We start from the raw sequence: 144179 nt of genomic DNA, 5'->3' as shown, positions 1-144179 counted from the left end.
GCTCTTCTCACTTCGTTTTATATTTTTCTTACAGAATTTTTGAAATAAACTTAAAGAAACTTTTCTTAAAATGTTTGTATTTGTTTGAACTTTACTTTTGTTAATGTCTTCCTGGAATTCAGTTTGTGGTCCAGCAACTTTGTATGAAAGGGACACAAGGATTAGATTTTATTTGGTTTTGTTGGTTCAAGAATGAAAGTAGTTTGAGGGACATGAAGTTGTGAGACAAGAAGAAGCTGTATTATAGAAATTCATTCTTGTGTACACAAATTTACACGCATGTTGTACCATTCCTATCTCTATACATCCTACAAAGCAGAAGCTGTGTAGAAAAGAGCAATTCCTATTGATTTGATAGGCCTAACCATAGCTTTTAAATCCAGAGTAGCCCAAAATAATGCACTCCAAAAGCAGATTGCTTCTTAACATGAAGCAACCAGTATATTTAAGAACACATTGTTTCTTCAGGGATCCACACAAATGGCTTTATGTTAATTAAGAAATTGGATTTAGCATGGTGTCTTAAATTTATTTTACTAAAACACTTGCATGGTTCTACAACATCTTAAATTCTCTGTATACACATATACATGCAGACATTTACACATTTGCGCACATTTATTTATATATGTGCAAGATGCAGCATATGAATAAATGCAAGAGCTTTATAGATACATATGAAAACAAATAAATAATTGCTGACACATTTTCTTGCATCTCATTTTTTGGACTTTATGAATGATATGACAGGAAACACATCAGTATTTAATTACTTCCAGATGTTCAACAACAATTCTTCATACTTTTTAAGACAAAATCTATTGTACATGTAACACTCATTGTTTTGAGTTTAATACCTTACAAGAGCTTAATACTTTTCAAAATGTTGCTGCTTATAGTTTTTATTTCAATAACTAAGGTTGTACCAAGAAGTACCATTCTGCATTTATTTCAGTATTTCTGCACATATTCCCATTTCTGCTTTTTATAAATATCAACAAGTAGTATCAATGGAAAGATATTATATGAAACCAGGAAATACGTTTCAAGAAACATGAAAATTATCCTATGGCTATCTGTGCCCTATTTTCCTGCTCTGTCAGACTAAAACAAGCACAACAGTGATGACATGCCTGAAAGCAGTGGTTTTTCACCATGAAAGTGCAAGGTGTTGAGATCAGGTTTTTTCTTTAATGTTTTGAAATGAAGTATCATTTGCATAACTAAAATATTTCTGCTTAAATAGTGTTCTGAAAAACATTTTGTTGTGACGTTGAGAAAATTCTTCAATATTTTACCTCTGGGGATTAAATTCTGAGTCCAACAAAGTAAAATCTTATACTCACATTATCAAGGTTGAACATGAACTATTCTTTTGAAAAAAGTTTATATCAGAAGAGAAATACTCATTTCTTACATATATACTAAAGATTTATCTGTAGCACATTCCTGTGATAGTTAAAAACACTAGACTATATTCTGGACTAAATGTGAATCTTATTGTAACTGAATGACTACTCTTTGTATTACAGAAGAAGAAAAATAGCTGACCATATAGAGCCAACTATAACTTGCCTACAGAAACACATCTCCCTAAAAATATTCACAATCTATGTATAATGTTCAGAGACAATGCAAAACAACAACAACAACAAAATAATAGCAATGGTGTATTTCTTCAAAACTGTCACTAGGAATATGTAGTGGATAACCAGAAAAATCTTTCTTCAATGCCTAATTTCTGTTCTGCCATAACCTTACAGTGTAGCTGCTACTATGTATGCCAATCAGCATGTCAAGTTTGATGCAATTATTCTTCCTGTAAAGGAAAAAAAAACACCTGAGCACTTTTCGCCCGCTCTTCATTTTTATGACAGAATGCTCTCTTTTTTGAGTGAGAAGAGGAATTATTAAACAAGTAAAGAGATGAAAAGTCAAGGTAGGCTTTTTACTGCTGATAGTTCTAACTGGAGGAGCCACGTGGTGATGGAAGTACAAGACTGGACAACAAGACATGTATGTACATGTCAGAAAAGTGTTTGAGATGTAATAATTATTTCAGTCTTTTCACTCACATATACTGATTCCTACACAATACAATTATTGCAACATATGTATCAGACATTCAAATACAACCAAAGAGTGATGAATAACATAAAAAGGGAAATGCATAGTTATACACCAGTGATTTTGAAAAGTGCTCAATAAATCATGTCTATAAAAATACACTATACTCTAAATAACTATCTTATCTGGAATGTGGAGCTATATGCCAGTAAGCATGCGAACAGCTGGCCTTTTTGACAAGGAACTGTATAGCTAAAATTGTTTCAGTTCACCTATTTGGTTTTTATTTTTTAATTATACATAACTATGCCAGTGAAAAGTAAGAAAACTGTCAGATTATTCTAACTTTATTTTATTGTAGTTTTACAAATATTCTGTCAACAGAATGTATTAAAATAAGAAACAAACACCTTAATATTTCTTTGGTGACTTTTTGTGTCCCTGAATTCTGAAAGCCTGTGGCTTTTTATGAGTGTCCTAAAAAAACCCGCAAATGAACCTCCATAAAACCAACAAACAGAACAAATTTCCTATTGAAGAACAGGGATATTCTTCTAATATATTGTTATTGAGGTTGTTAATGACTTTACACAATCATGTCTTTAATTTCTGAGCACTTAAAGACCTTGAAATTATTTGTTGGTGTTTTGTGCAGAATGAATATGAATTTATGGTTTAAAGTTATCATATCACAGTAAGAAAACACATTCACAGTTAAATTTCCATCTTGTGATATAATTTTGATGCAATGGTAAGTCAGCTGCCTGAGGAACTCATATTACTTTCACATCTTCCAGTGAGAATGTCAACTTCTCCATAAGGAAATCATGCAGTTATGAAATGTCAAGGCTTCTAGTTTCATCTACATTATGATAATTTATCTTCCACTCAATCTCAAAATAAATGATGTTTTCCAACGAATTGAGCTAAGAATGTCACCTTTCTTTTTTGCTGAAAAACAAAGAGGAAAACAAATAAACCAAACAACAACAACAACAAACATAAACCTCCAACAAACAAAACAAAACAACAAACCCAAACAGACAAGAAAACTCCCAGTCAAACCACAAACACTTTTAGGGATTATTTGGCACAAGACAGGTCACTACTCAGAATACAGGGAAGCTGCAGCAAGGACCAGCTCAAACTCACTCTCATTTTTTGGGAATGGGTTGGGAAAGCAAGAGTGGCATGTCAGCTGGAATGTGCTGAAAACAAAAAGCCCTAAAGAAATGGGGGGAAAAGGAACTGTAGCATGACAACCACAAGGAAGGTGGAGAATTTCTCTTAATAGAGCTTGACAGAAAAGGAAATGCAAACTATGAGCCAAGAAACTCTTTCTGCTATTTGTCTCTGCTGGTTTCAAAGAAATAGTATAACCCTTCTGCATCTTCTGTCTAAATAAACAACTGTAATAGTAAAATACCCAGACTGAGATCTTCTAAGAAAATGTCATCTTCCTGAATTTGAATATTAGTTAATTGGTTACACAGAAAAGGAAAATGTTTTGCCATATAATCACTGGATAATTTAGGTTGGAGTGACCTCTGCAGGTTGTCTGTTTCAGCTTTCTTCTCACAGCAGGGACAATTTAGATCAGGCGGTCAATCACTTGTATTGTACTGCATCAGTAAAAGCATTTTCCTAGTATGTAATTGGAATTTTATCTGTTACAAATTGTGTTTGTTGCCTGTCACCCTGTCACTGTGCCCTTCCAACATGAGTCTGAATCCATCTTCAACTGTATCTTTTATTAGGATATATTTGAAGAGAGCAACTATATCTCCCCTTAGCCTTCTATTTTAGGATTGAACAAAGCCAATTCTCTTTTCTGGATCCAATCCGGCATGTCCACCTCTTTCTTCTTCTGCAGAGCCCCAAACTGGACACAGTGCTCCAGATGCAGTCTCACGAGGATTGGATAGGAGAGAGTGATTACTTCGAGACAGTTAGCTACACTTTTGCTAACACAGCCCAGAACGTATCTGGAAAAGATATCACCACAAGGACACACAGCTGACTCAGGTTTAACTTGTAGACCACCAGAATGCCCAAGATGTTTTCTGCAGACCTGCTCTATGCCTCAGCCTGTGTGCTGCCAGGGAGTTATTGCTTCTCAGGTTATAGGACTTTTCATTTTCTTTTGTTGAACTTCTTCAGATTCTTGTCAGCTCATTTCTCCAGCCTGTCGAGATCCCTCTGAAGAGCAGCTCTATTCTCCAGAGTATTGACCACTCTTCCCAGCATGGTCTGTTAGCAAACTGAGAAATGCCTCTAGTAAACAACTCCCACACCGACTTTGTAGCTTTGATCACAACTTTTTCAAACTGGACAGTTTTCTGTCAAGCTTCTTATCCATCTATTCCACACATCTCACCAATTTGCCTGTAAGTATACTTTGTGAGGACATAAGCCTTGTCAAAAGCCTTGTGGAAATCAATGTCAACAATATCTAGGGCTCTTCCCTTGTATAGAGACAGTAGTCTCATGATGGAAGGCAATCATGTTGGCCAAGCACAATTTGCCCTTGGCAAATTTGTGCTGCGTCTTCTCAGTCACCCTTGTCCTTCCTGAGCCTGGCCACAGCTTCAGCAACTGAATACAGCACACAACCAATAACTAGTTTCCTTTGTGCAGCATTGCATCCTCTTAGATTTGAGCTGCCTTTTTTTTTTTTTTTTTTTTCTTCTTCACACAAGGTCTGAACATTATTTGGAGTGAAAAATCTCACTACCTTCTTATAGCTTTGTTTTATCAATAATGGCCATAATGTGAAAAAGTTCAGCTCAAATTTTCATCTGGCCTCAACTGCTCTTAATATTGCAATCTTAGGAATGATTCTTCTTCTTCTGTAAAAGTCATTATTTTGAAACCCATTTAGCGTTTGCTATCTTCAACACAAGAAAAATGTTCCAGGCAATCCATACTAGCTTGTGTTCTAAATCAAACAGCAAGGTAGGATATATTATTGTGAACACGTGTTGAGACTAAAGGGTCCTGAAAAGTGCAACTCAGTTTTTTCTTTTTTCTTCCATTTAAATTAACAGATTGAAGGAGGTTCCTGTCTGTCTGACAATAGTGATTATTTTATCCGACATCGTTTTGTTTGAGAAAACCACAGGGAAATCCCAGGTTGGAATTTTGATTTCTTTTCTTCATAATGGACTTTGGCTGCTACCCTGCCACATAATTAAGTAAGCTGTCAATATATATTACACCCCCTAGAGAAGGATACTCTGCCAGTGCTTTTCCCAGATGAACGTCACATTAGAAGCATTTCTACATCTGACTAAAAAAGGTGGAAACTGGCAAATAGAAAGCTATGTCAGTGCATCACTCTCCTGCATGATTTCTGACAATTTAAGCTCTTAATTTTTTCTAAATGTACTTGATAGTCTTGGTACCCTCTCAGAGGCAGATCAATAAATGTGAAGAAAATTGAACTGATTGCTAGATAAAGTTCGTTCTGAAAAGTATGAATAGCCTGACAACTATAAGGGGAAGCAAAAAAAAAAAAAAAAAAAAAGGTGCAAAGTTTGAACAAGGATTTTGTTTTTAGATTTTTTTACTTTTGAGAAAGAACAGGAGAAGGCCAGGTAAGCTGACAGATGACATTAAGAATGACACTACCTATCATATAGCCCTTATAGCTCAATGGCATGGGTTTCTACGTGGAACTGACTACCTTAGTAGCAACAAAAAAAGAACGACATAACTGATTAAACAAAAGAAAATAAACAGGCAAAAAGGAGCAAAGTAGTTTAGATAGAATATGAAAGATAAATGGGGGTGCCTGACTCCTCATTAAAAATTACTGTGGTTAGTGGAGACTGTGCAAGCAAAATAAATCAAGATTTGGAGACATTCTGAAAAAGATAAAGCACAAAGTAGCAGGCAAAGTCCAAGAACCACAACAGGCTGAATGGATGAAATGAATTGACACATAATTGTCTCTTGTGATAATTTAACATTTTAATATTGGAGTCTTTCAATCCAGGCTGTAGGAAGAAATGAAACCAACAAACAACAAAACAAAACAAATAAAACCACAACCAAACAAAAATGCAAAACAACAAAAAAAACACCGCCAACAAAAAAACTCGCAACCAACCAAACACCAAAACCAACAAACAGCAACCAAACAAACAAAAAGAAAAAAAAAACCAACGACATAACAAATCAGAGGCCTGCTATTTAATGATGTTGATGACACAATTAATTTCTGAAAAAGTACATGCAACAGTTTGTACTAGAGCACATAACAAATTCCTGGGTCTCAGAGATGCTGCATTAACATCTGTCTGCACTAGAACTTATTCAAGAATCAACCAGTGGAGTGATCGTGCCTTTAGACAGTGTAACGTCCAGTTTTATTACTGCAATATTAATAAGAAAGGATTAAATCAGATTTGTTACTTTCAACACTCATGATGGGATAATATTGCCTTACCTGCAATATTAACAGAGCTCGTACAGACCAAACCATGTAGAATGCCTGCAGTTAGAAATGGAAATATTTCCTTTGCTTCTCTCATAAATATCAGAAGTATCAAACTTCTCTTCCTTTATACTGCTTAAAAATAAGACACTGAAAGTCTTCCACTGGGTAGGCATTCCAAGACATTGATGTATAATGTATTTAGTCACTCCAAGATTAAAAAGCCTTTCAAATAGTGTATAATTTAGCAAGAACAAAGGAAATTAGAAATAGATTTTTACCTAATGAATCTAAAGAAATCAGTAAGATATTTTAAGTGAATCCTTCTACAGGAACTTTATTGATTACCAGAAAGACTTTGACTACACCATACTAAGAATCGGGTTAGTAATGCTTGAAGTGCATTTTCTAGCTCATAGAAGGCAATTACGAAATTTGCTTGAGAAGACACAAAATAAAAATAAAAAACATTTTCCCCCATGCACACAAAACCTAGATAGAAGTCTGAGTCACAAGACATTTAGATATTTAAAATATTAAAAAGAAATTTATTTTAAGTGTCTTTTTTACAACTTGCATTAAACTCTCAGATTGACATTTAGAAATTTGAGCATGTTGGCTCATGCACAGAAAACTCAGGATAAAGTCCAGAGTCAGGCAGTAAATAAAAAAAGGATCCCAGTGGAACCATGTGTGCCTCCTGACCCTGGTATCTGAAGATAAAGAATTTTTAGTACCTTCTTCTGTACTTTAATGGTTGCATTTATGTTGAAGAAAGGAGGAACAATGTCACCTGTGAAGTTCAGAAAACAAAAAGATGTGTCTAGCTTTAGCTAGCTGTTGCAGTACAATTGGGACAGAACACCGTTATGGGCAATTATTAGTCATCACTACTGTCTGCAAATTAATGTCACAGTAGATAGTAAGTATGTACTGAAGCAAAGAAATGATTGTTTGACCTACATTTGAGTTTCTTCTCTCTGCGGAGTTCTTCTGAGTTTATTACATGAGTTTTGCCTCTAATTTGGGTTTGGTCCACCAAAAGTACTAGAAATTGCATTTTGAATTTTTTTCTACTCAAATTGGTTGTCTTGTCAAGGAGTGTAATGTAGGTCACGAGACAATACAAATCATTCAGAAATAACAAAAATGCAACATATTAATTCTTAACTTAAACACAATCACTTTAGAGCTGATTTATTTGCTCTCAGTAATTTCTTGCAAAATAAGGACATCATTAATCTTGTATATTTTCAAAAACACAATTACAAAAGTGACGCAACTTAAGATTTAGTCCTTTCATAATATTTAGAATGCTATTCTAACTCTTACAAAATAACAACCCAGAGGGTTCAATGGAAATTGGGTCAGTGGATGGGTACATATCACAAGCAGCCAAGAAAACTGGTTTAACTAACAGATGCTCTTATAGACCATAGGACCAATGAGGCCAGAACAACATTTCTGCTTATAATAATGTGAAATAGTAGTTTTTCATAATATGAAGCAATGTCTAGCTGTTCTTCAACTTAGAACAAATCTGGTGCTGGTTTTCTTCAAGGAGTACTTGTTTCTGACAATCAATATTTGAGGAAAAAAAAAAAAAAGACTAACAGGCATGAGACTTGTAAATTTGCAAGAACTGACAACAGCGTCCATTGTGTTCTGTTGCTGTATCTCATAATGTAAGGTCTAATTTGTTTGGGGACTACTGACTCACCAACATAAAAAAGATGAGTTAAATTGATGCAACAATTTATTTAAAGCACTTCCAAGTGTGTATAGTAGCCCTGCCTTGAGGATTAAAAGTTGCAATAATAGTTTAAAATCACAACAATCCAAACTCTTCTCCAGTGCAGGCTTTAAATATAAGCCATCATCTATCCTTTCGAGTTATTTTTACTATTCCATAAGTGCCCCAATAAGTATTCCTGTATATTAAATGAAACACATAAATACAATCAATAGATTTTTACATTATTAATTTAAAATATGTATCAAAATACGGAGACTCAGTTCTATAAATAATAAGGGCAGAGAGTTCATATTCCTTAACTTATGAATTATAAATCACCATTGTAGAGCCTAAAGGAGCAACACAAAGAGAATGGACAATATCCTTCAAGTCTTAAATACTAAGAAAAACCAAGAGACCAATATCCTTAATTATCTCCAACACATCATTGTAACAATATTGCAGTTTCTTGGGTTAGCGCTCACATTTTGTGGATAACAACCAAGACTTGATTTGATATCTTCAGGAGACATACCATGAAGTGGCTAGTAGCTGTCGTCTTTGTGACTGAACACTTCAGTGCTGTTTTCACAGAATAGCCACAATATGGGGTAAAGTTGTGTGCTAGAAAGGCTGACGTATTTGCAGCTGTTTTCCTTTTGGGTACCATCTTTAAAGGTGTGGAAAGAAAGAAAGCAGAGCTTTTAGCTTGTAGCACCTTTCTGTCTTCAGTGAGAGCTGACAGGCTGAATACTGTAGTGCTCGGTGGAAACGTGAACGTAAAAACACAGAAGGGGTTAGCATCATTAGAGTGGTTTTGAAGAAGGCTTTTCTTCATGCTTTCCTCTTTAGCCTTCCTCACTGGAATGTAATTTAATAAACCCTCTAACTACCATGAGTTACACAGACAATTCATTTTCTTTTTTTCTCTTCTCCTATTTCTTATCCTCTCATCCAAAGCTTTAAAATTCAACAGTGATTATAAATGTTACAGTAAGATATTGTATCTGAAAGCAGCACAGACTTCAAATTATGGCAATTTGCATAACTAAGTTAGGTAAAGACAACAACAACAAAATTATAAATTAATGTCTATGTCATTCTTGTCTGAAAATGGAAGAAATCTGAGTCAGCACAATGCTTTATTTTGCCCTGATGAAAATTGAGCTTAGCACCCCAATGCTCAGTTTCTAAACCCTGTACTATATTTGTTGTAGATGAAATAGCACTTTATAACCAACAATATTAATCATAACGATCAACATTTAAAAGCAATTGTGTTAATTAAAGACTATGTGCATAATGTTTATTTCTTTTGGTATACATGGTATTAACACATAACTTTCCCAAACTCACATTTTTAATATGCAATGTACACTCCTTTTATAGCTTTTTCTAAGAGAATTGCTTTGATCATGAGAGGACATAATTTGAATGATGTCACAAGTACAATGCGACTTTAGGCAACTATATGACATGGTTCATTACCTTGTACCATACAGATGTTAACATACTACTAACTGAAAAAGAAAAAAAAAAAAATTACTATATGGCACAAGAAATTAAATAAAACAGTCTAACAGAACTGTTGAAGGCTCCTAGAGTACAAGTTTTCCAGGTATCCCCGCTATTTCTGGAGCATCAGACCTTATATAGAGTGACAAATTTCAACTCATTCTGCTCTCATTTCAACGGCAGAATTCTTTTTTCCTCCTCCTCCAAAAAAATCATTCTTTAATATTCCTTCCTAATAAATAATACTTGTCTCTAAGACTGAATTTGAAATTGACATTATATTTTAGAACAAGCCTGAGAAAACAAATGAAACCACTGTGTTCAGTTTTGACACATATAGAGTTTTATTTAGGAATTGTTAAAATCTCTGAGGTCTATTATGCTAAAGGGTTATTTATGATGTCTTCAAATATCAGGAGTATTCAGACTAGTCAGATGCTAATCTTTGAAGGTACTGTCTATCATATTTATGAGTCAACAGAAAGAAACAAACAAAAGATCATGATCTTTTGAGGTCCCTTCCAATCCCTAACATACTGTGATACTGTGATACTGTGATACTGTGATACTGTGACCTCACCTAGGCGTTCCTGCTCCAGCAGGGGGATTGGACTAGATGATCTTTGGAGGTCCCTTCCAATCCCAAACATACTGTGGTACTGTGATACAGCCTCATTTTCAGTTTCTTCTGAGCTTATTATGCTTCCAATTATTTTTGTCTCCCACAGATTTGATTTTGGGGAACAACAGAAAAAAAAAAGCTAGGCTGTAATTAAAATACTGGGAATACAAAAAGTAACAGTAAAATAAGAGGACAAAATCTTTCCCTTATGAAAAGTTTCGTACTGTCAGAGGTGGTCTTCAAAGACTTCAGGCCTGAGTTCAGGAAAACAGATCAACAAAAGAGACAGATAAAGATGCTGTCATTTGGTTACAAATTACTGAAACCACAAGGAACATCTCCTTTGGTCAGTTCAGAGGGAGAGAAGAAGCAAAGAAAACACAATATGTGGAGTAGGAATAGGGAAGAAGCACAGTTGTTGCATGAAGCTCTTGTGGAACTGCCAGTGAAATGTTCTGTACAGCCGATGAAATGTTTCTGAGTATACAAGGAGTCTAAGCTGGGACAGGAGTAGGGAGGGAAAACCATGGCAGGTAACCTATCTTACAAGTGGTTTCATCTTTACCTGAATGGACATAACCTGCAGATGAGATAGTAAGCCCTGCTGAGATTTTGACTTTCCCTTCACAAACATTTATGGTATTGCAATACAAACGTAAAATGTTAACATTTTGAAATAACAGACCTTTATTTGGATGGCTAATTTCAAAAAACAAAACAAAATACCTTTTTCTACATGGTACTTCTCGTATTTTAATTTAAATTTCTCATATGTAAGATAAACTCCTATTCCATTACTGAGGCTTTATTATAGAGAAAGCATGACTCTAGTGAGTGCGGTAGCAAAGCATTCTCTTCAGCACAATTACACATAGAGAACCTTCTCTTTTCTCAGTGGAAACAGCAGCACATTGAGAATACTGAACAGACAAAGACCTTTACATGATGGTAGCAAATTGACCCTTAACAGTATTTTAAAGGCCCTCCCCAACATGCCTATTTAGCAAAAATAATACTTTTGAGAAGTATAGCCACTTTCTGAGAAAATTTGAGAGACTAAAAGACTCTTAAAATTAACTGAAGCAGGTTTACATGGTAAACTAAAGAAACTGCATTTTTGAATTAAAAAACAAAACAAAACAAACAAACAAACAACAACAACAACAAAACAAGTATAAAAACAAATACTTTCGAAAGCAAAAGAAGCTTTTTGATAATTCCCAGAGTTCAGACCACAGCTGATCCCATGTTTCAGAAAGGCTGGAGAACCCCTTCTGAGCAATGAGGTGAGCCTACTGTGAAAAGGAAGCCTATTCCACACTGCAGCACAAGATGTTATTGCAAATTCAAAAGTGATGTCATTTTAATGAGGAAAAAGAGACCATATTCCAAAGGATAGGACAGATGAGTGTTGAAAACTGAACGTTGTCAAGATTAAGAGATAGGAATAAGCATTTAATTATGTAGAAGGAAAGAGTAACAAGCATATCCAATCAATCACCAAGTATCAAATTCCATTTTCTTATAACACATATTGTCATATATTTTAGAAGAGAATGTTAAGAGCTTACTTAGAAAAATATCATTATTTTGCTAAAACTGGAAAAGAGTGAAGACACTTTAACAGAAGACATCTGCTGAGAACTCCAGTGGCAATTTTTTTTATTTTATATATCCTAAATGCACCACCACCACACTGACCCCCAAAACCAAGTGAAAACAAACATACAAAACCTGCTACCTATTTCAGAATCGGTTAGCTGTTTATTACTGAATTTTTTTCTTGTAATGGAGGGTTTGATCATCAGAAGTACTTTCTGTTTCTTGAAGTCCATCTCTTACTAAGGATGGTAAATCTTTGCATATCTTCTCATTGAAATATATATTTTTTGTATTAAAGTATGAGAAATCACCTTTTTCCAAAAGGGGAGTTTTTCTTTTACACAAGGAGAGACAAGCATCCAGGCATTTGGCTGCCTCTGTTTTGGAACTATTTTCTCTCTGTGAGAATCTGGCACTCCATAACTGTTCAACAGAGGACATTTGGAAAATATGTGTCCCTTCAAAATCTGGGGCAGCCCTGAGACTGGTACACAAACAATCAAACAGCAGATCATATTCATCTACACAGGGGCACTGCATCAATTTCCAATATTGTCACTTCCATTTGGAGAGTACTTTGAGAAACATAGTCTAATTTACTAAAGGCTACTGGTGTTTTTTTGTTTGTTTGTTTGTTTTTGTTTGTTTTGTTTTTGTTTTTCCCTGAAAATGCTAAGTATAGGAGAAACACCAAAGAGAAAACTGGAACATCTGTTCCAAGTGGAGACTTACCAACATAGTTATAGGCTGTCAAATGGAAAGACATTTAGGAATAGCTGTTTACTCAAGAAGAGATTTCTTTATTCTTATTTTTGTATTTTCCTATTCCCAAAGCTCTGTTTTTTGCCCCACAATGAAAAGCAACAGAGTAAAAATAAGCAGAAAAAACCTACCCACAAGGTAGATCTATATTGCCCATTATTTCAATTCAAACTTCAAAATCTTGTAGCCTACAATGAAGTGGTACCGTTTAAACAAAATTAGATTGGTGTCTAAACACTGAATCATTTATGAGTACATTACATAAATATATTTACATTTTGTGCTACTTTTTTTCACATTTGGCCTTAAATGCAGCACTGGAGTTCGACACTTTAAATTATCCTTTCTTGAAGTCAAGGCCTTTGGCTAATTAAAGTCACTTTTACATAAAATGAAAATGAAGTCTGCAACTTTTCTACCTGATTTCCAGATGTAACTTCAATTTTTATTGTTTTATTTTATTGCTCTATTTTGAAATAAATGGTAAAAATATTTGTCAACCAAAAACATTTAAACTTTACACTTATTTTTTCTCCATGAAATCTTTTGATTAAGCACCTTCAGACAGATATAATTCTGCAAATTAAAATAAATATATTTTATTCAAAACTACCTAAATACCTGGATAGGAACACCGATAGGAACACGAATAAAATATGATAGTAGCTATTGACTTGTCATTTGTGGCTGAGACCATAGCGATTTGAAAACTGAGTGAAATTTCTTGTCATTTGGGTTTTTGGAAAACTATGCCTGCTTTGCACAGTCTGATTACTGTATCTCTTCAAACATTACTTTTTTTTTTTTTTTTAGAAAGGAAAATCTTAAGTACAAAGAAGTTAATGTAACTGTATATAGAACATTGTCTTCCTGAGTTTTTAGACAAGTCAATGGCTAATTCAGACACACAAATAGGATTCCACTAGACTGTTTCTTTTTTGCAACTTGTCATAAATTTCAGTTATCAAGTTTTGAGTACTGATGAATATAAAAAAAAAAAAAAAAAAAGCTAACTTCTCACTACAATTGTTCTAAGAGCTTGTCATGGATTCCTGAGCTGGTGAGAGCTCTGAGATACTCAGGTGTTCAGACTGTCTTCTGTAGAGAGTGTCTATAAGGACCAAGACTTTTAAGTTCTGAAAGCACTGTTTTATTTAACTATAAACCAAGATAGCAAGCTGCAACAAAGAAAACTCAAAAGTGATTTGTGTAAGCATAACATGGATAAAAGGGTTAGTACTCAACTCAACCAGTGCTTCATGTGTCTTTGCAAGGAAATCTTCCTTGGTTTGAGTCCCTCAGTAACTTTATGAGCTGCAGTAAAATCTGTGCAGCTTAGAAAAGGAGTTTAGAGAGGCCTTTCCTTCTCCACGAAAACTGGCCTCCCTGTAATAGCCTTAACGATATATTTGTTAATCAAACTGGTCTAAATGGATATGTTATCAGTGGCTGTGAAACCTGAGCATACAACATGATATTAGTACATGCTACCATTAAACAATGCAACTTGTAGGTAGTCTTTGTAATAAACTTGTTCTACAGATACGTGTAAAAGCCTAATTTAGTGTACCCTGCAGAACATTCAGTAAGAGACTGACAGAGATAAGGGCCCAGTTGCATCCTTGTGTGTACGAGGTAACGGGGGTCTTCAGCACACAGCGGGAAGAAAACCAGCTCAAGCCGTTGGAGCCTTGGCCAAACCCAGTGTGCTAGGCCAAAGATAAGAAGTGCATGACAAGATAGACTGTAGCCTTCACCCAAAAGACCCCTGCCCGTGACCAGCCGGAGACACTGCGCAGGCACAACAGGAAAGAGCCAAAGGTGACGACTATAGATATAATTCCTTGGAACTAATTTTAATAAGGATGGCCTTTTTGAGGAAAAAGTTATGAATATGTATATGTTCCTGGAATAACCATGAATATGTAATCCTTTACCACATTTAACCAGGCTTGCGGCTACTGAAAACGTGCGCCGTGGTCGAGCGAAGACTCCCCGGCTGCCCAGCGTTGTTTTGCCTGCTTACCGCTTGCTGCAATAAATTTTAAGCAATTTATTCCGACGAGTGCATGCTATTTATTGCGATCGTCTATAACACTCCCTCAGATCCTTTCAGCAGACTTGCAGTCTTGCTGCTTGAACTGCTGACAGCCTTTCCTCTAGCTCTTCCCAACACTCCTTGAATTGTCTTCTTTCTTTCCGTCTCCTAAAAGATCTTAATGAACTCATATATGGCCCACTGACATCAAGAATCATTTGTGGAATTTCCCTCATGTGGCCTCCTTCTCTCCAAGACTCCAAAAACAAAGACATGGCTTTGTGTGATGTAAATGAACCTGCAGTCAGTGCCTTGGAAATGCCATGCAAACCCAAACAGGTAATTTCCTGCCAAAATCTCTCTGATCCATTCTGTCACATTACTATCAGTCTAAACAAATTTATATCATACCAAAGACAATAAAGAAAAGTGGAAAATTAGTCATTTGCATGTGCATAAGAAGCAGACTGAAACTGATAAAAAATAGTCATCATTTTAGTTGCCAAATATGCAGATTTTCTGGACAGAATCCTGTACCTACTTAACATGAGGATCCAGGACAGGCAGGTGTTTCAATGCCTTTACAGATCTCATCCTCTGTGTGCTTCCTGATGACATTCCCAATCACATGAACTCCAAATCTGATAGGGGTTCATACGGAATTAAGGGATGTGTCACATTACAAGGTCAAGGTCTGCAACACAAACACTGCAGCTAATGCTGATATATCCCTCCTGAGAACAACCGACTCCTTGACTTCCTCACTAATGGGCACTTACAATACTTTAAAGAGACATAAGAGTTAACATTTCCCCACATACAGACAATTCTTTTTTAATGTATTTCCTCTGTCTGCTTGACCAGCTCTGAGCAAAGGCAGCTGTTTGGAAACACCTGACACCTTCTCTGAAGCTGTAAGCAGAGGGGAATGTGGTACAAACACATTAGTTATGCAAGCTCTTCCTATCATAATTTTGACCTATATTCAGCAGAGGACTGTGGTTTAACTTTAGGGCTGGAAGATGTCATACCACAATCAAAACAGGACAGATTTCACAATTAAAATAGTGATATCTTAGATGCTTTACTGCAGCAGGCAGCTGTGAGCATCCTTCCTTCATGTGTTTGGATTGTGGTCAAAACTACTCATCAACAGTCCCAATAGCTAAAAATGAGATTTCCTACTTATCACAGACACATGTGGTTACCTGCAGCTCCTAACCTTTCTAAAACTAAATCACCAGACAATTAATTGATTTATCATTGTTGTCCCGGAAGAAACTTAATTGCTGGAAAGTGGAGAAGATTTCAATAACATTACCTTGGGTCAGACAACGGCTTGGCATGGGATGTGAGTGGACACATAAATTAATTCATGTGCTTACAGGTAAAACAAAAAATTATCTCATGGTGAAACTGTAAAGCTAACTAACAAATTTCTACAAGGATGGGTTGCCACAGGGCATGAAGAAGTCCTGAGCTTAATTAACCTCCAGTTTCTTCTTGCCCGACCTTCCTCTTAAATGGATTCTGTTATTTCTTTTGGAAAAATGATCCCTGAGCAAAAAAACAAAATAATAAAATTATTAATTATTCTGCCCGTAAAGTATTTTCTGTTCTTGGACATGCCTCTACACTAGAAAGCCTTTCCAAACCTCTGGCTACGGCACAACTTGGCTGGTGTCCTGCAGAACCCGAATGTCTTACTGTACAGCCTGCAACTCCTTCTTTCAACCAGGTAAATTCAACAGATGCCTCTCCCCTTTCAGTCTTTTCTCCATATGTCCATTCATCTTGGTATTTAAATGCTGTAGTTTTTTTTCCTAATCACTTGCATTGGGTGCAGGTGTCCAGGCACTGGGGAGGTTGGGCTGAGGGAAGGCTGCAGGGGTGACCTCTGCAAGTGGAGATGAAGGGTTGCCCTGGGCAGAGCTGGATCCAGCCTGTTCCAACCAACCCACCCCAGGGTTTAGTAGAGCTCCTCAGCCATGGATGGGGTGCCTCTGAGGACATATATTTAAGAAAGAGTAAATTAGGCTACACAGAATTTGAGAGAGAGGAGTGAGAAAAATGTGTGAGAAACAGCCCTGCAGACACCAAGGTGAGAGGAGAAGGAGGGAGAGAGGGTGCTCCAGGCTCCAGAGAATATCCTGAACCCCTGGAGAGGACTGTGGTGAAGCAAATAATTCACTATGGGGAGGACCCCACACTGGAGCGGGAGAACATGCCCTGAAAGAAGATGCAGCCCATGGGAAGGACATGTGCTGGAGCAGGGGAAGAGCATGAGAAGGAAGGAGCAGCAGAGAGAAACTGTTCTGGACTGACCACAACCCCCATTCCACATTTGCCTGCACCGCTGGAGGGAGGGTGGTTGAGGAGTCAGGACTGAAGCGGTGAAGTTGTACCTGGGAAGAAGGGAGAAGTGGGAGGAAGGTGTTTTAGTTTTTGTTTCTCATTGTATTATTCTATTCTTAATTGTTGATAAACTAAATCATTCTTCCCCAAGGCAATCATGCAAGTGATTGGTAAACAGTCTCCTTGTCTTTACGTCAACTCATGAGCTTTTCCATCCTATTTTATACCTGTTAAGTAGGTGGAGTGAGAGAGCAGCTTGGTGGGCATCCAGCAGCCAACCAAGGTCAACCCACCCTTGGTGGGTATCCAGCAGCCAACAAAGGTCAACCCACCTTATCCCTAACCCCCAGCACTCCCCCAAAAAAAGAAATAAAAGAAAAAAACAAAACACCAAGTAGTACACCACTGTATTTTTTCACTCTGCTTGAGTATTACACAGAATCACAGAATGTTAGGGATTGGAAGGGACCTCAAAAGATCATCTAGTCCAATCCCCTTGCAGGAGCAGGAACACCTAGATGAGGTTACACAGGAAGGCATCCAGGCAGGTCTTGAGTGCCTCCAGAATAGGAGACTCCACAACCTCTCTGGGCAGCCTGTTCCAGTGTTTTGTCACCCTCACTGAGAAGAAGTTTCTTCTCAAATTTAAGTGGAACCTCTTGTGTTTCAGTTTGAACCCCTTACCCCTTGTCCTACTGTTGGTTGTCACCAAGAAGAGCCTGGCTCCATCCTTGTGACACTCACCCTTTATATATTTGTAAACATTAATAAGGTCACCCCTCAGGCTCCTCCAAGCTAAAGAGACCCAGCTCCTTCAGCCTTTCCTCATAAAGGAGATCTTCCACTCTCTTTATCATCTTCATGGCTCTGCACTGGACTCTCTCCAGCAGTTCCCTGTCCTTCCTGAACTGAGGGGTCCAGAACCGAACACAATATTCCAGGTGCGGTGTCACCAGGGCAGTGTAGAGGGGAAGGAGAACCTCTCTCAACCTACTAACCACCCCTCTTCTAATATACCCCAGGATGCCATTGGCCTTCTTGGCCACAAGGGCACAGTGCTGCCTCATAGTCATCCTGCTGGCTACCAGGACCCTCTCCCCTACACTTCTCCCTAATAGGTCATTGCCCAACTTATACTGGAACCTGGAGTTGTTCCTACAGATGCAGTACTCTACACTTTTTCTTGTTATATTTCATTAAAATTTTTCATTAAATTTTTCCCCACCCAACTCTCCAGCTTGTCCAGGTCTCACTGGATGGCAGCACAGCCAGGTGTGTCAGCCACTCCTCCCAGCTTGGTGTCATCAGCAAACTTCCTGATAGTACACTCTATTACCTCATCCAAATCATTGATGAATCTATTGAAAAATACCATTCTCAGTACTGACCCTTGAGGCACTCCACTAGATACAGGCCTCCAAGTGGACTCTGCTCCATTGACCACGACTCTTTGGCTTCTCTCCTTCAACCAGTTTGCAGTCCACCTCACTAACTGATCATCCAGACTTCACTCCCTCAGTTTAGCTGTAAGGAGACTGTGGGAGACTGTCAAATGCTTTACTGAAGTCAAGGTAGACCACATCCACTGCTCTGCCATCGTCTATCCCCCTTGTTATGTCCTCATAAAAGGCTATGAGGTTGGTCAAGCACGACTTCCCTTTGGTGAAGCCATGTTGACTGCCCCTAATAACCCTCTTATCTTTGCTATGCCTTGAGATGGCACCAAGGATAAGTTGTTCCATCACTTTCCCAGGGACGGAGGTGAGGCTGACCGGTCTATAGTTACCTGGGTCCTCCTTCTTGCCCTCTTTGAAGACTGGAGTGACATTTGCTTTCCTCCAGTCCTCAGGCATCTCTCCCGTTTCCCAAGGCCCTGGTTGTTGTGGGTGATTTTAACTTCCCTGATGTTTGCTGGAAGGACCATTCAGCCAGCCAGCCACAGTCCAGAAGGTTCCTCCAGTGCATTGATGATAACTTCCTCATGCAGATGGTGGAGGAGCCGACTAGAAGAGTTGCACTGCTGGATCTCAACCTCACTAACAAGGAGGGTCTGGTCGAAGCAGTAAAGGTTGAGGGCTGCCTGGGATGCAGTGACCACGAGTTGGTGGAGTTCAGCATCTTGTGTGGCAGGAACAGAATAGCAAGTAGAATTGCAACCCTGGACTTTAGCAGGGCTAACTTTGGCCTTTTCAAGCAGTTGCTGGGGGAAATCCCATGGGCAAGACTGCTTGAAGGAAAAGGGGCCCAAGATAGCTGGATTGTATTCAGAGATTGCTTCTTCCACGCTCAGGATCAGAGCATCCCCACACGTAGGAAGTCAAGGAAGGGAACCAGGAGGCCTGCGTGGTGTAACAGGGATCTGTTGGGTATGCTCAAGCAGAAGAGGAGAGTTTACAGGTCATGGAAGCAGGGGCTGGCCACTTGGGAAGAATATAAGGCTGCTGTTAGAGGATGTAGGAAGGCAGCTAGGATAGCCAAGGCCTCCTTAGAATTACAGCTGGCGAGAGGGGTCAAGGACAGCAAAAAGAACTTTTTCAAATACATAGCTGATAAAACTAATACCAGAGGCAATGTAGGCCCACTGATGAATGGGGTGGGTGCCCTGGTGGCAGAAGATACAGAGAAGGCAGAATTACTGAATGCCTTCTTTGTCTCTGTCTACTCTGCCGGAGGCTGTCCTGGGGAGCCCTGTACCCCTGAGACCCCGGATGAAGCCAGGTCAATGGAGGAGTTTGCTTTAGTTGATGAGGACTGGGTTAGGGAGCAATTAAATAGTCTGGACATCCATAAATCCATGGGTCCAGATGGGATGCATCCGCGGGTGCTGGACTGCTCTCCATCATCTTTGCCAAGTCTTGGGAAACGGGAGAGGTGCCCGAGGATTGGAGGAAAGCAAATGTCACTCCAGTCTTCAAAAAGGGCAAGAAGGAGGACCTGGGTAATTATAGACCGGTCAGCCTCACCTCTGTCCCTGGGAAAGTAATGGAACAGCTTATTCTTGGTGCCATATCAAGGCATATCAAGGATAAGAGGGTTATTAGGGGCAGTCAGCATGGCTTTACCAAGGGTAAGTCATGCTTGACCGACCTCATAGCCTTTTATGAAAATGTAACAAGGTGGATGGATGATGGCAGAGCAGTGGATGTGGTCTACCTTGACTTCAGTAAAGCCTTTGACACAGTCTCCCACAGCATCCTCACAGCTAAGTTGAGGAGGTGTGGTCTAGACAATAGACTAGTGAGGTGGGTTGCAAACTGGCTTAAGGAGAGAAGCCAGAGAGTGGTAGTCAACGGTGCGGAGTCTAGTTGGAGGCCAGAATCTAGTGGTGTGCCTCAGGGGTCAGTACTGGGGCCAATATTATTCAATATATTCATTAACGATTTGGAAGAGGGAATAGAGTGTACTATCAGCAAGTTTGCTGATGACACTAAGCTGGGAGGGGTGGCTGACACGCCAGAAGGCTGTGCTGCCATCCAGCGGGACCTGGACAGGCTGGAGAGTTGGGTGGGGAATAACCTAATGAAATTTAACAAGGGAAAGTGTAGAGTCCTGCATCTGGGCAGGAACAACCCCAGGTTCCAGTATAGGTTGGGAAATTACATATTAGAGAGCAGTGTAGGGGAAAGGGACCTGGGGGTCCTGGTGGACAACAGGATGACCATGAGCCAGCATTGTGCCCTTGTGGCCAGGAAGGCCAATGGCATCCTGGGGTGTATTAGAAGGGGGGTGGTTAGTAGATCGAGAGAGGTCCTCCTTCCCCTCTACTCCGCCCTGGTGAGACCGCATCTGGAATATTGTGTCCAGTTCTGGGCCCCCTCAGTTCAGGAAGGACAGGGAACTGCTGGAGAGGGTCCAGCGTAGGGCAACGAAGATGATGAAGGGAGTGGAGCACCTCCCTTATGAAGAAAGGCTGAGGGAGCTGGGTCTGTTTAGTTTGGAGAAGAGGAGACTAAGGGGGGACCTCATTAATGTTTATAAATATATAAAGGGTGAGTACCATGAAGATGGAGCCAGGCTCTTCTCAGTGGCAAACAGTGATAGGACAAGGGGTAATGGGATCAAGCTGGAACACAAGAGGTTCCGCTTAAATTTGAGAAAAAACTTCTTCTCAGTGAGGGTGACAGAGCACTGGAACAGGGAGGTTGTGGAGTCTCCTTCTCTGGAGACATTCAAAACCTGCCTGGACATGTTCCTGTGCGACCTCACCTAGGAGTTCCTACTCCAGCAGAGGGATTGGACTAGATGATCTTTTGAGGTCCCTTCTAATCCCAAACATACTGTGATACTCTGAAGACCTGGCAAAGACGATGAAGAGTTGTCTAGCAATGACCTCAGCCAGCTCCCTCAGCACCTGCAGGTGCATCCCAGCAGGACTCATTGATTTATGGATGTCCAGATTTCTTAATTGCTCCCTAACGCATTCCTCATCAACTAAGGCAAACTCCTCCATTGTTCTGACTTTCTCTGGGGTCTCAGGGGTACGGGGCTCCTCAGGATAGCTTCCAGCAGAGTAGACAGAGACAAAGAAGGCATTCATTACATATAATTACAACCCAGAGTACACCTATATAAATGAAACAAGCAAAAATCCAAATTGTTTGAGTACAGACTGCTTTGATACTCTATAACCATAGAAATCTAAGAGGTTACTATTACTTAAAAATGCTCATAGTTTAGAAGTTGTTCTTTCAGTACAATTACTCACAAATCTGTCTTCCTTTTTCCATGTTTCCTACTAATGGCTTTTTTGAAGGCTCTGAGAAGCACTAGGGCTGTTTTATAATGGGAGCATTTGCAGAAGGGAGCAGCTGTAGTAGTAGAGAAGGGCAGGTGATGATCCTTATCAGTTGCCTGTAACAAGGATATCTCCCATGTGATCACACTCTTTAATTTCACCCATGCAGAAGGCAACACAGGCAAAGATGACCAAACTCTCTACATGTATCACAGTTAAAATGGTACACTGGGAATTTGCTGCCTGCTCTGCAAGGAGACCACTCCTAACACATTGCTGTGTCCTCACACTTCATTACTCCCCCGTTTGCCTGCAGGTTTCTCATCTGTGGAACATTATACGCTTTAAAATAGCTCTTGCAAAATCATTCAAATCATACACCTCATCCTGTCTCTGCAGTCTGAGAGGCATTTGTCACACTGCCTTTGATCACAGGGCTGTGTGCTGCACACTTTGGCTCGTGTGGTCTTATGGTCATGAGAAGTGTCACCCAGAGGCTTTTGGTGGTCTGTATAACGCCCAGCACAACCTTCTGAACATGTTCACAGCAATAAATAATGCAGCATTTATCTGACAAGATTCTTTCAGAGATTCTGCTTATGAAAGTGATTGGCACCCTCTGGTGGCGTGCTGCTCCTCCTGCTTGAGAACTCTCTCCCCAAATGGCGTATGCAGTGCTAGAAGTATGGTACCAGTTTCTGATATGATGGTAAAATCACAAACCCCGGAAAAAAATGCCAGAGATGCTCAAATCTGAAATCAGGTTCTACTACATTAAACCGCTTAGATTTCAACACAACATTCTCTCCAGAGTCAAAAAGCAATTAGGAAAAAGCTGTTCCTCTTCTCAGTACCTGGACATTTGGAAAAAAAAAATCCTAGATTTTTACCTTTTATTTGGGTTTAAGATGCTGAAAGTTTACAAAATCACCATAGGCAATTAAAATGAAGTCAAGGAGGAAGATAACAGAACTATGAAATGTGTAGTTGTTTTTTCTTTTTTTTTTTTTTTTTAAGTTTTACAGTACTGAAGTCTAATTTCAACGACAGAGCTAATCTAATTCAAATTGCAGATTGGTTTGATTGACAGGTAGGAAGAAGGATGATGGCTTTACTGGTGCCTGCCCAGTCATGCAGAAGATAACGTAAGCTCCCCCAAAGCACTTGTTCGTAGAAAGGGCAGCACACAGAACCGTACACATCACATGTCATGTTATGAAGGGCAGAAAGACAAATATTATCATACCTGGGGCTGTGTGTGCCCTCATTCTTTTCTTTTTGTCAATGGAGCGTTATTGCTGACAATATTGAGAATGTCATGGCCATTAATCTGACAGCACATGAACTAGCAGGGTAGAGATGACTGATTTTGCAAAATCATGTCATTTGCAGAGAACACTTCACAACTGTAAAGTACAGGTGAGAACTGCAGCTTATTCAATGCTGCCCTAACAACCATCTCAGCTGCCTAGTAGTAATTGTGGTGAGGTATTGAGAAGTTTTCTAAAAAAAATAAAAATAAATTAAAAATTGTTGTAATTTTCCTGTGTAATAGATAGCTTAGAGGCCATGTTCAATGGAAAGAATTGCCTTAATTACCTTTTCCTAATGAAAAAAAAAAGGTGTTTCCCCTAGTACCAACCCACTCATATCAGCATTTTGGTGGAAATGCTTTAGATCATGCTTTGCCTTTACTCTGAAGAAAGAGAGCAACTGAAGAGATCCAGTGGCAGGGAGAGACACCAGACTTTGGACTCAGTTTGCTTATTTCACAAGTAGTTTATATATAATGCTTTCTTGAGTACCTCCATCACCATGCTGGATGATCACCATTGTGAAGAGATGACAACTGCTATCTCCATCTCACAAGTAGCAAAACTGAAACAAAGATTTACAAGGTGACTTGTGCAATACCACATAGGCTGTCTGCATCAAGTTCTTACTGCTAATTTATTGTTCCACCAACACAACCATCTTCCACTGAGTTCTAGAATCCATTTCGGTAATGAAAGGACCTAGACAGAAACACTAAGAGTAGTATTTTCCACTTGGTTTTCTTAAACCCTGTATCACAGAAAAATATACATCAGAAAGTGTCTTAGAAAGTCACATAGTTCAGTTTCTTATTTAAAAGAGAGCTAACTTCAAAGGTGTCAAGAGGCCTCAAGTTGATTAAGGTTCATCCAATTCAGCAATATATTGCAACATATTTGTAAATGAAATGCAATGATTCATAGAAAAGCATTCTCCTTCCTCATTATCAAAACTCTTCCCTTTCAACACTATTTTGTAAGGCTCATATCTGAAAATGTGCTATATTTAAGCATAATTTACCACTTTTTCAAGCCAGGAGAATTTCTCAGTTTCTTCTCTTCCAATGGTGACACCCAATCAGACAAAAAATGGGCTTAAGTTGGACATTACAACAAAGGAGCGGCTACAAGGTTGCACAGTACCATGAATCCTGGTGAAGTCTGATGAGATTACAGCAATTTTCCATATGGATCAGATACATTTGTTAGATGTCTTATCAAGAATTTTTTATGGCAGGGAAAAAATAATATTCTCTTCTTGGTGGTAGGGTGCAAATAACCTCATTTTCACTGAACCATCTCTGTCATAATTACAAAGATTATGTCAGCCCCTCTGGTGGTTAGAAGTACAGAATTTAAGACTGAGGCCAGTTTAATCCACCTCAGGACAAGTAAGAACTGGAAAACAGCTTATTTATTTAGCAAGGAAATATTTCATCTATAGATCGCAATAGATTAAGAAAGGTCACACTTCCACCAAAATTCTTAAAACACCTAATTATAATTAAAACTATTTCTAAAAAACTCATCAGTCTTTATTTAAATATTTATGACAGAACTTCATCTCTGGCAGCATAAAACACTATTGCAATATTAATTCTATGTTTACATCAGTGTTTTTCAGTCTTGGAAGTTTTCACATGTTCTGTACTGCTGCTTACCATAGAAGTGGTCTCAAATTGTCTCAGAAAACTAGTTTTCAGGTTCCTTTCTGCAGCGTAAAGTCTTTAGAGTCTTTAGAAGGGGAAATTCTGCAAATGCCAGCCAAAACTTTCAATATAGGTAATATTGTTTGATAATATCTGTCACTTGTCCTAATTTTTTTTTTTTTTTCTCTAATGAATATGCAGTTTTATTTTGCTTCTGCTGAATGTAGATCCTACCATAGTTATGATAGTTATTTAGAAATGAAACTCTGGTCTGTCATGTCAGCTGTTACCTAGTGAATTTATTTTTGAGCAGGCAAAAGTTAGGATCAAAAATTTAACAATCCACACATACAGGACATACAAGAGAAAACACAAAATCTTCTTTAGATTCATGAAACTTGTAATTCCTTTTTGAAGATCTATGAATAAAATAACCTTTCATCCAGCTGGCAGATATAGAACAAAATAATGCTAATGCAAATATTTGAACATAGGACAGGTATGTCATGCATGAAACTTGTTCAGTCTCTTTCACTAGGATCCCCAAGAACCTAAGGTTAGGGTTAGAGTTCCGAGAGCGACAAAGCCTATAGCTCCAGGAACACTGGGGCTGCAAAAGGCATGCCAAGGGGAGCGTGGCTCTGCACCAACACTGCTCCACCCACACCTTTCTCATCTGGTCTACCCATGAATGTGGGGACCTAAACCCAAAGACAAGGCTGCCTTTAGGGTCATGGTTTTGCTTATGGTTAGAATTAGATTTAGGGTTAGGGTTTACAGAATCACAAAACCTACAGCTCCAGGGACAATGGGATTGCAAAGGAATGCCAAAGGGAGCACTGCACTGCACCAACAATGCTCTCTCCACACCTTCCTCATATGGACCACTCATACATGTGGGGACCTTAGCCCAAGGACCAGGCTGTCATTAACATTACCATTACAGTTATGAAAACATAGTACAGGAATTAGTATGGATGAGAACACCCATGAAATTGTTAGAAATACCATTTTTGAACAGGAGTTGTTCAATGAGGAAGAAAACTAGTCTTTAATTTCCACACATGTTTTCGATGTATTATAGGAGTGAAATCTTTCTGACTTTTGCCACCGAGAGACAGGAAAAGAGAAACAGAATCCTTTATTTTTTCTTAGACTTCCTTCTCTCTCTTTTTATGTGCATAAGATAGGGTAAGAAAACATAGCCTGATAACACTGAATATTTTTAAGTAGAAGATCATCTATAGAAAGTAATAATAATAAAAAATATTCTGAAGCCTTTGGAAATGCTTAATCTTTTCACCTCTTCCTTCAATGAGTGACAAAATTGTTCATTTTTCAGACCAGTCTAGTAGGCATGAAGTCAGTAGTGTATTTCAGCAATTAACTAAAGGCAAAGAAATCAGAAGAGAATTATAATAGTATAACTATGCAGTATTATGGATGTCTTTGAATATTTTGTAACTGAGGTTGGCATTTTCTCTTCAGGCTGTATCATAACCTCACAAACCAACCTAATCAAGAAACAGCCAGACATTCCCAGGAGGAAAGAGGTGACCAGAACTTTACTTCAGCTTTTTTCTTGCTGCTGGCTTGAGTATTTTGCAATAATCTGTTCAACGGTAATCCTCTTCAATGAAGCTTAAGTTTTGATAAAACACTATATTTTGGTTGAATGGTGTTTTGAAATAAAACAAAAACATATTTATCTCACCATTAACCACACATTTTTTGCAGTGATATTTGTACAGAAAACAAGAAAGGAATTTTAAAGTTAGAATTAATTATTTGGAGGTGAGAAATTTGAAACAAAGACACCATCAGGTAATAACTGTACCCTTTCTGCATCCATCTATATTACAAACAGACTAAAATATAAAAATTAATAATTTCCTTCGGAGCACCCCTCATATTACCTCGAATTTCCCTGAATATTTTGTTGAGGGTTGACACTAAATGAGTTCCATTTCTTTGCCGTTAGGTGTCTCTGTTATCCTTTGTAAAACACCAAATGCTGCACGGCTTTTTCAGTGTTTCCGGAATCTGTTTAGAAGAGTTTCTTTATCCCTCTCTCTTACACTTTTATTTGGAACGGAGAACATGTATATAAATTGTTTTAAAGATGATATAATGCATCTGTCCTTATGGCTTTGAAGTTTACATAGGGCAACTAACTAGGAGAAATGTTGCAGCGTTGCATTCCAACACAGAGAAAGAAATTTCTTAATCCTGGTTCCTCAGACTACAAATTAAATAAAACATTAATAAAAAGGCACATAAAAAGTATTTTTTCAGCAATTTTCTGCCTATCTTTCCTCAGCATACTTCTTTCTAAAGTGAAGCAAAACAGAGAGATAAAGTCTCACAATGCTGAGGTATCCATGTCTTGAATCTCTGTGCCCTCTCTGCTTCTGTACTCTCATTTAATTATCAACTGGTCTTCTAATCAAAATACACCAATTTTTTATTTTCTCTAGGTTACAGCTTTCCAAAATTTCCAAGTTTTTCTAGAATGCAAATCACTCAATATCTTTATGCCAGATGCCTCCATACCACCATGCTATCAGAGAAAAAGGGTTAGGAAAATAAATGAAAAACAGAGAGAGCTGTAAGATAACATCTCTCAGCAACGTCCTATTACTTTACATTAAAGGATTAATTAAAGCTGCACAATCAAAATAGAAACCGTAGAAAATAAGCCCTGACACAGGTAGCAATGAAAGACCAGATTTTTTTCAAAATAATCTTTATTATCTGGGCAGCAAGAAAACTTCATCTGTCGGATTAGCCAAAGACACATGATCTGCCTGAGTATTAGATACCTCCTGAGCAAACACCAGCAGCCCACGGTACTTTCTGTGGAGTGACAGACTCTGTGTCAGCAATTCAAGTCGCAGGCTGGCATGGACTGCATTAGGCTGACAGAAATACTTCAATAATTTAGCTGGCTGGCCTAAGAAAAGGGTTAGTCATATTCTGTTTTACATATTTTTATTTTGGTCCTCCTTTTTTGGTAAAGCTAGTACAGATCTGTGAACTGAGCTAGAATCTGTGCTTGACTGCATGACATGAACAAAATTGGTACCTAAATCCTCATTGCAAATCCTTTTTCCTTTGTGGATTCTGGTATCATTAAAAACAGTTTTATTTTTTGCAAATCACCCAAACTTGCAAGCAGCTGGAAAACCCAATTTATAACTTATAAGGAAGAAATTATTTCATCCAAGAATCAATGAGAAACAATAAATACGGAATCCACAAAATGTATTTTACAAAAACTGCTTTTCAGAGCAGAAACCATTTTAATGTCAACTGAGTGCATGCTTTATGTTGAAAAAAAAAACAAACCTCAGTGTACCATCTGGTACTTTTAATAGCAAATGAACAACATGAGTTGTAGTTAATACTGTTGATGTAAAATATAAGACGGATGTTATAAAACTACTCCCTGACAGATATAAACATGTTTTGAAATATAAATGAGCTCAAGCAATTCAATATGCAACTTTTACCAGCCAGATGTTCTCAAAAGATAAGGCACACTAGAGTTTTAACAAACCCTGTGCCAGGCAAAGGCAAGCTCACTTCACTGGCCCACAAGATAGAGGGGGAAGCAATTCCTGTCTAAAGCACACATAGGGTGACAGATTCACTCCACTAAACCCCTCCAATCATATGAGAAATAATTACATCTTGTACAGAATTGCCACACTTCTCACAACCTGACAGGTGGTATGAAAATGTCATTATAAGAATACATACATATATTTAGAAGAAACTCTTGTGGCAAATTAAAGATTTTTTCACAGAGATGTCCAGAAAAATTGAAATAGCACTTCTTAATTTTTTGCTTGACATATGATGTTGCAGTGAGACTAGTTATAGCATAGGTCTTGCTCCTGTAAATGCTCATGTACTGGGACACAGCTCGTGGATAACAGCCCAGCCAACCTAGATAACAGGTATCTTTGACAAGCTCGATATTGAATTACAAAGGAGTGGATATGCATTACTTCTCGCTCATTTTAAAATTTAACATTACATACCTTCTTTATAATATGCATTTTCAAATATTTGGATGATCAAGGCTGTGATTTAAGAAATTTGTTTAACCTATTGTCATTAATAATTGTCTTGTTTCCTTTCTGCTAAATAGTATTTGATTGCTTTTATTTTCTGTAAAATGTTCTTTCTCATCCTGAATGATGAAATCTTGAAAAGAGACAAAAGTGCTTGTTGACAGAGAACAAGTTGTTGAAATCTTTTTAATATTGTCTACTAATGCTTGGCCTTTTGGGTAAGAAACTTTTGCTAGTTTTGGTTATCCATCTAGAACACAAATAGATACTTTTTCTCTTTATTAATTTGAAATAATAAACCACAGAAAAGAACACTTATTAAAGCCGGTTATTTTTTGAAGACTCTTCAGATTTCATTGAAAACAAACAAATTATGAACTTTCAGAGGTTTTAATTCAGTGTCCTGTTGTATTTCTCACCCATGAGAAATTGTATTGTAGTTAACTAGAGCTTCACTAAATTCTAGCCCAGTTGTTTCTTAGCATCTGCACTGACTATTGGTCAATAATACATATCACAGTATCACAGTATGTTTGGGATTGGAAGGGACCTCAAAAGATCATCTAGTCCAATCCCCCTGCTGGAGCAGGAACGCCTAGGTGAGGTCGCACAGGAACATGTCCAGGCGGGTTTTGAATGTCTCCAGAGAAGGAGACTCCACAACCTCCCTGGGCAGCCTGTTCCAGTGCTCTGTCACCCTTGCTGAGAAGAAGTTTTTTCTCAAATTTAAGTGGAACCTCTTGTGTTCCAGCTTGAACCCATTACCCCTTGTCCTATCATTGTTTGCCACCGAGAAGAGCCTGGCTCCATCCTCATGGCACTCACCCTTTATATATTTATAAACATTAATGAGGTCCCCCCTTAGTCTCCTCTTCTCCAAACTAAACAGACCCAGCTCCCTCAGCCTTTCTTCATAAGGGAGGTGCTCCACTCCCTTAATCATCTTCGCTGCCCTACGCTGGACCCTCTCCAGCAGTTCCCTGTCCTTCTTGAACTGAGGGGCCCAGAACTGAACACAATATTCCAGATGTGGTCTCACCAGGGTGGAGTAGAGGGGAAGGAGGACCTGTCTCGATCTACTAGCCACCTCCCTTCTAATACACCCCAGGATGCCATTGGCCTTCCTGGCCACAAGGGCACAGTGCCGGCTCGTGGTCATCCTGCTGTCCATCAGGACCCCCAGGTCCCTTTCCCCTACACTGCTCTCTAATATGTAATTTCCCAACCTATACTGGAACCTGGGGTTGTTCCTGCCCAGATGCAGGACTCTACACTTTCCCTTGTTAAATTTCATTAGGTTATTCCCCGCCCAACTCTCCAGCCTGTCCAGGTCCCGCTGGATGGCAGCACAGCCTTCTGGCGTGTCAGCCACCCCTCCCAGCTTAGTGTCATCAGCAAACTTGCTGATAGTACACTCTATTCCCTCTTCCAAATCGTTAATGAATATATTGAATAATATTGGCCCCAGTACTGACCCCTGAGGCACACCACTAGATTCTGGCCTCCAACTAGACTCCGCACCATTGACTACCACTCTCTGGCTTCTCTCCTTAAGCCAGTTTGCAACCCACCTCACTAGTCTATTGTCTAGACCACACCTCCTCAACTTAGCTGTGAGGATGCTGTGGGAGACTGTGTCAAAGGCTTTACTGAAGTCAAGGTAGACCACATGCACCGCTCTGCCATCATCCATCCACCTTGTTACATTTTCATAAAAGGCTATGAGGTCGGTCAAGCATGACTTACCCTTGGTAAAGCCATGCTGACTGCCCCTAATAACCCTCTTATCCTTGATATGCCTTGAGATGGCACCAAGGATAAGCTGTTCCATTACTATCCCAGGGACAGAGGTGAGGCTGACCGGTCTATAATTACCCAGGTCCTCCTTCTTGCCCTTTTTGAAGACTGGAGTGACATTTGCTTTCCTCCAATCCTCGGGCACCTCCCCCGTTTCCCAAGACTTGGCAAAGATGATGGACAGCTGTCCAGCAATGACTTCAGCCAGCTCCCTCAGCACCCGCGGATGCATCCCATCTGGACCCATGGATTTATGGATGTCCAGACTATTTAATTGCTCCCTAACCCAGTCCTCATCAACTAAAGCAAACTCCTCCATTGACCTGGCTTCATCCGGGGTCTCAGGGGTACAGGGCTCCCCAGGACAGCCTCCGGCAGAGTAGACTGAGACAAAGAACGCATTCAGTAATTCTGCCTTCTCTGTATCTTCTGCCACCAGGGCACCCACCCCATTCATCAGTGGGCCTACATTGCCTCTGGTATTAGTTTTATCAGCTATGTATTTGTAAAAGTTCTTTTTGCTGTCCTTGACCCCTCTCACCAGCTGTAATTCTAAGGAGGCCTTGGCTATCCTAGCTGCCTTCCTACATCCTCTAACAGCAGCCTTATATTCTTCCCAAGTGGCCAGTCCCTGCTTCATGACCTGTAAACTCTCCTCCTCTATAAACTACCTGTTTAAGTCAATTTAAATCAAAATTAGTACCAAAATTGTCATAAAAAATTTTGAGATCATCTCACAGAATTTTTGTCATCCAGGATGTGTGTAGTCTAACCCAGGCCTTTTTATTACAATATCTGCTTTGGTTTGTTTGTTACTGTTTCTTAAACTTGTTTCAAAGTGTGGGTGTAAATTAATAAACTAAGTCACTGGTGGTTGTAATAGATTTTTATGTGGCACCTCAATGTACTCATGTGGGTGTAAGATGTTAGGAGGTTTATGAGAGTCTAAATGTACATAAATGTACGCATTTTCCTCTACCTTACAAAATCCCTTGCATCTTGGCTGCTGATTCTGAACTGTAAATCTATACATATGAAGACCTATATCTCAAGACAACTGTTTTTGAAACTTCAGTTTTGACTGTTTCATGTGATAAGTATGCTCTGTTCTGCTTCATCTTATTTTCATAGAACTCCCCAGGTATTGCTTAAATTGACATTTCCTTGAAAGAATTCCAGGGAGCCCTGTAATGTCCTTGGAAGTTCTGACACTAATAAAATTGTTTCTTTTCTGCTGGTGAGGACTAGCTTAAAATCTTCTGTGGGAGGCATAACAAGACAAATAATAAAATGTTTTTTAATAAGGCAGCTCAGTATTGGATTTTACAGTTTCATATCTGCAGACACACAGCCATGGAGATAATAGATTCAAATTATTAACATCAGGGAGGTATGTTGATGCAAAAATGTCTCATCATAAATCCTGCCATCAGTAATGGCAGTGACTATACTCTATTAACTTCTTGCATTTTTTGATTACTGTAACATGACCACACCATATCAAAAGTAAAACAAGTAACTAACCTTAAAGGAAACCAACCTATCTAGAATTCTAGCAATATTACCTGGATTCTGTGTTTGTTCAAATTCAGATACGTAGATCCCTTTCAGGAATTGCTGCTTTACATGATAAAATGTTTGCTCATAACATTTCAAATCTAAGGTAATTTCTTTAGATGGACACTGTGGATGATTTTTAAATTCCAATTTTACACAGCTATAATTTATTGAGTACAAGTGAATTAGGAATAGTAATTTTGAATGTTCATTTGATTCAACAAGTTTTTAAAAATCAGACTGAAAATACTTTCCATAAATCCACAGTTACCAGATATGCATAAGGTTTTATTGGTCTCCTTTCCAGGCTACAGTGCTGTACTCAGACATGTGTCTCACTAAAGTGGTAACTATGTCAAAGGCATAGAGAAATTCTATAACTAGGCTGCCTTAAATATGTATGCATACACATACATATTAAATTTTGCTGGGAAGTGACTCCTTAAAGCAAGTGAAAACATCCTTCAGCTTTGAAAATGGCTTTGGATTTAGTGAACAATGCTATAAAGCAGAAAGATTGGTGTTTTAATTATATAAGACAGTAGCAATTGCTTTTGATGCAAAACAAGTCCAGAAGTAAATGGTACTTGAATTAATAAATGGATTAGCCTGTGGTCTGCTTGTTGGTTAGTTTATGCACTGTCTTTATCCTTTTATACTTAATATAGAGACACAGTTCCTTCTTAATTATAGAAAAAGAAAATGATATTGTTCCACTGGTTAGCAGAAATTACCAAAATTTAGAAGAATTGACTGATGAATAGGAGAAAATTATAATGAAGAAAACAGCTTTGAGTATTCTGACATAATAAAAATAAAAGTAATATATTCAGCTGATAACACAGCTCTACTAGCTTGATTTAAAATAGCAAATATCTAGTAGATAAATGTTGGGTCTTGGTCTTTTGTTTGTTTGTTTGTTTTCTTTTTATAAGCCAGACTGCTTGAGGTTAAAGAATTAAAGAATGACTGACATTTCATTAACAAATAAATGTAGAAGAACAGCATACCGGGCAAATTCATTTAAAAAATGTCTAATTTATGGAGAGCAGACATGGCAGAAAACTTGCCATTTAGTAAATTTTTGTAAACGCTTTATGGATCTAGATATCCCAAAGTTCCTTAGTTGCTCTCACAATTTAGCCTGCCTCTTTCTAGAAAAGACAGTGGCAACAAAGATTTTAAAACCAGAACTGAATTTTCCTGCCCTAAAAGTGAGAGGCTGAGCATTAAAGGGGCTAAAGAAAAAAGTAGCAAAGGCCCTATAGATACAGTTGTGCTGCTCAAGAGGGTATAAAACAAGAGTGAAGAGCTAATGCTGCTGTGTTCAATCCCAGCAACACCTATCCAGGTCCTGGTATTTTCTCCTTCAACAAAGCAGTTGCTTTGCTGTGAGCCAGGCAGATGGGTCATAGCACCAGTCATCATTTGCTTCACTCATGTCTACAGTCTTGTATCAAGGACATATATTTCCTTCCTTGATTGAAATTCATGCCACAATAGGTCTTCTCTATCTGGGACATAGCTTTCTGTCTTTATCCCACTTTGTCCGAAGTAATCACAATATTTGTTACATTTTATACTTCCAGTATAGTACTCTTGCCTTGCTGGCAGCCCAACTCTTGACTCTTTTTTTTCGACTTGTTTACTAGTCCCTTCTGTTACACCAACTAAAACAGAAGCCTAGACAAAACCTTTTTTCAACATCTTAAATTTAGTCCAGTTTGAGAGTGTAGCGATGTAGAATTTAGAACATAGTGACTGTGCCACATCATCCATAGTCATATTCGGCAATACTGAGCATAATGCATTTCTTTGATTTAATTTAATACCAACGTCAAGTAGTGCCAACGATGTCTTTTTTAGTGTTTTTAAACTGCAAGTCAAATAGGTCTCTACTAAATAGTTTATCGGTGTTTTCTGATCCTTACATTTTCTGCTGTGGATCAGAGGCAAAATATTACCAAAAACTGTCATATGGATCTATAAATCTGTGACTGTTACAGTCACATTATTTAAAAAGCATTTGATATCTCAAAGGTTTTTTATATGTATTGGTTATGTTTCATCACAGTGTACACTAATGTTATGTAATAGTTTTTCTGTATGAGAGATAAATCTAAATAAAAGGATCAAAACCAGGCTTTTGTAGACCATAATGAGGAAGATACGAGTCTTAGCTTTCATTTTGTCTGTCATTAATTAAGGTTGTAATTAAAGCTGAGATAACAACCATTCTCTTCTATTAATTTGTGGTTTCTTGTAACCTTTAGAAACAAAATTGCTTTTTATACTCCTTGACTTAAGCTAATTATTATGAAGCTAATAATTCCATGGAAGTTCTGTTAGCTTTTGGTGCACTGGTGTGCCTGACCATTTAACTCTCAAAACTCAAAAATTTATGAGTATTAAACTGGTGGCTCAGGTAGTACAGAGTAAACTAATTGTTTGCAAAAACAACCAACCAACCAATAAAAACAACAAAAACCCCAACCAAATGCCCCCCAAAACAAACCAACCAACTGATCACAAAAAAATGAAACAAAAAATGAAACAAACACAAGTTGAATATATGGAAAGGATTGTTTTGTTCTGGTTGTTTTTCAGCAGAACAGCCCCAGTGTATGCTCTTCCTTGTTGCATGTTCACAAGAGATGGGCTGCTCTGCTCCTCTGAATGCCTCCTAAGCACCCAGCCCTGTTGTGGGGGCATGCAGATGAAAGGCATACACTAACCTTGGGTTGCTGGACAGAGATACTTTCATAATGTGGGACCTGGTTTACAATTCCCTTCCTTTTGTTTCTTTGCTCACGATAACATACATAGTACCTACCAGATGTCTTCTCTTTTCCCTGGACATGGGACTTTGAAACAGCAGTACTGTCAGAAGCTAGATGTAACCTTTACAGATTCTGATACTATTTATTCGAATCAGGATCAATTTCAAACTTTTTCTACCACAGCATTGCTATAGAAGTACCTACTCCCTAAAGGCAGCCATCACAATAGTGATTTGAAAATTAGATTTTTATTAGAACCAAGTGTGTCACACCAACATACTGAGTAAACAATATTTTTATGTAGGTTCTTAGGTCTTTTCACTTTCCAGCCAGCAGGAAAGGATCATGCCTGCTTTTATATCCCTCAGCAAAATAGAGAATGTACCTGCCCAGTTTGGCTGGCAGACACCAATGGAGTTTTGCCCTTGACAGTCTCTGTTTATATGGATGGCTTTAAAAACACTACTGAAAAACTGGCTGCACTGCAAGAAGCACCTTATATAGGAAACAAGACTTAACTAGCAAAACTGTTTTCATCCTTCTGCGCAGCTAGAAAACTTGAGCACAATTTGACAGTGGGCGTGGAAATTAAATTTAAACTTATTTTTGTCTGTTATATTTAGTCATGTCAAGATTTTCAACATACTATTTTGAAGATTACATTTAGAAGATTCATTAGAGATCTGCATATTTGGCTTGCCTATATTAGTCATGTTTTTCATTCCCCACCAAGTGGATAGAAGGAAATAATTCATGTGAATCACCCTCCCCATACTTCTTCACACTTGCCTTTGCATGGAATGAATGGCTCTCTAGAGAGGCCTATGCCTTCCCACTGACCGCAAGAGAGTAAAACAAGGTGTAGGTAAACTGTAGATAGGGCCTGCATTTCATTCCAGAATTGAACGGAAATCAGAGAAAAAATTCCCATCACTGTCAACTGTTAGCAGACTTCCATTCTTTGTTGTGTCAACTGCCAACTGTAGGACTACTGCAGTGAGTTATACAGTAATAATGTGCCTCAGTAAGTATGTATGTCTTTTAAAGCTGTGGGTGACGGAAATTCTAGCAGCTGGTTTTCTTGGTCCAGAATACGATTCATGCTCATTCACTCATAAAAACAATCTTGTCTCAACTGTCTGCGTTCATATCTGGCTAATTTCACCTCCCTACCACCAAAACAAACAGAGTGACACCAAAGAACTATCACTATTACCTTTGTTGGAATGGCAGGACATGTGAGTCCAGCCACCTGGATGATAAAGGAAGATCAATACTAACATGGCCATTCAAATTAGTAAAACTAACATGATTAAATCACAGCAATTAGTCAAAACTTACAGTAACAATACATTATGTGCAAACAATTAACTGCCCATCTTACAATTTCTTAAACCTCCACACATGCTCACCTCATCTGACAGATGTACTGAAAGATGTAAGAGGTTGTCATGTTAAAGATAGAGGTGTTTTTTTTTTTAATCAGGGGAAGGTGGGAGAACCCTGTTCTGAAGATGAAGTATAAGGTAACTAGTCATCATACTAGAGCCACAGATATTTCTCCCAATCTGACACATGCATCTTCTAGATATTCAGGAGGCTAGTAGCTACTTCAGTGTAGCTACTGTATTGAATTAGAGTGTACAATTGTGTCCCTACTGGTAGCATATTGGGAAGCTATTACGTACATTTGAGAGCTATTTAAACGCAAATAGAATGTGAGTTTGTCAGTGACTAAAAACAGTCTTCTGGACAATGGCTTTAGTAATTAGAAACTGTCTGGAATCATGAAAGGGTGCAATATTTTCAATATATCTAAGGCCAAAAGGATGCATTTTATCTCCTACAACAACAGAAATACCTTGGCTTGTATGTTAGAGCTCTGACAATTAATATGCAGAATCAGATCCATCTTGCTATTTTTCCTCTATGTCACTCTTGGAAAAGAAATAAATGACAAGCATGGAAGAGAGAGTGCCGTAAACTACCAAAAGGAAATTTAAGAACACACACAAACAGATGAGTACCTGACAAAATGAAGGAGCCTTGTTGAATCCTTAACCTCCTTTTTATTTGGTAAGATTATGAAAGACATAAATCAAAACATAAGTTTGATAGCTCACCTGTCAAATCTCCTTACAAAATAGTGTTCTGTATTTTCAGTGTGTGATATGTAGAAGTGGATTCAAAATAAAGTAATTTATGTAAAACCTCTCTCTTCTCTGGCCCTTAGGAGCTTGGGGTTCAGGATTTAATGTAGCAGAGACTGAAATTAAAATATCCTAGTCTGTCAGTCTAAATCTAAACTACCCTTCATCATCTGTGTTTCCAAGATAGTATATCCTAGGTAGCATAATGGCTAGCTTATTCTCTATTAAAAAAAAGCCAAATCATCACACCTTCAGTGCTAGTTTAGAAGATTAAGTGGCAGCTGAATACTGACTAAAGACAAAATTAATAATCACAGTAATTGCCTTCTTCAGCAAGATATTGTCATGACATTTACAATTTTCAACTTCATTTGGCAGTTTGTAACTATAGAAAAGAATACAGAACTTCAGCTCCAGAATTTATTAGTTAGAGAAGTAGTAAGAGAGGCCCATGGTAGTCATGTAAAGGATGCAGGTTTTATGCATACTGAAACTGTTGAAACATGCAGGTCTGTGTGTCTATCAAAATAAAGAGATGGTGCTTGTTCTGCAGTAGTTCTGCTCAGCTTGCATGAGAAAGATTTAATAGAGTCAACAATATAGGTTGCCAGGGTGAATAAATGCCTGCTGCAGATCATGTTAGAGTCTGTACCATCACACAGTTGTGTTGCTGGGATGATGTACCAAAGAAACTGAAGCTATTTCTACACCTTATTCTTACATGTGCCAAAATCATATATCTATTTGCTGTTCATGCAAGATCTTATTTCAAAAACTTCTCTCAAAAATAAAATGCACCAGTACTGAAACTGAGTAATGAAAACAGCAAATAGCAAATGTATCAGCTGTGTGTGGGGAGGGTGTCTGATTGTCTGTGAGTCTATCTGTCTCTGTGTGGCACATTTCCACAAATCAGTTAAGGAACAGCATTTTTTCCTTACAGAGGTGAGTACGGAAACTGAGACTTTCTCTCAGGTTCTCAAGACTCAGGATTCCCTACGTACTAGTATTTAACAATGAAACTGATTTCCAAATGCAAAAACCTCTTTGAGACTATCAACTGTAAATCAAAATGGTTATTCTGCTTTCTGGGTGTAAATTCTCAGGTTAAGGGGCCTTGATATTTTCTCTACTAACACACATCCCTTCTGGACAAAATCAACATTATCACTCTCAAGTACTCTCCACATTAACAGATTGTTTCATAACCTTATTTCAACCATTACATGCAGTACAAAGAAATCAATACAGTTTGCCAACAACAATGCTTCATTCAATATCCCTGTCTGTAAGATATTTAAGCAATTAATTTTCATATCAGTGCCAGTTTGTTGTCTTTTTGTATATGAGAGTATGAATTATTTTTCTGTATGCTTTTTAGTTATGATCTGAAATAAACCTTAATCAATAAGAAAACAAACCTATAAAGACATTGATTTCCCCATAATTTTGATTTATTTTCTTCGCTAACTTGTTCATCAGAATGGTTTTTTAATGTTCCGCCATTTCACCTCTATTCCCAGCTAATACAAACACATTAATTTGATAAAAGAAACTAGCAGTAAGATATTCCTGATGTATTTCAAACAGTGTTAGTTTCATAGATAGCTGCATATCTAACATCTCTCAAAAAATTCTTAAAAATAAGACTGCAGCAACTCTTAGGTGGTTTGTAGATAAAGTTCTAGAGATAACTTGCAATACTTCTGCAAAATATTGTCTGAATTGGGACAATATACAAATCACCATAGCACTGTGACATACTTGAATGAATTCTTGCATTTCATATTTCTTTGTTATCTCAAAAAAAAAAAAAAAAAGAAAGAAAATGTTATCACAGTATTTTTTTCAAGAATATAAAGAGGCATACTACCAACATTCTCTTGTAAGTCAGGAAAATACATTCATTACAGTAGGCAATACATTAATAAGTTTCATTATGGTTCTTGCATGAAGTCTAAGAACTAGCAATAAGAAAACGATAAACAGAAGGGAAGAGACTATATAAAATAAAAGGAACGTAACATTTATTAGGAAACTATACAACATAAGATCAGCCTTCAAAAAACAACAGCCTAAAGTCAACCTCAAGACCATATTTACAATTTATGTATACAGATTTACATTTTGGTTGCATTATAAAATACAGTTATGTCAATCCGTCCCATAGAATATAACTTCGCAAAATTTAATAGTGCACCTTTCTAAAGTTCAAAGGGAATTTTTGACATACACAACATTGTAAATTGCACAAATGGGGTCAAATAGGGTCACATCAATCAAGAGCTATAAGAACTATCACAAGAGTCACCTAGTAAGAAATGCACCTTTTTAGAAGAAAACAATTATCAGGTGAAACAATGATCCCGATCATTATGCATACTTTGACTATAAACTTCCTGTAAAATTTGTATCAACAGACAAGATTAATGCATTCAGCTTGTAATGGGAAAATAAATTTGGATTAGATATAAAAATAAGAATTCTTGAGGAGTTCCACTATATCATTCTATTTCCAAAACATATCTTCCAAGCAGCTCCATTTCTATTTAAGTTTCATTGCAGTCAGCCAGGGGACTCGACCTTTATGGCATTATTTTAGAGGATGAGACCTTCTCAGAAGTGCCAAGTTGTCCCATACTATTCTTTCACTAGAAATCATTAGTTTTGTCAAAGATTATGCTAATTAAACACTACAGATTAGTCTCTTCAGAGGACAGAACCAACATTTCAGATAAATTTTATCTCTATGCATTTCATTACTCCTAGGAAACAAGGACAGAACTCTGTTAAAATCTGACAAATTTTGACTGAATTTTCTACGAAGTACCAGGAATTAATTGCTTCAGGCTTTTGGCCAGAAATGGAAGACATGAACACCCTCAAGTAAAAGGAAGGAAAAGAGAAGAAAGTATCAGGAGTGTCTGGACTTGAGATGTTTCTGAACACCTGGCAGAAATCTTTCAAGGTTCTTCTTCTTCCAATTGTAAATTGCTTGGTTTAGAGCTGTGGAAATTGCAGTTGTTAGTGTGTAAGTCCTCTCACTGTTACAAAGGATTGCTGGAAGTCCAAAAGCTTTCTTAGCTGCTTCTCTTTTGAAACTCTAGTCTTGATTACAAGCATTTTGTTGGCCCTGATCACAAGGTATTAAGGTTCTGTTTGTATCAACTGAGGAGGGAGGCAGAAAAAAAACATGCACTCAAATGTATATGTGCATTTTTGTGTTGTCATATTTTTTCCTTTCATAATCAGTGGAGAAACAGAGGTGTTCTGGGGGCATAGTTCATCAGATCGACTTTAAACAACTGTGTGAGTATAGTAAGATTTTTGCTACAAAAGTTTTATCTGTAGAGGAAATCTTAAGAAAACAGCTCAGACATAGACATAGTCTTGTAGATGTGCAAGTCAGACATCCTATAACTAAATCAAGACTAAGGAAACAAAAGCCCCAAAGCCATTGCTTAGTCTGTGCTATCGGTCGTTCAGGATTTCTGACATTCACATGACTTGAAACAGAACCTTTTCCTTGCAAAGTACATGGATTTGAGGGGCAGGGGAGAGGACTTTTTTTCTACTTGCTGTTCAATTTAGGAAAATTCCTTAAACTTATTCAGGAAAAAACCTTCCACATACAATTAACAAACAAACAACTCAAAAAACCAAAACCCAGGAACTTTGCAGCCCCAACTACTTTAGTTTTCTTCAATTTTGTAACATAGTTAGATCCATGTTATAGAAATAGAATTTTGAAAATGGTCACTTCTTATAGAGAAAGCTGTGATTTCATGTTCTTACTATTAGTTTTCATTACAGTCATTGTGACAAAAATTGAAGGGTTTAGTGATGCCATTGCTTTTTGTTTCTGAATGTCAGGGATTCGCATACTAGATTTCTGGGGTTTAAAACTTAAATTCTCCCCTTTCCCTTGGGAACTAAAAAGTACTTAGAAATTTAGAAATTTATCTGCATTGTTTCTCATATTTTACTAATTTATTACATTAACATAAATTCCTGCTTTCTAGATCAAGAATTCTGAATGCAACCAGCAACACTTAAACTCTATATGGTATGTTCCCCATGAGCAGTAAGTCATACATATAGCCATAATCACGAGCAAAGAATTAACATACTATTGTCTTCAGCATCTTCTAAGATCTCAGGAAAGGATGCCACTTGCTTTCATCAGACTTTTGCTGGGAGTCTATTCATTTTAGGAAGTAAAGGCCTGATTCAAACCCCACTGAAGTCAATGGAAAAAGACTCCCATTGACTACAATGGGCTCTGGTTCATGCCCCAAGCTCTTCATTAACGTAGGATTAATTAAGATGTCTTTCCAGTAGCTTGCTGTACCTAAGGTCCTGGCAATTTTGGCTGAAAAATTTCACTTTAGATTGCCATCCACTGGAATTTGAAAGGTGAAGTTGAGGTCTTTTTCAGTTACAAGAAAACATTAAATGGGGACATTTTCAGTTCTTAGTTATATTCAGTCCCACCACTCAGTCAAAATCCTTAAGCATCCTAAAGAGAAAATAGCAAGAACAAATGAAACCAAATAAATACACGATGTTCACTGCATGCTTCAGAAACCCAGTGTAGACTCTGATTTGATCTAAGAATAGATGATTGTTGATGCTTTTGAAGAGAGCCTTGCTACACAGGACAAATTAAAAGATTGCAGTACAGCTAACAATGTTAGATTTTTGCTTGTATTTCTTTTGAAACTAACAGACAAGGTGAGATACAAGGATTCTCAAGGCATTTTCTCAGTTTGCACAACAAAGCATGATCAGTTCATAAATAATGAAGAGTGGCAGAAAGATATCAGCGTTACAAATAATAATAACACCGTTAAGATCCTGGAACTTGCAGGTGTGAACTGTGAATATTATATCCTTACAAACTTTGATAGATAGACAGTAAATTGATAGAATTGCTACAGTGTTATTAAATCAAATATAAAAATATATCAGTATTCTGATCAGTTTTATACAAAACAAAAATCTGAAACAAACATAGTTTGTGCTATTACTATTTAAAATTTGTATTTCTGATAAACTACTTGACAGATTAGCCATTGCATAAGTTCTCTAACATTATCCATGGCTCACATTTCATTAAATTGCCATCAGCAATATTTATCATACTATCATTGTCATACTGTAAATATTTATCATACTGACGAGAATGGCTAAAAGGTTGAAGCATTTCCTTGTTGTAATTGATTACTAATTATTCCACCAAAAATCATCTAGGTTGCCATGCACTTTATAATAAAGGTCTTTCTAAAGTTACATTCTAGTACTTAAAAAAGAAACCCCAAAACTGATGTAAGTTTACCATTATTTCAGTAGGATTTACCATTAGGAGATCAGCACATTCACTGATATATGAGTGCTTGCAGACATGTCACCATCCTTCCATAAACCAGCAAAACAGATCAATTTAAGCTAAGAAAGACGGGTTTTGCCACTTTTGCTTCAGATATTTTACCAGATATTTTACTGTTTGATCACTCAGATTTAGCTGTAAGCAACTCAAAAACCTGCTGATAACATTTATACTAATCAATTTTAGAGACAAAGGAAGCAGATCTTAAATGTCTTCATCAAAATATGCCAGTTTTTCAGAGGAATAGAACTACTTTACATAAGCATAAATACAAACTTGCTCATCCAAGGACTCTCTTAAAATATGGAAAAACCTTGGGTTTGGATTCACAGTATAAATCATCTGAGACTCATCTATTTCTGTGCAAAACACCTGAATATTGTAATAAAATAATGTGGTTTGGATCTTTCTTTTCCTTGTTGAATTGAAAAATAATATTTGCATAATATTTTGCTATAAAATAAAATTTTGTCATTTTACAGATCTTACCAGTTCCTGGCAAAAGAAAATATACCTTGCTTTTCAGCATAACTGTAATTACATCCAAAACTCATATAGTCATGAGTGATATCAAGGAACACCTGATTTGAGAAAAATATCTGAGACACTGACTTATTTTTCTTCTTCATATAACAAGTTCTGGTCAGATACATTACTTCATCTTAGAACATAGTATTTAGTAACACAAAAGTCAACCCAGTTGAAAGCCTGTTGAACAAATCAAGTACACAGCCTGATTTCAGTTTGAGTCAATATCTTTTACCATCCTTCATTCTTGTTTAAATTGATACCTCGTCAGTATTTTTTCATTCAGACTGCAGTCTCTTAAACTTGATGGAGAAAATTAAAGCCTCCCACCACCTGGATCAGGTGAAAAAAGAAGAAAATTCATGTACTTTATACGCTGTTGGCTGAAGTTAATATAGACAAAGTTTCATATCTATTTGTTTCAATAAAAGCATTCATTTGCTTAGATGTGGTTTTCAATTTATCCAAGGATCTCCATTTTCCACTTTCCAGATGAAAGGTATGGCTATAATCAGCAAGATCAATAAACATCAAAGCTCTTTGAGCAAGTTTTAGCAACAGCTTGCTTGAGGCATATATACATAATAGCTTGGCTACTAAAATTAGCCTGGGTCATTGGATTATAAATAACGTCTTGATCTATGGCTTCCATATCACTTAACTAAACAACTGTTGAATTCCTGCCCCTAGAGTCTCATAGTGACATTGACCAAGATTCAAACTCTGGAAGTTTTCCAGAATATACAGTGCATAGAAAATGTCCCCCACTGATTTTCAGACAGAAAAAAAGAAAAAGTATTAGTCAAGATTAAGTGCTTTGCTGGAGAGGACTTCATGGCATAATGCTATACTGAGAAAAATTCTTTCTTGCCTTTACTACATCTACAGCAAAGAATTTAAAGGACTCAGGATGCTCAAACACCCTCATCTGAGGGAGAAGTTAATGCCATGATGACATCCAATATATTGTTTAAACTAGTTTTAATATCAACAATCAGACAAAGGTATTTGTATATTAAATACATTGTTTTCAGCATTTCTAAGTCTTCCAATATACGTCTGAGACAGAAATTTCAGATCAGTGTGTAATGTTCCCTAGAGGCCTAGAGAAATCATTAAACAAGGCCATAATGAATTCACAAGACAATCTTGTAATTAGAAAACCTTGTAAGCAGCCAACAGTTTAATTCTTGCAAGGAGTGGGAATTGCTATCATGCATCTAGACTGTGTCATTCATGTTTTTAGAATAAAAAGAAGTTGCTATACCTTGTTACATTGCACACAGTTAGAAATAACTTCTTACTGACTTGGCAAGTCAGTAGATTGGATGTGATTTTACTTTCTCCTCTTCTATCTTCCTACAGTTATGAAATCTAAGTAAAAATTTAATTTTTCATTAATTTCAGATGCCTACAAGGGTCTTCAACTATGATCTTACATATACTAATATGTTTGTGTACCTGCAAAGAAAAGCGGTAACATATTTCGTTGGCCTCACACATCAGGTATAAGTTAGTAACTGTAGTGCGAAATCTTTGCTTAGACCAAAGTTATGATTTTCAAATATGTACTTGAAAACAGGGCAATACACTTCCATTCACGTTTTAGCCAGACACTATTGCTGGTATGTATACTGCAACTCAACAAGTGCATGGTCACTAGAACAAATCTGAATTAAAATCAAGCCAAATCATTCCCTTTCTCTTTCCCTTTCCCTTCTCTCCACCACACAAGTGGTATTCTTCACGGAAGAACATAGTAGCATTTGAGTACACTTTTAGAGGTGCTGCCTTGCCCACATCTCTTCCTTTACACTCTTATCTGAATGTCTTGTCCCTGGTACTACACTCTTTCACCTGTATTGTCAGTAGTAGCAAACAATGCCAGCACCTGGATCAAAAGACATTACTTTTGTTTGTCACTGATGTAAAATAATAAGCACTTGATCTAACAGGTTTAAAAAGAAGAATGGATAGATAAGAATGCAATGAGGCTTAAGAAATGAAACCAGCTATCGGTAATATTAATCTTGTGTTCACAATGGACATTCTGTGAAATAGAAAAGAGGTTTATTTTCTCTGAAAAGCCTTGAAGAGAACCAGGATTTTTATTAACCGAAGACATTTTTTTTCTTTAATTAAAAGAGGAGACAATATGCATCCTTACTCTCATATTCCTTATTCATCATCTCATTTCAAAATTCATCCTCAGCCAAACACACTCGTTAGATTATGCTTCCACTAGAAAAAAAATTATGTTCATATTTTTCTTTCTTTAGAAATCATCAAAACAGAAGCATATTTTGAATTTTTTTTAAAATGGAACAGCCCCCTTTACCTGTACACAAAAGAAATCTTAATTAAAACTTTATGAAGGACAGAAGAAAAAGCAATAATACAATACCAAGGGACAGGCAGACAAGAAGGAAGCATTCATTCTGAGATACTTGATATCTTAATATTGGTTGTCTGGAAGAAATAAGAAACTCATTGTTATAAGTCTGATTCTCACCTTATTAAAGTCAGTGGCAAAAAGCCTGGTGAATTCAATGGGGCCAAGATGAAGCTCTAATAGAATTAGGAACTGACTTCAGATAAAATATGTTACTTTCTTCCCTTCATCTTCCAGTTCTAACAGAAAGAAATAAGTACTCAGGAGGAAAGTAACTTTGACTGTGAATTCATTGACATGACAAAGTGGACACTGAGCTTTCCAACAGAAAGTGACTGCCATACTGAAGTGTCTGAAACCTGTCCTGCACTAAAACCTACGGTGTCTAAACACCTTGATGATAAGGTAGCTCCATTTAAACACAATAAATATTGAACCTTTCTCTGGAAAAAAAAAAAAAAATAGTAGAATTAGTTGATAATTAGTTGAGCTAGAGTTAATTGAGAACTTACTCTACATGTTCTTGCATAGTTCTCTGTTAAATTACTCTTGTGAGAGCTACTCTTTTGCTGTTTAAAGACAATCGTTCATTAGAACAAGAGGAAAAGTGAATCAAAAGAAGGGAGAGTCCAACGCCTTGGCCCATTGGTTAAAGGCCATTTTCTTTCATATGGGAGACTTAGCTTGAAAACTCCTAGATCAGTTTCAGAGGAGACTAATTTTATTTCATGAAAAATAATGCAGGTGAACAACCATCTAGCAATAAACAAGAAAAACGTCAGACAGCTTGAATCTGCCTCTCATATTCTTTTGATGGCAGCAACATAAATACTTACACAAAAGAGGGAGTTTATTTACAGTGCTTTGGTTTCTCAAGTTTTTCAGATAAGTCTGTTCCTTTCCTACTCTCCCTGCAGTGGCATAGGCTTGGGGAAATGCCAAGTACGCATCATTCCCTTTGGCTCCTGTTGTATATATTTAAGTAATGGTCCAATACATCCAAGACCTTGAAGCCAAATTTGGCTTTTAGACATTACCTACCTTTGACTAACAGCTTTTAATATTCATTAAGAATGATTGAAATACATAAAAAACAACACTAAAGCACAAAGTAAGTGTGGAGTTTCTTTAGCCATGATCTGGTAGGACAGGTGTTTTCTAGGTATCATGACATTTTAGTGACATCTTTTCCCCTCCCAGAATAAGATGCTACCATCATCTTCAGAAAGCAAACTGATAAATCTTTTTTAATTTTTATTCATCATCATAGCAATTGAAATACATTTTGTAATGCCAAGCATGAAATATTCTGGAAATGGATGAAAGTCTTCCTTTATATTTCTCTGTCCAATGTCTTTGTGCAATATCAGTTCAAATACTTGCAGCATCACCTTGGGCACATTTGCAGTTTTCAACAATCTGATGACTGCTTATTGCTATCTGGGGACCTGTAAGCTCTTGTATTCATAATGGGGTATCCAGGTACCTGGGAGACACGTATACTAAGTGACAGAAAGCATGTCATATTAGAAAATTGATTGCATATGTCAACATATGCACCACATTTTTACAAATTAGTCTGCATTAAACTCTACTATATGCATAACTTTTGTTCAAACTTGAGCTTCCTGCAAACTTCCAATCTAGAATGTATTTCCTGTTGAAAACAGGAAAGGCAAAATGCTGTAATAATCTCATACCGTGTTTATTGGATTTATGAATTTTATGAAACTTCAATAGTAAATATGGGTTATCTTGCATAAGCATCAGCATTACATGTTATGATGGAATACCTGTATCAGCACAGAATTCTCACCAAACAATACATGACCCAAGCAGTAGATTTAGAGATAGGCATCAGTATTATCATGAAAGAAAAAAAACTCTGGCTTATGCTTTTGTTCCCACTTTCTTCTTCGCTAAGCTTGTTATCACTTTAGATCTTTGACCTTTCCATTTATATAGGAAAAATTCAAGATCCTCAGAAATAACTCAGCACTGCCTTTTCACTAAAAGTTCCTTTTCTAGGTTTTTGTGGATTTGGTCTTCCAGTGTGACCTTATATTAAATCATTGCATTTTTCCCCTTCAAGCAATGTACTATGTTTACAGTACTGGCTAAATGCCCTGGCTATACATTGCTTTTGCTAGGCTCAACAGGAGTTCCATAACATAGTTCCTGTTTCCAAATGACCTATAGAATACACAGAGCAGAGGAAGGTGTTGGAACTGTTTGGTGAACAGTTTTCAAAAGTATATATGAACGCAGAGAATTCATAATTCTTAGAACTAGATGAAGCAAACATAACTAAAATGTTAGCCTGATTTCTGTCTGAAAACAAACCCCACAAACTCATTAGAGGGCTTGAAAACTGTCCAAAAGGAAGAGAAGTGGCTCCATTCCATGGTATTCTGTACATTAATTTTACACACAAGTGTACAATGATTCATTTACTTACCACTGTTGATGTTTTAGATGTTTTCTTCCTTAGAATCCTCCTTTGCTTTCCCCTTTCTCTTGTATGTACTTTGATAAAGAGGATAATGACTGTTTTCACATGGTGAAAATACAACTATGGTATAAACTTGGCTAGTTGGAACTTGAGGTTTTGTTTCTCCCCTAACAACAAAAGTATCCATGTGTCTATAGTACTCAGGTTGTTCTTCACATTGAGAAAATACATCAGTAGTCTTCATATGCAGAGATTTTCTTCTTTCTTTTGACCCAGCTGGTACTCAACACTGACAAAAGTCAGATCCAAACTGGATAACAGTTCCTGAGAGGTTTTGAGAGCTTTAAAATGTTAATAAATGGGGGATAAATGGGGGGGGGGGGGAAAGGGAGTGGAGAGGGAAGGGTAGGTGGACAGGGGAATACAGGGCGTCATGCTCAAGTTAAATGTCATTTGAGCCATGGTGTTCAACAAAAAATAATTCAAATAGGTGTTTATCAATGAACAATTTTCAAGAATGCTAAAGTAAATCAAACGAGAATGATAGAACGTATTTTAAATTGAATTAGCTACCCTACTTTTTCTACTTTGACTGCTAAAATATAAAGATAGATACAGACAATATAGATATATAGTTAAGGCTTATCTAGAACAAGCTCTCCATCACCCACTAACTTCTGTTACTACCATCACAGCTGGAGGTGGGATTTGCAGTGCTAACAAAAATGACAAGTCTGTCACAAAAGGCATCATCCCTGAATAATTAGCTCATTTATTGTCATAGTCAACGGAATGTGGTGAGCTCACCCTCACAGACTGAATGACAAGATCCAGATTCAGGAACTAGACAAGAGCATCAGTAAGAAAAAAAGTTTCCTAGTGACTTCATTGGATCTTACCTTCTTGCTATGTAGCAGATTGAAACCATATGCCTTATAGTAAGGAAATGAAAAGAAGATGGTAAGTTTTGCAGTATTTCAGGGTAGTATTGTATTTACCAGATTCAAAACCACACCATACTTCTAAACAATTTCCCTACCATGTTCTACTACTGTTGCTTCTGAAAGATTGCATTTTTCACCTTCTATTTAAATGTTTTGTTCATCATGATGCACAGATTATACAGAAAGGAGCCTGTGCAAAGTCTGTTTGATTAGTTCTGAGATAGAAGAATCATTCATTTTCTCAAACAATTAGAAAAGTTCCTAAATATCCCCTTTCTTTTCTACATATATTCCAAACAAATGTGTGTTTAAAACTTTATGCTACATAAAGTTTATGTTCCTGTTGAATTTTCCATAAAAGGTTATGCCTGTTAAGATTTTTGCCTTTTTATCAAAGCTAGTTGAATCATAAAATCTCAGAGAACTAAAACCATGCAGAGCTTTCAGAGTACTTTCCTATTTTTATTTTTATGCCTCTTGGATCTAATAGTTTTCCAGAGCACATTAAGTGATTCAGTTAGACTCTAAGAATATCCAATAGACTTTTTTTTAAAAAAAGCTGTGTATTATATGTTATAACAGCAAATATTTTTTTTTTCATTTTGGTTCTCCACCAAGATAAGTTACTGAATTACAAAAGAGATGTCCGCCCAATAGGCATTTACAAAGTCTGAGTTACAAAAGGGGTAGGAGGAGTAAAACTAAGAATTCTAGCTGAATTTAAGGAGAAGAATCATAGTTCTGAAAACCCTAGCATAAATAATAATAATGTCACATTATCTTTGCTTTCCTCTGCTGTGAACTGAAAATATTCCATGTTAATGTTACATCTTTTTTCAATTACCAATGTGATGGTGATATTAATAAATGGAGATGTCATATTCATATTATTTATAATAATTTGAGATGTGTGTTATTAATAACTAACTAATGCTCAATATTCACCTAGACTGGTGTAGACTTTCCACCAACACACTAAATGTTAACAAGATCCTTCATGTCACTAAGGTTACTCTCAAATGACAAGACATGTTTCTGGGCCTGGATCTTTGCCATTCAATTTAATAACAGCTGACGAAATTCCTCCTGCAGGCAAAGCTGTAATGTACTGTTTCATTACTAAAGAGGTGCCAGATATACTCAGAATATCAAACAAAACCACCCCATGGATAGTTTTCTACAACAAAACAGTCAGTAGAATGCTGGAGTGAAAAAGTTAGAAAGGAATTAAAAGTTTCTTCCATTTGGCAAGGAAAATTAAAAATGCAGAGACTTGTCTCTGAAAAGAAAGAAGACAATAATTCTTTCTGGCCAGCAAAATCAACTGTATTTAAAATATCTGTTCCAAAATAAAGGATGCTAGCTCCTTGTTATAGATTTTTAAATGTAAGATTTATAATTTGAAGCTGGTATACAAATATAAAATCGTTTATATTCCTCAGCTGAACTCCACTTTATGATAATAAGAAATTTGTTACAAAAATGGGGGTTAGGGTTGGGTTTGTATAGTAACCAAGCATTCAGCTGCTAGTCTTATTACTGTTAAAAATATTATTACTGCATTGATCATCAGGAAAATATGCTTACTTTAGATTTCTGGCACTATTTTCCTTTGTTTTACTGACTTACATGGGTCAGCTAAGTATAGAGTCTACTTTGAATCACTTATTTGTCAGACAAAGGGAAAGAGCAGCTCACCTATTTTCACTGATGTTGAAAACTCCTCTAGCAGTAAACAAGAAATAAGGAATGAAGCTCTCCTTCAGTAATGTAAATTATATTCTGTGCCTCACTAAAAACAGTGAAAGCCATTCATTTTTAGCATACTGATTTTTCCTAATTAAAATTTTCACTGAACTCTGGAGAAATCAGTATATAGAGGGTTGTTGTGAATAGAGTATGTTACATGGCCCTCCAGTTTTATTAGGAAAACCTCATGTGGGAGAGGTCTTAATTTACTGATGCAGTTGGTGCAGCTGAGTGGTTCATTGAACCAGATATATGTATTTAGGATTTGTGCAAAAGCTGCTTTGTTTTGGTTTGGTTTGTTTTTTTTTGTTTAACAGCTGCAGCAACTGCCACAGATGCCTTTCGCATCCAACTAAATTATATGCCAAGTAATTTCTTTCTGATTAAACCACCATTTTAGAAATAGTTGAGTGTGTTTACTGTGTCTTTCACTGGAGCTGAGGAGGACAGACTGCAGAATGGTAAACTGAAAAGGGCTAATTCAGTAGATGTTGCAGAGCCGTCTATTGCATGTGGCCACACAAGCCTGTCTCTATAGGCTCAGTAAGTCCTCATCTGCCTATACACTTATGCAGGTGGATGTCAAGTCCTTCCAGAGCCCCAAAGAGAATTCGTACTCATAGTTGCAGTATCCTGCTCCCTGGGATAAAGAAGGATTGCACTTCAGTCTTCCTTTATTTGAGAACGGAGAGATGCAATGCTGCTGCATGGTATTCGTCAGACCTGTTGCCTTGGTAATGAAATCTGAGCAATCTTATTCCTTCTGGTTTTTATCACAGGTCACTTATATTGTCTCTCCTAGTTATGGTTTGTTGCTTGAAGGGGATAGCAGCTTCTCTTTTTTCCTATAGTGACTTTGCTGGGAGATTGCAGATCAGTGTGACTCCTTTTCTTGGGAAAGAAAATGGAGGGAAGCAGCAACTCCTGCTATAACTGATGTTCTTATCTTGTTGGTGAGAGCTCTGCCACACCACTGGCAGGTGTTTGCCAGACAACACAGCTCAAATGTGTTTTAATAGGCACGTGAAAGAAGCTAGGATGGTGATTTATGTTGTGTGGAGGGATATAACAATACAAATACAGCATAGGAGGAAACATAGAAGCACTTGAAACAAAACTTCGTTTGACAATGGTGCTGTTATCATTAGGAGAAGACAAGGGGTGGATGTGAGTTTCTCATTGCAGCACATTGAAGTATGACCATGGTAGGAGAAGACATGAAAGCCCACAGGTAGACAGACCAGACAACACTGATGCCGAGTCATTAAAATACAAATCCAGTATCCCTAATAAGCCCATACTCCAGTCCATCCCAAATCATCCTCATAGCTTTTTCTGTGTTGCATAAATTAAAGGTAATTAAGATATGCTGTGATCACATGTATTCATTTTGCTGTTTATAGGCAAGGTAAGGTTAAGTTGGCTCTGAAGTGATAGATGGGAAAGAGCCAGGTAGATATAAGAGTAACACAAGGTCAGTGAGCTGGTAAGATTTCAGCATTTTCAATGGATTCAGAGGAGAGAAGGGAACAGAAATAAACTCCCTTTGGACAGAAATCAAAGGTAGCAGTGATAAAGATGTGAAATGATCATCAAAGAGTAAAGACAAATGATGCTAAGGTAATCATGAGGAAGAGCAGCGGTGCCATGTGTCTGGGACTTCACATCAAATATTGAGTCAGGAGTGAGGACAAGAGACTTGCAGATCAGTACAGTCTTCTGTGTTAAAAAGAGTTTTGAGGTTTTGAGTGGTGCAGTTTTCATATTTGTATTTCACTTAGCTCTTCAGCTATGCTCCTTCAGCTGAAATATCTTTGTGGTAGCAGGGAGAGACAAGAAAACTCAAAAGGCCAAATTATTGTTTGCAGAACAGTGTTTTATAAAGCAGAATTATTAAAGCTACTTTTTTGAGTTGGATAGGGACAGTACATTTTTGTTTGGTGGCTAAGGAATCCATCTTTCCAAAATGTATGTGTTGATTTTTAAATGGATGGAAGCAACAATCCTTCATACTATTCTATTTAGCATGCATTTCTCTGACTTTTTGTTTTTTGGTGTGTTTTTTGGCTTGGTTTGGTTTGTATTTTTTTGGCGCTCAGAATTTCTTTTGAGCAGGAAAACTTTCTACTTTCAATTATTCCCTCCCGTTGCTTACATAATTCCTAGATTCAAGAGAATATCTCCTGCATAAAAATGGAGAAAAATAGAAGGATAAGGTAATAACATTTCTCAGAACCTTTCTCCCCCCCGCCCCCACTTCCTCTTCTTTTTAGAATTGAGAAGACAAAAAAGGTTTACACTGGGATGGTTTACAAAATGGACTTCCTGAGATTTTTAAATGATGCTACAGAGAAGACTTCACAAACTGAAAAAGATGTATTTCCTGAAGCAGAGAAAAATGGTTGCAAGTGATTGTTTACACTATAATTTGAAAAGTATATGCATAACACCACACTCATGGAAGAAAGAGAAAACCAAAAAAAACTGTGAAAAATACGGCAATGCATTGTGATAACAAAAGCTAATCTGCAAAAAAATATGTGAGAAATAAGCATACTTTCAACATTGTTATACATCACGCACATTGCATGAGTCAAACCAAAATGGTCTGGTTACTACCATTCATAGTTTTAGTTTAAGATAAACATGAGGCAAAATGCATGAAGCCAACACTACCAGCTCAGCTAATCCACAGGAATTTACTAACTTGTTATGCAGAATACACATAGCTGTGTTAATTTAAGACATCAAACCTTCTTTCTATAAAGTGGAAAAGGTATAATAGAATAGGCTAAATTTCAGTTACAATATGTGGTCAAATACCAGTCTTGAGTATTCTTTTTATAGATAACTGAACTTGTGTGAACATGTAGTTGTCTGAACTAGCTTGCATGTACTGCTTTCTGATTTTTTAAAGAGTGGGTACATAATAACAAAAAAATACTCATAGGAAAGGCAAAGTACTTACTTTCAGCAACAACCCCTTTTATTTTAATGTTTTGAGTTTTATAGATCACATTAAGATATCCGACTATTGTATGAAACCAAATAGAAGTTATATTTATTGTTTGCTTTATAGCAGACTAGGCTATTATTTACACTGACTATATGTAGAATATAACTACTAAAAGTTCATTATTTCAATTATAGTATTTTAATTGGGTTTGAATATAGTTGTTTATTTTTAATAGATAATTTTATAATTTAATGCTGTTTCCCCAATATACACATATTTTGTAATTTTCAGTGGTGTTTTTGTTTAAGAATATACCTGCCAGACAACCTGTTTCTAAAGGAGTTTCCAAGATCAAGTAAGTATTACCATTCTCACTTTGCTTGACCTGTTCTATTTACACAGGTTTTTATGTTTCTCATTCACTTTCTCTGATGCAATTAGAGTTTTTTTAAGAAAGCAGGGATGTGCTTTCCACATAATTATTAATACCCATATCTTCCTCAGTTAAGTTCTCTCAGTCAACACTTCACTGGAAAAATAAAATGGATTTCATTCTGTGCTTCTCTAGGAGGGACTAGATCCACTCTATGTTTCAGTGGGATTTAGGCACTTAAATATATAGCAACTTTGAAATCCAAGGCTTCAGCATTTTTCCAATATAATTCATTCAAAGTTAAATTCACATATTTAGTTTTCTCCTTACACATTTATTTATACACTGTCTCCATCAGCAAACATTTATAAATATACATAAATGTGTGTGCATGTATATGCATTTCTTTCAGCAAGTCTTTCATTTTCCCTTGATTTTGTAAAGGATGCAAAATGCATCCATTTTAAGCATAGATGTGGCAAATACTATATTTAAGAAAGTATCATTAGATAGGGCATGGAAAGATTCAGGAAAAAACAAAGATAAAGTATATGAATGGACTATTAGCACATGCTAAAAATGCATGTAACTGAGAGATGGCTCAATGACTTCAGAGGATGGAGGACTGTTTTGCAGCTAATATGTAATAACAAACCAATCAAGCTACAATGAAATTATGCAAAATACAGTGCAAATATAGTATACAAAAAAAAAAAAAATGAAGCAAAATACTTGAAACCCTTCTTCTCATGTCATTTATAAATCATGTTTGTAGAAATTTTGTAGAAATCAGATTTCCTGTATTTATAATTATGTAAAATATGTACTATATATTTACATAGCTGATACAGATCACCTTATTTTTTATATCAGTCTTTCAAGGTTTCTCTTTTCCCATTTATTTATAATTTGGGAAGATCCATGGAATTCTTCCCACTTTTTCAATAAAACTATTAATAGCAAATTTTTTATACAGGAAAACCTAATAGCCATGAATGACACAACATATTTGAGAAGGAACTGGGATTTGTTTTGAAACAGAATTTGGAAGGTAACACTTTAAATGGATAATGAAACTATGAATTTATGCATGGTTACCAAGTTCTTAAATGAGGAGTTTTTCACTTTATATAATCATGGCTTTTCAGCCTACAATAATTAATTAATAACTTAATCTCTCAGGTTTGATTTTGGTATTGGTTATTAATGTTTATAGCTTGAATTATGGATTTCATTTTGGTTTATAACTGTATCTCTAAAATGGGAGCCCAGCCATAACATTTGTAAAACTGATAAAAATCTGCTACTCTGCTACACTGAAGCAGACTTAGTAAAGAGTACAGAATTGAAAACAAAGGGTATGACAAACCTTTTAACTGAAATTATGTTATCAACTTTATGTGTTATGAATTCAATTGAATCTTGAGAAATTGATGTGTTTTGATTTTCAATAAGTGAGGGGTGAGAGACAGCTGACTCTTTGATGTACATGGGTTTCAAGTTCCTAGAAGCTACATTTTGAACTTAATATCCCAAATTACACAAGATTTGTAAATTTGGTAAAAGAAAACAGTGACATTAAACTCAAGGTAAGAAATTATTATACATTGTTTTATGTATCTTTATATAAAAAGTTACAAGTAGCAAGCATATGACACAGAAATGGAACAGTTACAGCAATAATTGTGAATGCATGCTTTTTACAATGTATCTAATAAAGGGATATTTGCCAACTCAAATATTCAGTAACATACATGCAGATTATTTTCTCAATGTCAAATTCAGTCATATTGCTAGGTGCTTATCCAACAAACATTTCTATTGAAGTGATTATGAATGGCTAAATACCTGATTTCAATAAATTGTTCCTGAAATTGGGAATTTAACTTGCAACAAAAAGTAAAGAGAAAAAGATAAAAACCAAAATCTTATTGCCTTCTAGTAATTTTACTCAATCCTGTTTGCTGAATTTTGTCATGATATGAGAATAGCTGGTCAGAGAGTCCATAAAACCTCTAGCTGGTGTTTCCAAGGATGATAGTTTCACATTTCTTTGTAGCATGTTCAAAATCACTCAGGAGCGCACTATTCTCAAGCAGTCTATATAATGAAAACAATGCACATATAACAAAAGTTCAATGTAAATCTTCCACACATCACACAACGGACAAGTAACTAATAGACATAAACCATGTCAACTGAAGTAAAACTAAGATTTAAAAGAAAAAAAAAAACTAAAAGGGACAGTCTCACTTAGGAGCTAATTTCTTCTTCAGGTTTGCATCACATCTCCAAATGTATTTAAAAACTAAGAAGCACTTGGTGTCCAGCAAACAAATTACAAAAGAAATATATTATTCTGCGATGGAATATCTTACTAAGGAAGTAAGATATGTCTGTACTTCTTAGATTTGGATAAAGGCAATGAAGTGAAATTAGAAACATGTTCACTCTCTCAGACAGCTGAAATAACACAATATAGATTTTTCCATTCATCGTTTGCACGACTGTATGAAGAGTTGTCTGAAAGTAAAACAAAGTTAATATATGCTCTCTCTATGAGGAGAAATACAGACAAATATTTACCTAAACTATCTAGAAGCAATAAAAGCATTAATGTATTCTCTCCCAGTAAAATTGCTGCATATATATATAGGCATATAAACATATGTATACACATATCTATGTTTATATACATATACACATATACATATATAAATTGACAGATAAGAAGCTATCTATAACTTCATTGTAAACACCTGAGATTGTGTGTATTGAGATTAAGTGTTGATAATAAATTACATAAAATGAAAAGCTTAGGAAAAAACTCCAAAAAGGAAGTTTAATTTGCAGACTTTATCATTAGGACTACAGAATCTCTAGATTTATCAGTACTACCACATACCCTTTCCCTGACACTTCACAAGGTTGAATGAATAAAATGAACTGAAAACAGTTCTACATCTTCCTGCCTTGAATTAGGTCGCCACATTTTACATACTGTTTCACATGCTGGGAATCTGAATTTTATTTTCATTAAAACAAAACAAAACAAACCAAACAAACAAAAACAAACAAGCAAACAAACAAACAAAAACCTAAACAAAACCACAAACATAAATGAAACACCAAGGTCATGAAAAGCATCTGTCTTTATAATAGGTTTGGAGTGAAGTTTCTATTTAGCTAAGCAATTATTATAGTGCTGTCAAGACTAAGGTATTAATAGATTTTGCTTAATTTACAATGCTGAAGTGGTCATCTGTTTCAGTTTTCTCAGTATCCAAACCTCGTTGTCTCCATACAAGGTGACATATAACTTGAGAACTAACATGCGTTTTAGCAATATAACAAAGAAAACGGAAAACAACAGATTATTTAATTGTTGTATAAGTATGTTTACTTACCTCAGGTTTGTCTCTTACACCCTAGTTGTGTTGTACTCAGACTCATGTTTGCTTAGAGACCCAATGAGGCAGAACCTGGAATGTTATGGCTATTTCATTCAAAATAATAATGTTTGCGTAGAAAAAAGAAATATATGCATATAGATACTTAATAAACACTTTACCTTGATAATCTGATCAGTATTAGTGAAGTAATTTACATTGGCATGCAATTAGATTTAAATAATCAAATAATTTTTTTAAGAGACAGAAAAGCCTTAATGTGCAAATAAAATATGGATGGCATGTAAACAGTCGCAAGAAGTGCATAAATAATGCATGCAAGAGAAAACACAAATATATATAAAAAAGTTTCCGTGTTCTTTTTCAAATAAATGGTTCATAAATGTTTCTGGTTTTCTTTTTCTTTTACTTGTAAACTTTTAGTCATTCATATTTTCAGTAATTCAAAGTGCAATATATGGTAGAAATAGCTCTTTTATTAAAAATATCATGCTCAGCTTTTTATTGATTATAAAGATTCATTTTGATCACATTCTTATATGTAAATATATGAGTATTCTCTGTTCAGTATACTGCTTCATGTTCTAATCAATATATATATGTATGTTAATACAGGAAGTGAAGATACTGTGATTAATAATGGAACAGATACAGTAAAGTTTTGCAAAAATTGTCATCCATTATATAAAACATAATTTTTCATCAGAAATGGGGTTTCCTTACCATAGGACTGTGTTTCTTATTATTGTGCCATGCATTGAAATGGATACATATATTTTTTACTTATTGATGTATTGATTTAGAAATGTTAGAACAACAGTGAATGATACGCAAGGCCACCTCAGTTACAAGGAAACCACATGCATGTGGTTCTGTGTAAAACTGGATTCACACAAAATCTTCTTTGGTTTTTAAAAATTGTACCTGTTCTCTGTTGGTCATCTGTGTGTGAATGCATGTGGTTATGTGTAAAATAGTAAAAGAAAAAGAAAGATATAAAATAGAAAGGTAAAACTCAGGTACAGGATCCTTCAGGAAACTGGAGCAGAGATGAGAGACAGGAAGAGAGTGATAATGGTATGTGCTGTCACAAAAACAGAAGTTTAAACAATAAATAAAGAAGAAAGAAAATACATTTTTACTGAATAAAGAGTGAATATGTTTGGGAAATCAAGTCCTTAGACAATAGCCTTCATCAAAAATCTATTGATACTGACCGCTGAACAGCTTTATCATGTCTGGACAGCCTGTGACTTGTGGTTGGTACCTCTTCAATTTCATCTATCTCACACGCATCTGCAGCATCTTGTGAGTAGCTATGCTTCATGACAAGGATATTTCTCCTGTTCATGGGCTGAATGAGTGGTTTTACAGGCTGGGGTTGTATTTCTGTCAAGACAGAAGCATCTCTTGTGCTGAGGTTACTACGGCTGCCCTTAATGCTAGACACTTGTGATCCACAGTGATGGTCATGAATGCATTTTGAAGATGATCTCCGCAGTTTATGATAATTTTCAAAGTCATCTGCAACATCAGCAAGGTCAGCTGTAGGCCCAGTCCCTCTAAGAGTGCATAACTCATAATGAGGAGGCTCGAACACCTCCTGGAACACTGTTTGATCAAAGTCTGTTTTCCTTTGGACAAATTTTTTACGAGGCTGTTTGATCTGTACTATAACAGAGACAACGATGAGGATGATCACGATGCAAGAAGTCACCCCAATGATAGTCCCACTGGTATTGGTAAGTTGGTCCAATAGGTTAGCTTTTCTCTTTTCTGTGTGATGGGAGAAAAAAAAAATCACAATGGTAAGTTCAAGAAGAGTGCAGTTCAAGAATTAAAACAGTCATGGTGGATTCACAGTTTACTGCAAAGCTGAGCCTAGTCCATGTCTGAATGGACTTAATCAATCTCACTGGCAAAAAGAAAACAGGAAGAAATCAGGTATTTGGGGAAGTCAATTAAACAACACACAGGTCCTCTGTCTGCCTATTCACTTGGTAAGTGGTATGCTACAAGCTTAATTAGTTGAAATAACAATATTTATTTTTTATAAAAAGCAACCACTATAACAAGGAGATGGCTTTGTCTTCGCCTCTGAACTGCCAAGGCTTCAGATTGTTACAGGTGCTCTCTTCACTATTTTTCTATCTTTCTTCCAGCAAATATATGCAACTAGGACGTCAGGACCAAAAAAAGAGCAAGACTACAGGATTTAAAAATTATTTTTTGCATTGAGAATTTCATTGAAGTCCTAATATTTACAAGCTGACCAGGTCTGTGGACAGTAATCGATGGAAAAAAGTAAACCAGGAGAAAACAGAAAAGTTATTTTAACTGAGGTTTCAGAAAATAGAAGTTTCTGACCTATTGGTTACTACAACTTTTCTGAACACTCATAAAGAAACAAAGCTGATCCTACCTACTATCCTTTACTCAGGGGCCACTAGGATGTTAGCCAGCAAATTCAGCTTTTTGTATGAAGAAAAACAGAAAATACACAGTAAAATAATAAAAAGAAAAACAATCTCACCCTACTGTTATGTATATTTCTCTGTGATTTGCTTTCAAATGGCTGCAGACACATGAGATAGTGACTGAGTCTTGTATAAATCCAAACTGAAACCACTTGCATCAGTCTCTCACAGACATAGCAACACTTGACAACTGTGATTAAGTTTCAATACCCAGTTTAGTGTAATTTTTCCTGGCAACCTAAAACGTACCAAAGGATTTAATAAAAAGCCTTTGAAATGAAAGTTATTGGCACCAAAACAATAACATCCATCTCTTCATAATCTCCTAGATACCAAAATTGAACTTTTCAGTACTTCTGATTTTCTTCTCTTGTAGAGTGAACTGGGGTTTCTCTAACCAACAGAGACTCTGGGGAAGCAGCTGACTTAGAAAATGCAACACAGCTACAAACGAACTTTTTGCTGCAATCAGCAAGCCTCCTTTTATAGTCAGGAAAGCAAGAGAAGATAAATGCACAAGACCAAATAAAAAGATACTTGGCAAATGAAAGATGAAAATCATTCCAGAAATTAAAGAGGAGGGGATATTTTCTGCTTTTCTCTGTTCTGAAAAATCAGAGAACAGATAGTTATTTCCCAATTGTACGTTTAGATTCTTTGAGGAATATTATTCCATGCCACAGTTTTGCTGTGTTCTTTTGAAGTATATTTTCATTTGTGCTGTTGCCCTATTGCACTGCTTGTCAGGATTTTACAGGCTTCAGCAGACTTATGAGCTGACTGCTAATCCATCTCATTCTGAATTTTTTCTTGATTGGTTCCTAAATTTGGCATATCCCATGTTTCCAGGAACAAATCTGCAGTAGCAGTGGCAGGAGGAGCCAGCAGGAGGGAAGCAAACTGTGTCCCTAGCCTGCAATGTAAATCAGTTAAGCTCTTTTCCCTGAAGACAACACAGATGTTGATTTCTGTTGATTTCTTTTTATATATATATATTTTTTTTTCTCCCCAGAAACCCAGAACAGTATTTAGAAGCCATTGTCAGCACTTGGTTAGGACCATTAGTCCCTACCTATGAAATAGACATTATGTCTGATTTTCTGTGCTTGTTTCTTGCTCTTCAGTTTCACTTGATCATAGGTAGATTTGGTTGCTTTCTTATAGTCTTAATTCCACTTCAGCTTGGTGTTTTAGGCAAGCGCATGGTATACAGTTAAAAGACACCGGCCACCATATGTTACTCCGCTACAAAGGCAACTATGACAAAAGAACCAAACTATTACTTTAATTAACATTTTAGATTGCACAGGAAAAAGAGACCAAGTGATCAGAATACCTGTCAGAAGGACACAACCAGCCAGAAGGACATAACCAACACAAATCAACACTAAGAAAAAAATTGCTAACAGTGATAGTAAAATCCATTAGTATTTTTACCTCTCTGTATTTTTTCTGTCGATGTATGCACCCCCCTGAATTACTCTTCCTTAGCATTGACCCACCTGGCACACACTTAATAAGAAACTAAGGATAATATGCTGTGTCCCACTCAATGTTTTGAATTCTACACATTACCTTTGCAGTGGTTTTCATCCCAAGGATACACACAATTCTGGAGTCCATTGCAGACCAATGTATTATTAATACACATATTACTGTGGCAAAAGAATGTGTTGGCTTCACAAGGGGCTAAAAACAAGAGAGAAAAAACTGATATTAAGTGGTAAATCATTCAGCTCTGCACAATAAACACATCTGAGAGTGATCACGTAATCTGTAATAGGAGAAAGCTATACAACTCAGGTTCCTTGAGTATATTTCATATTCAAGATGCAGCATTGAGAGCACTCAAGTCACATACCTTTTAAGATTCTATGGCAAAAGATTTTCAGTTCTGTCTAAGATAGATAGATTTTCCCATAATCTGACTCTCATGGCTGTAGTGGGTTGGTCCTCCTTACATTGGTGGGGGTCATTGATGCGTTATCAACACTTTCAGCCACAGAACCAAAGCATAGCACACTATGGGCTGCTGTGAAAAAGCTGACTCTATCCCAGCCAGAAACGGTGTATGGGAAATAATTTATTTTAAAGTTTGTTGCTGGAACTCCAGTTTTAGAAGAAAACTCGTGTGACTCAAATAAGATATGTATAATACTTTAGTGCCCATATCAACTGTGCCTGAACATTTATCCACAGAGAAAATAAAATTATTTTAAAACCCTATGGCTACAGTAAAAAAGTACCCCTTTGATCACAAGTTTGAAGATGAAAAAAAGCATAAGCCTTCAATGTCCCTGAAGCCCATCGTCTAGGAGAATCACAAAGGCTTTACTGAAGGCCTTATTCTGTTACTGTGAAGAAACAGCTTGGAAGCCATCAGAAGGAACTGTACATGCTGCTAAACTGTGCTACTTACTCAAGTGTTGGGAGATGCTTAGGTGTTGGGGTTGCAAAGATACTACTCCAAATTATATAACATAGTAAAGAAGAATTACTCCTCAAATTTCTTCTATTAAAACCAGAACAGAAAATCTTCCTTCATTTGGAAAAAAGTTATAAACTTTATTGTGTTAAATTAGTAAAAATGAACTGTTTAAGTTTTTTTGTAGCTAAACCATCTCAAATCATTACTGTAATTATTTTTAAGGGAAAGTTGAAAAAATAACCTAAGACTCTTAACTAATCAGAGAGGAGTTATGATGCTTATATTATTGATTAGAATTTGATTCTTCATGGCTGTTTTTCTACTCTTCAAATTTAAAAGCAGTTCCTGTGACAACATATATGCATGTCACAGAGACCAGTCAGAATGGACACCTGCTTCAGTGGTTTGCTAACTAAGGACAACAGAAGTGCTTCACATTGTAGAAGCATGACTCCACATACTATGTCAAGAAATCCACTTTTCAATTGGTGCTTAAGTTCAGACATTCATAACTGATTATAAAGGCAGTTATGGTCTCTTAAACAAATAGTAAATGCTAACTTGTACAAACAACCAAATATGCAACCATCCACTCAGTTATAACAGCATATGTATACTGTATCTCTTAGCCAATGCAGAAGATTGATCAACCAGACTTGTTCTGCCCACTGTTCAATTTTTGGAAAAATTTGTTATGCCATCTCCTAAGCTGCAGTGACCCTGGTCAGATCTTAAGTTTGGTACAGGAAGGATTTTACTTTAAACTGGACAGAAAGAGCAGAAAGCACGCATATTAGCAAGGGAAGGTGCTTGGGTACAGCCCTTATCTATCTGCTGCTATAATTTGGGGACTATGAGGACTGTGTCTGGAGTATACTGTGATGTGATGTGATGTGATGTGATACATCATGATACATCATTATGTGACACATCATATAGGGGACACACTATAGGCACTATCATCCTTTCAAACTTTGGCTGCAATCCCTGTTTCTGGGCAAGGCAAGGATCTTTTGGAACTGGTTCTTTCTAACACACAGAAAAAGTCTCACTGCCTGCCTTAAACAAACAAGTGAAAGATGGAGAGAATTTGTGAAAGGGAAACCTAAGAAAACTTAAGTAACTACCCATTCAAAATACATGCTGATAAGTGGGAAGTGCACAAGAAGAGAAGAACTAAATGACAAATGGAGAAAGCACAAGGAGTGATAGGGAAATAAATAAATAAAAAAAAGGTGGATAAGGAAATTGTATGTTAATAAAGCCATAAAGGAGCAAAAACAAAACAAAAAACAAGCACACACACACAAACACACAAAAGAACACAAACCCAAAACTAACCAACTAACAACAACAACAAAAAAATCCCAACACAAAAACCAAAAAAACCTAAACCAAAACAAAAAACCCCAAAACACTAAAAAATACGCAAAGCGCCATGAAAGGGCTTAGAAGTGAGAACAGAGTGCTGTGTCTGAGCAGGCAGAATCTCTTAGGTGTCTATGACTTGCTCTTGCCACTTTAAAATCAGTATGATTTAATCCTGAATGCAACAGCAAAGAAAGGATTTATAGTGGAAAAACAACTCCAAAATAATAGAGAACAATTTAAGGAAAAAAAGGAGAACTGTGTAAGGCCAAAATAAAGGACTTTAGAAGTATAGTGGTGGTAAAATGAAGAACTATGGGAAGGTAGTAAAGGAAGTGAAAGGAAGAAGAAGAAAGAGAGAACTGCACAGAAGAAATAGTTGATACTTAAGGCGTTCCGCACTGAAAGGAATGACAAGAGATTTTATACCAAATCAAAAATATTAAGAAATAAGAGAGAAAAAATAAGAGTAGTAAAAAAGATTTGTTTTCGTAGATTTAAGAAGAGGACATAATTGTGCAAAGTGGCGGTAGGGACATCAGGAAATGAAAGGCAGGAGAAAAAAAGAAGTAAAATTCCTATTTCTCTAAATTGTGCTGTTGAACTATGGAGGAAAGAGATGGTAGGTGAATAAAAGTTAAAACTAAATTAATAATGAGGCAGAGCAATTTCAGAGTAAGTATAGCAAACTTAACATGAGAGAAACCCAGATGTAAAGTTCCTAAACCTAATGACAAACAGCTCCCTCTTGTCTATGTTTATAAAATTAGTGTAGTCGCGTCCTGTCTATGGTCCCTTGAACCTGGAGTAATTAAGCTGGACCAGAAATCAATATATTTTCCTCACTCTAATGAAGGCTTTTTGTTGGAATGAATGAAAGTATCAAGGGAAGCTGAAAACTTGTCAGTCCCATTGTACATTTGAGGATTTTTTTTTTCCCTTTAAGAGGCACAGCAAAGGGGTCTTGGTATGCTGCATCAAGGACATTCTAGTAATAGCAAAAAGACAAATGAACCAGTAGTAAACAGGATTATTTTACAGAAAGATGGATCTGGTCCTGATGCTCTCCTGAAGCTATTACAGAACCAAGAATGGGAGTGGAAACAAGCAGACAAGGTATGTGGCAGCAACACCTGATAGCTTAACCTAAGTCTTGAGCCACACTTATGTCAATGCCTCAATAACAAACGTTTAAACCTGGGGTTTGTGGATGTTGTCACAAAAGGAAGCTACCGCTATCATGAGCTTCAACTAGATAAAGCAGCACAAACCTCTACACCCAGCAGAAGCCCTACTCAATCAGTCTATGATCTTCCACATGACTGTATAAATGTCCTTTAAATGAGATAGCAGCAGGAATGCACAGAGTCCTGACTTGTGTTGAGTGATGAAGCAAGTGAGAGTTTTTGGGTGATGATCAGTGGGCAGCCCAGTGTCAGCCCACAGATACCAATATTGTAGTAAGTGTCTCTCTGCTACAGACTACCTGATTATGGACAAGAACTAGGTGAAACCTTCTTCAGACAGATGGAAGAAGCCTCACATTTGCAGATCCTGGTCCTTATGGAGGATTTTAATTACCTGGTATCTGTGGAGGGCAACACAGTAGGGCACAAGCAAGCCAGGAGGTTTCCAGAGTGTGTTGATGATAATTTCCTGATACAGTTAACCAAGGAGGTGTTAAGGGGAGCTCTGGTGGGCCTTATACTTTCATAAACAAGCAAGAACCAGTTGGGAATGTAAACGTCAGGTGCAGCCCTGGCTGCAGTGGTAATGAGATGGTGGATTGGACTAGATGATCTTTTGAGGTCCCTTCCAATGCCAAACATACTGTAATTCGTGATGCTACAAAGAGGGAATAAAGCGAAAAGCAAGATCATGACCCTGCACCTCAGGAGAGCAAAATTTCACTGTTGAGGGGTCTGTTTGGAAGAATGCCATTGGAGGTGGTCCTGGAAAGATAAGGGATCCAGGAAAGTTGGTTGAATTCTATAGGATGAACCTTCTTGAACTGCAGTGGTTGTCTATCTTGACAAGCAGAAAATCAAGTGAAGCTAGCCTGCACAGATGAATAATGAGCTCCTGACCAAATTCAAACACAAAAAGGACACGTACAAGACATGGCATCAGGATCAGATGATCCCAGCAGAAATAAAGGGGCACTGGCCAAGGATGCAGTGATACAGTTAGGAAAGTCCACCTAGAGTTGAATCTGGTGAGGGCTGTAAAGGGCAACAAAAATGACTTCTACAGGTATGTCGTCTGCCAAAGAAAGATGAAGGGAAGTGTGGGTGTGATGCTGAATGGGGTAGGGGACTTTGCATTAAAGTAGATGGAAATGGACGAGGTACTGAATGCCACCTTCTCCTCCACCTTTTTTTTTTTTTTTCAGTGGGATTTGCCTTTTGGAATTCCAAGCACTTGATATGTGACAGGACAAGAAGAAATGAACATTAAATGAAATACAGAAAATTCCCCTTAAATGCAAACCCAAACTTTTACTTTGAGGCTGGTCAAACACTCTGCAGGAGCTGCTTTCCCAGAGACGATGTGGAGTCTTCATCATTGAACTTATTCAAAACCCAACCAGACACAGCCCTGAGAGACCTGCTGTAGCTGACACGTCTTTCAGCAGGAGGATTGGACTAGACCATATCTCAGAGTCCCTTCCCACCTCAGCCCTTCTGCGACTCTCTGAAAAGACGGCTTTGTAATTAAATTAAAAGTAACAACCGGGAACACACAGTTATGTTATTTCTCCTGTGTCCCAAAGCTGTCTTGAGTCAAGCTCTGCCAAAGGGCTGGCCTAGAAACAAGTGAGACAGTGTATTCAGCACAATGAATTATTATAATTATTATGACAAAAGATAACAAATTAGAACTATGCATATCACTCAACCTGGTATATTTTAATAACTTAAAGTCTTTGATAAATTGTTGGATTTTTACAGCATGAAAATGCTATAATTTGAATTAAATCACCAATTAAAGAAAAAAATATTATTAAACATTCTTTTCCCAGTTTGGATTCAAACCAATAATTATCTTCATGTAAAAATATAATATACAAAAATAATATATACAAAACAAAATACTTCAAAAATTTCATTCTACATTATTTTTAATGATAATAGTTTCTCTTTTTTTTTAGTGGTATGTGTAAGGATACTTTGTATCTTAATATAAAAACAGATTTTACATTTATTGAATTAATTTTAATAGAACATCTGCTTCGCAACAGGTATTTATACTGAACACAAGATGGTGCACTTATCCTTGAAGATATATAAGCAAGTGAGTTAACAGGAATAGACATGATATCCCAGAACCTCTTCCAGGTTTACAAAATCTATACTTTTTAGAAACCTGGATTAATAACCCTATTTCTCTTATCTCTCATGTAAATATATTTTGTTTCCAATACAAGTTAGGAGATTGTTATAATGATCATATTTCCAGAAGGTTACCGTCACAGTATTCAAAAAAGCCTGAGTTTAGTATTTGAAGGTTACTGCTTTCAAAATTTGTACAAGTCAACCCAATGGACTTGTCTATATTTTCTTACTATTAGAAGGTTTGGGGAATGCACATGGAGCCAGTAATCTATACTTTTTCATTTACTAATACAAAATAATAATAAATTCTTTTAATCCTGCATAGCCCCAAGGCAGAGTAACATAAAGAACATTAATAGCTCTTCTATATGTCATATTTACAAAGTAATATGAAATAAAAGCTGTCATATTTTATTTTTTTAAATACTACTTTCACTAAGGCATTAAGATAAATACCCACAAGTAATACATGCACATTTATACTATAAAATAACAATATTTATAGAGCACTTTAGCAATTAAATATTCTGTGTTATTAATTATTTTTATATTATTGAGATGTTCTTATATTAATAATAAAATACATTGTGTGTGTTGAGCACTATTTTATTGGGCATTACAGGATACTTTAGGTATAAAATGCAAACATGGCCAGGTCAAAATACTTTTACAAGGTGAAGTCAAAATCTGTCTTGTTCTGGTCCTGCTGTGAGGCCTGGTTGTTCCACTTCAGTGCAGCACTTTCTCCAGTGTATTTACACTGTTTCTCAGCGCCATGCAGAGTTAATGTAACTCCTTTGCTTCTGGGCTGTGAACTAGCTCTGAGCAAGCTAGCTTGGGCATCTACGTCGTACTTCATTGAACCATGTGGATTTACCCTTTGAGCCTGTTTCAAGAGAGGGATTTCAGTCTGGGAATCCCTAATCTCAGATGAATGCCCTACCCTACTAGCTATTTTTAGACTTACCTCTCTCTCCCCCTTCCCTTCTTCTCATAACGTTTTTGAGAGGTCTTGCTTTCTCCTGATATTGAATGGGAAAATTCTGAAATCTTAATAATGATTACATGTGAGAAATGTTTTACACTGAACTCATTGGACATTTCACACCTACTCCTTATGTCCTCAAGACAGATCATTGCACCATGATCTGCATATGAATTCTTTAAGTATAGATCATTTGGATTTTTTTCCCACTGCTCCTTACTGAAAAATAGTTTATTTCTTTGACAAAAGACCAAAAAAAAAAAAAAAAACTTCAGATGTTCCTTGGATCACCCTTGAAACAGAAGAAGAAATTTTCTCTCAGCATCTCCAAGGAACAGTTCATTGGTCATGCTGAGAGATTGTTTCACTTACTTTATTAAAATTATGAAATTATTAAGGTGGTTTTAGTACTGTACAGAAGTATATTACCTGAAGTAAAACTACTTATCTTTCATTTTCCAGTAATGAAAAAAAGATATCATTAAAATGCAGCTATTAGAAACTTGAAAATGAAATGTGCTTAATACTGAACTTCCTTTCTCAGCCACCTTCAGAGAGCTCTGTTCAAGATAAATGTAACTTTTATGGATAGTTAATACCAGATACACATCAATAATCTACTCTTTAAAAAACATTTCTGTGTGGTTTCATGGGGTTTTTTTTTGGAATACAGACTCACCAGAGAATGGCAGCTCAGGAGCATGTGCTCAGAGCTCCAGTCTGTGTTCAGTGTTTATACTTTAGGCATCACAAAAAGCTACTTTGTTCAGGACAGAGAAGCATTGGGGTGCTTAGACAGTGAGGGTTTTTCACTAGACATGACTGAAAATAGCACAGAGGGGCAGAAAATCATAGATGACTGCTCACCAGTAAGGAGGCACTCTCCATGTTACTTTTTTATGTATTAGTATGAAAGCAGGGAGCAAAACTGTAATCTATTTACACTCCTAAATCCTCACAAAGGGAAACCATCTCTTCACATGTGTCACACTTTGTTCTCTTTCTCAGTAGCTCCTTTAGCATTACCACAACAGTCAGTAATACTGTATACCTGTCTGTTCCCCATGAGAGAATTCCCTTTGCTGAGGTGATCATCGTCAGTGATTCTGGTTGTAAACAAGGTCTTGAGCACTGTTACTCGATAAAGCTGTGCATTGCTCTTCTATACATTGCCCTAGATTACTCTCCAAGTCAAGATGTTAATAAAAAGAAAATAAGAATGATAGAACTTGTGCTCCTTTAAGAAAGCCATGTGTGATGGGTTTCAAAGCAGGCTTAGAGCCCAAAGGTGCAACAAAAGAAAAGAAGGAATTATTTTTTTCTGGTCTGGTGTTTTTGATGCAGGGTAATAGACAGAGAAGGAAGCAATGCTACCAAATAGAAGTCAGAGGTGAGAGAACGAACATCATGCCTGCTGTACGTACAGAGGGATTTTCTCTTAGCCCATCTGCCTGGTTCTGCGAATCTGCTTTTAGGTTAAGGCATGTGTCCGCTCAGAAACAGCTCTTTGAAGAAGCTGTAGGTGCAGCATGTCTGTCATTAATCAGGCTGGAGATCACTCTCACAGTCATGGAAAATGAACAGTTATTCAGCGGGTGGAAAATCAGACTCATTTTTCAAGTCTTCTTACTAGATGAACAAACACCTTTTGATGACACCAGCGTTTTTGTTTTCCTTTCTCTGATTCTTAAATTAATTTACTGGATATTTGAAATCTATTGTAGACAGTGACTATCATACACAAAAACATGATTAGGTATACGTGCTTAGAAGATATATTAAAGATTAAAAAGATAAGGGCATAAGGAGATAAAACCCATAATGATAGTTGGAAAAGCTAATAATGCTGATCACTAAATATCAAATAATCACTCTAAATCATCAGCTATTAAGAATTAATTGGTTATTAAGTGTTACTTAGAGCTTTGCTACTATTGTGATGATGTGAGAATCATTACTGATTATCTGGCGTAGGAACTTGAACAACTTCTTGCATTGTATGCCTTTCTTTCAGATGAATTTATAGCACTGCTTCTCTGCAGAGCATCACAGCTAGAGGTTTGGAAACTTGTAAGATCACTTTTCAGACATACATTTCAAATGTAATAGGAGCACGCTGATCAAATCATACGAAAATAATTGTCTAAGAAAACTTTTTAAGGTTTCTTTGTTCTACACAAATGTCAAGTCCCCAGGAAACAGCTCTATAACAAGAATAAACACTAAACCCACTCAGAAAGGAAACATTCCTCAGGCTAAGTAGCCGGTTTCCACAAAAAATAACAACAAACACCACAAACAAACCACTTTCAGTTCACAGAGCCTTGTCTAAGAGAAGACTCACAATCTCAACAACTTAACTCCACACAAAGGAGAAGAACTTGGGGAGCTCCAGATAACAACACCTCCTGGCCGTTCCCACAACAATAGCAAATACAGTAATTTTACTTTGTCACTCTTTCCCATGCACATAACCACAACAGAAAGGTCATCTATTTTGTTTCTTTCTCAGCTCTAGGTGAACAAAATAGCTTTTTTCCTCTTTGTCCCCAAGTAGAGACACAGGTGTCTGTTCCCTGATGCACATCTCCCTGAATGAGGTCTGATCCATGCAGATGATCTAATTATTCCCACACACTGCTGCAAGATGTTGCAGTTTATGTGCTATGAGCTGTGTCTCTCAGTGCACAGACATCTGCTTGAGCTGACACCTGACAGCCAGCACCAGTCTGCAGCACATGGCAGAACTCACAGACAACTGACATGGCACTGAAAGTACAATGGGCATCACCTTTAGACCTTTAAAGTCAACTTCCAACATTAAAAGCCCAGACGCAGTTTCTTGAAATATTTATGGGCAGGCTGTGTACACATATTTCAAAGCACAATTTATCCCATAATAAATTTTCAGCTTTAGCACTCGGTGGCTGTTCAGAATAAATTTCAGAAAAAGCATCATGTTAATATTTTCCGCTTCCCTGTTAGAATATCATACAATATAAACTATCATATGTTTACAAGAACAGAGTAGCTCATAAGATGTAACATGTCAGGTAAACATATTAGGAATACTATAAGAGAAAAAAATGCACATTTTTTTCCTTGTTTTCCTTTAAAATATGAAACCTTTGGAAACACACACTTATTTAAATCTTTATTTCATATTAGTCGTCATAGTGCTTCACTCTCCAGTTCTTTATATGCTCTGAACCTCCAATGTCTATGCAGTTGTTTCTAAGGTAACAGATCAGGATGCCTTGTGAAAAAAATGAATCAGATCTTGAATATTCAAGACATCTCCAGTTTCAAAATGAGAAAATGGGCAGTATCATCTCAACTGAGAGTTCTCAATATATTTTAGACCCTGTCCTGATTTACAGACAAAAAAAATATGACCCACCCTAGGGCTGCAGTGTGAGAGAAGAGTAGCGTATGCAGTGTCAGGCATGTAGACTGTCAGAAATTTTTAATCAGAGCCATAATTAAGGAATTACAGAGGCTGTTCTCAACAGAGCCTCATTGCCTAATTCCAGGGTACACACACAGAGAATATAGATGAAGAATGTGTTAGGTAAGATTGTGCCTCCATTCCAATCACTAACAGCCACACTGAAATCTTCCTGTCAGACACATGATGCACAAACCAAAAAATACATTCTAATACTTAAAACCCAACAACTAAATTTTTGCTTAACAATATATTACATATATGCTTGTTGATATATGCATTCTGAAATATGAACAAACACATCCACTATCTGTGGCAAAATAATAAGGCATTTTTCAAATGGCCAGTATATTGAGATCTAAAAAATCAAATTTCTAGAAAAGGATCAGGCTTGTAAAAACCTTCAGAGCTGTATTATTTTCCATCCTGTGTGAGACAAAACTGACACATAGTGACTTGGTAGCTTGGGAATCAGAAAAAATTTGAATTTGTGTAACTGGAAAGGTCATACCTGCCTTTCTTCCTCTGAATCCTGTGCTCTATCCACTGCATTGCAAATTATTGCACACTATAAATGCTTGGAATAGAAACTGTTCTGAAAAATTACACAGCTTGTTTGGGAACATTCTTCAGTGACTACTCTGCATAAAGCAAATATTAAAAGTTTTGGGGACTTGTACCATTTAACAAACTGAAAGGCAGACACATTGATTAGGGTCTTACGTTCTTGGAAAGATGTGAAAAGCATCTGGAATCGGCTGCTTCGACTGCCTTCATCTGCCCACATGCGGATTACACCGAGACCTGTCCGCAGCATTACATCATTAGCAACAGTGCTGCAAAACTTCGCTTTCAAATCCTCTACGGAGCTGCTTCCATCATAGACAGCTACAAAATTCCGTTTGCATTCATTGGAATTCTGCATCTCATAGTCCAAGAATCGCAAATATATCTGTGAAACAAACAAAAAGCAAAGGAAACATGTACAGACATTTGACAATGACTAAACAAACGTTAAACACCTTTGCTCTCCCTTGTGGGAGAAAGACTACCCAATACCACCATCAAAATACTTTATCTGCAGCTGGTAATTCATGGGCCACTACCCTGGAAGGGCATTAATAAGAAAAACTGAGCACTGTTTACACTTCCTATTATTATGTGTTGTTTCAATGTAGAATCCAGCAGAAGATCTAAATATTTTTGTTCTTCTTTGCAGTAAGGTCCAAATTTCCAAATATATGCCCATATTTGAGAAGTATGTACCATAGTTCTTCAAGCTGAATGACAGAGAAGCTTGAGATTTCTTCTTTCAGTGGCTGCAGCAGTATTGCTCTATTACTTGCCTGACATGGAAAATAATAAGGCAAATAATTGCTGCTCCCTCCCCAGAGTCAATATGTGTCATCTTTGTGATGTCTAAGCTACACTGATCCAGGAAGTGAGAATCCTGGAGCCAGGCAGAATTCGATCATTAATCTTTTTATGTTTTCTCAAACAATTTGGCTCTTCTAAACAAAGTCTTACGGCATATATCTTCATAATTATAACAGGGTTGAGATCAAGAGTATTTTGTGGAAACTGTTAGAAATCTAGAAAGATTTTTAGGAAATTTCTCTTTCATATAAGCTAAATTGTCTAGTAAATTTAACAGATATCTTGCCTTTTGCAAAGAACTCTTAAAATTTACCCAAAAAGAAGCAGAAGAGAGGAGAAAATGCTATTATTTTATATTCAACTATATATGAACTTTAATAGGGAAAACCATTAATTTGAAAGAAATTGTTATTCCAGTAACAGAAAGGTAAGTTATATTTTAAATAAACACGTGATAGATAATCAAATGGCCAAGTGTACCCAGGAGACTTCAGGAGGATGATACAGAAAGGTGAACTAGGGCAGAAATAGTACAAAAAGCCAACAAACATATACGGCATCCAGCTATGCACATTTTCACTAAAAAAAAAAAAAACACCACTAACAGCAAAACAAACAAACAAAAACAAAAACAAAACAAAAACAAAACAAACAAACAAACAAAACCAACCAACCAAAAAACCCCAAACAAACAAAAACCAACCAAACAAAAAAAACACCCCAAACAAACAAACAAACAAAAAAATACAAACCCCCACTGTATTAGATATCAGATATAATTCTTTTACTTCTTTACAAACAATCTAAGTAACTTTAGGCAGATTTTACATGCTCGGAACAATTACTTGAAAAGCTTCTCTGGATTTGCATAAAGTACACAAACATAGCATATCATAGTAGCAACAAGATTCACCACTTCACCTCATTAATGCATTAAAGCTTTTATAGTTTGAGAATTTTGTGCTATTATCAGTCTGCCACTGTTTAATAACAGCTCAGATTTTTAAATGAGCCTCTTCAGATAGTGTACTACAGTACATTTTCATTCCTTGTTATGCTCTGCAGCTGGTCTCTCTGAAAAGAATATTTGTAAAACATTTTTTGCTGGCATATGAAATTGGGTATATTAAGTTAAATTTTGCTTGCCTGATTTTTTCTATTATGTTATTTCTTACAATAACCATTATTTTTGTTCCAATATTCCCACCCTCCAGAAGAACTCAGAGGAATATATTTCAATCAAATTACAGTTAAGTGAATTCTATTTTCACCATGTATGCTGTTTTATAAATACTATAAATTAAGGAAGCTGCTTATATTGATCTTCACAAAATGGAACAGTTAACAGCAATACACAAAGTAATATTCCAACAGTAATGTCTTTTATCAAGGAATACTTTTTACAGTGTTTTCATTTCATTTACTGGTTGCTCTATCCCTGCAGTGGAATGAAAAATTACACTAGAGTTCAGTCAAGCAGCATTGCTGAAATTTTCTCACAGTGTCCATCTCTGTTTAGAAATGTGTTGTCTTGAGATGTCTTACCATTTTCTCTCCTACTGGGGAGCATGAAGTTTCCATTCCCACTAAAACAGGTCACCTGCTTTCTTGGAGAAGTCATACTTAAAGGCTTGTTTTGAATTCTGAGGATTTGTTGAGAGCAGAAAATGCATTTCTGAAGTTCTTTTGCAGTGGTTACATCCCTCTACAAGTCTCCCTTTCATTCTCTGCTCTCTTACTCCCTTGCACAGGTACCCAGGCACCTAACCCTTTACTCCTTCTTGAGCTCCAAATCTTTGTTCTTGGTGTTCTCCAGCTATTTAGACTATTTCTCTCTTGCTGATGCCTACTTTAACCCTTGAGGAAAACCTCATCTTCAGTGTGGCTCCTGCTCTTTTCTGTTTATATAGTAAATTTCATGGCCACCAGGCAGATGGCTGACCTTCACTGTCAGTTACTTCCCAGAGACTGTTACACCTCTAATAATAAGTGTATGAAAATGTGCAGAAATTAACTGGAACCAAGCAAAAATGAGCAGAAGAGGCAAGTGAGAGAGCAGAGGGAGGCAGGAATTTTTTTCTTCTTCTTCTTCTTCTTCTTCTTTGAGTAACTCAAACTCATCCCTGCAGAACTGGGGTAGGCAATGTGAGATGAGCTCTTAGTTCTCACCCCTGTGATTTGATAACTCTCTTGTATTAGTGACTCCTGGGGTCCAGCTGGCACAGACACATTATTGTCCTGCCAGTGCTAGATTATGCATGAGAGAGAGATGTATTGAAGAGGCAGAGCCTTGATACCCACACCCAGCAACTGGCGATAGCTGGGACACATTGGAGAGCTGCATCCTGTGTCCTAAAGACCAGTCACTCCTGCTAAAACACAAGCATAACCAGCACTGCGAAACCCTAGGCACCCAGCCTCTCCTATGAAGCTGCTGAGATAGTCCATAGTCCATCTCTGCACAATGTTTCACTTAGAACAAGAAATTAAATGTGCACCTTGCTTCTCTGTCCTCTGCTAACAGAAGCTGTCGGCTTCAGATGGGTGCTTCAGTGCTTGCCAGCTTTGTCACAGGTAATGCAATAAAATCCTTCTGCAGCTGATTATATGCGACACTGTATACATGTGACTGTTTTCCAGGAAGCAGAGCACATCAAATAATTGTCTCATAGTTATGCACAGAAGGCTTCCAACACATTATTGTCATGAATAATTATTTTTATGCCATATATGCCTATCACATATACACCATTTATATACTAATATAACATGTATAGATATGATAGACCATACAGATATAATGCAGGTATATAAATAATATTTTTGTCTTATTACATTCTTCAGGAAAACTCTTTCTTACTTCAGAAAAAAATAACCTTGTTCTGACTGCAGAACAATAGTAAAGCTATACTTCACATAATGGGGAAGGACTTCTTATGCTTACTCACTTGTTCTTTATTTCTGCCCTGCTGTCTTCTGTAGATGCATTTATATATACATATATATGTGTGTACACATATATATAAGCAGACATATATCTTGTATAGTGCATCCCATTTTAGTATTGAGATGTAATTCATATCTGTTTTCACTCTTACAAGAAATGTGTGCTAATCCTCAGTGTTGTTATAAAATACCATATTTCTCAGCAATTTTCAGCATTCATCAATTATTCCTGATCCATTCAAACAGCTGGTTCATATAACAGTACAGCCAAAGTCTTATTTCTAGGGGTTTAAAATTTGACATTCTCTAGTTTCTGGTGTCAGGCTAGCCTTATAAAATAGTAAAATATTTCTTAGAGTAGTAGTTGTAAGTGCTGGGAAGGAATCAAGAGAACAATAACACAGCATTTCACTTTGAGTCTTTTAGTGAAGAAGCCAACACATGCTGTTCTTCCCAAGACTGAATTCTGCTATCAGTCATACCAGTTCATTTGTCTGTGTGATAAATTCAGTGAAGATCATAATATATATAGACTTGATAGGTACTGGAACCACTGAAAAGAAATATTTGGTTTTAAAATCTATGTCCATCTGTAAGAAGAAAGATGACACCTTCTCCAGTGGCATGAAGTTTTGTAAATTAGAGAAAATAAATTCCTGATATTCTGAGGCGAGTTGGAGTTTGATTTTCATATTCTCATTTGGAGATGACTATTCCCAAAACTTTTATATAAAGTCATGGGGACTTGATCCAAAACTTACTGAAATCAGTCAGTATCTTTCCATTTACTTAAGTTTATTTGGATCAGACCTATGGACTGAGACTGCAGTACATTTTTAAAAACTGGAAACTGATTACACAAACTGTCAACCTGATATTGGATCAGATTTTATTTTAAAGAGCTGGAATACTTTAATTGCATCTGAACACCTCTGCCAATTTTTATGGTTTTATTACTATATATTTGCCATTGTTCCTGTCACTAGCTGTAAGACCCACACTGGCAGAAGAAAATGACTAATAAATTCAGTTCCTTGGGGAAAGAATAAAACTGATTATATGACAAACCGTTATCTAATGCAGAATGTTCCTGATACATAGTTTTCAGAAATCATTGGCAACATCTTCATTACTTTCCCTGGTATGTGGATCTCACTAAAAGAAATTAAGCAGAAACTGAGAGAAAAATTATCCATTTTTCTGGTTATTTCATTTACTGAGATCTTAGTCATTATTTCTACCAGCAATGGCTAAGAAACTTTGCTCCCTCAAAACAAAATGAGTGAACAAAAAAAGTCACAAATTCAAATGCCAAGGCCAAAAGGCCTTCAAGAAGCCTTTTTTCATTGATGCCAATAAGAGCTTTTAGAATGATAACATTTCCGTAGGTACTGACACTTTATATTGGCATAATCAGGACATTCTAGTTGAAGAGAACATCTTATTTTTTGAAATTTTTGAAAGAAACAGCATAACTGTTGTATCACAGTTTTGTTGTAAAGTTTTAATAAGATGCTTTACTCAAATAATTTGTTTTACATTACTTAGAAGAACAGGTTGCTATTACACAGGTATTAGCTTTTACCAAGCTTCAGGATGTCACCACAAATGCCAATGCCATTAGTAACAAAACTGATAAAGCCTCACTGTAACTGTGGCATATATAGTTTACACTTGGTCACATTATATTTTAAATAATTGTCTTGACACCTTTGAGATTTGTATTGTCATTGTAGTAATGAAAAAAGAAATACTAGATAAAATTTACTAAGGTTTTGTTTAAATTTGAAGACAACAGAAATCTCTGCCTATATTAGAAAAAAAAGAAGAATGGTTGTAAACTCTGAATAATGTACCATCTCAGTAAAATGGTCAGATTATAATCTCTTCATAGTTAATCACTTTTGATGAGTTCTGCTTTTTAATCAGTCGTGGAAGGTTGGGACTGACAACATGATTGATCAGGCCAGTCAGGAAAAGATTCAAACTATATTCCAGCGTACCAGACTTAATATATGTGCACAGACATTCAGTCCTTTATAATGCATCAACATAAACCAAACCAAAACAAATAAACAAAAAGCCATCATTCAACTGCCAAAAGTATTTAGATGTAAGACAAAAATTGCCTCTTCATCAGGGCCTAACGTCCAGATTTTGCGTGTTCAATTTCTAGGTTCAGTCAGTTCTCTTGTAATCACAGGATTGGGTTCAATGGTCCTATGTCCTTCCCCATTGCTCAGTGACCAGTTGCAGTGTTTGCTTTGTTCTGCATCTTGTTCAGCTCTATGTGATTAACAAAAGAGTTTCAAGGTGGTACCTCCAGTATTTAGGCCTAGGAAGCCCAGCATTTTTTTAAAGCAGATTGTGCAACATTAATTAATCTCCTTCAAGGCAGAAAAGCAACAAGCATACCAGCCTAAAAAACATCTTACTAATAAAGTTGAATTTGTCTTCAAAAGTAGCCTCTCCTGTTGCGCGGATCCTAAACTTGTTTTATAAAATCAACATTACTTCAGCCCAAAAACCGTACATGCTCTGTGGGTTGTTTTTTTTGTTGTTGTTGTTTCGTTGGTTCATTTGTTTATTTGTTTTGTTTTTGTTTTACATTTTTTGTGCCTCCTTTTGCCAGTCCAAGACCATGCTGTGCAGACAGAAAACTCCATACATCATATTTTCCTCTCTGATGGGGTTTGGAGAATACTGTCTCTCAAGGATAACAACCTTATACGATTCTTCTTCTAACACCCTGTGATTCACAGCCAGGCTCAGACATCAAAATAACATTTTCCTGAACAAGTGAAGCTCTTCAGATTTCTTTGCTCTGTCCTGTTTGTTTCTTCAGACTTTTGCAAGTCCCCAATAACTGACATTCATTCTAACTGTCAAGTCAACCTCGTTTTTCTCTTGTACAGCGGCAAAATGCTCTTAACTGAAAAGCTTTACAGCTCCTTGGTGCTCTTTTGCTTTTTAACACTGAAAACTGTATATCACATCCTGATTCTGCTGTTTTCTTTGGTAGATGTTTAATCACCTTCCTCAGTAGCTTTTCTTTAATTGCATTTCCTAACAATTATTTGGTTTGAGAATGCTGAGGTTGGTTATATTTCTATACCTGAATGGAACAGATTCATGGTAACTTAAAAGTGAGGAGTTTTTTTTGCAATTTGTTTCACCACGTTTCTTCCTAACTGTCTAGGAAATGTGTGCACAACAGCCCATTCTTTCTCCAAACTACCTTCAATTTGAAAGTCAAGCACCTGGAACTGGAAGCATCATCTCTCTGATCAGATATGTGATCATGATGTGACAAAGCTCCACCATGAAAACCATGGTAAGTGATTTAGAACCTCTACCAGGCAGCAGTACCTATCCTGTGTAACTAGGCAAGTGTGCTAGTCACACTTGTGCTTTTGGACCATGCTCAGCCTCAAGGCTCCCTTCCCTGGCCTCATGCTGATGAACTGCTGCCCAGCTCAAGCTATTGCTGGTCCCATTGCCATGGGTGAGCCCAACCACCACAGCACCCTGACTACTGTGGCTGGGCCTGGCTGGTTCTCCTTGTCAGCCACAACCTGGCCCTGTGGTCACCCCGCCCCCTACCCCGTGGACTACACATTGCTCTCCCACTGCTCCCCAACAGCTCTGCTGGGAACAAAAATCACTGCTTATAAACAGTTCAGGTTTAAAGACATTGGAATAATAAGTAGATACTTGTTAATTAATCTTTTAATTCTCTTAAGCTTTTTATTAAGTCTTGCATCTTATAACCTGTAAAGGTATCTTCTTTGCCCACTAGCATGATCAGGCAGGGTAGGAAAATTAGGCATCGCTTTGCCTAAGTAGCTTAAAACTTGATTTTATTTCTTGTGATGTGTCTAGACTATTTGCTCAGTTTAAATGTACTACTTGTTCATTCCTCCTGAACAGATAACTTCCACTGGACGGGATTCAAATTAATGCCCCTCTATCTGTTGTCTGGATGTTCATTCCTGAGCTAACCAGAGCTTCTGATTATAAGCTCTGCCTTCTGTTTTTTCCAAGCATCAGAACATCACCTTTTTAAAGGTTTTATTGCTTTTGCCAACAAATTCTGCTGTCTTTTTTTTTACCCTACAAAACCTCTCAAAGAAAAAGCATAATACAATGGCGCCTTCCTGGGAAAGTTACCCACTAAAGGGAGCACTACATGAGCACAAACATTCATCCTGTATCCCTGGGAGGGACTTGTCAAACCCTGCTGACACATCCAAAACAGAAAAATGCTTGTCATTGATATTTTCCACTAACATTTCACCCTGAAGAGAAAGTGACAAAATACTATCATTCTTTTAATTTTCTTGTTTTCTGATCATAAGTAGAGGATTCTTATCTACTCCTGTAGCAAATTATATAGCTGAAATCTTTCAAATCCCAATGCAATAATCTTATCCAGTTCCTCTGTGCTTTGGTCTATGGTGAATAATTTTGGGATAGGGACATTTCTCCAGCTCTTTACTGTTTTGGGTAGGCTGGTATGTTTGGTCTTTGGGTCTTTACTTCATTTTCCATTTTGGTCTCTATTGTTTGAAGCCTGCTCATACATGAAGTTCAGAACCCATCAGTATTTCTGAACTCTAGATTCACAGCTAACTACCCAGAAGGAACTGACTTCAAACAACTACAATAAACACACACTTTGCAACTAGTTTCTATGAAATTTAAGCATTCAGGTCTGCATATAGATTGAAGTTGTCTTTAAACTGCTTTATCCTGTCTTCTGCACTTCTGGAGAGTTTCAGTTCTGCATGCATTTTCAGTGTTTTACTTTTGGTTCTATAAGGTAATCAGTGATAGCTGTGTTTCAAGTGTGTGGAAGAGATTTGCTGTTCTCTGTCCCATTCCAGCTTGCTGAGGATAGAAGCAATGTTACCCCAAGGCTGTCAGTCTGAAGCTCAGGTTTACAGATCTCAAGCTCATACTTCCTGACTGATCTCATTGCTCATATATTGAGCTCAGACTTGGCTTGAATCTAGAATTGCAAACCAAGGAAAGGACTTGCATCTTGCTTCTGCAGACAGTTTAGATTGTATGAGTTTAAGCCAAATGAAATTGAAAGCAGCCCACATTCTGGCACAGATTAATTAAGAAACTAAAGGTGTAAAGACCTAACCCAAACTCTGTCTGAGAAACTCTGGCCTTTTAGGCATAGTTCCCAGTAACAAACTGTGCAGCCCAGAGTACAGGAACATGTGGATTTAGAGACGTTTGCTGGGTTCTTACTGTTCTTAGCAGGAAAGCCTGCTTTCGTGGGTGCAAGATGCCATAAATTAGAATGATGTAACTGAATTATTGTACTGAATATGTCATCAATTCAAGGTTAGATATGCACAAAGGAAGCTGACTGTAAAATACGGACAGCAATCAGGCCCAGTCAAAATGTGCTTATGAAAGACAGGTCCAATCTGATCTTCTATGACAAAGTGATCAATCTAGTGGACAAGGGAAAGGTTGTGGATGTTGTGTACTTAGACTTCAGTAAGGCCTTTGACACTATTTCCTACAGCATTCTCCCGGAGAAGCTGGAAGCTCATGGCCTGGATAGGTGTACTCTTTGGTGGATAAAGAACTGGTCGAATGGCCAGGCCTGAAAAGTTGTGAATGGAGCCAAATCCACCTGGTGACTAGTCACAAGTGGTGTTCCCCAGGGGTCAGTACTGGAGACAGTTCTGTTTAATCTCTTTATCAATGATCTGGATGAGAGGATTGAGTGCACCTTTAGTAAGTTTGCAGATGACACCAAATTGGGCAGGAGTGTTAATCTGCTGGAAGGCTGAGGCCAATTGTAATGAGGTTTAACAAGGCCAAGTGCTGGGTCCTGCACTTGGGTCACAATAACCCCAGGCAGTGCTACAGGCTCGGGGAAGAGTGGCTGAAAAGCTGCATGGCAGAAAAGGATCTGGGGGTTTTGATTGACAGTTGGCTGAATATGAGCCAGCAGTGTGCCCAGGTGGCCTAAAAGGCCAACAGCATCCTGGCTTATATGAGGAATACTGTGGTCAGCAGGACTAGACAAGTCATTGTGCCATTGTACTCAGCACTGATGAGGCCCTACCTTGAATACTGTGTTCGGTTTTGGGCCATTCATTGTAAGAAAGGCATTGAGGTATTAGAGAGAGTGCAGAGGAGGGTGATGAAGCTGGTGAGGGGCCTGGAGCACAAGTCTGATGATGAGTGGTTAAGAGAACTGGGGTTGTTTCGCCTGGAGAAAAGAAGGCTGAGGGGAGACATTGTTGCTGTCTACAACTACCTGAAAGGAGGTTGCAGCATGGAGGGTGTTGGTCTCTTCTCCCAAGTAACAAGTGATAGGACAAGAGGAAATGGCCTCTAGTTTTGCCAGAGGAGGATTAAACTGTATATTAGGAAAAATTTCTTCATGGAAAGGGTTGTCAGGCATTGGAACAGGCTGCCCAGGGAAGTGGTGGTTCTTAGGAACATGGTTTAGTGCTAGAGTTAGGTTAGGTTATTGTTGGGCTTGGTGATCCTGAGGGTCTCTTCCAACCAAAATGATTCTGAGATTCTATTCTATGACAATGAAACCCAGTTCAGTTGAATTAGGTCCATAGACAATCATACCATAAATCTTTCTTCATACAAGGGTTTTAAAATTTGTATCCACTAATTCCTGCCTTATATCTGACAATTTTTCAACTGTTCCAGTACGGCGATACCATAACCATATGTATGTGTGTATGTTTGTGTGTGTGTATGAATACATGTGTGTGTATATATATACATATATATATATATATATATACACACACATAGGTGAAAAACACAGTAAGAAAGTTCAAGCGCTAAATTGGACTTACCACTCTAAGATGAATTTAGTCTTGAAAACTTCCTTAACTAATCATTCATAATCCCCCTCCCTGTTGTTTGAAATTTGCTTCCCTAATATCTAACTTGAATCTTTCTTTTGGAGTGCAGGACCATGACTTACCCTGTAGACATGGACATCAGAGTATTCCTTTCTCTTTTTGAAAGGCTTTTATTGTGTATTATCATGCTCCTTCAAAAAATATTCTAGATTACATTAGATAACTTTCAGTCTTTCCTCAAATTTTATAGAATTCTCTCATTGTTCTCCCTTCCAGATGTTCTTCAGCGGGTACGTATTTTTTGAAATGTAATAAAACTAAATGCAGGTGTAGAAGCTCATGAAAAACTGAACAATCTTCAATCCTCTGTTAACAGTGACAGTGTGTCATTCTTCTGTTACACAATGTGTTTATGGTTATGTAGCAATACAATTTGTATTTCTACTTCAGGACTGAAGTGTGGATAAATCCCACAGGTAAGTATATATGGGATTTCTAGCAGGACTTTGAATCATATAGAACTTTACAGTTAGATCAAGTGAGAATATCACAATAAATATTTACCAATCAAGCATAAACTGAAATTAAGACTATAGGATGATTTTATTAGCTTATTTATTTGTGCCGATTCTAATAAGCACAATTTTAATTTTGTGTTTACCTGTTTTCTTTCTAGTAGTACCCAAGTGTGTAGCATAGGCAATAATCATTCTGCAGTCCAGTCATTTCACATCTGTGGCTACTTAAGGTAACAAAGTGGGAAGTTAATTTACTTAATTGAAAACCTCTATGAATATTGAATTCATCCTTTTTTTTTTTTTAAATACATCTCGGAAATAATTTAACTGTATTTGTAGTCTTTAGGAGCCAGGTTTTCAACTCCTCTTCTAAACTTTCACAACAGAAAAATGCTAATACTAATGGCTTTTTTTCTCTTCTGGAAACCCTTTTTCCTGCTTATTCAATACCAAATGCTGGAACAGTTAGATATGTTCAGTACAGTCTGCTCTGAGATTGCACAAAAACAAAAACACAAAACAAAAACCCCTTATCTGTTTAAAGATATCAGAGTTTAGTGGATACCTTGTAAAACCTTTCTTGTCTAATAGAAGGCAGGTAGAAAAAGTATAATGTGGAGTTGTCTTTAACACAGTGAATGAAAGTAGGTGGAAGGCACAATGCTGTTTCAATTGCAAAGAGATGAGAAATGGTTGTGTAGCCAGCAACAACTGATCCATATAATAACTGACAAGTTAAGATAATAGAGGAACCCAAAGAGAATCCAAAAAAAAGAATTATTAAATTCCTTGCAGCCTTCTCCTGTTTGTTGCAAAGGCATGACTTGCTGACTCTGGTGGGAGAGAAATGAGAACACTTTTTTTTTCTGTGTCTTTAAACCAAAGGAATTAAAGGTCTCAAGAAGAGGAACGTGAATTTGCCTTGGCTCTATTTTCACAGTTCTCAGATGAGAAACAATGATGACCTTAGGGAGCCAGCAATATTCCCTTAGTAGTATCTATATTAGGTATTTGAAAGATATTGAAAATTAAAGCCGTAAGATTACCTCTTGCTGGAGAAAACACATTGGTTCCTTAAAAATATGAGCAAAATTAAAGATGAATTTAAGAAAATTACTAATGGCACAGAAAGCATGTTAACTCTGCCCACATAATTATTTATAGAGAAAGAAGGCTATTTTGGCTAAGGTGACAAATTACTCTTCCACAGCAGAAAGAAAAAAATATTTTAGAAGTTCAAGCTGTAAAGTTATTAAACAAGATCTGACTGTACTAAGAAATGCAAAACATATTAGAAAAGTCAATGCCTTAAATTAAATGGCAAATCAGCAGTGGATGAAGGACTGACCTTGGATCGAGGTGGTGCTCGGATGTACCATTTGCAGTCTACTGCTTCAGTTTCAGAAGCTTTTCCTTCTTTGACAATTTGTACAGATTCCACAATTCCTTCAGGTCCTCCCATCTCAAACTCACAAACTGAATAACAAAATACCAGAAAAAATGAAACCTGAACAGCAAACAAAAATGTTTTCTACAGCAGAGTGCAATGGCCTCCAAGTTAAAAAAACAACCAACCAAACAAACCAAACCCCACAACATACCAACCTGGCAATGGTTTCAAAACGCCAAGGTCCTTAAAATCCGGATCTTAAAAATTGAGAGAGAGAAAATTAGTTTTGTTCAATAGATTGGCTGTAATGTCAATGTGCTAAAATTTGACAATGCACTTCAGTAATGTGATCCTATAGATATTATATATATGATTACATATATATTTTTCTTGGAAATGAGAAATATTTCAAAACTGTGGAAACACGTTAATAATTAATGCATAAATTATTGGTACTATCATACCAAGTTCCTTTGTTTTTCTGTTATGAAATTCTGATCTTCTCGGTCTCTCTCTTTCAGAAGAGTGACTTCAAAAATATTTCTGCATACACTAGCAAGCAAGAACATCTCACTGCTAACAACATGATATTTTAATACATCAGTCTAATGAATGAAAGAGGATATATTTACAGATCCACTCAGAATCCTTTTGCCTATTATGCATTTTGCACTATGATTATAACACTCAACTAGTGAAATCTAAACTTCATTCTGTGTTTATGAATACTCTGCGATCCCTACTGACAAAGAGGAAACACTTTGTAAGGAGCATCCATTTGATCTTCCTGGAATAAATACCGTAAGGATTTACCACGGAATTCAGTATGCTAACAAGGTAAAGTCTAATACGTGTGCTATTTTTGATCAGATAAATATGATATTTACTGTTTCAGATGCTTTGTATTGTGCTTTTATCTGTATACAGGTATAACAGATAGATGAAATTAGTTTATTCTTTGGCTTATGCTTCAGTAGATGGCTATGCACAGACAAACCATAATTTCACAAAATTTGGCCCTGCTTAAAGTTGCTGTCCAAAACCAGAAATGTGAAAGAGGGAAAAGTGTTTCAAGAGAAGATTATCCCTTCAGAGTATACTGGTTTTATCTGTTGGTTTTTGTGTTTTTTTGTTTGTTTGTTTGTTTGTTTTTGTGTGGTTTTTTTTTTTTTTTTCATTTGCACTAAAATGAAGGTTTTGCACATTTTTTCTCACTTTCAGGAGAAGAAAAAAAAGAGGGCAAGAAAGGAATCCACTTTATTGTTTTTCTGGAGAAAACTGTTTTTCTGTTTTCAGGTCTTCTGAAAACAATGATAGAAATTGCTACACAAACACTCTGCATTAAGCTTCTCCTGAGCTACAAGCATAATGTCTAGGCCTCAAAAGGATTGTATAAGGGGAAAAACAAGCCAGAGTTTGAGTCATGCAGTCCACTTATGGAACTAATCTTATTGCTTCAGGATTGGGTTGATGTAGAAAAGGCTAGAAATAAAACAGTGAAGAGAGTGTTTGGAAGTAGGAAATGTATCGAATTTAAAAAAAAAAAAAGTGACCCACCATGAGAACTGCTGCTCCCCTCTAGTCTTAGTCAAGCCAGAACAGTAAGAATAATAACCAAATGATACTCTGAAAAAGTCGAGTGCTCTGTAAGCAAGATTAGCCATTTTAACTCGAACAGTGAGAATGTGTTGACTTCGAAACCTGTAGTTGTAAAATAATTTTTTTTAAACTGTCCCTCTATAACCAGGCTGCTTTTCTTCCCAGTTATCTTTTACAGTTGTACAATATAAATTGTGAATAAATGCTCATGAACTTAAGAGGACATAAATATAATTGAGTAGACAATTAGCACTAACTGTTATGTAGTTTTAGAGATCAGTAGATACATGTGATAACCAACAACACTAAATGTAATTAAATATTTCAGTTAATGTACTCAGATGTTGATATCTAGTGCTAAAAGCAAGATACTTAAAGGAAGCTTACTTTGACTATTGGTTCAAATTAAAATCTAAAGCGGGTCTAGTGTAACCATTACGTTTCTTCCTTTTGCCGAGTTTGTAAGGGTCACTCTGATCTATTGAAAAACTCCACTACAATAGCAAAGTGCAGAGGAGGAAAGAAGGACAAACAGGTCCAGACAGGATTTCTCCCTTACGAAGGATTTTTTATACAAAGGAGTCCTAGCAGCAAGAATCCAGGCTGAACTGTAATCTAGACAATGCAATTTGACCCCCAATTCTGAAAGAAGGTTCTCATTTATTAACAATATAGTTAGAACAAAACCACTTAAAAGTGCACAATCTGTTATAATTCTAGAAATATGATAGACCTTGCTCAGTTTTGAAAAATGATCTTTTTACAACCTTTCAACATCTCAAGAGTGATAGTGAAATGAAATCTACAACATCTGAGGTGATACACTTGATTGAATGTTAAAAGTATACCAACATTATTATAATAGAAACAACAATCTGTAAATAAGGTATTATCAGAGATGCTGAAAATACAACCATGTTTAAGCATATTTACCCAGAGAATATTTGTCTTTTAAATAGCCTAGTATTAAACAGATTATACTTTAGCAGCTCTTCTGTAATTCAATCAAATTGTTATTATCAGTCTGGCTGAGTCAGAACCCTTTTAATGATATCTAAACCCTGTCTGGCTAGATCTTCTGATAGACTGATAGTCCTGATGAAAATCATGTTCCTATTAGGAAAACCTCTCCAGACAGGATAATTTTGCTGTGAAAAAATAAGATTGATCACCTATAATGAGAGAGAAAAACAGGAAGTAATAGGCCTTGAGGCAATGCAATTTTTTTTTTTTTTCTGATGGGGATCTCTGTGAAGGAGAAAGCAAGTACGTAAAGAAGAAACCAAGAATTTTCACAGACATGTGAAGATGTGTAAAGCTTATGTAAATGTAAGATGTTGAATCCAAAAGAAGTTCTGTGGCTCATTCCTGAAGCACTGAATTTCTCTTTTAAAACCAACAAAAAACAACAGAAAAAAAGGTTATCTGAAAATTTCCTTTGGTGATATATTTCATCTTATTCCACAAATAAAAGATGTTTATTACTATAAGCTTTTCTGTAAAGTCTCTGTGAAGTACAGAATTACATTTGCAATTTATTATTAGATGGAAAAATCTGTCACATTATTTAGAGTTGCTGGCAAACAAGAAGAATGAGAAACTTTATAGCGGCCCAAGGAGAAAATTATGATAATCTGTAGATTTCCTTAACCAGTAAGAAAACGACATTGATGAACAGACAGTCTGGTGGGTTGGAAACTGGCTGAATGACCAGGCCCATGATGGTGATGATAAGCAGCCCACTTGGTTGGAAACCAGTAATGAGTGCTGTACCCAAGCTGTCCCTACTGGCTCAGATCCTGGTTAACATCTTCATTGATTATCAAAATTATGTGGCAGAGTGTACCTTCAGCAAGTCTGCTGATAACACAAAACAGTGTGGAGCAGCTGATGCACCAGAGGGTCATGCTACCGTCGAGGGGGACCTCAACAGGCTGGTGAAATGGACTGACAGAAACTTTATAAAGTTCAAGAATGGGAAAATGAAATTATCCTCATCTCACAGAATCACAGAATCATAGAATGGTGGGGATTGGAAGGGACCTCAAAAGACATTTAGTCCAATCCCCCTGCCGGAGCAGGAACACCTAAATGAGGTTGCACAGGAAGGTGTCCAGGCAGGTTTTGAATGTCTCCAGAGTAGGAGACTCCACAACCCTCCTGGGCAGTCTGTTCCAATGTTCTGTTACCCTTACTGAGAAGAAGTTTCTTCTCAAATTTAAGTGGAACCTCTTGTGTTCCAGTTTGAACCCATTACCCCTTGTCCTACTGTTGGTTGTCACCAAGAAGAGCCTGGCTCCATCCTCGTGACACTCACCCTTTACATATTTGTAAACATTAATGAGGTCACCTCTCAGGCTCCTCTTTTCCAAGCTAAAGAGCCCCAGCTCCCTCAGCCTTTCCTCATAAGGGAGATGCTCCACTCCCTTACTCATCTTTGTTTCCCTGTGCTGGACTCTCTCCAGCAGTTCCCTGTCCTTCTTGAACCAAGGGGCCCAGAACTCCAGATATGGCCTCACCAGGGCAGAGCAGAGGGCATGGAGAACCTCTCTCGACCTATTAACCACCCCCCTTCTAATACACCCCAGGATGCCATTGGCCTTCCTGGCCACAAGGGCACAGTGCTGGCTCATGGTCATCCTGCTGTCTACCAGGACCCCCAGGTCCCATTCCTCTATGCTGCTCTCTAATAGGTCATTCCCCAACTTATACTGGAACCTGAAGTTGTTCCTACCCAGATGCAATACTCTACACTTTCCCTTGTCATATTTCATTAAATTTTTCCCCACCCAACTCTCCAGCCTGTCCAGGTCTTGCTGGATGGCAGCACAGCCTTCTGGCGTGTCAGCCACTCCTCCCAGCTTGGTGTCATCAGCAAACTTGCTGATACTACACTCTATTCCCTCGTCCAGATCACTGATGAATATATAATATAGGCCCTAGTACTGACCCCTGAGGCACTCCACTAGATACAGGCCTTCAACTAGACTCTGTCCCATTGACCACACCTCTCTGGCTTCTTTCCTTCAGCCAATTTGCAGTCCACCTCACTACTCAGTCATCCAGACCGTACTCCCTCAGTTTAGCTGTAAGGATGCTGTGGGAGACTGTGTCAAATGCTTTACTGAAGTCAAGGTAGACCACATCCACCACTCTGCCATCATCCATCCATCTTGTTATGTCCTCATAAAAGTCAATGAGGTTGGTCAAGCACGACTTCCCCTTGGTGAAGCCATGTTCCTGAGGAGGAACAACCCTATGCACCAATATACGCTGGGTCCACCCAGCTGGAAAGCAGCTGTCCAGAAAAACATTTGGGGGTCTTGGTGGAGACCAAGTTGAAATTGAGCCAATAATGTTTCCCTGCAGCATATAAATCCATCAGCATCCTGGGCTACATAAGGAGGACTGTTGCCAGTGATCCTTCCCCTCTACTCAGCACTGATGAGGCCACACCTGGAGTGCCATGTGCAGTTCTGGGCTCCCCAGTAAAAAAGCAATATGGAGCTACTGGAGACAGTTCAGCAAAGGGTCATGAAGCTGATTAAGGGATTGAAGCATCTTTTATGTGAGAAAAGGCTGAGAGGGTTGGAACTGTTCAGCCTGGAGAAGATAAGGGTCAGAGGAAGTTCTACTGGTGTATATAAACACCTGAATGGTGGGTTCAAAGAGAATGGAGCCAGGTTCTTTTCAGTAGTACCCAGTGACAGAACAAGAAGCAATGGGCACTCACTAAAACACATGATGTTACCAGTCAACATCAGGAAACACTTTTCCACTGTGAGAGTGAACAACTACTGGCAACAGTTGCCCAGAGAGGTTGTAGAGTCTCTATCCTGGGAGATTTTCAATATTTAAAAACTGTCTAGACATGGTCCTAGCAAGTCACTCTAGATGACCCTTCTTGGACAGGGGGTTAGACAAAATGACACCCAAAAGTCACTTTTAAGGCCAGTCATTTAGTGATTCTGTAATAACTAAACACCAGAATTGGCTAATATTGAAACAGTCGAAAGACAAATCTAAGGTAATAGCAGGGGTTAGAAAATCTCTGTCACTATGCAGACTTGTTTTGGTGGAATTGCTTTCAGTCATGGAAGCTTACAGATCCATTCTAGAGAAATCTGTAATATTTAGGACTGGTTTCAAATTAATTCACTACGTATTCAAGGGAGCCTCTAAAGGTTTTGAATGCTGGCTCTAAGATCTATTCTACACCTAGCCCATGGAAACCTTGAGACATTAATTTATTTTTAGTCTCACTGTTAAGATGTAACAAGTCGGGCTTTTCTAAGCAGCTGGCAAGCATGGAATTTAAACACAAAAACAAGACAAAAATTGTAATGTTAGGGCACCTGGTTGCTCAAAAAGCTTACAAAAAACAAAAACAAAAACATAAAAATATTTTTTTTAAAAAAAGGATTATAGGTTAACTGCATTAACTCTTCAAAAAGTAAGTAAATCACTTTGTTTGCAATCAAAATGCAACATCTTGTGTGGTTGTCCAACTGTGGCATATCCACACAGAAATATATTTACCCACCTATGTGTATGTCTGTGCATGCACTCTTTAGTTTAAAGTCACTTGCACAGAGAGTGAAATTGTTTAAAATTCTATTACTTGAGCGATTTCTGTAAGAGAAAAGCAGATAGGAAATAACAGAAACAGACAAAAATGCATAAAGTTCAAATTAATTACTAGCAACAAGAAAATCTATTTAAAAAGAGCAAATTTTGAATAAAAAAATCCACAGTTATCGAAAGTTTTTAACTTGTCTTCAAAAACATATTCCATGAGGCTTTTAAAAGTAATTTTAATTTCTACAGAAAAGTGTTTTTTACAAATGCACCAATTTGTAAGTAAACTTCTCATAGTTTATTCATAAATTTCTTTAGCTTTTCATATAAAGTTCATTTGGACATTTCTTACACCATCAACATCAAACATTTTGCTTGTACTGATAGAAATAACAGGTATCTCACTCTCAGAAGTCAAATTATTAAAGTCAGCAGATGTTTCAAAATCTCTTTTAAAAAATGGAAGATTTAGCTTGTATGTTCCTTAGCACATCTGGACTAGAACATGCTTAATTTCACAGCTTATTTTAATATCTGAAGTACAGTATATACAGTAAAGAATATGAGAAATTACCATATGGCCAGGAGTCAAGATGAAGGAAATATGAACCACAAAATTGTGCAGATACGAGACCTGATCATGCTTAACTTTTAAGATATTTTGTTTTCTTTGCTTGCACAAATGAGAAATGAAGGAATTATTTGTTCGTACTATACCTTAGCAAGTTTGATGTAAACCAGTTTTTGTTGTTTGTGAATACAAAAACCTCATTTTTTAGTGTATATATGCACAAAGCAGTCACAATACATAGAAACCATATTTCCTAACGATAATTAGTGAAACTATCCATTTTTACTCATTGAACAGACAGCTGTAGATACGTATTTTCATTCTCCTGTCTTTATTTATTTTTATTTATTTATTTATTTATTTATTTATTTTATTTATTTTCAATTTTATGAAGTCAGGTTCTTTTACAATTGACTTCTGAGAACATAAAGCAGTCGTGCCCTATTGAGGGGTGAAATGGAAGGCTCCATAAAAGCAGAGATTGCAGAATTCAGTACAGAACTGTAGGATTGTTCTAAAGTACTTTATGTGATTCCTTCCTAGTACTTCATGATATAGTGAAAATGCTGGAAGATGATGGCCAAAAGATTTTAAAAGCAAAAATTATCTGCTCAAAGAATCACTAAAGCAATTCTAAACAGAAAAACATTTCTATAAGTAAATATTTTCTGTGAGGTGTACAAACAAGGGGACTTAGCTATTCTGCTAAGAGTAAAAGAAAAGTACTAAGCAAAAACAGATATTATAGTGAAATAAATGTGCAAAAATATCCAAATTGTTGTCTTGTTAGCCAAACAATAAATTTGTTCTGATTAATCTTTTGAACTGTGTAGTCTTGTTGAAATTTCAATGTATATATCTATAGCTTTATTAAAGATATCAAAGTATCTTCAAAAAAAAGTCTATAGTTGGCTAGACACCCTGAAAAAGAGTTCTCTAATAATTGCAGCTGGCAATAGTGTGTACTGTATTTCCTCTTTCTTTTCAATGTTCTTTCTTTTAAGAATAATATTGGGAGCAAGGGCAGCTATATTGGAGGCTACGTATTTATCATCTAAAACAATGCTTCTCAAATTTTTCACTCTTTAGCATGGTCATGAAAGAATTTAAAGGTGGTAAGTGCAAATGTAAAAGTGACTGCATGTCTGTTGTTTCACCTTGAAGTTCTACATTCAATTAGATCAGCAGGAAGTCATACGAAGACAAACCAAAACAGATTTGTACCAGATCCCTTGCATTGTTAAAATAACACTAGCTGCTGCCCAAAGTTTGATTTCTAAAATTTATTTTTTTTTTAGTTTTTTATTTTGTCACATTTACTGATCTCAGCTTATACTCACGAACAAAGTATGTTTATAGTGTAATTAATGTATATACTGATTTACACACTTCACAGCTATGGTCATCCCATTAAGTTGAGGTATACAGCAAGTATTAGCAATTAGTATGCCAAAAATTAATACTTGTTTCTTCAACATCTATTTGGAAGTGAGAAGCCAGTATCATAAGAAAAAAAAAAAAGAAAAATCATGTCTTTGCATAACTTCTTGCTGAGTCAAACTAAGCAGACAAGAAGGGTCTGTACGAGCTCCACTGAACAAACAGACCACATGATTGCAGAGATTGCACCTACGTTTCTCTTCTCTGCACAAAATGTCAGGCTGTGAGATCTACAAGCTGCTTCCCTTCCTTGTCTACTCTGCAAAGTGTTCAGAGTAGGTTCTTTGTCCAGTGTAAGTTCTGTATGGGTGGCAACCATGTGAGAAGCCAAGAAGACTCATGAGAGCCTAAGTTTCATCCTCAGACAGTGTTTGGACTATTCGATATGTACACTTATATCCCAGAAGTGAGAAGTGCTTCTTGGAACGGATCCAGTGAGAAAGGGGACCAAGATTGGGCAACAATGTCATACCCAGACTGATGAGTGGAAAGAGGAAGTCTGGGAGACTTGATGATATGTGTGGGATTATTTTACAGATCATTTTTATTATGTTAAATATTTTACATTAGCAGCTGAGTGTTCCTCCCCTTATGCAGCACACTGCATATTAAAACACAGGGGAAAATGACCCTATGACAAATATTTCAGGGGCTGCATATACCTTTATCTGCTAGTTGCCCAGAAACATGTGAAATGAGACTGAATGAGCTCAGGAGTCCACTTTATCTGAACAATGCAACCTTGCTATGACAATGCAGCTGACTTGACTGCCAGGACTGATTGTTGGTCAAGGACAGTATCGCATATGCATCTCCCCAGGATAATATCCCAGTGACTTCCTTTGACTGACTAATGATCTCTGAACTTGACTAGGAAGAAAGATGTGCAACTTAAGAGTGCTATAGAGCTTTTCCTGCATGATGTTGAATACTAAGTATGGCCTAGTCATGCAATTTCAGCATAAAACTACAAAAGCTTAGGATTTCTCTCATTGATTTGTTAGAGATGACTCCTAGCCTAGCCTCAGGAAATATTAATATCACTTTAAGTTCATGGCAAAAGTATAAGGAAAAATGATCAAGAGGGTTTGTCCACAGCTGGTTGCTAGGCATTATTTTGTCAGATTGAACCTTTTTATATATGATTATTACTTGCTACCATTGAGTGCTAAGTCTACATATCCTTTTAAGAGCAGCTGTTCAAGTTGTATCGGTCTATGCTGTATCAGTCCATAGAATGGATTTCCCTGGACAGAAGGATCTTATGAGAGTAACTTGGTGATATGAAGTAACCTTGCTTTATCACAAAAGAAATGCCTTTTCCTAGTTTTATCTCAGAACATTCAACAGAATACATTCACTGCAATGTTTCCAGTTTTGAAGAGCTACACCTATTTCAGGTGTTATACTCAACAGAATATGTTATTTGTGCTACTTCAAATAATACTGAATAAACTGGAGTTGACCACACATTAGGAGAGATTTCCAATACAAACAGAAATGTCGAGACGGTGTTTACATCTACTGACATTCCGTTATTGTAGCTGGCCATGCCAGATATGCCATGTAGGTTATTGGCATCTTTTTGAAGATAACTGCATCTCACATGAGAAACTCAAATATCTCCTCTAGTTTCCATGTTTGCACAGTTTACCTTCCAATTTAGTAAGAGATTTCTTGTGCTGTCTCCAAATATTTTTCTCTTACAGCCTAGTAAATCATCAGGTAGACTTTTGCTAAAGTGAATAATCATGTCAGACAGGACTGAAAGTGGTTTGTAAAAACAACTGATTGCTTAATCATCTCACTGTATAGAATACCAGAACAAGATGAACCAGACATGACATTTTGGAAAATATGATACTTAATAGTGTAAAGAACGGAAATAGCCATAAACAAAAAGCCATTATAAGCTTAGTGTACAACTGTTAGACTTTTGAAAGTTATTGGATAAATTATGTTGTAGTGCTCTTCTATAACAAACTAATTTGTATGATTCAAAAAGACAGCATCACAGGATGTTTCAAAGTGTATTCTACATCCAGAGTAGAAATCTGTTAGTGTTCAACATCAAAGGAAGAACTCTAGGTCTTCATTCCCACTGCAGCCTGAATGCTCTCTTTCTAGAGGAAAATGAACAAACAAACAAGCAACAAAAACAAACAAACGAACAAACAAAAAGGTGAAAACACACCAGCCAAATCAAAGGAATAGGGAAATAAATTTGTTACACCAAATTGTCAACTCTAATTGTAATTACATGTGCTCATCACAGGCAATGCAATGGAGTTTAAACCTACACTTTCAGTGAGCAAGAAGAGGAACTCTAAAAGCCTCATGGCTCAATGAGTTGCTGAGGAAGGCATATCAACACCAAGACCAGGAAACAACTGCAGGAAAAAAAAGTTTTCTGTCCTTTCAGCACCCATAGCAGTATACCTTTCAGTGACCCCAGAATTTTCCTTCTCTTTCTGCTACTTTTAGGAGGTTTCCTGCCTAGAAACAATCCTTTTAGGGTGCAGTAAGCAGTTGACCCCAGCAGTCTTCCCAAATGTACAAAGCCATGTCTACAGGATGAGAAGATGGGTTTCCAACAGCTTTAGAGGCAGAGTATACAATGGAGCTGTCCTGGAGATATTCTTGCACTTTCTTTTGCATCTCCATCTTTTTAACAGCATAGGGTAGGAGTTTTCCCCGAGGAAGAGATGTTTGGAGTCTTCAGGGGCACCCACAGACAGTGTAGGGGTGCAGAGAAGCTCCCAGAATGCCTACAGTCAGATCTGATCAGCTAGTATAAAAACGGGACTCTCATCGAGACTCGGCCCATTGCCGCGGGTCTCTCGGAGCACGAGCAAGATGCTGCCGCCAAGAGCCCCCCTCCCCGGGATGGGGACTCCTCTTGCCTTGCCGCCACGTGTGTAAGTAAAACTTCTAGCAGGATTGTGAGTATATTTATACTTTTCGTGCACATATGCATGTATAACTTTCCGTGCTCCATATGAGCGCGTGTAAAATTAATCCTCGCACAATCGTGAGTGTATTTTCCTTCCGTGCACACTTGCACGCGTAACTTTCCATGCCCAATACGAGCACGTGTATAAATTATTTCCTCGCACAATCACGAGCGGCCGCCGAGAGCCCCTCGCACAATCACGAGTGTATTTTCCTCCCGTGCTTCCACGTAAGCACGTGTAGGATTCTGTGCACACTTGCACGTGTAAGTAAATTAAATCTTGCAGGATTGCGGGTGTATTATAAATTTACCCTCTCGGAATCACGAGTGTACACTTCCTGCACTCGCTACAAGTGGGTGTATCTCTTTAAAAATAATCCTGCACCGTGTTTAGGCAAGTGTGTATTCCTCCGGGACTCATGGACGGCTCCGGCATTGTTTTGGGTGAAGCCACGTGCCTGCACACTGTGGACCGCCTGTTGTATTAGTTGCTGCCTCAAATAATTTTCCTCAACTGATATCCAAACCTTTATTTAAGTCACTTTTGGAGTGCTAAAACCCTGTTTCTCACCGGTTTAATAAAAGTTGTTTTGGACCTTGTTGTCCCTTAAATTAACCTACGGGGTGCCTCCGTGACAATCATTTACGCCACATGCTCTGTGTTCTCTAACAAATTCTCAAATTGCTTTGTCATGAATATGAGCAAACAAATGGGTTTGTGGATAACTAGAGATCTGTAATCTAGAGCTTGACTAGATTTAGATTTGTCTTGATCACCGCTGACTTTTTCACATCCCAGAAACTCCACATCCAGCTATCCCTAAGCGGTGATTATATTTAGTATACGTTAGTAATTTTTTATTCTGTTGTCATAACTTAGGAATTTAGATTTAAAAAAAAAACACACACACACACACACACAAAACAAACAAACAAACAAACAAAAACACAAATAGAGTTTCCATGGAATTCAACAAATTTGCAGGTTTTACCCACTATTCAAAAACCACCAGTCTGAAGCAACAATTTAGTTTCTGCTAGATTTACTCACAGTTTCAACATTGACTCTAATGGAAAGAGGTTTATGCCCACCATCTGACCTGAATTTAGAAATTGATTTATTGAGTGCTACTCTGACTGATTTGTTCAGCCTCATGCAGAGAATGAAATCTGGTCTTTTGCATCCCATTGACCCTGAAAAAAACATTGTGATTCATTGAATCACACTTCGGAAAGACAGTGTTCAGAAGTCCTTATGTCTACTTTATAAAATATTCAATATTGCCATTAACTGGCTGAAGAGACTGTGAAAAGAACAGCAAAGTGGGTACTGATTAGGTTGTCCAGTTCTTCCATTGTTGTCATAATATTTAGAAGAAATGAGGTATCAGGACAGTTTTCACCTGCAGCAGCAGAAGCAGGTCAAACATGGTGGTCAGTCACAGTACTCCAGATTTTTAAGTATGGGTCAGCTGTTTATCCAACAAGCAGGCAATAACTAAATTTCATTTGACCAGACCAAGTTTTTGACTGACAAAGAGCAGGGTTCTTCCTAGTGTGGTTTGAAAGACACATTTAAAGCTCTAGTGATAAAGAAAATAATCAAAGATAAATAAAACCTTTCATTTAAAAGCACTTGATAAACCATTGATCTATATGTATATTGGAATATGACTGATATGCAATATTCTGAAATACAACTATATTAATGCTACATATGATTCTTCAGCACATATAATTACGGAGATTCGAATTATCTAAATCTGATTTTAAGCTGCTGAGTCAATAAGGAATATTTTATTTAAAAACAGACAAACAAACCCAACAAACTTATTCTATATAATTTCAGCATAGACTTTGTAGTTAGTAACAGCTAATAACCAACTGCTTAATCCATATAATGAAATCAGCATCAAAGAACAAAACCTTTTTAATAAAAATTTTCTGCATTCTCTTTTAATATTGTTTTTCATATGGAGTTGAGAAATGAGCTACAGGAAAGAAAGGAAAGAAAAAAAAACAAACCAAAACAAAACAAAAATCAAGAGAAAAGAAGTGGTATCATACAATCTTTTATTAACCCACATACTGCAACCAGCAGATTTGATAACATTGTCTCTTGAGCTTCAACTATCAGATAACATCTGGCAAATGATGTTTGTAAGTCCTGTTACACAACATCTTTTGGCTTCTCAGTGTCATCTAGGGGACTGATATGTGACTAGAATAACACATTTCATGCTGCCTGCTTCTGTCATGCTAGTACAAAATTTTGATAATGGATGTGCCAGAGACATCAGTTTATTTTAATCTGAATTCTCAGAAAATATTTATCACTTCTGTTCCCATCATCTTACTGATGACTCAAGTAATCTTAACACAAAATGCTGGATATTAGTTGTAGTGTTTTGAAATGAAAGTATTCAAATAACTTTTCTGCATCTCTAATGTGTGATGATCTCTGAACAAATACTTTTCAAATGTTGATCAAAAGAATTCGCCTATTTCTTTTCACAATTTTGCAATTAATTTATTAATTTCAATAGCATTCTGAATTGTTTGGATTTCATCACCCTGAACACTAAGAAAATAAATATTAGAAATCCATTTTAGACTGTGTAACACAGACCAAAACATTTTGTCTGACTGAAGTTAAATTTTCCTTTACAACTCTATTTGAAGAAACACTAATTCCAGACACTAATTTACCTAGTGAATTGCAGACTATGCTGTGATCCTGTATATAATGTGCCTTGGGGTAATTGAGAAGAGTCTTCAGAGCAAGAATAATTTGAGAGCACTAGATCTCCCTGTTTCAAAAGTTATTTGTGTACTTGAATATTTCTAATATTTATTATATCATACATTTTTAATAAGAAACAAAAAATATCTGTCTTGAGAACTGCACTCTAAGGACAGAAGTAATTTTTTTAACAGTAAAGTTACCTGATTCGGTTATGAATAACTTGCATATTTTTAATGAAAGGTTCTCAATTAGATTTTATGTTCATGTAATTGCAAAATGCTTTTAAATCTGGTTGGAAATATCATGGCTCACCAAAATACAAGACTAAACCAAACCTGTTTGATAGGGAATGCAATTTTATTGCTATGAGTAGAAGTCTCATTCTTAAATGAGAGAAGAATTTGCCCTGTTTAGCTGAAATCATTTCTGTATTGTATGAAGTTACAGATAATGCTTTTATGTATCAGATTATACTAGTTAAACAAATACTGGACTGCAGCAAAACCACTTGAGGAAAAAACACTAAAACTTTAGGAAGACAAGGGGGGGTTAAGGAATTCTGCAATCTTTATTTAGTAATTATAAATGTAAGTTTTGAAAGTAGTTTTGAACATTTCTCTATAGTAATAAAATTAGTAATAAAATTAAAATATCACATTTTTACTAAAAGAATACAATTTCTAGCAAACAATCAAGTTTGGGTGAGTTTGCTTTGGGTTTTTTTGTTTGCTTGTTTTGCTTGTTTTGTTTGTTTTGCTAAAGGGAAAAGGCAGGAAATACAAATATGAAAAATGTAATTGAAAGATAACAAAGTGGCAGGTCCACAAAGAAAATAAACTTCTTAAATTTGAATCTTCCTCAGTCCAGTGATTTTGCTTAAATGGTTGCTTATTTCAACAGATTTATCAACATCTAAATGTCTTTATGCTTGGTACTAAATTAAGAAAATAAATTAACAGAGAATGTAGACATTCTTAAATGTCTGCAGATTGCTGAATAAATGATTGAGTAAAGTGTAAATATACCAGTAATAAATAGTCATAGCTGCCAGCGACATACAGTGTGGAAGACAAACACCATTCTTTGGAAGATTTGTCACTGAGCTAGCTCAGGCTTAAGAGTTCTGAGCTTCTTCATTATTGGAATGGCATGCAATAAAAAGACAACTAACCGCTCCTTGGTCCTGACTTCTCCTGAATTCCAAAATCAGCTAGAGTGGTGAGATGAGATTTTGCAAAAAGAGTAAGATACTAAAAATCATCTCGGCTTTCCTTAGAAAAGAATACATGACCAAAAAAAAAAAAAAATCACAGTCCTATTTTCTTATTAATAAATAACTGTTCCTTTCAAAAAGTTATCCTTAAGTATGTCTCCATTCTTATTTTAAAAAGCCCATTAGGCAATGGATGCACCGCCCTAAGTTTTAGTAGAGGGAATGTAGTAAAAATGTACTGGAAACTTTGTTTCATGTTTAAAATGCAACATCCAAGGAGTGGAGCCAGTACTCATTGCAAATGTTTTCAGAACTAGTATGACTTCAGTTTATCAATCAGGTTTACTACTTGTAAAATGAGTCGAGCAAAAAACTTATCTGAATGAATTCAGTTCTAAGCCTGTTTTAATTTGTACATTTTTACATGCAGAAAATAATTTCATTTCAAACAATTCCAAAGAACAATGACATCTAGAGGAAGAATAGCACAGGAAGACAGACAAATCATTAACTGTAATGTTCAAACTCAAAGAAAAACTCAACTTACTGAACAGAATACAAAAACCAGTGGATAATGAGAGTTAGTAAGTTGGGCCTACTTAACTATTGTATTCATCAAATAGACAAACACTGAATTGATATACCTCTACCTCATAATCTGTGTAAAGGTAGAAAACTCATTTTCCATTCATGAAAAGAGTTGAAGAAATAGTAGTTCAGTTATCCAAATAAACAAATATTTCGTTTTGGCTTATTTCAATAGATGAAAAAGTAGAGGACAGTCTTTAAAGGTACTTACTTTTCAGTAAGTACTGAAGCCTAGAGATTGCCCAGATTTAAGCACATGTTTAAATGTAGGTTTCCTGAAATTCTTTGCTAAATTGGGACTAGATTTAGTAGCTTGTCAGGGCAGTATTTGAGAATAGTAAGCTTAAGCAACTGTTCTTTGGAATTATCCTTGGGCATATCAGAAAGTAATTTCAGAGATTTTTGATGGATTACTCTGTTAAATTATAGTAGCTGTTATTCTTATTTGGCCTGAAGGCCTTAGTTAGATGAACGGGTTTTGCAGAAAATAAATAAATAAATAAATACACCCAGCATTTGGACTTGCCACAGTAAAAAACATATACAACTTGAAAATATCTACAAATTGAATATAAATTGAACAAAAACGACTTACTAGCTTTCCCCCCCCCAAAAAAAAAAAGAAAAACATTAGCCATGTTAGTGGCATTCTGCATGTAAAGATGACTTAAAAGACTTGCAGGAATGAAAACTATGTGACTTTTTTTTTTTTTTTTTTTTTCCAAAGCTATCTAATAAAACACCTAAAAGGCACAGTGGAAATTACATTATTTGACACTACAGAAACAGACCACAGGACTCTAGCAAATTCTGGAACTTAAATAAGGATATCAGACACCTGTGGCATCTTGTATTTGGTGGCTGAATTTTAGTTTGTTTTTTTTTCTGCTACTTATGAGATTTTAAAGGAATATCTCTGTATAACGTGAGTTAATATCATAAGGAAAAAAAAACAAAACAAAACCTTACTCAGCATTCACAAACATTAAACAATGCTTACAACATGCAGTTCACTCTTGTATAAACCCTTTATTATGATTATCTACCCCTTCATTACAGATTTTCATATTTTAAAGTTTTGATTCTTTTAAAATTGGATTTTAAAAATTCAACTGCTCACTTCCTCAATTTGTCATGATCATTTTTAGGATAACATATTTGCATTTATTGTATACGTAATATCAGTTAAGGTTACTGAGATGAGGTTTGTTCATAATTATTTAGTGTATGTGTAAGGTAAAGGCATTATATAAAGGCATTTCTCTACCACATGAGAGTAGCATGATATTAAAGATTGCAGGGTCTTTGATATCCCATAATGAGTGAAAGAGAAGACAGATCAAAGGGATAGATACTCTAATGGGCCAGCTAAAAGTTCATTTGCACACAAGTTAGGACAGAATTTCTCTCAATGTTGAAGGAAGCATGATCTTTCTTTTGGACCTGAGCACCAAAGGAACTCAAATGTTAAATCTGAGATGTTCAAGAAGGACAGGGAACTGCTGGAGAGAGTCCAGCGCAGGGAAACAAAGATGAGTAAGGGAGTGGAGCATCTCCCTTGTGAGGAAAGGCTGAGGGAGCTGGGGCTCTCTAGCTTGGAGAAGAGGAGCCTGAGGGGTGACCTCATTAATGTTTACAAATATGTAAAGGGTGAGTGTCACGAGGATGGAGCCAGGCTCTTCTTGGTGACAGCCAATGACAGGACAAGGGGTAATGGGTTCAAATTGGAACACAAGAGGTTCCATTTAAATTTGAGAAGAAACTTCTTCTCAGTAAGAGTAACAGAACACTGGAACAGGCTGCCCAGGGGGGTGGTGGAGTCTCCTACTCTGGAGACATTCAAAATCCACTGGGACACGTTCCTGTGTAGCCTCATCTAAGTGTTCCTGCTCCAGCAGGAGGATTGGACTAGATGACCTTTTGAGGTCCCTTCCAATCCCTAAAATGCTGTGATTCTGTGAGATGAAAGAATTACATAGTCTGCATTTCTCAACAGACAGTAAATAAATCAACATTGCTCATAGCCATCAATATGACAAAAGGTACATTAAGGTGAAAATATACACCTACTGCAACTACAAATATACAAAACAATATTCAATAACATTTGCCTCAGTACTGGTAAGAAAAAGAAACTCTCTGGATTGACTTATTTACAAAAAATATAAATATTACCATAAGAAAATTAACCTATAATAAACCGTTGATGAGTATACACGAAAAAGTCTGAGAGAGAATATATTTTGAATTTGTCATGTTTACTCGTTTGCTAACTACTGCATACTGCAAAAATTCAGTTCTAGAAACAGAAACATGACTGACTTTTCCAAAGACTGCAGTGTGCAGAATCAGAGCTACTAATTTTTGGGTAAGAACTCTTTTTATTAGTTGCAAAGAACTGGGAGCTTTCTAAAACGGGTTTGTGTGCATTTCTTTTGAGAATTAGCTAGAAACACTATTCAAAGAGTAAAAAATATGTTAAGGAAATGAAATATGTCAATAAAGATTGTCTCTTATTGCTGTTAGAATTGAGAGATATTTCATTAAACAAGCAGACAATAACAACAAAATCAACACAGTTACTTGAACCTACGCAAATACCAAATTAACAAATATGAGTGACTGAAAACAAATTATATAAGCATGGGTTTGTATCTAATGTAAAAGCATAATTTTCTATAAGGATAGCTAGTCAGAATACTTACAACTCTGTGCCTAGAATAAAAAATAATTTCTCTGTCTAACAGAAGGGTCACTGTCATGTTGATTAGATAAAGACACTGACATGATTGTCAAAATTTATTTGCCATACCCATAACTCATCTGAAATCTGTAGATAAAATACATAAAGGTAACTATTCAATGGCTTAAAGAATAGATAAGTAAAGAATTGCTTCTATGTCAGCAGAATCTCTGCAGACATCCACATTGTCAAGGTCACTAAAAGGAACTATTATAGACAATAGTGTTGCCAGGATGAGGCCACAACACAATCAGCCAGAAGGGCATCCCAGTAAGAGCTATTAGAAAATCTGCCAGATAAGGAAGTCAAAAGAACTGGAACAACTTTGAAGAGTATTCAGAAACTCCTTATTCATTACATATGAGGCACAAAGTTTCTCATTTTTTCCCTCAAGTAATAGGTGTTTAAATGTTTGAATGAGAACTACTAAGATACTTAACAATAGGTTTTGGAGGTGTTATTCTCAGTATGTATATTAGTAGTGAAAATTCTCATTGTAAACAAGTCATTTCCAAAAACCTGTGGAAGGAGATTATCCAGTCTTTCTGCTCAGTACAAATTCCATGTTATCTTCCTGCTCTGTCACTTCTAAGTGCTTCACAAACTTTGTAGAAAAATCAAGAATTAACAGGGAAAACAAATGCCAGGGCTCACTGGTTATTTCCACATTTTGCAAGTGTTCAAAGCAAAGGTTGATCAGTTTGTATCAAACCTAAGGTTAAGCTAATTCAGTACAGTATTTGCCTAAAGCCAAAAGTGTCTCCTCAGGGGAAAGTGCATAAGAAAATGACCATATTTAAGGAAAATCCTCTCCTGCCTCTAATATTTAGTTTTAATTGTTCTGTATTAAGTAATAACATGAGCTATTTTGAGAATTGTGACAATAGTGATGTAAAACTGTAGCTTAATCTAAAAAGGCTGATTTTCTAGTGTTATGTTTGAATGCACATCTAAGCTTGTTAGAAGTTGCTCTCAGGTGCTTCTGAAAATATCTACTTTTTGTCAGAGAAATGTGGTTCCTCTGTTAATAATATTTAGCGGTGCAACACCATAATCACCTTTATTTGTGAGATCACCTACATATCAAGATAGTTGTTTTTTGTAGAGGTAGAAAAGAATAATTTGTACCTTTTCCGCAGTACAATATCTTAGTAAACCTCATCTAGAAGACTGTATTCAACTTGTTGTGAAACAGAAAGAGAGAAGTTCTTGGATTAAGGTGGGATGGCAACAATGGCATGGGGAACAAAATCCTGTGGCATAAAAGGGGAATACCAGAATTTGGCTTGTGTAGACAAGCAAACTGGCATCTTAAAAAAGGAGATGACTGCCATATCTAAGCTCATAACATGACAAAGAGTTTCAAAGCTAAAAAGTGATGTTGGTATAAGAAGGAAAAACATAAGTTGGCTATGAGTAATTTTAGGTAAGAAATCACAAGAACGTTCCTAATAATTTGGATTCTGGAACAATCTTCCATAACAATCACTGAAGAAAAAAATACACAAACAAAATTAACTCTGAAAGTCTTTTAAGATCCATCAACAGAGGGTTAGGAATTTAAACATCTGTGGCATGAGTTGGAAACTTGCTGCTTGCAGACCTAGTGTGTGAGACAAGACTATGTAACTTGGAAAGCCCGTTCGCACCAGTGTTCAGACACAGTCAATACAAATGCAACTCTAATGTCCCTAGCTAATGCAGCTCTTATCAAACCATGCAATAGGGTTTCTTCTTTCTTCCAGCATTAGAAACTTCAAAATATACCTTATCTTCTATTGCTTTTATTCTCACAGCAAAGCTCAACACAGTAGGAACTTAAGTGTTCAGCTACTTTCTATTGGGAGTAAGATACTCACAGCATGCAAGGATTTCTAAAACAGGAAGTTCTGCAGTTGTCTTTTGGGTAATGTAGCAAGAAAAACATAAATATGCAATAACAACAAGTAATATGGGACCTAAGCATCCTGTGAGATCTTTTAGATACCCGTTTGCTCCACACAAGGAATTATTTTGCACTTGAAGTTTAAAGCAATACATTATCCCATTACATTCTCATATTTATGGTAGTGAAATACTCTGGGTCTAATCCTGCATTTATGTAAGTTAATGAAATCTATAGGAAAGAACAAAGCAAATTCAGTTCCCTTGAAAGGACAATATTTATGTAGCTGATTATTATTTTCAATGTAACACACAAATGCAACATCCTGGTTATTACAGTGAAATTCATTGTCATTCACAGGGTCAGAAATGTAGTGCCTGACTCTTGTGCACTTGCATGAACACACTAAAAGTTCATAATTCAAGGAAGCTGCTGATAAAAATGTGAAGTATTGAGGGCTAGAAATATCAATAAGCAAGGTAAATACATACACATACACAAACCAAAAAAAAAAAAAAAAAAAAAAAGCCAGAAGGTTCTGACTAAAGAAGAGTCATGATGAGTAATTTCTTCTAATTCCAAACCAACTCTTATCCCAAAGGAAAAAGATCGACTCATTCAAAGTTACATGGCTCTGAGTTGCTTATTGTTTCTCAAAAGACTTAGATGGATTACAAGTTGGTTGCCTGATCAGCCTAGTGGCCTTTTATGATGAAGTGACTACATCAGTGAAATAGGGAAGAACAATGGACATCATCTATCTAGACTTATGTAAGGCCTTTGACATGATCCCCCACAACATCCTTCTCTCTAAATGGGATAGATATGGATTTGATGGGTGAACTGCTTGTTGGATGAGGAATCGGTTGGATGGTCGCACCCAGAGGATAGTGGCCAATGGGTCGATATCCAGATAGAGTGGTGTCCATCAGGGCTCTGTACTGGGACGAGTACTGCTTAATATCTTCATCAATGACATGGACAGTGGGACTGAGTGTACCCTCAGCAAGTCTGTAAATGACACTAAGTTGAACGGTACTAAGTTCTTGAAAACAGTGATCATATTTAATAAATTCACAATTCATTTTTAATTAATCCTAAAATACAGAAAATACCCAATCAGGAAGAATTTGGTTTGTTTTGGGGGCATTTTGGTTTTGTTGTTTGTTTGCTTGTTTGTTTCTCCTCAAGATTTATGATGTCATTATTCTATTACTCTGATTTTCTACAGCTACTTATATCACTGCAATGGTGATGTAAAAGTACCTTTGTTCTGACTATACAGTGTTTTACAGTCCACTTTTTTCTTTTCCCGTTATCAGGCAGTTGAACAGAAAACATTACTGACTGACCTTTATATTAATGAGGCTAAATAAAAACACAGATGGCTTCTACTAAGTGAAGGAACATAAAGTAATGATGTGCTATCTTAAGCCACTGTCCTGCAAAATCAGAGACCAGGATAAACAGAAATCTGATTATTCTAGCAGAGTAAGAAAGGTCAAATAAACCTATCCTCTCTCTGAATCCTTGTGTACACAGAAAAATTGACTCATTTTAAAGAATGCCTGTCGTGAATAATTATACTTGATTTTTTCTACAGAAAACCATGATTCAACACTATTTCAGAAAATGCTCTTGAAACATAACTTTTTACGAAAAATAAGGGTAACCGGTTGAGTCCAATGACCCAGAGGTGAGAAATGCGATTACAGGTGTAGGCCTTTCAAAGGCCCAAAGAATGACAAAACAAGAGCAAGCAAGAATGATAGTGTGACTTGTCTTCTGTGTCTTTCTCTAGCCAATCATATTTGCATCAACAATGAACCAGAGCAATCTGAAAATACTGTAGTCTGATGTTATTTCTTTTATACATGAGATTTGGGGGGAAAAGAAAAAAAAAAGTTTGTATACATTTATAAATGTTTCATAGGTTCAGATAGTTCCATTTAGAAATGATGACAGTTAATCAGTATTTAATGATAGAAAAATAAATAAAATAACACAAAAAGAGTAAATATGGGCTTTTTTTGCTCTTTCATGGTTGAAAATTGTTGAAAATTTACTTTACATCCAAATTGCATCTGGTTCTTACTGGTATTCAGATGTAATAATATAAAAGAAAAAGACAACTTCTTCCTTTAACCCAGAGTTTTGACATTTAAAATAGTTGATTCTTATACTATATGTACAGCTTCTACCAACTACATATTGCTTAACTCTATAATTAATAAAGTGAAAGCCTAAATTATCCTCTTAATAAAGAACTTTTTTGCAAAATTTTCTGTGTTTTTAGCACTTAGTGTGTTTGTGTTGACTTTGTGTGTATTTCTGGATTTGTCATTAAAGTTGTTTCTTCTGATAGAGTAATGAATAGCTCTCTGGAAAAAAAAAAAAAAAAATCTATTTAAATGGAACAGAATTTATGGCAAGAGAATTATGTTTGTTTCAAGATGCCTGAAACCCCAGCCTCCCAGCCTGTTGAGAGACTGCTGAGACCCCACTGGACATTTTCATCAGTGGATGGAGTTCCAACCATCTCAGTACCCAGGACTCAAAGGAATTATTGAACAGAAAAGCTTTAGTAATTGCAAAATATTAGTCTATTCCTCAGGACTGTTCTATATAATTCCTTTTCTTTAGGACTTGATCCGAGCTAGTTTTAAAATGCCCCAGGTGACAGGGCTCTTTACATTAGCACAGATTAATAGATCTTAATCAGAACATTTTTCCTGATATCCTAATTGATCTTTTTTCAACTTCATCCAGTTGGCTGTTTTTGTACACCCTGAAGACACAGCAAATAATTTCTTTCCCTGCATCTCCAGGTACCATTCAAATAATAATAAATCTTCAATTTAGCCAAATTTACTCACTTTTTTAGAAAATCTTGCCACACACCCACATATTCAACATCACGTTTCCTGTCTTTATCAGCAAAACCAGAGCCTCTGTCAAGATATTGAATGCAAAAGTGGCAGCTGAGGAACAGTTCAGGGGTACCACACAGATGGGGAACATCAAAGATCACTGGTGCTAAAGAAATATCTCTGTTGTGCTTGTCACTGGGATGAAGAAAGCCTTCAACGCAGGCTGCAGTTAGGCAGAGTGTGCTGGTTGCGCCCAGTGAGATGGAGGCAACACACTGCCTCTCCCCTAAGTACTCAGCTGCTCTAGACAGCAATAGTTTCCAAATGATTCTTTGCTTTGGGTGATTTTCTTGATGTTCTTTAAAGAGAGGTTAGCTGAAATTTTTCTTCTGATCTCTCCTTTCTTCATAATTTAATTGCATAAGTTGTCACTACCAAAGATGGATCTAGATGATTTAGATGATAATTTCTGGAGGCAATTCCTCTCTATGCTACTCTTAATACACTCTTGAAAGCCATCACTCTTTCTGATGAGTTGACAGTGACCCCTCCCACTCTATACATTTGGAAAACAGATCTGAAAATGTCAAGTCTTATCCATGCCTATGTAGTAAAGGACTGGTCAAGTAATCATGCAGAATGAGAACTGCTTCCTGTTACTGGTGATCAAGGAAGCAGCAGTGCTGTTTTGCACTTGTCAGTTTAATCATATTCTCATTTTGGCCAATATTCCTCAAAACCCTCTATCATATGCAGAGTTTTCTACTGAAATCTATACAGAGAAAAAAGGAAAAAAAATACTAGAGCAATTCACCAATATTGATCTCTGTGCAGAAATGCACCTTACATCAGTAAAAAAGGAATGAGGATAAAATATGGTCCATGAAACTGTTTTTCACTTGAGTTTTTTAGACAGAACAAACTGCAGATTGTGCTATGGACATCTTTTCAGCCATAATACATAACCCTTTGAAGCAAGATGGACATGAAATCTAAAACAAAGAACTTTTGGCAGAGGTGGAAAGGAAAATGGCATAAGCCCACAGAGACATGTTAAATGAGAGACACAAATTAAACTCACTTTTCAGACACAAGTATGTGTGGATATAATAAAATTTCATCTATTTTCTTTGCACTTAAAATGGATACATATATCTGACTATCATGCTATTTACTACAGGAATTCTGTGTTCTGTTGCCATTTGAACCTCCTAAATACATTTACCCTGTGGAAGACAGCATCTTTAACTTAAAATTGAACTATGCTGAGTAATTTTATAACTATTTTCCTTGCATCAAAGAAAGAAGACCACATAGAGGAACATTCCTATCTTCTGTGATGATACTGGAATAATTAAGCAAAGAGAATTTGGGGCCTGTTAATTTTAGCAGATATTATAAAGAATATTGTCCACCTAATACAACAATTTAGCTGAAACAATAGTGGCATAATTGACAAAATTACATAATAATTACAGTGCTTTAGAGTGAGCTATATTAAGGTATGACTCATCACTCAATACATAAGAAGGTACAGAACTACGTCAAATCCAGCAGTGCAGTGCAGTATATTGTAGCTGCAGCCAAAAATGAAATTTAAAATCAGCAATCTGTTGTTAATAAGTGGGGAGAGGAGGGCAATTAATGGAAAGTATGACTATGAATTTTGCTTTACTTTAATGAATTAAATTTAAAAAGTGACAAGGAATAGTTGTACCATTACAATTAACATTTACATAATTTTTAGAAAAAATATTTAATAGATTACACTATTTGAACCTCACACTTCCTCTGGCAATATGTGTAATAGTTTGCTTTATTGAGAAGGGAGAACTATTCCACTCCTCAGCTAGGGAAATGATTGGTGAAGTGGAAAAACAATGATGGAATTTTCTGAGATAACTGTATATTTATATTAGAATACTTTATCAATGATCATTTTGAAAGAAAAGCTGCACGTTGTAACAATCAAGCATAAAACACGTAACTTCCCATGAAACATTTTGAATGGTTTTCTGTAATAGAATTTGATTGGAAACAATTGTCTTAAAAACTACAGAGGCTGAACACGTGCATCTTGGACAAAATTGTATTGAGAATTTCTTCCTTGAATAATCCTTATTTGTTATGCAAGAGATATATATGCCTTCTATAATTTTTCTATCATCTGTTAACGTAAAAATTTCCTTGATAATAAACATAGTCCCATTTAAAGATATCATTCAACTGCACAATTATACATCGTCAACGAAGTTACTGTGCCAAGCTTTTTCTATGAAAAAGTGTGATGGTTTGTACTCACCAGGTGTAAAATTATACCGAGCAGAAAACCCGATAGATTCCAGCTCGCCATCAGCAAAAAATTTAATCCATAGGAATCTGCCACTGGATTTTATCATAGGTGGATTTTGCTGTCCACAGAAACGTCCAATGATTGGGGAAAAGCCAAAAGGTCCATCTCGTACTTCAATATGATCAAATTTACATTCCCAAGAAGGCTCTATGGAATATTTTTCATCAAAGTGTAATTCAATGCATTGTCTAGGGGCAGCTAGAGATGAAAAGAAAATTTTCTTATTATTTTCTAATCCAAGACCCTTCAAGCCTAAAACAAAATTGTAGAAAAGCAAATATATCAATTTTGTATGCATCTTAACATTTTACATAAAAACTTGTTTGAAAATTAATGTTGAGAACAATGGGTTCAAACATAAAATATTTCTAAGAAACTTATGTATCTGGAAAACAATGTTATCTCATATTTAGCAAGGGGAGAGGTGAATGTTAATCAGAATAATGTTTTTAGCTAATGCTTACAAAGATGAAGAAAAAGCTGATCAGAACTGTACTACAATAAGAAAGACAAATTTTGTTCCTATATGTATTGCAGCCAATGACAAGTTTGAATGTAATTGCTTATACTCAGAATTACTTATAATCTCATTTAAAACATAAGGGCAAGTGTAGTGAATTCACACTTAAGAAACTGGATAAGCATGAAGAAAAATTAACATCTAACTAAAAAGAAAATAATATTCTACTGAAAACCCTGAAGAAACTTTATAGCGATCACTTGATTAGACATAAAAACACATTTATTCATAGATATTAAGGTTAATGGCAGTCAGAATGATCTCTAAAACAAATATTCCCTGGCATATCCTGCATAAAACAAAATAGTTACTCATTGAACAATAGTATTTTCTTCAAAGGAGAAAAAAAATAGTTTTGTCTACAGATTTTTCTTATACAGCATCCCCAAGGTGCGCTGTTCCTACACTGAATTCTGTCCATAGCAAAAAATGTATGCCTTCAGTGTCTAGACCGTGGTGCGATACAACCTTTTGCTGACAAAGCCTCCCACGAAGACAAGGGTATGTTCTGCCACTGTCTGCTGTGCCTCTCATAGGATCCTGGCCTACACTTTACACGTATTTGAAGTGTTGAAATTGCTATGAGCTGTGCCTGAGTTACCATTCCTTTCACATGAAAACATGCAGGATCAAACTTCAAGCCCAGTGCATAAGCTTAGCATGGAAACTGCTGACACTCCAGCAGTCAATATCCTTCCATTTCTTTCCTCACAAATAATAGGAATACTATCACTGTAATGACAACCTAGATTTTGTATTTTGGAATGTTGTAAAATAAAACTTTTGGGATGAGCTTATTATTCACATAAGAAGGGAGACTATTTAAAATTAAATAAGGCAATAGGTACATCTTATAATCTTTACATAAAAGCACAGTCAGATCCCATTTGGAACTATTTCATGTGAATAAATACAGTATCATTTTATAAAAAGCACTGAAGCGGTTTATAAAACACATTATTTGAGAAGAAAGCTTATTTAATAGCTTTGCTTTCAATATTAATATAATTGAGTGATGGATATTTATTGAAATATTTAATTTAACATCAAAAAGAAAGCTTATCTACTGTTCTCAAACTGAAGACATTCACAATTAGTGAAGTACTTACTATTGGCTTGTTCTTAATTATACCAATTTACAGGAAATTTGTGATCTTTGTGCACGTACAAATTCAGTAGCAAAGTCAAAACCTTAAACTTTATATATAACTGCACCGGTCAATGGAAATGAAACTACTTTGAAAGTGTGAAAAAATTACAAAATTAAAATCAGATAATAAAGCATCTAAATAAGAGCTTACTAATGCTAGGCTGGATGAGGTCTGAAGACCAAAGTAGATCTTTCAGATCTAAAAGATTAAATCTAAAAGATTTCAGATCTAAAAGTCTTAAAGACTAAATAATTGGAAAACATCATTAATTAATTTTATTCAGAGGTTTCTGCCCTTGGCTTCAAATATTTGTAACATATATTGATTTAAATTTAACTAAGCAACAGCAGGACAAGAGAGAGAAATCAGCACCTTTCGATCTTGAATTTTATTTTGTATGCTCTCATTCCATGTAAGGAGATTTGTTGGGAACTACTCATCATTTACATAGAGACTGCAGGGTCAGGTGTCAGAAACTCCATCCTGACTACGTTTTAGGCAACCTTAAAAATTCTGTATATGCACTATTCAAATACTATGCTATTATCCTACCTGAAGCTTTATATGTTATGATGTTGCAAACTAGATATGAAGATGAATTCTGGTAGTGTGACAGCATCATACCACAGTGCATGGCTGCTCTGATTTCCACAATGACAAAGAGGTACCTGCTTCAAAAATGGCTTATGTCACTAATGTAACATTTTTGTCCTTTAATAAACTTCCTGTGTTAGATCTTCAGTACTCTATTTCATAACAAGAGCAGGCTTACAAGTGCTGGCCTGTAGTCAAACACTTAACCGATCTTTGAATCCAAGACTCATGTAATATAGGATAAAAACAGGCATGAGTTATAGCAGTCATTTGATATGATTTTTGGTGTTGAAAAGGAGCCCAGTTATAACCTCAGTATAATATTAAATGAGTCTTTGTGGGTAAAAGACACTTAGGTCTACAGAGTTGCACATGAGATGTATTGACTCGGTGAAAACACAATTTCCATAACCTCCATGTAGCTCTCTGAATTTCACATTGCAAACTAATTTTTTGATCAGAATATGACCATGGTTTACTTTTCTCTGCTTTTATTTATTTTTCAATACAGTCAAGATGAGGCTTTTCCTAGCAAAGCTCAGCTGTTGCTGGGGGATCAGAAAGAATCACATCCGCTCAAAGAGTGCTCAAGAGTTTCTGCTTTCCCTCAAAGTTCCCATATGTAGAGGTTGCTCCACTTTAAGAATGGAGCATTGACTGTTAATTAACACTGTTTCTCCACTGCTAAATAAAACAAGGCTGGGGAACAAATTTTGAGGTTGGACCACTGTCATTCACACTCCTTAAATGTTAAAATCACCTCCTGGCATCATTTTGGCCATGACAGTCAGAACTGCTAAAACCCATTCTTAGGCTGATATCAGTGAAGGACCATTCACAGCAAGCAGTTTGTATCTGTACTCTTGACTGGGAAGGTGAAAGGAGTTAATCTATACATGTGTGATTGTGGGTATCAGCATTAAGGTCTGTGAACATTTCCTGACCTGTTTTAGGTATTACTATAGGTACTGCCTTGTGTCCCAGCCTGTTCTGCAAGCTAGATCAAACAGGACAAGGGCCTTTCTCTTAATTCTTCTGAGGAAAGCAACATATTGTGTTTCTGTAACTGTAAGGACTGTGGGTATCACAAAAGATTGGGCAAAGGGAGGAATGGGTGCTATATATGCATCCATGCACTTTTTCATCACATGCTTTTAAATGCATCTCTGTGCTTCATCTTGTACAATATTTAAAGATTAAATATTTGTTTGCAATAATCTACCTAAGAAACAAAGCTATTTAAGTCATCCAGGAAATGACCATAAGGAACGAAAGCACACAATTCAAGCTCACAACTTTAATTTTTTTTTAGACAAGAAGTTATTGTTCTAGATTTACACTCTGCCTTTAGCAAAGGGTTTCTTTGCCCAACACGAGCTAAAACAAGCAGGCATTATATAAATACATGTCTTGTGCCACAGCTTTTGCAACAAAGTGTGTGCAAATGTGATCACAGTAAAACATACAGAAATAAAGTGAGAACAAGACCAGAACAATGACTAATCATAATGTATGTATAGTAACAGGAAACCAAACAAACAAAAAGCCTAGAATATTAAATTATTCCAAACCGAGTTGGAATCTGGCAATCTAATCACAAAAGGAGAGATGGAGTGTTCATTTCTGGTATCTTTATTCATAGGTAAAGACCATTCATGTCTTCCAAACTTTTTCTGTGGCTACAATGTCAGGAAAAGTCATTGTCAAGTCCAAATGAAGTCCATTGAAGCTGTCTCATAAAATGATTTTGCTTCAAATCTTAAATATCTTCCATACTTAGCTTTCAATTATCTTTCTTCAAAAAAAATTTAATAACATGGAAAGACTACATAATGCTTGCATGTCTTGTCATATTTTTCATCTAATTATCTTACATAAATGCTGTGTTAAGATTTTACATTCAGTGAAAAAAGCCATTGGGCTCCAACTTGTGGTAGAAGAACAGTTGCAGCAAAACCTCACAACTAAGGTTTTAATTCTGATCAGTCTCTAAGTCTGTGTAACTAATAGCTGAACTTAAGCAAAAATTCTGTTTCAATTTACCAGATACGTGGAAATGAGACATTGAACTCAACAGCTACCCCATCTATCTGAGCTGCTACAGTACTAATAGTTTTCAATAATCCTTGATCTTTCTTGTTGTCCAGCTATTATTGATAAGAAAGTCACCTAAAGCCTCCTTTTAGAGGAGGATTCTTACTTGGTTTTGATGAAAACTTTTAGAACACAAAAATCACTATGAAATACAAAAGGATTTCGAGCACGGTTTTTTCATACAGTGATACATGACCATTTTGTAACATTTGTGAAATATCTAGGATTAAAGAATTTAATAATCTCTAGTGAAAATACCTAAGACCTTCAAGAAAGAAAGCTCTAAATGTCCACAAACATATAAAATGGAAGATGTATTTCATATCTCTGTAAAGCAGCTCTAGTCCATACCTATATTTATAAATAAGAATTTAATTACTAAAACTGAAGAATGGATAAAATCTTATAAGTAAGTTACTTGCAGGATTTCCAAAACAATTCTTAAGAAATCTTGTGTACAGTATGACTATATCAGTCTTCAAATATTTTTGACACAAATAAAAGCCCTTACTCCTACAAACTCTCCTGTGCAAATTTCCCTTTGCAGCATAGATGCCAAATTTTCTGCAGTCTGGCAAAGCCTAATGCTGCCACTACTGCAGTTGTTTCAGGCAGCTGTGAATTTTGCCAGGTTAGAGTCATGAATATGCAAAACAAGGGTGAATTTGAGCCCAACAGGGAATTTAATGTGTACACTCATCTATTTCCTACATTTTCTACATATAAAATAAGACTGGGAGGGGAAAAAAAATAAAAAGAAAGAAAAGAAAGAAAAAAATTCTCAATGCATTTTGAAAGGCAGATGGGATTCATCAGAAGCTCCTCTATAGCATAATAATTTTTTATACTGAGTCCATGACTTCTGGATGACCCAAAGGATTTCTTTTATAAAGGCATCCAATCTGGACTTTAAAATTTCTAGTTGTTCCAGTAGTTAAATATCATTAATACTACAATAGAAAAAAAAAAAATTTAAAAAAAAAAAAAAGGAAAATAAAATAAAAAGAAACTTCTAGCTGTTTGAACTGAATATGCCTTTGACTGCTAGGATAGAAGCCTCTGCAGTCAGAAATCCTCTTCTCTTTTAGAAACTCAGAGTCTATAATCATGGCAATTTTTGCCAGCTCCTTTACCTCACCAAAGTATGAAATGATAAAAGGCTTGCATACATTTTAGATGAGCAACAATGTGGGGGAAAAAATTGTATCATGAGATGGAATTCAATTTTATTACAATACACTGCCTGCTGGAGTCCTTACTCAAGTCCACTAAAATCAGTAGAAATTGTGCTTGAGGGAAGCCATCAGAATTTACCCTAGATTGTGTTTGATAGCAAAAAATGAAGGAGTGAAAGCAAGCAGCCTCAATTCTGTATCTGGCAAAATCATGAAGAAGATTGTCCTGGGAGTTATTGAAAAATATCTGAACAACAACGCAGTCTATGGTTCCAGTCAGCACGGGCTCATGAAGGGAAAGTCCTGCTTAACAAACTTAATTTTGTTCTATGATCAGGTTACCCACCTATTTGACCAAGGGAAGCCTGTCAATGTGATCTTTTTGGATTTCAGCAAAGCCTTTGTTACTGTCTCTCACAGTATCCGTCATACAGCATACAGCTGGATAAACACACAATACAGTGGGTGAGCAATTGGCTGACGGGCCTGAACACAAAGGATTCTAGTAAATGGGCTTATGTTGGGCTGGTGGCCAGTCATTAGCAGGGTTCCACAGGGATCCATCTCTAAAGTCAGCACTCTTCAATGTCTTCTTAAATGACTTAGACTCAGGACTTGAGGGAATACTAAGTAAGTTTGATGATGACACAAAGTTGAGAGGAGCTGTTGCTACTCTCAAGGACAGAGAGGTCTTGCAGAGTGATCTGGTCAAATTGAAGAACCGGGCAATCACAAACCACATGAAGTTCATCAAGGGCAAGTGCCAGATTTTGCACCTGGGACACGGCAACCTGGGCCGTACATACAGACTGGGGGACGAGATGCTGGAGAGCAGCTCTGCGGAGAGGGATCTGGGAGTTCTGGTCGACAGCAAGTTGAACACGAGCCAACAGTGTGTCCTGGCAGCCAAGAGGGCCAAGCACGTCCTGGGGTGCATCAAGCACAGCATTGCCAGCTGGGCGAGGGAGGTGATTGTCCCTCTCTGTTCTGCACTGGTGCGGTCTCACCTGGAGCGCTGTGTGCAGTTCTGGGCACCACAGGATAAAAAAGATATTAAGCTACTGGAGAGTGTCCAGAAGGGGGCTGTGAAGTTGGTGAAGGGTTTGGAAGGGAAGCCGTATGAGGAGCAGCTAAAGTCACTTGGTTTGTTCAGCCTGGAGAAGAGGGGAGACCTCATCATGGTCTACAGCTTCCTCTCAAGGGGATGAGGAGGGATAGGTGCTGATGTCTTCTCTTTGGCAACCAATGACAGAATCTGAGGGAATGGCAGGAAGATGTGCCGGGGGAAGTTTAAGTTAGACGTTAGGAAAAGGTTCTTCACCCAGGGGGTGGTGGAGCACTGGAACAGGCTCCCCAGGGAGGCAGTCACAGCCCAAGCCTAACAGTGTTCAAGAAGAACCTGGACGATGCCCTCAGAAACATGGTGTGAACTGTGGGGTTGTCATATGGAGGGACAGGAGTTGGACTTGATGATCCTTGTGGGTCCCTTCCAACTCAGAACATTCTATGATTCTAAGCAAGCAGGAAGGAACCTGGTGATTCGTACATGTATTTAAACTTGCATCACACAATTGTCAGTATGGCCTATACAGTCCTGGTATGCTGAACTGAGACATACAAAGGAGACAAAGGAGAAATAATAATGTGGGAACGCTTTTACAGATCATATCAACAGTTCCTCTAGCTTGGTACTTGGTATTTGACAGCATCCAGAGCTACTCAAAGTGTGTTTATTTTTGTCACATTTTTCATACATTCTTTTTAGGTAGATGGAATCTACCTAAATTTCATCAGATGGAATCTACCTAAAAAGGTAGATTTTTAGGTAGATGGAATCTTTTTAGGTAGATGGAAATAGACAGGAGGAGATCAGATTTGAAAACATTGTACAATATGCATGGTTCTCATCAAATTATTTACTAATAAGGCTGCTATCATCATGGGTTTTAAAATACCCTGGTACAATCCAAACTGTTGATTATGGCTAGAGAAGAAGCAGAACGTATCAATGTTGTAAGAAATTCTGTTAAACTTTTTTTTTTTTTCCAGATTGATTTTTCCCCTAAAATATAACAAGATGTCTGTTAAGTTTGGATTATTCTTTTTACTATACATTGATACAATCTTGTCAGTGTGGAATTTCATCTTCATCATAGAAGCTATTTGATTAAATCTTTCCTTCCTAAATTGTTCTTAGACATTTCCCATGTGAGGTATTTTAAATCCAGTTATTTCAATAGTGTATTTACTACTTTTCAACTTATTAACTATATTTTTCTGTATATTGAATTACTATAAAAAGGACAAAAGTCTTTAGAAAAAAGGTCTTCAAGATACCTTCTTGCTAACAAGAACATAGATACTGGAGTAGGGTTTACAAAAATGCCCTTTTTTCTTTTTCTCTTTTTTTTTTGCACAGCCTTTCTCTTTAATGATAAAATACATCTCTGTGTTTCAGATCCTTAAAGATCAAATAGGCTTACTACTTCCCAACCTCACAGGAATGTTAGAAAGATTATTTGATCAATATGTGCAAAAAGACTTGGATCTAGCAACATAAGCGTAACAAAAAATGTAACCCTAAGTAGTATATATTGAACCTATACATTTATCTTAAAAAAATAATAAAATAAAAAATAATAATAAAAAAAAGGTATTTTAGATCAATTACTGAACTGTGAAAGAAGTTAAATGTTTACCATAGGTCTGCTTAAATTCCAGACTCGGGAGGGATGACTGGACAATCATAAATTTTCTTTAAAGGGCTTGTTTGACTCCATGATTTATAATCACCTCTTTATTTCTGACTTCAGTCAAGTTACCTAGCACTAAAGTGAAATTCAGAGTTCTCAGTCACTTTGCTGTCATTTCTTTTCCTAACCAATACATAAAACATTTACTATCCATCATTCCCCTAGAAGACTTTGTAAAATGTGTTCCTTTTAGTGACTTAGCACTAGATTTGGAAAGACAGACTGCTTTTTAAAAGTGTCTAGTGAGGGGTTCTAAAACAGTTAATTCAGTTGGAATTAGCTATACATCTTTGAAAACCTTTCTTGGAACTACCTGCACCTTTAGCTAAATAAATATTTCTATTTCCCATTTCCATAATTTGTACTTAATAATTCTGTTCAACCAATCACGGGTAGAACAAGCATCAGTGTTGTATATTGCGTGGATGCACAACTCATTAATGAATCTTCTTGGTTCCAGTGACTTACCATTTTGTACCTGATTCATCTTTTCTGCTCCTAAAATCTCACAGTATCTAATCTCTATTACTTTCCACAGATTCATTTTTACAACAGTCCCTTCAATAGCCATTGTACTAAGACTGATGAAAAGAAACCATGTAACTTGCTTATAATATATCTCTAACCTTTCTTATATCACCTTCATGTCTGCAAATGTCCATTGTTTAAAAACCGTGTCATAACAACTCTTCACTGTTAATGTTTATTCCTTTTTTTCATTTATCTTCATTTCTCATGAACTCTCGAATAGGAAATATTTTTTACACTCACTATATGGATGTTTTCTGTGTGACTTTCTTTACTGTACTTTGCCTAGCTACACTTGTCATCTCAGATTCATTTATGATAAAATACCTATATGAAAGTGAAAATCATTTTTGTTTCCTGTGTTCACTTTTTTTACCCATTTAAAAGTATTCTTTCTTCTGTCATGTTAAAGCATTTTAGGTTCTATTCATTCTCTGAATATCCTGAATTAAATTATACTGTGTTTATTACTAAGTGACTAGTGTACTTAACACCTGAACTAATTTATAAATTATGTCACTAAATAAATCAAATATTTTCTAGTATTTCTTAGTATGTCCTACAAAACATTTACATTTTTTTACCAAAAGAAAAAAAAAAAAGTGCAGAGAGCTTCCCTAAATCTTGTGTTCTGAGAAGATTTATAATGAGCATATAGGCTTTACCTATTCTTCACACATAATGAAATAAAACACTTTGTTTTTAATACCGTTGGTTACAGAATAAAAAGATTTTTTGGCTGGTCACCTTCTATAATGTAGACGCACTCTCTGTCAGGAGGATACTTGTTGGGGTAATTGGGAGAAGTGAAGATGCCTCCTTCTGCGTATTTTGTCCAAGTTCCACACTGCACTGGTTTCTGTCCTTCGGAAGTAGTTTGCTTTTCTGTGAAATGATCACATTAAGCATTATATAATTAGCTCCCAAATTATTACGTCCTTTTGACACCTATAACTCTTACAGAATAAAACAGTCCCTTCTGTCAGTAGCCTCTGCTTTTTTTTCTGTTGAGACTGAGAGCGTGATCTTTGACCTGGAGGAAAATTAGGCTGTTCTTTAGGGGTATGAACATATAATTCTTAAAACATTTTTTTCAAATAAGAGACTTGGATGTCTAGGGGAAGACATTGCTTTTTAAATAAAATCCTGTAAGGGAAGCATGTGCTCAAGAAATGGGAGACATGAGTTTTCCATTCATATATCTGAAAAGGCTCAGGTATGTGCTGGGTGACCAAGCTACATGCTGTAATACAAGAGTACATCAAAGCTACAAAATCAAGGAAAAAAAAAAAAAAAAGCAGAGTTACGATAGGATGTAAAAATTGCTTTTGATTCATAGCAGCTTGACTCTATACTCACCAGACCGAGATGGAGGGGGGAATTCCTGGATTCAGATTCATAGATTATTTTTATTTTTATCTTGCTGTTTGCCATAAAATTAATAAATAGCTCTGAGGCCAGGAATCACAGTCCAGAACTTTCCTTCTCCTAGCAAGCAGAGTCAGGCCTTGTTTTTTGCTTTCTTTCTAGCCCTGAAACTCTTGCACTCCTTTCTGCACACTGGCAGAGAGCCTGGAGACAAAGGTTTGAGTGTGTTCAGTCTGAAGAAGATGAAGAATAATTTCCTGGGCATTATACTTTAACAAGTAGGCAAAAATAAAACGGATTCTTTGGAGAGCAAAATATTGAAGCTAGTATTAAAAGGAAGGATGGTAGATTCTAGACTTCACACAAGTGTCCAAAGAGGACTCACTGTTTTCGTCTGAATGAGGTACCTATACCCAAGGAGTGTCTCATCTAACAAGCCTCTGATGTGTGGAGCCAAGTTGCTTGAGAATCCCTCTTATGATCAATGGAGGGAGACACGCACCTTCTAAGAATGATTTTAACCACCTGAGATCTGCTTTATGCACTAAAAGTGTTTCTCTTTCTTCCTGATCTGTATCCAAGCTGAGGATAATGTGGATCCTAATTTCCTGAAATGAATTCAAGCCTGCAGGGATTGAGCATTCAGACACAAATTCAGACACATATTGTGCTTAGCAACTCTCCCTGCTTGGTTTTTACTGTGCTTAGCATCCAGGGCTTTTAAGAACCTCTTTCTATCCTCACCAATTTCAGATTTTGAATTCTATTTGACCAAGGAAAAAAGATCTTAAATGTAGATACCTTGGTGCACAAACTGGACATCCCAGTTTGAAATTGGGGACACTTTGCAGTCTCTGGTTAAAGTCAGGTCCAGACTTTAGTTAGTTTTAGCTGTAGATCAGGTCACTACCTTGTTTAAAACAAAACAAAACAAAACAAAACAAAACAAAACAAAACAAAACACAACAAACAAACAAAAAACACTGGAATTTTTTTTTTGTACGTACAGGCACACTAATACTCAAATGAATAAAGGACAGACACTGGAAGCAGGTGGGGTACTAAATATTTCAAGAACTAAACAACTGAAATCCATACTTTGGACTCTAATGCTTAAAAAAATGTCTGAAGTTTACATACCTGTTCCTTTTTTGGTTGCCCCAGACAAATGTAGGATGGTTAGACTTGCTACAACTGAAAGAGAAATACGCATTAGATATCACAGTGTGATAGTGTCTGCTATCAAATCAATTGTAAACCTCTATCTTAGAAGAATACAAATACAGAAGAATACAAACAGAATTACTGTAAAAAAAAGGTTTCATGTTTAATGGCATATTTAAATTGTGCATTTTGCACAAACAAGTTTCTTTGTAATCTGTCCTTGGGTTTATCTTTGTAAATTTATCCAAATAAAGAGGAGATTTTGGGGGTTTAAATAAAATCCCCAAGCGCTGATGTTTCCCTCTTTATTTTATTTTTTTTAATATATGTATATGTATATGTATATGTATATGTATATGTATATGTATATGTATATGTATATGTATATGTATATGTATATGTATATGTATATGTATATGTATATGTATATGTATATGTATATGTATATGTATATGTATATGTATATGTATATGTATATGTATATGTATATGTATACAAGGGAAAAACATTTTACCAATATTTATGTGGATATTCATAGCTTGGACCAGTAATGTAAAAGAGGCTGCTTTTAACAGAGGGGGACAACCTACAAGGTTTCAGTACCACTTGTCTCACTTATTTCTCTTGCTATGGCATAATAACATTTGAAAATGGGTACTGGGACTATGAAATAAGTGAGAGGTTCACAGCCATCAAAGAATTTGCAAGTCCACAGTGAAGTAAATTATTGTGTGTGCTTAACAGTCTCATTAATCTAGTTTATTTTACTTATTGAGGGGATGTTGTTTTGTGCTGCGGTGAATCTGCAGCCTATTTGACAAATAGAAATCTCCTCTTTTCAACCACGATAGGGAAGCTGTGCCTCTTGGGAAGAAATGTGGCCTCTCTTAGGTGGACTTCAACCGAGAGATACTTCATGAGTTTCTGGGAGTTTCTGAACATAACATTTTAACCAGGAAAGGCTAAGAGGCAAACACTTAGGCCAGTTGTAATGAGAGTGCTTTGGAAGATTAAAGTAACTAGCTGGCTACTTGATGAAGAAAACATCCGCTAATGATAGTATTTTCTTGTCATCACCCACGTCTTCAATGCCTGTTGGAGAAAGCGAGATAGCAAGAGCAAAAGAGAACACTTCCATCAGTTCCTGGAGTGCTTGGGTTTTGATCCCAGCTAGTCTGGCATTAAGACTCGATATAGTGCCCAGACTGCACTAAAGTTAAGACAGAGATGAAGCTGTGTGTTTATTCTGAATATTTTGGATCGATCAGCTGCCATTTTTTTTTTGTGATAAGGAATTTGTGGATCTGTGGCCTTTAACAAATGTAACTGAATAGCACACTTTCCTTCTCTTATCACTGAGAGTCACCAAAAGGCATAATGGGGTGGTAACTAGTTACCTAAATGATCTTTCAGAAATGATGCTTGAATCATTTTCAGCTTCTATACTGCAAGTTGAGTGCAATTTTTACCTGGAAGAATGCCACTCCCTCCATATTTGCAGTATTCTGAGTGTATTGACATCTCCATTTCTATGTCTTTGACCCTTCCCACGTCATAGACAGTTTGAGGAATGGATGATGGTTGATTGATTAAACAGGAAAAGGTTGAAGTGCTGGGAAAATGAAGGTTTGGCAGCATATTCACTATTTCTTGGTCAGGTTCACAGCCCCAGTGTCTTTCTGAATACCCCAGCAAACAGAGACGGATGTTGGCAAAGCTGGTAGTTAAAAACTCTTCTGTGTCATTGGCATTCAGTGAGAACATTACATCTTCTGCTCAGATATGAATGCTACCCAAACTTTCATGCCCTTACTCTCCTCAGGGATGGATTCTGGAAATACATGCTTGCTGAGACTCAGCCCGCTGGCTGTGTCAGAATCTGAAGGCACTGAAGGATTCACCCACTTAATAAGCTGCTCATTTACGTTAGCTGTGTTTCATGCAGTGAACATAGTGTATCTATGCCTGTAATCCTCACCAGTCAAAACCTAATTTCTCAATAGCGTAAGGTGTATTGGTGTTAGAATACGGAGCCAGCTGCTGGTGTTCTTTCTGCCCACGACTTTATGGAAGCTGGAATAGGAGGCACAGCAGCTAAACAAACCCTATGTGAGGAATGTTTCTTCTTAGGCTATTAATAACAATTCATGTCTGATTCTTACAGGTTCTTTTCAATCACTGTTATCTTTTAGCTCTTCCTTCCTTTTCTATATAGAAGAAAAAAAAAAAAAGTTGGAAGAAGGGAAGAGAGTTGGTCCAAGTCACAGAGGTAGTATTACAAAGATGATGGAAAAACCACAGGTCTTTTCAATTCCAGCTGTAGCTATCTCAAAGCAGGGAGCTATACTTAGTTATCATGCCAGTATCTATTTTTAGCAAGGAGGCAAAATAATCTTGATAATAAGATGTAATAGTCAAGAAGACACCAACAGACTAAACTTTTTTCTGGACATATCCAATCTAGAATTTGCATGAAGTCAAATACTTCCCTCATATTAACAAATAAAAGAAAAAACTTCTTCATTTTGTGACAGTAACACTACCATCACCAAAATCTGTACATTGACAGAAATTCAAATTATCGACTTTATGGGAAAAGGTAACTCAACATTTTTTATTTAAGCAGTTAAGGCAGTCCGTGTTTTACCATGACCCCTTGCCTTTTTCTTTCTCAAGCCACAGGAAAAGAATAACACTTCTCACAAAAAGAAAAAATAAAAAAAAAAAAGACCCCAAAGAGACCAATCACACAGTCTTCACTCACTCAAAACTGTCACTTGGGAAGCTTTGGCAGTACAGCAATAATATTGTGATTGTCTGCCTTTGGGAATTATTTTACAGAAGTTTCCACCAAATTTCTTGTTGTGTTCTCTCTGGCTTCCTCCCCCCGCTTTCCCTTCTAATCATCGGGTGTAATTACAATCATGCTTTCTAGTGCCACTCTGATTATGCATCTTTGCATCTTTTTGGATATGTTCATTTTTCCATTACAAACTGTCATTAAGAGATTTATCTCTTGGCCAAGCAGCTTTTTGGAGGCTGTGAATTGGCATAGGCATGGTTTAGCCTAGCGAAGAGTTGTTGGACGGGCAATACCTTGCCATGGCGCTGCTGTTTTACAGGTGTGGGCGTAGATAGAGGTGCTGGAAGGAACTGTGCCTAGTCAAGCCCCTTCAGCAGACCGGACCCACTGCAAAACTGAAGCGGGAGAGGGGATCCCATCCACGGAGCCCGAGGCCTCTAGGGGGTCTTCGACGAGTAATCGTTACATTACGGTGCCCTCTTGCTGCTCCTGGAGGATATTTCCCGAGGGGACCGCCCCCGGCCCGCAGCCCGCCGGGATCCGCGCCCGCTGTGGCCCCCGCCGCGGTGCTCGGTGCTGCCCGGCGCCTCCTCGCCCCAAGCCAGCGAGTTCGAGCCTCGGCTGGGGCTGCACCGCACCGCCGCGGACGGCGGGGGCCGTTGTCCCCTCTCTTCACCGTTAACCTGAAAGCCATCAGACGCGTCGCGCCCCAGCTAAAGCCTCCAGCCCGAACCGCAAGAGCGTGCCCCCCCGCCCCGCAGCGCCGACAGACACCAGACCCCCTCCGCTGCACTGCAGAGTGGTGGGAAAGGGGGTATTGTGTGTGCGTGGAGGGGAGTTTACCCCCACGCCGCGGGGGTCTGGGAGTCCCGCTACGCTAGTTGTGGAGGCAGCGGAGGGCAGGAGCCCGTGCGCGGTTGCGGAGCTCAGACGGGGAGCGGGAAGGGGGAGATACTCACTGTAAAAGAAGCTGCGCCCATGGGTCATGTCTGTTCCTTACACAAGGAGCTTCGGTCTCCACTAATTCCATTTAGATACGGGAGGACTTCCAGTGGCGGGGAGAGGATGGAAGTAGGAAAAAGAAGAAAAGGAAAAAAAAAAAATCCCAGAGCCCACACACAGCAGAACGGAGCAGCCCTTCCTCTCGCTCGCTCTCCCTCACCGCCTTGAAATAATCACTGCCGGCTCAATCCCATCACGCCCGAGCTATCATCAGCACCACCATAAGCGTTGCATCGCGGCGGCGGGCAAGGCGGCGGCAGCGGCGGCAGCGGCGGCGGCCCGTGCATCCAGGTGCCGGCGGACGGCGGCTGCGGGGCGAGCCGAGCCCCTAGTCACCAGTTTCATACAAAACCAAAAGCAGATCGAAGCATTTCCTGCAGGACTCCGAGCCCAGCGACTTCCAGCCCTTCGGCTTCTTTTGATGCATTGAAGAAGGGATTAATGGGTCCGTCATCAGCTCCCTGTGCTTGCTCCTCTGAAGGGGTGGGGGCGGGCGGGAGGGAACCCAAAGAGGAGGGGTGGGGGGAAGAAAGATTTACCAAATAGGGGATTTAGTCATATTTGTGTACGATGTGATCCTTATTAGAGAAGAAATCCTCTAAAATCGAATAAATCCATTTTTGCAAAAACCTCTCCCTGCGCGTAGCATAGTATCAAGTGGTGGCAGCGGCTATAGGCTGAAAACACATTGCACCGTCTTAAATCCTCTCGGGAATGGACTGGAGAGAGATAGAGACAGATGAGGGTAGAGAGAGGTCCCCTCACTTCTCCAGACCAGGGCGAGAAGCAGAAGAAAACCTTGGAGACTCTTCCTTTCGTTCAGTGCAGGGGAAGGGGAGGGGAAGGGCAGGAGGGTGGCGGTGATGGGGAAAGAGTGATTTAAAAACTGGGAAAGGAAGAGTAAGAGGAGGGGGATTTTTTGCCCTTCCCTAATCAGTTCACGGATTAGGCAAAATGCTAATGAGTTCTTCCTTGAACTGCACCTGCCAAAGGGAAATTGAAAAGATTTTCCTCCTTGAGAGGCGACTTCTCCATTTACACCCCCCCCCCCCTCACTCACGCACACTCACGAAAGGGAGCAATAAAACTTTAGCTGCTGATCCTCTGGCCGCAGACACAACGATTGCCTCTTCCAATCAGCCCAGAGACGACAGCAAAATCTCTCCCTTTCCGTCCCCCCCTTCCTTTCTCAGGCTTATATTCCTCCACAGCTACATTCCACCCGAAACACCCATCCCTTTGACGAGGTTGCAGAGGGCTAGTGGCCAGGGCGGGAAGGGAGGGGGGAGACTAGGGAAAAAAAACATATTAATAATAAGAGTAATGAGACAGCTGAAATGATCTCAGCGAAAAACAAGAGAGGAAGAGCAGTGGATGGACAGAAAGGGCAAGGTCCCCTCTTGGCCTCGGGAGCCGGTCCTGCAGGGCCGCTGCAGCCGGCAGAGCTGCCTCCCTGAGCGCCTCGGCCCCGGCACCCCCTGCCTGGGCAAGGAGATGGCAGCGGGGATAGAGAAGGGGGAAAGCGTACGGCTGGGACGGCAGAGAGGGCCGAGGAGAAGGGAAGATTTGTCCCACAGAAGTGCAAAGGGAGCAGGATGGCGCCCTCCGGCCCCTCTATATCTCTGCTGCGGTGGAGAGGCTGGAGCAGAGCCGGCTCGGGAGAGGGGTCGGGGGGCAGAACCGGAGAACCCCAGTCCCGGGGCACACCCAGCCCCTTCTCCGGACTCCCTGCGCCTCAGCCAGCACCTTGCTCGTGCCTGATGCTCACGTCGTTCGCAACAAGAAAAGTGTGTCTGGAAGCGCGCACCCGGAGCAAGGGGCTGGGGGAGTCGGAGGGGTGTTGGGCAGGAGGCTGTATATTAATTAATAATAAAATATAGTCCGAGATCCACTTTTGCGTGGAAGAGGAAAGGCAGAGAGGAGGCGAGGGCAGGTCGGACGACGCCGGTCGCAGTTTGCCAGCGGTCCCCGTAGCCGGGCGCGGAGGGGCGGTGCGCACCCGCGGAGCCGGGCTGTGCTCCGGGGTTGGGTCCCCGAGTACGGGGTCTGCCGGCTACCTGGTGGGCGGTGATAAAGTAGTCGGGCGGCCTGTTGTCTTTAGGGGATCTTTTTAACAAGGTGGATATGTCTCCTGTGTTTGGAGCAGCACTGACATGCACTGTTGCTGTTCCAGAAGGTGAAGACTGAGAAAGCCTCAATTTATTTATTTATTTTCAGAGAATCTCCATGTTTTAACAAAGAACTTCGGGGATATTTTTCAGCTCGTGGATTGTCTGCTTTGTACTCTGAAATCAAGAATATATCTGCCATCGATGCTTACGAATGCAGACAGTCTGCAATAGCTCACGCACATTAGGATAAGTCTGAGCTGATCTTGGTGAGCAGAGTTCATCCATTCACCCGGCCAGCCAGCCATCACCCCAGCCAGCCTGAGCATTTAAAAATCCTTCTAGGTGAGGAGGGCACAGAAGTCAGCTACAAGGCTCTGCAGTGAGGTCCTTATGATAAGGAATATAGAAGACTCCATGAAAGAATTCACCTATGTTTTGTGTAATCTGTCTTGCCACTAGCAACATGAAGATTGCAGCTGTTAATCAACGGTCATAGTCTGCTTTCTAACCCTCTCAGCACTTTCTCTGACCTTTCCTATTCTCTCCCACCAAGTTAAAGAAGTTTATTTGTGCAGTAATTGAAAAACACCTGGTTTATCCATAGGATAAACTTCTGTAATACAGAAGTGCAGTCTGCATTAGTCAACCAACAGTAGAGTAACTGTTGCAGAGAGTCATAGGAGTGTTTATGGACAATCAGGTGTTTCTTCTGCAGGATGATGCAGACATCCATGTGGCTGTTTCAAGTTACAGTTACTGAAAAAAAAAAAAAAAAAAAAGTTATAGAACAAGTAGGCACAAAACAGCTGATTTTGCTGTTCTGTGAAAATGTGCTGTGTCACATCACATAACAGTGAGCTTCAACATTTTTCCTTTGTGGAAAAGGGTGTTTTCTTTAAAGATCTTAGGTCTCTTTTGATTGGCCATCTTAATTTTAAGGACATCATTGCAAGAGTGTTGACGAATAGCATGTGATACATACCAGATAAGTTTAAAATGTGCCAAAATGTGATCAGTCACCACCATTATGAAGTGAGATATCCACAAAATAGCTGAGGAATGGCCACAGTGGCCATTTCATGTCCTGCTAATGAGACCTTAAGGGGATATCTCAGGATCTACACAGCTGGATGCTAAAAGCTTATTCAGTTATGTTTATAAGCAAGTATACAGGGTTTGTAAGCTAGAGACTGGTCAAAATCACTTTCTACCTCAATAGATCTCCCTTCTGTAGAGAATTTGTAATTTTGAGCTTCATACAACTACCAAAGTCTCCACCACCAGCTTTTTTTTTTTTTTTTTTTTTGCAAAGTCTCTTTATGTAAGTTTTGGTAAATAGTCTTTCTAAAAAGGAAGTATCTCACCAGCCAGCATGCACATTTCATTACCATGGTTTTGTATGGGTAAATGTTTATATACTTAGTGTGTATTTTTTGCATCCTTAATTAGCCAATAACCATACCCTTACATTTCTGCTTGGCAGTAAACTAAACAAGGGAGAAAGGGACTCACATTTAATAAAACATTAAATGATTTAAGAAAAAAAAAAAAAAAGGAAAAGAATAGTGACCATAAACAATTGTCTCAAATGACATCTTAGTACTGCTTGGAATCCTTGGGATTTTACTTGGTAGGAGTCCTATTGATTTTTAAATGGCTTTAAGTTTGTTTGAAGTTTTAAGTTTTGCATTTTACTTAGAGTGAGAACATTGCTTTCTTTCATTACATGGAATGACAGCTACACTTTTAGATTAGAAATGTACTTTTATTAGTTCTTTATTGGATGTCAGCTGAAACCTTATTTTCAAAACTAAGCAAGACAACAAAACACAATTATATTCTTTGATTCAGTACATACAATGTTATTCTTTGTGGTTTTAAACCCTCCATTACATGGTAATCTCTTCATATAGCACATTCTGTCAGCCCCTCTCTTTCACTTTGACAGCTGAGTTTTTCTATTGATTTTTATGGGAGCTTGTTTGGACCCAGAATATTTTATTTAGCAAGATATGAAGCACTTAATTCCTGTGGTCTAACATCTTTAGACTAACCTAAGACACTGATCTACCTGAGGATGGTTAGCATGGCAGAAAGATCAACCATGTAAGCACTATGGAGCATTTTCAAATTGACATTACAAAACGAAAAAAGACAAACAAGTACAAAAATATTACCAACAGTTTTGTCAGAAACAGTAGTGTACAGTCTTCTATTGTGAGCTAAATGGAGGACTAGACAATTTTCTTTAACGGAAAGAAGAAAAGCTTTTGCCTCTGAACTGTATTATGTGGGTGTTTCAATGAAAATAATAAAAAAAGAATCTGCATTGCTTTGCACCTTCTGTGGTTAATCTATGTGTTTGTATGATAAATAGCAGAAGTAAGTCCTAGGCAACTGGCTGTAGGTGGCCCTGCTTGAGCAGGGGTGTTGGACCAGAAAACATGCACAGGTCCCTTCCCACCTCAAACATTCTGTGCTTCTGTGATTCTACAATCAATGAGCAACAATGGAGCATAAAGAAGGGAAACAGTTTTTTGTTTTGGTTTGTGGGTTTTTTTTGTTTTTGTTTTAATGGTTAGTGAGAAAAAGAAACTCCTTATTATTCAGTATTGAGTTAACTTGCTATCATTTGTAACATATAATGGAATTAGACAATGTATCTGGATTATTTTCTCCTTGAACCAGAGGAGATAATTCAGTCTGAGTTAAAAGGGAAAGTTATTCAATCTGAGTTAAAAATTCCCCAACAAGGAGGCACCCTAGGTAAATTCTCCCTGTACCTTTAGCCGTTAAAATCTTGTGAAAACAGAACCTGTCCAGCATTTATATAATTTCTTATCCATTTCAGATAGTCTGTCCTATCCCTGCTCTGCCATTGACTACTGTTCTAACTGTGCTCCTTATTTCCTAATGGCTTTGATTTCTCTCTGTGTAGATGAAAGACTCAAAGGATCCAAAGTAAGCATGAGTTACTTCCACATTCCTACTGAAAGACTCCTTGAACTGCAAGAAACAGCAAAGTTATGAAACAGGGGAGGTGTTGGCTTCCTTGCTTTTTGACAGTAGACTACTCACCTGAGGGTGGGAAAGAAGATGTAAGAGAGTGATATTTCATTTCTCTACACTTTATTTAAAAACAGTGTGGAATATCTGCTGACATACGTAATCGCAGATGCACTTTTTGTCACAATTTCCTTGTGAATGGTTTTTGTTGCTAGAATGTAGCAAATCCAAACTGCAGGCTCAGTATAATATGGCTATGCACAGTGACATTTGGAAACATTAAAATGAATCACCAAGCTGATCAGCACATCTACATTCATATTTTAGTTCAGATTGGGAATGTGTTTTTTAAGCGAATCTCGCAATTGCCCCTACCGTATTTTGGATTGCAAATTGGAACAGTCTTTGAGTGTGTGAGCTGTTTTAGTTATGGATGAAACTAAGCTGAGAGATGTGTTCCAGGAGCAGAACCTGCTTTCCAACTTTTAAAGATCATACAGTCCACAGGAACAGAGTAAAACTAATGCTAAATAAATAACCCTTAAAGCAGATACAGAGATGGCATGGAGATCCCAGTACCAACCATTTCACCTCTCAGATAAGCTTCTTTTGCACGGAGTTACTTATTAACGTGGACTTATCCAGTATTTCTTTCAACTGGGATAGAAGCTAAACCAAGAAAAACTGAAATATGCTCCATTCTTTTTCTGATGAAACACCTACTGAGAGGCATGATAGATACAGACACTGGTCTCTGTTTGATTTCAGGATAATGGCACATTTTGTCCCTTAAAATAAAACATGTTGTCTCACTATCCATTTTCTGAGCATTTGCAGTCCTCTCTCCTGTAAGTGCAGGAGGACTCTGGGTCTGCACCCTCCAACAAAACTTTCCTGAACACAAAGGGGTTAGAACACCTCTTCTCTCAAACTGTTATCGGAAATTGAAGTATGTTTCCCATCCACAAACTGGTCTGGGCAATAATACTTAAATAGGAGAAGAAAGCAGTTTAAACAAGGATAGAAGAAAAATCTAATACATTTTATCTCAAGAGTTACTCATAACTAGCGTAGGATTTACTAAGTGAAATTTGGATTTACATGATACCCCATGATTTCAACTACATAATAGACTTCTACAGGATGCTTACTTTTTCCTTTTTTTTTTCTTTTTTTTTTCCTTTTAAAATTTTTTATACCTTCTGCTTTGATTAGTCCCAGTCTGAAACAGAATGAACTGGAAAGTATTTGTTGCGCAATGCAGGAATTAACAAGGTTGTGTACCATATTCAGTTTTCTTTGCTTTATCTAGGAAAGAGGTCTCCAAAATGGGGAGAGATTGTGTACTCATACCATGCACAATACAACCCATTGAGTTGTGGGAAGAAAATATTTTTTACACAATTAATACCCAAAATAATATTTTGAAAAATAGTGTTTATTTCATCTTTATCTCATCCTTTTTAATTTCTATTTTTGTATATCTTTTATAATATATAAAGTACATTAGTACAGTAGTACAGGTACATAATTTAGAAATAAATAAATATACAAATATTGGGGGTGCATGCTCAAAAATCTTTTACTGATAGGGGTTCATAATAAAAAATTTTACAGACCACTGGTGTAGAAAACCTTTGCCACCTATCACCTCTGGAGCAAATGATACTTGGAAAAATGCTAGCCAGGGTTCCAATTTTTAGGCTGAGATATATTTGGCACATAAATTAAGGGTTTCAAGAAGCTTTGTTTTTACTATTTAAAGAATAAGGGTCTTTCCTAATGGAATTTCTTAGTACAGAATATGGGTTGTTTTTTGTTTTTTTTTTGTGTGTGTGTGTGTGTGTGTGTGTGTGATTCATGTGTTGGTGAGTTGGTTTATGAATTAAACATAGACTTTTTGCTATCTGAAAGAGCTCTTGAAATTCCATGCTTGTTATTGGCAAAATTTGGAAGAAAAATGTTAAACAGGAATATTTTAAAATATTTTTTCCTTTACAACTCATCTAGTAGGAATTTTGTGATTACTGCTCTTTGGCCAAAATAACTAATGCCAAAAAAAAAATCAATTCTCCAAAGAAAAGCTGTAAGGGTACAGGAATCTCATGGTAAACCTTTTCTGAGATTATATTCTGAATCATTGACCACACCATCACAGTATCACAGTATGTTTGGGATTGGAAGGGACCTCAAAAGATCATCTAGTCCAATCCCCCTCCTGGAGCAGGAACGCCTAGGTGAGGAACATGTCCAGGTGGGTTTGAATGTCTCCAGAGAAGGAGACTCCACAACCTCCCTGGGCAAGATATTACAGGCTAAGATTTGAAAACAACTGCAGAAGATAAACTGTGGGAATATGTTTAGTTGAAAACTGAAAACTGAAATCTCAGAAACTAAAATTAACCTTAGAACAGATAACTTACTCTTTACAAAACTTCTGTAATTTACCACACAACAAATACTTACTTAAAAATTGCTACTTGTATCTTTTCTAAGGAATAACTTCCGGCTTGCCTCCACACAATACACATGCTGTGCAAAAGTCAAAATCTCTTTTACACAGATAGTCTAACCCAAATCACTAATATTACAGGAAGAAAGTTCCACTGAATTTGCTTACCACATAACATTGACTGGCCACATTTGAGGAGGAAGACTCAGATCTTTATATGACAGTTAAGGGTCACTCTTTAAACCTGGTAACCACCATAGAATGAATAATTGATACAATAAAGATCTATTGCAAAATCAAATGCAGCACTTTTCGGCAGAATGTTATGTTGAACAAATACATTAAATAATTAATACTATCTGATATTTCTTATGGAGAAATAAATTACAAATATATCATTATACATTAATGGTAAATATTTTAACAGTCCTTCTGTAATTACTTTATTATTAAACCTGCTCCTGCTATTTATTACTAAGAAAGAATATGTTAGATTCAAGACCAATATGATACTATAGGATTCAAAGAATTCTTAAGAATGTTTCAAAATGCTGATATACCCACCTATTTTTAAATCCAGAAAGTAATCCCTTGGGTGTAAAAAATATGCTTCTCTCTGGTTCATATTTACATACACACACACACAAAAAAGTTTGTGAATTTTTTAAACCTGTAAAATGTCTAGGCCATCTTTCACTTTTATATCTTAAAATACATTTCACATTTTTAAATATTTCTAAAATAAAATGCTACGCATATGCATAAACATGCATATACAGAATTTTGGAGTTAAGCACTCATAACCGTACTGTCTTATCCTGTGTAATGAAGATTAGAAATAAGCCAACCAAACAGTTTCTAACTTCATCTTTTTTGAACTATGTCAAGTCAAGTATGAATATTCATACAGGTCAGAGCATTAATTTCCATATTTACTGGAAATAAAATGAGTCCTTGCACACATTTTGCTCAATGCCCCAAAAGGGAGGGGGGAAAGAATCCTCCCTATAATGATGCTAGCTGTAGAAAATGTTAATCGAAACTAAAAGCATCTGACAAATCTGTGAGGCTCCAAAGTGAAGGAGCGAAATGTAAATTGTAGGATGGATCTCCCAATTAGATCAAGTGATTGTAAACCCCATAGGAGGACTCCAGTGCCCATATATAGACAAAAGAAGCTGCCGATGAACTGCAGGAAATTTCTGCTCACACAAATAAGATATTTCTAGGCCTTACTCCTGTTGCTTTTCTGAAGGAGAACTTTCCCTTTCGAGTCACAGAGGAATAGAAAATTCCTCCTGTATCAGCTTTAGTTATGATAAATACAATAACAGAGCATTCATTTGCCTATTGGTCTACCATGTGCGAATAGAAAATGTCTGGAAATAAGGCAGGTAACTGTTGTGGTAATAAATGATAGCCTAATGATTCATTACATCAAGACCTCAGCACAATATACAGATAATGTAGACTCTGTAGCCATGTTCTGGTGACATTAACTATTAGCTGATTCGTCTGCAGTTGCCTCTGAACCATCCCACTGCAGCTTTCCCTGCACTATTTTTTCCTATAACTGTATTTAGGGTAAATATATCCAAATACCAAATGAGGATCCTACCTGAAAACTGTATTTAAAAGTAATGTGATATGTGTAGCGACTGTATGTACTTGTTCTTCACTGCGTCTTAAGGCAAAGTTTAATCTACTTATAAAGCTACTTGCATGTATTCTTGAAGCTCATTAGATATGCTCTTTGGCACTGACAAAAGAAATGACCTCCTTATTAAGACTACCTGATAGTATGGAATCTTAAAATAGTTAGTTGGAAAGTTGAACTAACTTTTATTTCATTGGCATTCCAGTGGAACACTGTGATTAAATACATTTTTCCAGGGGATTGTTAATAGGACTCAATTTACATTTTAAGACAAATAGTCTTTTTTACACTAGAGAGGAAGAGTAAGTTGTCTTTACTATTTAGTTGTAGTGTTTGTGAAATCACGCTGTGGAAAGAAGAGCATGAATCGTGCTGTTTTACCAAACTTTTTATCTTGTGAGAGAGTAAAAGGGGCAGTGGCAGGTCACACATTTTGGACTCCAATTAGTTATTGTTAGATACAATGAAAATATTCATTAGTGTAGAACTGGTTCAAACAGTGCTCTTATTTATAATCTCCTAGAGAAAAAGAATTTGAATGCTGGATGCAATTTGCTAACTGCCGAGTCAGCATCTTTGCTACATCTAGCACACGAGTTATATATGTAGCATATACAGCTAAGCTACAAGTAAATAAATGATGCACTGCAAACTCAGTTGAGACAGTAAAAGAGGAAGAGTTACATGGGAACTTTGAATTAGAAGCAGAAGCCGAGCTTGGTCAGCAGTTGTAAATCAACAAAATTTCACTGAAGATGTTAGATACACATTTATCAGTCCAAATGAAGTCTTATTTAAATTGCTAACTTCTAGATTAACACATAGTTTAGACTTTCGATGTATTGTTCTGTTCTTAATCTTGAGGTGGGAAGGGAAGGTTGGCAGGGGGTGGAAAGAGTACATATATGAAGGCAAATGAGACATACTCCTAATAGAGATGCTTTGATATTAACAGGTAATATTGCAGACTTAGACTCTTCTTGGGTAAAACTGCATTACGAATACTTAAAAATCCAGGAAGCTTGCTATTAAATATCAGATAAACACCTAGCAGTAGAAATCGAAATACTTCTGATCACCTGAATTCACATGATGGAAGTACTTAGAGGCAAGCTCCATCAGGGTGGGATTAATTCAGGATCATACTACCCATCATATACCCTCCAGGAGGTGTTTGTGTTTTAAACACAGTGACCATGAATGAAAACAGAATCACACTGAGCTTCTCAGCAATACAAGCAAATTCAAGTGCTAGGACCCTCAAAATGGGGACAGATGACCTGGGCAGAACAGGAAAAGTACTCCAAAGAGTCACTGCCCCAGCCCCATCTACGCAAGTGGGGCTGGCAACTGTTGCTGCAGGGAATGTTTATCAGCACTCCAGGTGCCTGGAAGAGATTGTTGCCCATGTATCTGTGCTGGTTTGGGTGGAATAGAGTTAATTTTCTTCATAATAATTTGTACAGTGCTAGCTTTTGGAATGTGGCTAAAATAGTGTTGATAACACAGAGGTGTTTTAGTTACTGCTGAGCAGGCCTCACACCGAGTCACGATCTTTTCTCTTTCTCACATCGCCCTGCCAGTGGGTGGGCTGCTGCGATGGGACACAGCCAGGACAGCTGACTCCAAATGACCAAAGGGATATTCCACACCATATGATGTCATGGCAGTATGGAAGAAGAAAGAGGAAGGGAGGGACATTCAGAGCTGTGGCATTTGTCTTCCCAAATGACCATTATGAGTGATGGAGCCTGGCTTTCCTGGAGATGGCTGAACACCTACCTGCCCATGTGAAGTAGTGAATGAATCCCTGATTTTGCTTTGCTTGCATGAGTTTTTGCTTTACCTATTAAACTGTCTTTATCTTAACCTATGAGTTTTCTCACTTTTACCTTCCAGCTCTCTCCCCTGTCCCACTGGGGAGAATAAGTAAGTGGCTGCACGGAACTGAGCACCCTACTGGCATCAAACCATGATAGTATCACATATGGTTCACACAGCCAGTCCCCGTCTATAACGGCACAGGACACACTGATTCCACATCTGTCCTCAGCTGGGTCTTTTTACTGTTTTCAGAAGTGAGTTGCCTTATGTAGGAGCCTAATTCATTAATGTCTGAAGTTATCTGTGTTGTTTTCTTGTTCTGCATACATGAAAGTTTTACTTTTAGGAGACTGGCATCAAAATATTTTAAATAGGCAAAATTATTGTATTACCCTTTGGGACAAAGTGTTAATAGGGATTAAGGTTGCAATTTCTTCAAGAAGATAACTGTAAATGAAGAGCCCTTGTTTAACTGCTGTTTACATCACTAAATTGTTACCAGGTGAAAACTTTTCTCAGTTTCTAGTTTAAAATACATGTCCTGTCGCTTACATCCTATAGCCCTTCTTCATAGTTAAGAAAAATATGTTAAACCCCAACACTTTTAGTACACATAACCTGCAAAATGCAAACTATTTCTTTCCAAGGGCTAGGATCATTAAAAAATAATCAGTGGTCTTTAGAGTCATAGCTAGGGCAAAATCTAGTATCATTAGGTCAATAATATTAAAATTAGCTTTGATTTCCATCTTTTGAATGACCTTTCAATCACAGTGCACATATGCAAATATTCACAGATGTCTGAATGGTTAAACAAGTAACATGCACTCGCACGTGACAGTTTTTTAAATTATAGTTCAGCTTACTCAGTGTAGTCTGCATCAGCTTTATAAAATGAAGAGCCTCAAGTTTAGCTATTTTATTTTAAAACTGCTAAACATTATTAGTAAAGCAGAGAAACAGTTCAAAAAATAATTAATTCCAGGGCTTAGAGTAAACAGTTATTTTAATTAAAAGAACACTAAATACTAATGTTCTGCTTCTTTGTACTTATAACATGAAGTAAAAAAAAAAAAGTCTAAATCAGTTACATTTAATACATTTAAAGTGGAAGTTGAAATACAGTAAAGGTATATATCTTGTTCCTGTTATTTATAAGTTAACTCAAAAGAAAAAAATCAGAAGTTAGTGAGATCATTTAGCATATTTCTTGGTTATGCTGTGCTATTTTTCTTATTGATTCTCTTCCAACTTATGCTGGGTAGGAAAATCAACTGTTACATAACAGGTCTTTTCACCATATTCATATAGAATAAGATGTCAGACCTGAGTTGTGTAGTTATGACAATTGCCACTTACAGGTTCACAGAAGATGCAAGGTCCAAAACATTTTTCATCTGACACTGTGGAGTAGTACTTCCTATGCTTTGTAAGTTACAGCTTCTCCAGGATGTCCAAAATTACAATATACACAAGGAAGGCACTCTTCTACACATGAAGAAACAAATTTGGGGTAGTTTGATTTCTACTACAAGTTTTCAGTCTCTCATTTGGCAATTCTCTTTCCTCATGGAGCAATGAAAATCTCAGCAGGTATGTCTGCAGTGTGCCATGTAGTGTGCATGGCTGCTCCCAGGCTGTCACTGATCCCACCCACTGCGATACAGGAATCTCCAATGGGATAATCACCATGGCCTGAAGAAGCTTGAGCTACAATGCACCCATGGGAAACAAGGTTAATTTTCCAGAAAGGATGCTGTGTGTGCCACATGATTGCATCAGCACTGCCTGGGGCTAGCTCAGGTATCTATGTACAAAGCTCCTTTGCCCAATGTAGATCTGACATTTCTTATGCCTGTCATGTTTATCTCACCTTGCAGTGGAATTGCAGTAATGCAGTAAGTGTCAGCACAGAACCTCCCATGTGGAGAAAATTTCCTCTTGTGCAAGAAGATTAAAAAGGCACATATTTTTGACAAGAAAAACAGACTAGGCTTGTCCTTCCCTCTCCATGATACATGACTTTCCATTTAGTTTCTAATTTGATTGTTACTTTATGGCCAGGGTCCAGGGAAACTAAAAGATCAGTTCAGATTTTGGGGAGGAATATCCAGACAGGAGGCTTACTCTTCTAGTAAAAAGAAATATCAAAACTTTGTTGTAGATTACAGGTCTAGCTTGTAAGGCCATCAGATAAAGTTTAAGAAACTGATGTAAGGTTTTATGAACACTATGAAGCAAAGGCCACCTGAGGTTTGTCACCTTGACCTTGTCTTCTCTAACACACTTTAAAAAGTTGGACAGGAAGCCTGCATCTGGATCTGAGAAATCTTGATCCAAGTATTTTTTTTTTACCACTTCAAACTATAGATTTAACCCAGGGGTGTTGCATCCTAAGTGTCAAGATGTCGATCATAGTCTTTTGTTTCACCTCAACATGTCATTATGTTTTGATTAAAAAAAAAAACAAACAAAACCAAAACCAAACCAAACAAAGAAACCCAACCATCTTCAGTCAAATTGCTGCACTGAAGAAAGTCTTAGCCCTTCCAAAAATACAAGATAATACATTTGCAATCTAGAAATACCAAGCAAAGCATTCCACTGCATACTCAAGACAATAAGACATGAAATGCTCAAGTAACATTAGCCACACTAATTGATGCAACACAAAATCTGTGTTGGACAGTCTATGAGGCTTCTTCATCTCAGGTGTCAAATGGGATCAGCTGCAGAATTGGAGACTGAAACTCCAAATGTAAAGTATAAATATCCATACCAAGAGCATTATTGAATTTGTCTCCTGGATTTACATTATCAGCAGAGATACCCAGAGAGGGATGTTCAGTTATTCATTTTCTGAACAGAGAATGAGGTTAACCATTCAACAGGTTGGCCATTCACTGATCCAGGATCAGTGAAACTTACTTTTGATGTCCTGCACACTTGAGTAAATCTTTTTTGCCTATAGACAAAATTTTATATCATAATCTTTTTTATGGCAGAAAATGTTGACAGGATTATCATGGTATTATATGAGATATATATTTTCACAACCTACGGTATTGTCACGTGACACATTAATATTGGCCCGGTGTTACTCATATGAGCACATGTCCTAGACAGTGTATCAAGGCTTATCTCAAGTTTTTCAACATTTTCAATTTTAAGGTCCATTCTTGGTTTCTTATACTTTTCTAAGCCTTATGCATTTGTGTAAACGTTTTCTGCCAAGTATCTGATTCTATCTTCATGCTTTGGAAAAATGTCAGGAATGGTTCAGCCGTTCTTCAGTCTGATGTAAAGGAAAGAAAATCTGCTAATTAATTCTTTGTATAAAATTATTGCACAGAAAAGTTTTATAAATATTTTATTTTAAATAGATAGATATGAATTTAAGCTAAATTTACAATACCTTATACAAATAATAAAAGTAATGAAAGTCTACCCAAATTTGACCAGATTAGGAGACTGAGAAGCACATTAGGGCTACCTTACAGCCAGTAGGAAGGAAAGAAGAAAAAGATGGATATGATGAGACTAACACATAACTGAAAGTATACTTCTTCTAGATGGTGCTATTGCTTCGCTCTTGTGGAAAAAAAAAAATATATTTTTAGAAAAAAAATAGATTGCAATAGACTAATTAAGGTCTATAGTATTGTTACACAAACCAGTGTATTATTAGGATATCAAATAATCTCACATAGTTTACCTGACTTCTGAATTTATGTTTTCAGGTACTTTTTAAGGTAATTTTCAATGTTACATGTATTGTCATAGCTAAATTACCTTGCAGTAATTGACACTATTGTTCAGAATTCACCTTTAAAATTTACACCAAAATGAACCTTTGACCACAGAAAACTTGTCTTTTTCTACTGGCAATATTAAAAGGCTTGAAGACCAGAAAAGACTCATACAGTCCTCTAAAATCTCCATGTAAATGTTGCTGATCAGATGACTCGCACAGCGATCAGAATTGAAAGGGGTCTCCAAAGGTCAAAAAGGAAATGGACTAAATCAGAGAGATGTTCTTCATAGCAATATTTACATTTATTAACATGAGTAGCATACTAACCAATTCCTAACAATCAGAATGCATTCTCATCTCTCCAGATGCCTAATTTATTTTTATGGTTTTAAGAATAAAGGCTTCACTGGAAATAAATTGAGAGATTTGGTAGTATAAGTGTTCAGAAAGCTGTAGTTCAAAATCACTTACCTGGCAAAAGTCCCAGGAAGACAGTGTTGGTGTCATCCATCCAAAGCATTATATGGCTCTTTTACTGCAGTCTGTGAGCATCTCAAAGCTTTTATTATATTTATTTTCCAATCTTCCTAGAATCATAGGAAAATAAAGCTGAGAGGGACTTTAAGAGGTCACTGAGTTCTCTGGCACAGGGCAAATTGAACTATATCTTTGTCATTCCTAATACATTTCTGTGTAGTCAGTCCTTAAAAATCTCTAGTGAAGTACCTTTAACAAACTTTCTATGGACAATTTCTTTCCATGCTTCAGTAACCCTATTATTACAAACAGTTATGCTAATATCCAACCTGAATCTTTCTGGATACAAATCCACCATATTCTGACAAAATGCAATGGGTCAGCTGAGCATGTTTAAGCATATTGAGACTCTGGAATTATACTGCTCTGGGTGCAGTGGTACTGCTCAATTGAAGCTTACTTCCGCATTAAGGGAACTAGATTTTGCACTTAAACATTACGATCAGTCTAGTCTTTGGCTCAAACAGAGATCACAAAAAAGAGTCCAAACAAGAGATATCCCAAAACATAAACTATGTGCTTAACACTCATAGTCCCTCCCTTGAAACTAACTGCAGAGCAACTCTTTGCCAAAGTGCTGCTCCTGAGAGTTTACATCTGGGATTCTTTAAGTAATTTCTCGGTTGTTTATGGAAAGTGTTGCAGTTTTCAGTTTAGTTACACCATTTAGTCTGTTTGTGGTATAGGATCCAATACGATAACACATACCTGAGGCATCTGCAGTACCAAGTATTCCTTCCTAATTTCCCTTCCGTGCAGCACGTGAGACGATACCCCCTCACTATTGCTCACCTTGCCCATTTTGGTTGCTGCTTCTAATCAGAGTTTGGTTCTCATAGCACATTTCTGCATTAAGCTTTAATAACCAAGAAAAAAGATAAATTACAAAGTAAGCACAAAAGAGTTTATGCTTTATCCACAGCATATAATACAAAGACACAGTCTAGCACAAGGGCCTGCTATAAGATGCTTGCTGGAATCTAAATATTTCCCATATAATACCTAAACTTCCTAATAAATCTCAGGAACAGAGAGATGATGGTATTTGTGAAAATAATAAAGCAATAATACTCATAAATCATACCAATTCACTTTAAAAATATTCAGAAACTCACCTGTCACACAGAAAGGGAGAAATTACAGATGATAACATTTCTGAAATAATCCAAAAGTTAATTCAAGAATGCTCTGAGATTTATAGTCTGACCATCCTTTTGTGTGATTACTACCATGTTATAAAATTTATACTGTCTTTAACTTTTCTTTGAAACGCACTTCAAAAAAATGGACCCAAATTCATCATTGCTGTCTTTACCCTTGTAAAAGAATTTTGACTAAAAAATATCCTATTGATCAGGTTTAATTCCCACAGTAGGTCTGAACTGAATAAATACGTCACTCATTTCATTTGGTGAAAGTTGAAAGCTGTATTTGTTGAAAGAGTCCACCACAGTCACATTCACATTCTGTGTTATGAGGTGAAAATTTTAATAGGATTAGCATTGGATTTCATAATACTTTCAGAATCAGAAATACATGACGTAGTGGAAAAGGGAATGTTTAATTTAGTTTCCATTGTGTCATAGTTTAATGATAACCTGACAGGGCAGATATGTAGGGTGTATATATAAGGTAGATACAGACTATATATGTATTATATATATATATATGCAAGAAAATGAAAATTTTATCAGAAAAAGAAGTAGATTAATTCTATGTACTAGTTTTCATCACAAAAGAGGTGAGAATGTTCCCTCACTGGAACTATTCTTTATGGGTGATTTGAAAGTGCTACTTAAAGTGGAATTGGTGCTAGAGGAATAAAAGGTGACAATAGCAACACCAGCTTGTGAAAGAAAGCTGGATAATGATCGGGGTAACTATAGGTCAGCTTTTGCTCCACAGTGGGTAAAATGGTAGAAACACAAGCAAAAGGTGATATGAGGTTAAATACTGCATGCTGCAAAGAATCAACACAGCTTTTGTAGAAGAAAGCCATGTGTGATACATCCACCAGGGTTCTCCAAGACAGCAATGAACTTGTGAGCAAACAAAAGACAGTTTAGTTAATAAACAATTCTTGGATTTTTAGTATATTCTACACCAAAGTTCCTAAATAAACTAAGACATCAGAGATACCAGGTAAGATTTTCCCATGGTAAGAAACAAAACACAAGAATAAACGGTCAGTTTACACAATTACAGGGACTTCTCAGAGGGACAATTTTGAGTCTCTGTTGTTAAGCATATTTAGAAATAAATCTGGAAATTATATGCAAAACAATGTGATACAGCTTGACGATAATATAAAGTCATGCAGAAGAGTCAAAGATGAATGTGAAGTATTACAAAATTACCTTATAATATTTGGATGAAGCCTCAAGACACTGGAAGATAAAGTGGCAGATTAACTCAAACGAGATAATACAAGGTAATTAATTTTAAAAAATATCACCCAGTGACATACTCACAAAAACAGACTCTACTTTATTATGATAAATGAAAGAGCTCTTCAAGTTTTTGTAGGTAGCTCTTTGAAAACATGAAGTAGAATTTTCAGCAGGCAAAAAGGCAAAATGAGTATTAGCCATTAACAGGAATAGAAAAACAAAACAAAACAAAACAAAACAAAACAAAACAGGTAACTTGTCTAGAATGCACATTCTTACATGCTGCCTACAGACCTGTTCATCTCACCTCAGAAAACTTACATTAAAATAAAAAAATATGGATTGAAACATAGGAAGTGTGTTGAGAGAAATGGAGCATCTTCTATAAGTTTGGAGAGAGACTACTGAGAACAGATACAATGGGGGTTCGCACAATTATTGTTAGTAACATGAAGTGGGTAAGCTGGAAAAGCTGGGAGGATAAATACCTTATGTCCTTTTTTTCTTTAAAAATGCTCCTTTTAATTTTGGTTTGATGCAATGCTTCATTTTTTAAAATATTGTTATTAGTGTGGTTTTCTGTATCTGTTCAAAAAAATGTGTGCCAAAGTATTATTTGCATGCAATCTGTATGATAAGCCTAAAAACAAGGAAATTTTTACCTGGACTTGGTCATATCACATGGATTGCTGGTCAAGTACTAGCATGTGCTGGTACAGACTTCCGTTGAGTGATACTGGTTCTTCCAAAGCCAGTGGTTTCCCCACCACACCAGGTATCTAGTTAAACCAACTGCTACAAAAGACCTGAAAGATTGTTCCTTTTTTATTCTGTGTATTCTCAAACAGGTCACAAGGACTTGAAGATGTTCAGATTCTCAAGCTCCAAGAGAGTTCTACCAAGCAATCTTCCTCTGCCTTGGCGACCACAAGGATCTTGTGATATTCAAGGCTCTCTGAGGTGCTTGGAAGTGCCAAGGGCTCCTAGTCTTCCCAAGTGTCCATGAATGAGATTAAGAGTTTGGAGTTTTCAGGTTCTTCACACTCCAGGGGTGATCAGGAAGGTTGTCTTTTGGCCAAATATCCTTCCTGAGGTTTCTGGGGTCCCTGGTTTAACACTGAGCATCTACAGAGTCCAGAAAACCTGGCTTCCAGACTCACTGTCACTACATCAGCAATGTCTTGCAGCCTTTGCTTATTCTGCAATTTGGATAAAAACCTATAGCTGGCTACACAGCT

General features: G+C 37.0%; 1 protein-coding gene across 7 annotated transcripts; it reads right to left on the bottom strand.

Annotated features, from left to right (window-relative positions):
• Positions 1-54290: 54290 nt before the first annotated feature.
• On the bottom strand, positions 54291-126262 carry NETO1 (neuropilin and tolloid like 1). 7 transcript variants are annotated; one of them, XM_021291413.2, is made up of 11 exons: positions 125168-126240; positions 121382-121435; positions 119621-119758; positions 110008-110256; positions 84735-84776; positions 84478-84605; positions 72152-72380; positions 61440-61553; positions 58605-59163; positions 57385-57435; positions 54291-56077 (listed from the first exon to the last, which is right to left on the bottom strand). In XM_021291413.2, exons 1-10 carry the CDS (start codon positions 125193-125195, stop codon positions 57399-57401), a joined length of 1578 nt encoding a protein of 525 aa, XP_021147088.1. In that variant the 5' UTR covers positions 125196-126240; the 3' UTR covers positions 54291-56077; positions 57385-57398. The 7 variants fall into 7 exon arrangements, 6 of the variants coding, with proteins under 6 accessions (XP_021147088.1, XP_013223371.1, XP_064909099.1 ...); XM_013367917.3 differs by having other exon boundaries at positions 57385-57459; positions 125168-126235; XM_021291411.2 differs by lacking the exon at positions 54291-56077 and adding an exon at positions 56099-56500 and having other exon boundaries at positions 57385-57459; positions 125168-126238.
• Between the last annotated feature and the right edge of the window lie 17917 nt (positions 126263-144179).

The sequence above is a fragment of the Columba livia genome, chromosome 2, assembly GCF_036013475.1.
Source record: "Columba livia isolate bColLiv1 breed racing homer chromosome 2, bColLiv1.pat.W.v2, whole genome shotgun sequence".
NCBI lineage: Eukaryota > Metazoa > Chordata > Aves > Columbiformes > Columbidae > Columba > Columba livia.
Note: the sequence above shows the minus strand (reverse complement) of the source record. Positions and strands in the feature narration are given on the sequence as shown.

What these genes read in the sequence shown, in the direction of transcription:
- NETO1 (XM_021291411.2), bottom strand. Translation starts at nt 125,195, where the DNA reads ATGACCCATGGGCGCAGCTTCTTTTACA. An exon ending in TCGGTATAATTTTACACCTG is followed by an intron (nt 84,777 to 110,007) that starts GTGAGTACAAAC and finishes TCAATTTTTAAG; the next exon opens with ATCCGGATTTTAAGGACCTT. An exon ending in GGATGAAAACCACTGCAAAG is followed by an intron (nt 59,164 to 61,439) that starts GTAATGTGTAGA and finishes CCCATCACACAG; the next exon opens with AAAAGAGAAAAGCTAACCTA.